Source organism: Capricornis sumatraensis, chromosome X (genome assembly GCF_032405125.1).
Source record: "Capricornis sumatraensis isolate serow.1 chromosome X, serow.2, whole genome shotgun sequence".
NCBI lineage: Eukaryota > Metazoa > Chordata > Mammalia > Artiodactyla > Bovidae > Capricornis > Capricornis sumatraensis.
Window position 1 is genome coordinate 86,246,005 of NC_091092.1, and position 138,082 is coordinate 86,384,086.

Below are 138,082 nucleotides of genomic sequence, written 5' to 3' on the forward strand. Positions count from 1 at the left end.
GTGGTTCTGAGGGGGCGGGCCCAGGATTGTTAGTTACTCTCCTTGGTGGGACCAATGAGTGTGAGTAGGGAGGCCCGGGCTCGGCTGTGATTTGACAGTGCTGGGGTTAGACTAGAATATTCATCTAGGAGGTTACATCAGTCAGTTCAGTCGCTCGGTCATGTCCGACTCTGCGACCCCATGAATCACAGCATGCCAGGCCTCCCTGTCCATCACCAGCTCCTGGAGTTACATAGAGAGGGTTATTTTAGAAGGTGAACGCTGCAAGATTTAGCTGTTGGTGCGGAGTTTGATCTTTACTTTCTTCAGAAGGGTTTCAAGTGGTATTTTTGAGGAGGCCAGGCCTGGAGAGGTTTGGGGGCGGGCATTTAGCTGAGGGGCGGGCCTGGAATGTCAGTCGAGGGGGTGGAGTCTATAAACGCACCGGGGGAGCGGCTCGAATTGTCAGGAATAGGTTGAGGTTTTACAGGCTAATTAGAGAGCAAGGCCTTATATCTTCACCAGCTGGAATCCTGGAGAAGCACCGTGTAGGGTGGGCCTAAGGGTTTAATATGAGAGGTAGGATCTGCATGTTATTAGTAGGAAAGTTTGGGGAATACTAGAATAGCTGTTGCCAGGGTTATTAGTTAAGAAGGTGAAATCAAGATAGTTATTCATATGGGCGGAGCCTAGTTTAATGAATGACCAAGTCTGTGCATCCTAAAGGGACGGAAATGAGATGAGGCTAGAATATTAATTCAATAGACAGGTCCTCGTTTCTTTATAGTATCCTTCCGACTGCCTTTTTCATCCCCCAGCCATTGGCATGCTGTATTCTGCCGAGATAGAGGTCACAGACAATCGCCTTCCTAATGCCAATTTCGTGGAACAGCGTCCTCAGGTACCACCTTGTCCTCCTAATCAAGGCCACCTGCCTCAGGACTGGCAATGTATGTACGCTTGTGTCTTTACTCCAGCATCGTCGGTCAGAGACCATGGGTATACGTACTGCACCACCCCAAGTGACCCAGGGTAAAGCTCGTCCTCCTTTGAAGTCACCCCAGGCCTCTGGTCAGTTCTCTGTTGAACTCATTCGCAGTTCCGCTGGCTTTGGCTTCACATTAAGTGGAGGCCGAGATGCAGGTGGGGATGCTCCGCTGGCAGTGCGCCGGCTGCTGAAGGATGGACCAGCTCAGCGCTGTGGTCGCTTGCAGGTGAACCATAAGGCACCCTCCATTTGATGGTGCCAGCCCTGTCCTCTCCCGTTGGTGTGCTCTCCATTTTGACCTTCCTACAACACCCCTTGCCTTGCACTCTTGCAGGCCGGCGACCTCGTGCTTCACATCAATGGAGAGTCAACTCAGGGCCTCACTCACGTTGAGGTCGTGGATCGCATTCGTAGAGGTGGCCCCCGGCTTTGCCTTGTGCTTAGCAGGCCTCCTGAAACCCACCCTGGCAAGCCTGAGGTGGTGGGAAGGCCCCAGAAAGAAGATGGTGGGTTTCCTAGGGGAGAAGCGTCAGGGATCTGTGAGGGGAAGAAGAGGGTCACAGAGTGGAGTGGCTGGGGACCTCGTTAGAAGGGCTTGGTAGTCTCAACCGGGAGGATCGGGGCTCGGTGTCTGAGGGTCATGGTATTTTCAAAAGGGGAGGGGAAGACAGGGGTCCCAGGGTAGGAGTAAGGGTGGATTTCAGAGGGAAGGGTTTTGAGGTACTGGGAGATAAGAGAAAAGATGGTGTTTGGGGTGAAAATGGGTGTTCAGAAGGAAGAGTTGTGGTCCTCAGATGGGAAGACAGAGTAGGTCTAAGCGGAGAGGGGATGGGATAGGGAACCAGAGGGTAGGGAGACTAGTCCTGAAAGATGAGAGATCCACTAGGGTAAGGGCTGGGAGTTGAGGATGATGGGATGAGCAAGGAGAGTCTGGGATCCTAGATGGGAGGGTTTGACTGCATTTAGGGGTTGTTGGAATTGATTTCTGAGAGGAGTGTTCTGGATCCAGGAAAGGAGGGGAAAGGAAGCATCGGGTCTTGAGGTGTGGCCCCAATTCCCGGAGTGCGTGTCCATGCCTTTGTCTAAGTATCAGGGTCTTTGTCTTTTGCATCCCTTAGAGTCTGCAGGCCACCCTCGGCCAAAGAGCTCCATCCCCATTGCCCAACCTTATCGCCCAATCTTATCCGCAGTCCTGCCATCCCCAGATCGCATTCCAGATCCTGGGGAACCAGAGATGACGAAGACTCGCAGCGCCAGCACTTCTTCCCCACTTCAGCACCCACGACCCCGTATGACCCCCCCAAACCGGGGCAGCCAGGAGCCTCGCCCAGAAGGGGCGGCCGACGGCCCCGCGGTTCCTGCTGCAGAGCGCCGCACGGAGGACCCCAACGACCAAACTCCGGATTCTCCCGGACCTTGGCTGACGCCCAGCGAGGAACGGCTCTCGCGGGCCCTAGGGGTCCCGGGGGCCGAGCAGCTCGCCCTGGAGATGGCAGCCGGAAGGCGGAGGCACTGAGCTTGCAGCGGAAGGCTCACTTGGCATTTCCCAACCTACATCTGGCGTGCTCCCCCTGCCGCTCACTTAGCATCACTGGGAGAACTTCCTTGGTCTTGTTCCCGCCCCCCCCCCGCCATCCTGCTTCGCAGTCGACCCGCCCGCGCTCCCCTTGCGGCGTCAGTGGTATGGCCCTTCCCTACCGGCCAGCCCGGCGCTTCTTGTTTCGGGGCCGGGGAGGTAATAAAATGGTTCAATCCAGTCTTGACTTGCCAGGTGCTCCAGGCCAGGTGGGGATCCCGAGTCCCACACGTGAAGGAGGGGGAGGGTCGATCTGGTTTCGAGGAGGGCCTCTTCAAGCAACCTTTTTACTTCGCGCGCGCTGTTTCTTTCATGACTCTAAAGAGCTCTTTTCTTCTGCCGGCGCGCTTTGGACCCATTCCGTTCCCACTGCCAACTCCTGCTTCTTTCCCCATTCATTCATTTCACTTTTTTGGAGGTCTACAGGGCTCGCAGCTAATTATTGCGCATGGCGTGGGGGATGCAGAGGTGGGCCTGTTGTGGGGAGAGTGCACCAGTTTACTCACAACCCCGGCCGGCCGGGAATCGTCCAGACCCTCAAGTGAACTTGATAGCAAAGTTAGAGCCTGGCGGCTTCCTTCGCCGAGAGCCTGCGGTCACTCACTTCCGGCCTGGTCGGCCAGCTTTCGCTGGCTGTAGACTGCCACCCTCAAGGCACTGGCTGAGGCCCCGGAGCCCCTCTTCGGGGCGGAGCCAGGAAGGTGTGAGTCAGCAGGCTGGGCTAAAAACGGCTGTTAGAACCTTTGGGCCGCGCCCCCCTCTTCCACAGATGGTGACGAACTGCAACCGGGCTTGTGTGCACACGCTACAAGCTGGGCGTTCCCAGTCCTGGGAGAGGCCAGAGTTTCCTCTGTCCTGGGAACAGAGCCCCAAAGCCCGGTCTTATATGGTGAGCTGGGCTCCGGTGTAGCCCCAGTGCCGGCGCTGACTGAGGTCAGCAATGTCCAGTCACCTCCGTGGTCGCCACACTCAACGACACTTGGCCCTATCCCCCCAACGAAGGAAGCTGTGGTCTGGAGGGAATGAGCAATTCTCACCTCTATGGGGAGGGGCTGGAGAGGTGGGAGAAAGTAAAGGACCCTCATGGGAGTGTCCAGGGAGGCTCTGTAGAGGAGAGAGGGACTGTAAAACTAGGCTGAGAGTTGGGGTATAAAGAGGTGAAGAGGTGAACCCTTGAATGATTAGCGCTGTAGCAACTGTGGGAGAGTGCACTGGGGCTTCTAGCTGACCCTTACTCAGCTTGATAGAAGGTGTGGCTCTAGGGAAGTCAGGGAAGGACTTCAGAGCCTTAGTCACACCCAGGAGTCTAACAATAGTAACCCCAACCACCATTTACTTCGTCTTATCCTGGCTACCGGCTTTACTGGCGCTATTTCCACCTAGTTACACATTGACTCAACAATCCTGATGTGTCCATTTCACAGAGCAGAGAAATGAAGCCCAGTGAGTATAAATAGCTTGACGAAATTGAGGATTGAAGCAAGATTTAATCTTGCCCGATTCCCAAGCCTGTCCTCTTAATCTCACCTGCATTTGAGAAGTATTAACTGAACCCCAACTGTTTACCTTGCACTGTGATAGGCACTGATGAAATGTTGGAGAGATGAAACATAGATTTCTATCCTTGTGTAGCTGATGTAGTGGAGGGGGGTAGACTGATGTCAAAAAAGACAAAAGAAGATGAATAAAAGAATTTCAGAGAGAAGTGAGAGTTATGAAGATAGTAAAAGGTTATGGTGGGGGAGGTAATGATGGGGGGCTGCTGACCTCTTTGAAGACATAGTATTTGATCTGGGACCTGAGTGACCGGAAGCTAGATGTCTGAAGGGGTGGGGTGGGAGTGGGGGTGGGGAGAAGGGCATTGACAGCAGTGGGAGAAACAAATTCAAAGGCTCTGATGTGGAAGAGAGTTTGTTTTGTTCTAGAAACTCAGGCACGGCCTCGCATAGTTGGAAAGCACACACTCAGCCCTGGGAAGGGTATGCTTCATGCCTTCCACTATCCAATCTCTTTCAGCCACCTGGACTGAGGACAGCCCCTTACTTGGTTTTGTGGGACCCAAGGTTCAGGGGGGAAAGCAGGCAGGCCCTTGAGTTGAACCATCCTGGCCTTCCAGCCATGGCTCTCCTCACCTCAAATGAGAATGAAACCAACACCCACTCTGGAGAGAGTGTGCCAGAGGAGCACACCTTGGGGGAGATCCTGATTCCATTATCAGGTGCAGGTCTCAGACACAGAAATTACTTGCTCAGGATAACTCACTCTTCAAATGTCATCAGCCTTTTCACCCAGTCTGGCACCCAGGAGCCTTCCCCTCCTTGTGCCAAGCTGACGGCAATAAATAAAACTGCTCCTTCCGCATTCTTCATCTAAGACCGGGCTGACAGACCCTCCACTTAGAACCAGGAAACAGAAGCCCAACACTTGGGGCCAGGACTTCCCTAGAATTGCAGAACAGAGAAACAGACCCTGGGCTCTGACACTGTTAATAACGTCCACTCTTCATTTAGGGAGCAGCATGATGCTCAGCAGGCTTTGTTCTCTCTCAGCCTGACAAGGTCTCATCCCCATCTAAGAAGTTTATTCCATGATCCACCACATTTTATCCACAATCCTGAAATCCAAAAAGCTTTGGAAACCAACAGATTTCCCACAAGTTGGGCACCATTTGGTTACAAAACTTGACCTGACTTAACCAGGAACAATTTTTTGGTCCTGTCTTATCCCACTTACTGTGAAGGTCCACATCATTCCTTGAGGAAATATTAACATGTGTGTGTTGTTTTTTGTTTTTTTTTAAACGAGGCAGTCTCAGATCCCCCTGAGAGTGTTCAATAATACCTTGTATGCATTGGGAAAATTTTCCAAACTCTGAATTATTCTGAATTCTGTAAACATACTTGAGTTTAACCTTGGCCTGGGCAGTTTTTACAGCTAAGGAAACTGAGGCATTCCCTCCCAAAGCCAGATCTCCACGGTTCTGAGGCAGTCCCAGGCGCATTGGTATTCTAAAAGCGTGAAGGGTCTCTCCATTATAACACAGTTCTGGTTCGCAGAACTGCCAAACTGGCGCCCCTGAAAACTGGGCGCCTTGGGGGCAGAGAGCCCAGCGGGGAGAATCCTTGGCGGGCGGGGCGAGGGGGCTTCCGGGGCGGTGGCCACCTGGCCCGACTCGCTTAAGCCCCGCCCGCTTCTGCTCTGCGCGGTGATTCACTCCCTCCTTCGCCCCGGGGGCCCCCTTCCCGGCCAGACGGCTGGCAAGACGGCTGGGTGTGCAGCGTCCTCGTAAACACGAGCCAGCGAGCAGGTCTTCTGCGCCTCTTGGGACTCGGGTCCACACCATGGCGGATTCCGAGCGCCTCACCGCCCCCGGCTGCTGGGCCGCCTGCACCAGCTTCTCGCGCACCCGAAAGGGATTTCTTCTGTTTGCTGAGATTGTGAGCGTCCCGGGACTGGCGGGTGGGCAAAGGCGGGGTGTGGTGGCAGCAGCACGCGGAGCGGGGCAGCTCCGGGGGAGGCAGGCGCGCGGCCGGGGGCTCTCGGCAGTGGGGCGCCAAATGGGTGGGTTGATGGCAAAGGCCCGAAACCAGGGGCGCACGGAGGGCCAAATCAGTGAGGTCTTAGAGAAGGTGGTCAGGAGCTGCTGGCCCACGCGGTCAGGCAAGAGGCCCACAGGGCGCATGGCGGGCTCGGTGGAGAGAGACCCAGTAGACTCATCGGTGGACTCCTGGAAGGTGTCCCCAGGTCCTGGGTGTTGGGGGGACATCCTGTGGCAGGGCGTGGCGCGGCCTGGGCACAGGCGGGCGGGCTGGCAGAGCGCCCAGGGGCGGGACCTGTTGGGGTGGGGCCCCGCGCGCTCTAGTCCCGCAGGGTAGGGTGACTAGCTCTCCCCCAGTTCTTCCTAGCCCCTCTGTGGTGGGGCAAGGTCTTTAGCTATCTGGGCCGCTCAGGAGCCTCGGTTTCCCGTACTTCTCAAAGTGGGCGCCTCCTTTGAGTCCTTTGTAAAAGGTGCAGCGCCTTTAACGGAGCCCTGCCCCTCGGGTGTTACTCTCACCGATTCTCAGAGAGGTTGCTGGGGGAACTGCATGTCGCGCCCTGTCAAAGCCCTGAAGCTGGTGCCCCGAGTGCTGGAGGCAATACTCTCCACAGGGCATCCTAGAAGGAAAAAGATGGGAAACCGAAGCACCCAACTTTACCTATTAGCTGGGTGTTTGTGGATAAGTCACTTCACATCTCTGTGCCTCACTTTCCTCAGATATAAAAAATAAAGGTACTAATAATAGTACCCAGTTCACTAGGTTATTGTGATGACTGAGTGAATTAATACTTGTGCAGCTCTTAGAACAACATTTGGAACACAGTGTGCACACACTAAGAGTTTAGCTATTGCTATTTGTCATTTTCCCAGTCCTGAGTTTGAGATGATCGCCTGCCCCAATTGAAACCATTCCCCTCAGCCCTGGGAGTTGACTGAGGCCCCCTTTCACATGTCCTTCCAGATACTATGCCTGGTGATTCTGATCTGCTTTAGCACCTCGACATCAGGGTACTCTTTCTTGTCGGTGATAGAGATGATCTTTGCCGCCGTCTTCTTTGTTGTCTACATGTGTGACCTGCACACCAAGATACAGATCATCAACTGGCCTTGGAGTGTGAGAAAGGGGCCACAATGGCAGGGCTAGGGAGGGATACCGGAAGTTGTGATTGTGGGGGGCAATTCTGAATGCTGACTTCCCTCTTCTCCCTACACCTCACAGGATTTCTTCCGAACCCTTGTAGCGGTCATTCTCTACCTGATCACCTCCATTGTGGTGCTCGTTGAGAGAGGAAACAACTCCAAAATCGCTGCGGGGGTAAAGGCTGTGGAGTCAGCTTCTAAGCACAGAGAGAAGGGTTTGAGGATCCTGGGGCTATTTCTGCCCCTGCTTCTGCCAGAAAGTGTGTGACTCACAGTAGGTCACACTTTTCCTCAGGGCCTGCAGGGAAGTCAAACTGAGGCCCTGGTTTTCCTCCCCAAATCATCATTTGCTGTAAAGAGCCATCCCTTGTCTGACACAAGGACTTTTGTGCAAAGCACATAGAGGTGGAAGCACAAAACACTATCAGTGTCAATACATTAGACTAAACCATCTGCTAGACCTTTGTTTCAATGCACAATATGAATGGCATCCCCTATATGTGGGGCCTGGCTTCCCTGGTGGCTCAGTAGTAAAGAATCTGCCTGCAATGCAGAAGACCTATGTTCAATCACTGGGACGGGAAGATCCCCTGGAGAAGGGAATGGCAACCCACTCCAGTTATTCTTGCCTGGAAAATCCCATGGATAGAGTCGGACATGACTGAGGGACTAAACGACAATAACATATATTGGGCCACTGTGTCGCTGTAGTGTGTTGAGATGTACTAGGAAGGAGGAGGGTGGGGTAGAATCCAGTCTCTGGTCTTTCCCCAGGGCTCTCTGGGATCCCCACCTGCGGCTTTAACCATCATCCCTGCACGGGCTAGTCACTGGAGGTGGTGGATACAAGGAGACAGGAGGCTGGGTAGGCTGACCAGTCTAATCTACCCGCCCTCACTCCCATCCCCAGGTACTGGGCCTATGTGCTGCAGGCCTCTTTGGCTATGATGCCTACATTACCTTCCCCTTGCGGCAGCAGAGACATACAGCAGCCCCTACTGGTAAGTGTGTGGGTGTGCTGGGGGTGTTGCTAAGGGGGCTGAGAAGAAGATGGGTTTCCCAAGGGGCATGAATGCCAACTCTGTCTCTTGTTGGTACTTAAGGCTTTAGTGCCAATAAGTACCATAAGCTTCAGTATTCTTATCTGTAAAACAGGCATATGGATCCAGCCAATGCTTTCTCTCTTTTCCTCTTGCAGACCCTGCAGATGGCCCGGTGTAGGTGAACTCTCTTCATTTCTCTCAGCAATCTGCAAATAACACCTCTATTGAAATAACTCCTCCCCACCCCTACAACACTCCCAGTCAACTCCCAGCTCCCTATTGAGGTAAAAGTGCCTTTGTCATGGAATTTGTCTTCCAGCCTGCCAATCAACCCTCCTGGGTATGGTTGCCTTTATGCGTGTGCCTAGGGCCCCCTTCTGCAGTATCCAAACAGAGACATCAGTTCTGCCTGGACAATGCCCCACCTAAGTCACAAAATGACGAAAGAGGGTACCTCAGATTTCAGACTCCAGGCCCCATGTTGTAACCCCCTCTAAATAACCTCTTCAGTATGTGTAGGGGGTGGTGGTATTCTGTGGAGCAATAAATAAATACTATGCAGATTATTAGAACGTATGATACTGAATAAATTAATCCTTTGATTAAATGTAGATAAATCTCAAACATCAGTAGGGGGAAAATTGGGGAGGGGGGATGCTGGAGCAAGGAGGTAAAGAAGACAAGCCTGTTTTACAACAAATATTAAATTAGTAATACAAACAGACAAAGGAGGGAGGAAGGAAGGGGATCAATGACTTAAGTTGGGGTGTAGGTCTTCATCTACACTGGCTTGAGAATGAAGCCCCCCCAGAACTGTCACTCCTTCAAGCCACGATGCAGTTCTTATCTCTGGCCTGTCGAGACATTCCTGGGCGAGAGTTCCCAGGGAGCTGTGGAGATGGGGAGTTGGTGGTCTCAGCTACAGTGTCTTGAGCAAGCACTGGCCTGCACAGGTGCGGGGACAGCGGGATGCGTTCCCCTAGGAAGTAGCCGTCCTCCTCTGAGGACTCGGAACTGGAACTGGAGGGTGAGCTGGAGCAAGATCCTGAGTCTGACCCTGATCCCAAGTCACACTGATGGTGGCGACGTCTGCCAAAGTGGCAGCGGTGGTGGTGATGGTGGTGGTGATGATGATGGTGGTGGTGGCGGTGGCGGCGACGCGAGGGGCCCCTGGGCGGGGGGCTGCGTGGTCTGCGGCGCTGGGCTGGGGGCACACTCAGGGTGCGCCGAGGGCCTCCCTCAGACACCAGAGGGTCACGGAAGCTGACACGAGGAGCGCTCTGGCGACCAAAGGCACCATCTTCTGGTCGTGGATCCGGCTGGCTGGGAGGCCCCAGGGGTGGTTCGGGGACACTGCGGAGCCCCAGCTCAGGCATGGAGTGGCGGTGGGGAGCCCCTCTCAGAAAGTGGGTGGGCTCCTCAGGGCCTGCAGCTGAAAAAAGATGGAGTCGGTCTATACCTCCTGCCCCACTCCCACCCCACCCAGGAGAGGCCACTGGGAAGGACCTTCTCTCTCCCCGATCAAGACTGGGAAAATGGGGGCAGGCATCGGGGTGAGGCAGAAAGGTGGGGAGTCCAGGAAATATGAGGCCTTAGGCAGGTTCTGGGTGGAGGTGAAAGCAGGAGTAACAGGACTGGATTGGCGTATGGGGTGTGGCCAGGGGTGGGGGTGTGGCCTCTGGTGGAAGGGGCGTGGTTTGGATGGAGCAGAATCCGGGCAGGGTAAGGGAGCAGAGGGTGAGGGGTCGAGGGTTTAGAGGAGGAACTTGGGCTCAAGCTGGGACAAGTTGAGGTAGGAGAAGGGCCCTGCACAAAAGTGGGGCGGAACCAGGATTCACCTGGGGTGTGGTTTGGGCTGGAGATTAGGCCTGGAATGGTTTGGGGATGGAGCCAGGACTGAGATGGGGGTAGGGCCAGAGATGCCAGGATGAAGGGCCCGGGCTGGTCAAGGGGACGGGACAGGGTTGGGGGAGGTGGGGTGGCTCACCAGGCGCTGCCTCGGTGTTGGTGCCTTTGGTGGTAGTCTCAGATGCCCCCTCCACAGCAGAAAAGGAGGCTGTAGAGGCTGTGAGAGGTGTGGAGACCGTGCTTGCACTCCAGCTGCGGCGGCTGTGCCCTGGAGCCATGGGCTCAGACCCCAGGCTGCAGGCTCTTGAGCAGAAGATTAGGCCACGGCGTGGCAGGAAGGGGCGGCCCAGGAGAGCTCGCCCGCAGCGACTACAACAGAAGCAGCGCTCTGAGGCGTGCCAGTGCTGGCCCTCATAAGCCATCTGGCCTTGGTCCAGGCCTGCAGGGATGGACAGGAGGGGGAAAACTGAGGCAGAGCCCTCAGGCATATCCCTATCCCTACTGAATGGGAGCCCTTCTTGGGAATCTGGGGCAGGGTTCCTGAAGATACCCTTTTCCCCTACCTCTCCAGATTGGGGCCCTTCCTCACCCTCCTCTCCTGGAAACTGGTTGATAAATGTCTCCTTTGCCTCCCTTTCTTTCCCCAGATAGCCCCTCCCAGAGTAGAGGTGGGTATTAGACTCTAAGATGTGGGTCAGGCTTAGATATTAAGAGGTGGCTTCAGGTGGAAGGAGAATGGAAGGTAGACCTGAAGAGACTTGGGTGGTGGCAGCAGGACAGAAAAGGTAGGGCGTGGCTTTGGTGGGAAGGGAGTAGATCTTAGAAGGCTGGGTCTGGCTTAGAAGGTAGGGTTTACCTAGGCCGATGGAGGAGAGTGTGAGAGAACAGGGCATAGCTTAGAGTAGGGGCTAGGTTGAGAGGGTAGGAGAGTAACTTGGAGGGGAGTGCTAGAAATTAGAGGGCACTCTGGAGGTGGGCCTAGATATGTAGTGGTGCCTAGTGTAGCTGAGTTTAAAGATGGCATGATGGGGGACATCAGTAATGGAATTGCAGTGAAGGGTATAGGGCTACAGTGCTGGGGCTAGAATTAAAGTATGGGGTATAATGAGAGATGGGGCCTGGAAGACAGAGGAATCCTGGGGGTGGGGCTATGACCCAGCTGTCCATCCATCACCCAGCCAGTCCCATGTTCACCCACCAATGTGCTCCCCGCAGCCATCACAGTACTCCGCGTGGCGGGCCTCATAGCAGGCACAGCAGTGGGGGCGACTCTGACGCATGACATAGCGCTGCCCCCCGAGCGATGCTTCACACTCAAAGCAGCAGAAGTGACCCATGTGCCAGTGCCGGCCCTCGGCTTCCGTGCATTCAGGGGAGAAGATGATCTGGCAGGGAAAGGCCATCCGTGGCCATCAGAAGGGTCTGCCCCTGGCCCTGCCCACCCTCCATTCCCACCATTGGGCAGAAAGGCACAAACCTCATCACAGGCTTGGCAGCGTGGGCGCAGGCGTTCGGCATGGTGGCGACCACAGTAGACCTTGCCAGCATGGTAGAAGTAGATGAGGTCCACCAGCAGCTCCCGGCACGTGGAACACACAAAGCACTGTGGGTGCCAGCATGCACCTAGGCCTGCACGGCTGGCAAACACGGCAATGTCCCCGCCTCCAATCTGCTTCCCACACTGTGAAATGACAGGTGAACACTGTCACCATCACCAAGATGGTCAGATGGATGGGGGTTAGCCAAGGTGTGTCACACCTGGGCCTTTCCCATGGCCTATGTGACCAGCCCCATCCAGGGGGTAACTTCAAGATAGGCCCTGCCTACATGGCTGGGGGTGAAGGTGGGAGCAGGAGCCTTTAGAGAACAACCCTGCTCCTGGGGAAAACCACAGAGACAGGCCCTATCTCTTGTGGGTGGCCTCAAAGGCAAGTCTCGCTTTTAGGGGGTTGGGAAAACCATAGAGACAGGCCAAGCCCAGTTGGGGGACCTCTGGGCAACAGACCTCACCTAACAATAAGATCTAAGGTTAGAGTCCACCCACCAGGGGGGGCCTCAGAAACATTACCCATCGCCCAGCTCTGTGGGTTGCCCTGCCACTGTGGGTTGGTTCTTAAGAACAAGTCTCGATCATAAGAGGGCCAAAGAGATAGCCCACATCCCATGTCCACAGCATGGAAGGGAGAAAATGAATAGAGGTCTACTAGGCTCTCCTTAGAGGCAGACCATACCTGACATGGGATCTGAGAAACAGGCCCCAGTCCACCAGGGGGCCCTACAGACAGACCTGGCTGGTCAGGGAGGCCTTAGATATGGTCCCTGCCCAAAAGCAGAACGTGAGGAAAAGACCCCACCCACCAGAGGGGACACTAGACAGACCACTAGGGCTTAGGTGGCCAGCCTCATCTTCCCAGGGCCTGGGAGATGGGTCTGCACCCAAAGGCTTGGAGCAAAGACACTGCTTACTCACTGAGACCCTCCATGGCTCACCTCCTCGCAGATGGCGCCAGTGATGGTCACGGGGAAGATGCGCACGGTGCCACGCCCCAGATTCTCCCGCTTCCGCTGCTGGCTGAAGGCTCTGAGCTCTTTCTTCTCCTCCTCTTCCAGTGCCGTACAGTACTGTGCCTGGAGTAGCAGGGGTCTTCCAGGCTCTTCCCTTGAGGCCTGCCCCACCCCGACCTTCTCCCAGATTTCATCCTTGCTCAGAAAGTTTACTTCTAGGCCTTTGTATAGGTACCTCAAACACCCACCCCTTACTTCTTCTCCCAAGGCCCAGCTGCGGTTTTTACCAAGGAATGTCCCCTGATCGCCCCTGCCTGTCTAGGCCTATCCCCTCACATCAGTTCACCTTTCCTCCTCTGAGCCTGCCCACTGCTTTCCAGCTCCCAGCATTTGTTCAGGCCATGCCCCCTACCTGGCATGCCCTTCCTGTCTTATGCCTCCTCACCTCACTGTCATGTGGGGGCAGCTGGTGCAGCAGCTGCTTGATCCTGTATTTCTCCCCAGGACTGTTGACATAGGGGACCTTGTCTTCTGGGAGGCAGCTGAAAAATTGGTATACCTGGAGGGACATAGGGGATGGCCGAAAATAATTGAGAATAGAGGCGATGCAGTGGGGTGCACTGTTGTTCAGTGGCTCAGTCGTGTCTGACTCTTTGTGACCCCATAGACTGCAGCACACCAGGCTCCCCTATCCTTCACTATCTCCCAGACTTTGCTCAAACTCATGTCCGTTGAGTCAGTGTTGGTGGATCCCTACTTTTCTGAGAAAATTAAAGTCATCAGGAGGGAACTTCTACTGACCCCTCTCCATTTCTCCTTCCTAGAGGCCAGATCCTTCCTGCCATCTCTCAAACATACTGAGAGTTCCTTAATGTCTTGACCCTTCATCTGATGCTTCACTTTTCTTTCCCCATTTATAGCAAATTTCCTCAAAAATATATGCATTTGCTATTTCCATTTTGTCTCCTCCCATTCTCTCTAGACCCCACTCCAGTCGGGCTTCTCCGCCTCCTCTGTCTCTGTCCCTCCTCCAAAGCTATTCCTGTCATAGTCATCGATGATATCCAGATTGCTAAACTCATTTCTCAGGTCTCAGTCTTCATCCAGTTTGACCCATCAGCAACACTGGACACAGCCAGTCACTCCCTGTTCCTGAAAACACTCTGTTCTGTTAGCTTCCACAAGACCACACAGCCCTGGGTTTGCTTCCTCCTACCTTATTGACTGCTCCTTCTCTGTCCCTCTTTTGGTTCCTCCTCAGCTAGTTGATCCCTAAATGTGGAAGGGTCCTTAGTCTCAGTCCTTGGTCCTCTTCCCTCTGTCTACCTTCAGTTCTTTGGGAATCACATCCAACTTCATGGCTATAAATACCATCTCCTGGCTAATGCCTCACAAATGCATATCTCTAGCCCTGTGACTTCTTGTTGAGTTCCATTTTCATGTGACCACTCAGCTGTCCAACGGGCATCTCAAACTCCAGACAGCCAAAACCAAATGTATGCTCTTAGCCTTCAAACTTGCTCCTGCCTTGGCCTGCCCCACATCAGTCAGTCCATCCATCCTTTGTGTCATCTTTGACTCCTCTCTCATACCCACAAGAAAATCTTCTAAGCTCTAGTTTCAAAATATAACTAGACTCTTGACTACCTCTACTTCCACTGCCAATGTCATGATCAGGATCAGTCACCTGGACCACTGCAGTTGCCTCCTCTTCGCTAATCCCCTGCTTCCATTCTCACTCTCACAGTCCATTCTCCACTCAGCAGCCAGAGGGATCCTGTTAAATCCTAAGACAAATCACATCCCTTCTCTGCTCACAAGCCTCTGGTGTCCTCTCGCTCATTCAAAGTGGAAGTCAAAGTTGTGTCCATGGCCCCCACCATCTCTGACCTCATCTCCAACCACTGGCCCCATTGCTCACTGTGCTCCACATACACTGGCATCCTCACTGTTTCTCACACATGCCAAGGACACTCCTGCATCAGGGCCTTTGCCATCAGCTTTTCCCTTTGCCTGGATTGTTCTAATCTCTGATATCTGCATAGCTCACATCCTCACCTTATTCAGGAAGCTCAAACATCATACTGTCACAGAGGCTGACCTGGGCACCTTATTTACAATTCCAACATCTCTGTCTCTCCCCCACTTCCCTGGTCTATTTATTCCATAGCTCTTCTACCATTTGACATATGAATCAATGGAAATATGGTGAATGAGAACTGCTGGGATAAGGCCTGAGGTAAGGCGAGAACAGGAGTGGGGTGATCAGGTCCTGAGGAACTGGCCCAGCCATCGATCAGGGTTCCCTGCTAGATCACAGAGGGGTCAGAAGGACATGCACAGTCTGACCACATATTCTAGTGTTTCTCTGGAAATAGGTTCCCACCTGAGTGTGTGTGAGTATGTGTGTATGCGTGCCCACTGGTGAGCAAGAGTGGGTGGTGGCGTTTGGTCACCTGCTCAGGCTTGAGACCAGGGGGCACCCAGGCATACTCCTCTGAGGCACAGCCTGAGTCATCATCGGAGATGGAGTGGCGCTGAAAGTCTGAGATTAGCCGACACATGATGCGTTCCAGGTCCACAGGCACTGCGTGCACGGCGTGCTCCTCCCGCGGGCATTTGCAGTGCTGGCAGATCTTTCTGAGGGGGCGGGGATGGGGGTCAGTTCCTAAGGGATAGCCCACTGGGACCCCCCCTTGGCGGCCCAAGGAAGTCTAACCGGAGGGCCAGAGATACGCAGATTATCGCCAGCAAAAGACTTGGAGCCTGAGAGGGCTCTGGGCTTGGAGGCGGTGCAGAGCGGACGTGAGGCTGTGAGCCAAACCACTGTGGGGGAATGGGCGGCGGCTGTGAAGGGCGGAGCGGCCACCTGGGCTGGGAGCTGCGAGCGGGGCTGTGGGCCTGGCCAGAGGATGTGAAGCGAGTGGTGGGGCTGTGGGAGGTCTCAAGGCCCTGACTTTCAGCACTGGGACTTGGGTCACACTCTCCTGGCAGCGGACCTGAGTAGGGGCGGGGCTGAATCTGAGACTGGAGTTATAAATCTAGGGGTTTCCCCTCAGGACTTTGGAAGTTGTTGGGGGAACTTTTCCTAGAGGCGGGCTCTAGCTTGTGCTGAGGCTCTGAACTCGTGAGGAGGTCGGGCTCTGAGCCCGTAAGTAGGGCTCTGTCTGTTGTATTCTATAGGAGGTTTTGGGTACAGGGCTTCACTAGGAAGATAGGACCTGGGTGTGCGAGAGGAGTTCAGAGCCCAAGAAGGGGGCTGGAGGTCAGTGGGCGGTGCTCAGAACCCGGGACCCAGGCTCTCCCTAGAGACAAGGCTCGGAAACTAGGAGGATACTTTTGGGGGCGGAGACATGTAGTAGGCGGAGATCTCCAGGGAACGCAACAATTAGGACCGAGTCTGGCGAGGGAGGGGCTCTGGACCTGAGCGTTCTCGAAGACCGGGCTCCAGGCAAGGGGAGTGGCCTAAGTCTCGGTGGGTTCCCCTGAGGGCAGGCAGGCCCCTGACGAAGGCAAGGTCACCTACCTCCAGCCGTGTAGCAGGAAGCCGGGGCACTGCTCCCTGCAGGAGTTGCAGGGCTGGCCGCGGTCTGGGTCCTCTGCCTCTGGAGGCTGTAGTGGGCGGGGACAGACGCGGGACCGGGCGAGGTGCGCGAGGGCGGGGAGGAAGAGAGAAATCAACGCCCGCCTCTCCATTCCAAGGACAGCAACCACAGGCCAGGGCCTGTCCCACCAGGGCAACGCCAGGCAGGCTGGGACAGAGCCCAGAGCAGAGGGGGACACCACCGAGGTAGAGGCGGGGCAGCTGAGGATACCTCCCTACATGTCCCCCTTTCAGGGGAGTTTCCCCTCCCTGGGCCAGCCTCGGACTCCTCTCACCCAGCCTGGACACCTCCCACCAGCCTCCGAATCCTTCAGGCCTCAAAACGCCTGAACTCAGAGTACTCTCCCCACCAGAGCAGAGACCCTAATCTGGGTGTCTCTTCCCAGGCCTCATCTCACTGGGCCCCTTCTCCACTCAGGAACCAGCAGCACTCCAGTTCCACAGGTTGGGAGTCTGAGACCCCATCCTTACTTGGTATCCCCATGTGAACCCTGTTCCTATTTTCAGAAGCTCAAGAGCTCTTCTGGAGAAGGCAATGGCACCCCACTCCAGTACTCTTGCCTGGAAAATCCCATGGACGGAGCAGCCTGGTAGGCTACAGTCCATGGGGTCGGGAAGAGTCGGACATGACTGAGCGACTTCACTTTCACTTTCCACTTTCATGCATTGGAGAAGGAAATGGCAACCCACTCCAGTGTTCTTGCCTGGAGAATCCCAGGGATGGCAGAGTCTGGTGGGCTGCCGTCTATGGGGTCGCAGAGTCGGACAGGACTGAAGCGACTTAGCAGCAGCAGCAGCAAGAGCTCTTCCCCAAACCCTGGCTTCACCTTTTCAAACCCAAGGAAATGAGAGCCTTCTCTGGGATCTCAGGAGGCCCTTGAGCCATTCAGAAACTCACACCCCAAGAAGCCTTGGCCCTTATCCCTCATATCCTAGGGCTATTCACTCTTCTGGACCAGACCCCACCCAGACAGCCCCTCCAAAGGAAGACAGAGACCTTCCTATCTAGGAAGTCAAAAGCTCCGTGACTCAGGTGGAAGCCTGGAAGCTCTCTTACCCCCATATCCCAACCACTTGACTCTCAATATTCGGGCACCCCAGGAGTGTAAGGCCTCACCCCTCAGTTCACCTTCCACCCAGGTTCAGGGGGAGGTCCCTTTCTTCAGAAGTTCAGGAGGCCTCTGCTCAATCTAGGACTTCAGGACCCAATCTTTTGGCTCTCAGAGTCCCCTCCCATAATTCACCCAAGAGGGGAGTGCACCAAGTCCCCTGCGTACTGATAAAGGTGTGCGGAAAGGTGATTAGGGAGCAAGGGCCACCAGATTTCTACGTTCCTTCATCCACATGCTTCCAGCAGCCCTCCTGTCTGGGAATCCTGGGGATGGGGATTCCCAGATCCTCTGTGGAACACCTCCTCTCTATCCCTTGCTTCCTCTCCTGGGTCTCAGTTTACCCCGACCCCCATCACTGCCCCGAGTCTCGCTCACCGCACGCCCGGAGCGGCGCCTCCGGGACCCACGCGCGAACATGGCGCGCCCAGGCAGGGTCCAGCCGGGCCAGGTCAGGCGAACTGAATCCTTGTGGCCGTCTGGCCACCGTGCGTCCGGCAGGGGAGCTCTCGGTTCCGTAAACCTGACACCGGCGTAGGAGGAGCGCGCCCAGCGGGTTCCGCCCCTGGGTCTGGTGTCTCTCCCGGGCCAAGGCGCCCCCTGCCTAGAGGTGAGGGGCGCGCAGCCCAGGAGCGCCGTGCGCCACAGCTTCCCGGCACTCCTGCTTGGGCGGGAGCTGGGCCTCAGAAATCACAGCCCCCAGAACCCCAGGGTTCCATATGATCACTCACTAGATGTTCTAGGGCTGGAGGGCTCCATTGTGGAGGAGGGGAACTTGGAAGTGGTGACATGACTGCAAGGAGTGTGCGCTACAGTACTTGTATTGGCACTTTGTGTCAGTTTATCTTGGATGTTTATTTGGGGGATGGGTTAAAGCCACCTCTTGGTCCTCCCCTCACTGGTGATGATCTGAGGGTCTCTTTCCCTCCGATTAATGCTGCACGAACGGTCTCCAACCCTATTGCAGGCCCGTCTGAAAGCTAGACCTTGTACACCCCCGCTCCCCATGTCCTTGCTCACAGCCTCTTTCAGAGAAAGCCAGGGTTATTTAAGATTTATGGGAAAGGGCTTAAACTGACTGGCCAGGTTCCGCGGCCCTCTTCCCATCCTTATAGTTCCAACTGCGAGGCCCTGTAAGTCCTTAGAAATATATTTTAAAGGCTTCTCTCCCCTGCTCCCACTTTTCTCTCTCCAGGTATTCTTTCCCTGAGCTAGGCCCTTTCAGGCTTCGCTATGCCTCAGGGTGGGAGGAGGGGGTCCCTGGCACACAGTCAGAACTCTGATGATCGGCCAAGGTAGGCACCGCAACGGGCAGCGGTCCACCGGCCCTTCACGGTGGGCGCTGGGGACCCCATCCCTCACCCCCCACCCCCCTACCCTACCCGACCCTACCCCACTCCGCCCAGGGCCCATTACGCAAACCCGGTCATTTCCCGCCCCTCCCTGCCCCAGGGAGGAGCCAGGAAAGGTTATGAAATGAATGAAGGAACTAACTAGTCTCCTTGGCGCCCCGCCTTCGCCTTGCTGCCTAGTCGGTCTCCCGGTTCTCCAGCAGGAGCGCAGGCAAGGAAACGGAGAGACAGCAGGGTCTGAAGAATGCGAGGCAGGTGACTAGAGAGAAGTCTCCTTGTGAAGCATGGGGATCCTATTTGAATCCTTTGGGGATTCAAGGACAGGGCTCCCCAGAGTCTGGGAAAGGGCCTGTCTAAGGAACCCAAATTAGAACGGAACTGTAGAGAGATTCAGTGGTAAAGAATCCGCCTGCCGTGCTGGAGACACAGGAAGCTTGGGTTCGATCCCTGGGTCAGGAAGATACCCTGGAGGAGGAAATGGCAACCCACTCCAGTATCCTTGCCTGGAAAATTCTATGGACAGAGGAGCCTGGTGGGCTACTGTCCATGAGACTGCAAAGAGTCGGATGCGACTGGGCATTCAGTGGCCAGTAGTAGGGCAGTGGGCAGGGCTACTCTGAGTGTGACTTAGAACAATCGGCAAGCGAGGCTTCACAGAGGATGCAGCTCAGCAAAACACTGTTGGAGGGGCTGAAAATGGGGTTTCTTGAACGGTGTCCAGCAGGTCAGAGGTGGAGCTTTCTCTCACCTTCTTTTCCCTTTTTCCCCCGCCTCTGCAACCCCCCGCCCCCCAAAAAAAAGACACTGAGAAGTCAGAGCCGTGTGGACCAGGTGGTTGAGGAATTTATTTAGGGGAGAATTAATCATATTTGTTCTTCCTCGGGGAGGGAGTCTTCAAACAATATCCGAGGGCACGGGAAAGGGAGAAGGTCTGGAGGGGTGGGGGAGGGGCAACAGCCAGACAAAATGGCAACACACGATCACAGGCACTACAGACGCCACAGACACAGCAGAGGGCGCAGGATAGGGGCTCCAGACCGGGCCTCCAACCACCCCGGGAAGGAAGCGGGTGTGCAGGGAGGGAGGAGGCAAGGGAAGTGGGGAGAGAGGGTGGGTTGGCCCCACAGACCCTTTGGCTCTGTCCACTGATTGCCTAGCTGGCCCATCTCAGGGTGGGCAAAGGTGTGTGTGGGGTGCCTCTCTCTGGATCCCACCCCTTAACCTCCAAGTCTTATTTCTCAGCTCTTCCTGGGCCACCTCAGTCCCCAGCCTTGGCCAAAGATATTCCCCCCACCCCTAACAAAACCCATCCCTCAGACCCAGCCAAGCCTCTCATCCTACCCTCCCCACTGCCAAGCCCATCCACTTTAAAATATATTTTCTTCACTGCTCCATTGCGGGGGCAGGGCTGCCCTTTTTGAAACCACCAGGCAGGCCCCACTATGAGTCCCCAACTGTCTAGAATCCCGACCATGACCTCACTCCAAGTTTGGCTCATTCCTGAACCCCACTTCTAGGCTTGCCCAAGGTCTGCCCCCTTTAGAATCAAACTCAGTCTATGGAATGTTCCAAGTCACACCCCTTTCATAGATTCTGGCCCCAATCCGAGACCCGCCCACTCTGGAGCCTCACCCACTGTCTAGTTCAAGCCCCACCCTCTCTAAAACCAGCCCTCAGCGTTTTTCTCTACCTGGTTCCTAGGTCTCAAGTCACACTCCTTCCTTAGAACTCTGTCCTACTCTAACCCCTGCTCACTGTGGGCCCTACCACTGCCTCACTCAAAGCTCCACCCCTTCTAGACCCCCACCCTCATCTTCCTTCCAAGCCCCATTCTAGAATGCTGTAGGGCACCCTTCTTCTTGAGACTCCAAATCCAGTATGTCTGGAACCCAACCTATCTGCTTATTAGTCTCCTCTACTCTAGAACTCCTCTCCAAGACCACCTTGGGTCCCAGGCTCACCCAGTCTCTGCCTTTCTCCCCTCTTCAGTGCTGGATTTTCCCTAATGGCCCCTGTTCAGGAATTACTGGAGGAAATCAAGGCCAGAGTCAGGAGGAGGAGAGAGAGAAAGGAGAGATAGTCTTAACTCACACCCACCCTCCCCACGCAGCCTTCTGTCTCCTCCCTGTGCCCCTTAAAGAGTCCCCCCAACCTCAGGGCACAGGGCCAGGGAACAGAGAGGGGCCAAAGGATGAAGGGGAATGGGTAGGGGTAAGAGAAGGGCCCACTCAAGATCGGGTCCTTAATGCACAAGGGGAGTGGAGCGGGGGCAGGGCTTAGACAGATAAATAGATATTTATATATAATATATATATATATAAACAGCAAAGACAGTTAAGGGTCTCCTGGCTTGAGGGGTGGAGACCTGGGGTGTAGGGGTGGTAAGTGGGGGCAGGCCTTCTCCTGAGCTCTTGCCTACCCATGGGGTCCTCCCAGGCTGCACTGACCTGTGGAGACAAAAGATATAAAAAGGAGAGGTGGTCTAGACACAGGTAGTGCCTTTAGGGAAGGGCTGGGCTGCTATGCCTCTGCCCAGGCTTTACCCTCTATCTGCCATGCCCTTCTTCCTTCACTTATAGTCTTGGGATCAGCTTCATCCCAGCTGCTCCTGTCGGGAAGATATACCTTACCTCCACTAGATTAGGTACCAAAGAAATTATGGTTTCCTTTTGGACTGGTTTCCCCTAATCCAAAAATATCTGTTAACAGGTACTGTTCTCCTCATTGCTGATAAACTACATTGAGCAGAGCGAAGATCCATATCTTTGTGGAGCTTACATTGTAGCAGGGGAGACAGAGAGACTTCAAACAATGACCATGATGTGTAAATAAGTTATGTAGTATGACATAAGGTGATAATAAGTGAAATGGAAAAACAAAATTAGACTGGAATGAGGGGGATTAGGAGTGCCAGTAGGGAAAGAAAGGTTGCTCTAGTAAGTAGGTAGTCAGAGAAGACCTCATTGAAGAAGTGACATTGGAATAAAGACTTAAGGAGGTGAGGGAATGAACCATGCAGATAACCAAGGAGAATTACATTCTGGGCAGGGAGCACAGCGGCCAGTGCAAGGGCCCTGGGGTGAGAACACATCTAGTGTGTTTGAGGAACAGCAAGGAGATCCATGGGGCTTCAGTGGAGTGAGCAAGGGAGAGTGATAGAAGGTGATGTCAGAGAGATAGGTAATGGGGTCACATAGGACCTTGTGGTCAAAGTTGTGAGGACTTCAGCTTTAACCCTGGATATTTTAAAATGATAGTAAAATGTTTCATGCTATGTTGTTTCAGTAAATGTTTCTTAACATTAGTAATGCTCTGATTTATCTACGGCACGAATTAGTCATGGGGACATCCCCTAATCTAGTAGAAGAGATAGTAAATAAATATATAAATAATTACAGACTGTGATAAAGAAAACATAGGGAAAGGTAAGAAAAGGGACTTGTAAGGAGTTGGCTAGGTAAGGTTATAAGTGTGTGTGGGTTTGAAACTCCAAGGAGAAAGCAAGTACCAAGACCATGAAGTTGGACTGGGCCTGACACATCGAGATGGCCAGTGTGGCTGGAACAGAGTCAGGGGGAGTGGTTGGGGATGAGAGGTCAGAGAAGTGAGGGGTGGGGCTAGATTGTGCAGGGCCTCGTGGGCCATAATGAAGGCTTTGGCTTTTAATCTGAGTGAGCCCCAGCAGAGATCTGAGTTCTGAGCACAGGAAGGCTGTGGCTTGACTTAGGATTTAACAGGGTCGTTCCCCAAGCTGTGAGCAGAATATAATGGGAATGGGAGTGGAAATCAGTGAAGAGGTCCAGGGGGACAGTGTGAAGATTATAGATATATTTTGAAGGTAGAGCCAACAGGAATTTTTAATGAATTGTATATGAGATACCTAATAAACTCCTCCCTGCCCTTTCCATCCTGGCCAAGTGCCAGAAGCTACCTCCACCTGTGTTGCCATTTCCTTGCCTTTCCCGCTAACGCCATCAGCCTGCCTCTATTTCCCATCTTCCCCTTTCATATGCGAGGGACATCTCGCTTCTCTTTAGGGTACCAACAAGGCAAGCAAGACTTTCCAATGCCCTCTGCTTCGCTCTGCCCCTCCCCTTTCCTTCTTGGAAATTCCACACCATCCCCCTCATCTCCACGGTTGCGGAGAGGTGGCTGATCTGTCACCTCCTTCCAGATTAGTAATCGCTGACCTTCATGATTCAAGCCCATTTACCCTCATCATCCACTGGCCTTATCATAACACATTGGCTAAGACCCACCTCCTCTTCCCTCCTCGGCGCCTGCGCCCAGCCGACTTTCCAATACGCAAATCCTCCTGTTATTACTCCTTTCATTGGTTGCTCTGTCCGTTTCTCTCCCCTCCCTTCTATCAGAGCAGCACCTCCACCTCTCTCCCATTGGCTCTTCATTCTGCCTATTTTCAAAAGCCACTCTTCTCCTTTCCACCATTGGCTAGTTAGTCGCCCTTAACATGTAGCTCCGCCTCTCTATTGGGGCCTTCGAACGGCCGTCCTTACTTGTCCAGCTAGCGTCCTATGGACCATATATTCCTGCCTCTTATTGGTTCATTGACCCGCCCATCTCCTTTCATGAGTCCTCATTGGCTACCTCACCCATCTGTCACTCACCAGACTACATCTGATTGGAGAAGGATGTGGGTGCACCCTGAGGGCCGTAGCCTTGCTGCCCGTAGTCGCCTTGAGGCCCATAGCCACCGCCGCCGCTGCTGGCCGGCTGCCCGTAGTCTGGCTGATAGCCGCCCTGGGGCCCGTAGGAGTCCTGGGGCCCGTACCCGCTGGGGCCCTGCCCGTAGCCTGCCTCGCCATAGGCGTCCCCGGGCGCTGGTTGCTTCTCGGGGGCACCAGGAGGAGCGCGCAGGAATGGGGCGGCCCAGCCTGTCTCCTTGAACACGAACCACAGGTTGCCGACCCAGAGCACTAGGTTCAGGAAGCCAAACACCTGCGGGGAGACAAAGCTATGCTGTCATCTAGCGCCCATTGCCCTAGTGGTCCCGGGGAACATTGAGACTGTTTGCATCGAGCTTGGATTCCCAGGCGCCCAGAGGGTGGTGGTTTCTGAGACCCTGACCCTCCGAGTCCCAGCACATGAATGTCTATGTGCAAAAAAATTGGTGGGGTGATTAGAATTCACATTCCCAGGGATGTACGTGCTTATGTATTTGCATATATACACATTTGTACATGTACAGAATATAGTAAATGAATCTAATTTTGTAAGATATAGTAAAATGTTAAGCATAAATTTTTATTAAATACGTGGGCATAACACTAATAAACACATATACACACATATGTATATACATATATGTATAAAGTACATAAATGGGATTTTCCAGGCAAGAATACTGGAGTGGGTTGCCATTTCCTTCTCCAGGAGATCTTCTTGACCCAGGGATCAAACCCGCGTCTCCTGTGTCTCCTGCATTGCAGGCAGTTTCTTTACCACTAAGTCACCAGGGGCTTATTATAAATACATATGTGTAAAGTATATAAATATATGATTTATACTAAAACAAAGATACGGAATTTGTATAAATATGTAAATGTAATTCAGTTTGGGGCCAGAAAGTAATATTTCTACTTTACAGTTGAGGAAACTGAGGCCCAGAGAAACTAAGTGGCTGGAGGTCTGATAGCCAGCAATTGACAGAAAAAAATTGGAACCTTAGCATCTGTAACACTTGTATACGACTTACCATGTGCCAGGTCCTTTTCTAAGCATTTTGTATGTTATTATTCCACTAATCAACTCTTGTTTTCCATTTATATGCTCAAACTGAGGTCTGAGAGGCTATCTATTGATAGTTACAGGTTATAGAACTTGCAAGTGGCAGAACCGGGATTTTAGCTCAGCCTGAGTCTGGCCAGTAGGGGGCGTCCAGATGAGAAACATTTCAAGTTATTCTTTCATTCTGCTTGTACGGAAACAGGTCCCTAGAGGGTACTCACTGAGTTGCCAGAGATTCTACATGACTAGGCTGAGCCTGGGATCCAGGACCTAACTGGACAGAAAATTTCATGCCCCCCTTTTCGGAACAGTTTGTGGTGTCACAGTGATTACAATTACTATCTTATCCTTCAAGGCTCTGTTGCTTGCATGCCTCCTCCAAGGAGCCCTCTCAGATTTCTTTGGAATTCTCCTCTCATTTTTTTCTTTCCAACACTCTTCCTCCCCATGCCAGATTAAGTTTCTCAGCCACCCTCCCCAGCTGTCTCAGCCAGCTTCCCAGGACTTACCACTGAGGTGTTGAGGCCAGAGGTCACAGGGTCCCTCAGCTCCTTGCATGTATTCCCTGGCTGGTGGCAGACATGCATCCCCTTAATAATGTTCTCTGGGTCTGTGGCCATCTTCACGTCTGACAGCCCCTTGGCCCAGGCCGATGAGCTAACCAGCCACATGAAGGCAAACACTGCCGTGGCCAGAAAGTCCTAGGACAGGCAGGGGAGAGGGATACAGCACCATGAGTGGGCTGCTTCATGCTGGGCTGTTGGAGCCTCCTCAGATCACAGGCTTTCTTGGGAGGGCAGGTCCCCCAGAAGAGGCTTGTCTCTCCCTTGCCTTTCCAGCTCTTGAAGCCCCCAACACTCACTTGAAGGTGGCCCTTCTTGCTTGGACGTGTATGTGTGTGTGTGTATGTATGACACAGAGGGTGTGAGAGTGTGATTGTGGTATCTGGGGTGTGTGTGTGTATGAGGAGGGTTCTGTGAGTTGGTTGTCTAATCTGTGGCAAGTAGTGTGTCTTTCCACGTTTGTCTGAATGTGGAGATTTGTGTCATTTTGTATCTGGAATGAGGGTGTATGAGTACCGCTGTATAGGAACCAGTGTGTCTGTGTGGTGTGATGGATGACAAACATGACTGATGTAATGAACCTCTGTGTGCTCCTTTCTTTCATCTAGACTGTGGGGTTTGGTGAGAGGTGGTAAGTTTCCAGGTGTCTGGGATTCCGTGTGGGCTGTAGAGTGTCCCTGTCACTCTATGAGTCAGTGTCTCTGATGCTCGTAGCAGCAGTGCTTGCGTGTGAGCCTGTCTGGAATTTGGTGTGGCCTCTGAAAATGGCTGTGTCCCCAAGGCTCCATGTCCCCTGGCCCCTGCATGCATGTGAGTGGCTGTGGGAGCTCACCAGCATGGGCCCTTTGTTGTTCTCTCGGTACTTGTTCTGCAGGAAGATGTAGGTAGCCAGAGCCCCCATGGAGTAGAGGAAGGCAAACACAGCCACGGTGACAAAGAATTCAGCTGATGAGGAGTAGTTCCCCACCAGGAAGATTTTTTTAGGGTCCCCTTGGCAGGTGGGTGCCTCAAAGTACACTTCGTGCAGCCTGTGGAGAGAGGTGGGCAGGTGTGGCCTAGGCCCTAAGAACTCCCTTCCCCTCCCCCCTCCCCAGTCATGGGGCCTCCCAGATTCTGACATGGTCCCAGGAAGAGGAGGAGATAACCATTCATGAGCACCTACTGTGTACCAGTCACATTTCATTATTTGTTGTTGTTTGGCTTTTATGGTTGCACTACAGGGCTTGTGGGGTCCTAGTTCCCTGACCAGGGATTGAATCCGTGCCTTCAGCAGTGAAAGCTAGAGTCCTAACCACTAGACCACCAGGAAAGTCCTGCAGTCACATTTCAGTGATTGCTGAGAACATCCTGGTGAAATAGGTGTTATTCAGCCCCTTGGTTATTCATAGAACACACCAGGCACCCTCCCACCCTAGGATATTTGCACTAGAATGCTCTCCTAGATATCTCATATCTTACCCACTCCATCTCCTTCAAGCTTTGCTACACTGTGAGGTCTTCTCAGTGAGGTCTTCCCTGATCTATTTAAAATTAAATCTAACCATTCCCTCCCAGCACTCCTTAGCCCCTTCTTTACTCCATTTTCTCTGTAACTGTGATACCCCTGGACATACCATGTATGTTACTTTTTTCCTTGATTTTTGCTGTAAGTACAAGAGGGCAGGGCTTTTTCCTTGGTTTTGTTCATTGTTGTGCCCTTAAGTCCTGGAACAGTGCTACCACATAGTAGGTGCTCAGTAAGTATTAAATGAAATATGTGGAGGCAGAAACAGAGGCTCCAAGAAACGCACTGACTTGCCTAAAGTCACACAGCTGGCATGGGAATGACAGAATTGGGATCTGAATCCTGTGTTTTTTCCCTATGTCATGTTGACTCTTCTCTCCACCTCACTTCAGGTCCTCAAAAGAAAAACAAATGTGTACATAGCAGAGGAGAGCCCAGAGACTACAAGATAGGAGGAGACGGACAGAAAGACAGGAGGGTAGAAGGGATGCAAGAACAGGATGGGTGTATGTGAGGTGTGGGTGGGGCGGGTAGGGGCAGACTGGGAAGACATGTGGTGTGAGGGAAGAGGGGTCATAAGGAAGAATGTGTGTGGGGAGAAAGACTGGAGTGACGTCCCTGAGCTCCGACCTCAGGTTGGGGGGCAGGATCCTGAGATAAGCAAATGGTGCCGGTGCCCTTGTATACCAAAGGCCCTAAGGGAAGGGCTTAAACGTATTGATCAGCTCTAAGCATTTTACATAATTGCCTCTTTTAAGGACTCTCCCCAACAATTCTCTAAAGGAGGCATTATTATACCTGTTTTACAGAAGAACAAACCAAGGCTCTGCAAGACTAAGTTACTTATCTGGGGCTGCAAGGCTGCTAAATGATGGAGCTAGGAGTTGGGTCTGGTTTGAGTTTTTGGGTTTCTAGGGGGAATGTGGAGTCCTTAAGGGGGGTTATTGGGGCAGTGGCAGGGATGGTCAAGGGGAACATAGGCTAAAGATTTTTTCCCTGGCAGACTTGTGGGTAAAGGGCAGATCCTCAGGACCTGAGGCTCTAGGCATGGTAGGTGTTGGGGGCCATACATTTTTGTGACCTTCTAGATTCCAAAGTGGAGAAGGCAATGGCAACCCCCACTCCAGTACTCTTGCCTGGAAAATCCCATGGACGGAGGAACCTGGTAGGCTTCAGTCCATGAAGTTGCTAAGAGTCGGACACGACTGAGCAACTTCACTTTCACTTTTCACTTTCATGCATTGGAGAAGGAAATGGCAACCCACTCCAGTGTCCTTGCCTGGAGAATCCCAGGGACGGGGGAGCCTGGTGGGCTGCCGTCTATGGGGTCGCACAGAGTCGGACACGACTGAAGCGACTTAGCAGCAGCAGATTCCAAAATATCTCATGCTGCAACCCCTACTCGTTCCCCAAACTCCCTTAGCTTCTGTGAGCTGGTGGATCCCTGGTTCCCATGCCCCCTCCCCAGCCTCTCAGACCGTGCCTCCCTGGCGCTTTTCTTTTGATTATTGCTCAGGGCCACTGCTGGACTATCCTCTCTTCAGTCTTCCCTCTCACCTTGGATGATCTCCTGAGCCTACATTTACCCTTAATGCTCAAAAATCCCTAATTTCCAACTCAATCCCTGACCTCTTTCCTGAGTCCTTTAAACTTCTTTATTTCCCTTATTTTAACAAACACTTATGGAGTGCTTATTGTGTGTCTGGCACTGTGCTAAGCATTTTACAAGTATTAATTCACTTAGTATGTATCATAACCCTGTAGGATGAATATTATTATCCCCTTTTATGGGTGAAGAAATGGAGACATGGAGCAGGTATGTGACTTGTCCTAGGAGTGGAAAAGCCTCAGGAGCCTCCATTGAAATTGTTCCTGTAAGTCTCTGTCTTTCCATGGCTAGGAGGGAAGCCTCTCCATTAGGGCAGCCACTTTGCCTGCTTGTGCTCACTCTCATGTACCTAGCACCCAGCATACGGTAAGAGCTCAATAATTCTCAGAACTACTTAATTGGGTTTAATCCTTCTCTATGGCTAAGCAGCACCCCCTCATTATTCTCTATCATAAGACCCTGCAGGAGGATCTCTCCTCGGATTTCTCCAAATCTGCAATTATCTTTATTAATTTGTTTATTTGTTATAATGTTGGCTCCACGAGGGTAGGGAGCTTGGTCTGTTTTATCCCCAGCACTTTGAGCAGTACCTGACATACAACAGGTTCTCAAGATATTTATATGGAATGAATGAATGGGAATTAAATAATAATATTGGCTAACATTATTATCCTATGGCATTAAGGATACATATGTGTGTGTGTGTGTGTGTGTGTGTATATATATATATAATTTTGAATCTTATTTATTGCTAGTCTCTTGTCCCTCCCCTTCACTAGAACATAGCCAGAGGGCAACAGCCTATGCCTGTCTTGGTCACCACGTGTCCTGGATGTCCAGAGCAGTGCCAGGCACAAGGTAGGTGCTCAGTGCATGCGCAGTGACCTGAATGGGTGTGGTCTCCCGAGGTGGAGGCTGGGCAGGAGCCTCTGGGGTGGAGGTGTTGGCCAGTCCCAACCCCCCACCCCCATCCCAGGCCTGTCAGGATCCCAGGGGTGGGCTAGAGTGGGGGCACACCTGAAGGGGTACTCGAATTCGACCTCGATGTTGAGGTCACTCTTGGTCTTGTTGGCACAGTCCACACTCAGCTGGAACTCCCCACTGTAACTGCCGCATGTGGCAAAGGCGAAGATGGCAAAGACCTTGGGCAGTAGGGGTGGGGATGGCCACAGTGAGCCTGTGTGCACGTGGGATGGGGCTGCCCTCCTCTGGACAGATCAGGACCCAGTATAGGCAGCAGCAGATGGACTAGTCCCCACCCCACCCCCTAATCAGGGCTCATGGGGCCCAAGGACAAGCTGATTAGAGGGGTGTGACTATCTCTTCCAGTCTTTCTCCCACTGTCTCTCTTGGGTTCTACATTTCAACAATGCTCTGATTCCCCTTGTTCTGTCTCAGTCTCTATTTCTCTCTCTGTCTCTCTCTCTCTCTGTATTCTGCCTGTCTCTGTTGTCCTCTGTGTCTCTAGTTCTCTCAGTCTCTCTCTCTCTCTGTCTTTGTCTTTCTCAAATATCTCTGTTTCTCTCTCTACTTCTCTAGTGTCTATGTAAGGCTCTTTCTGCCTCTTCTCTCTCTCTCTCTCTCTCTCTCTGAATGTATGTCTCTCTGTGTGTGTGCCTTTCTCTTTCTTGGTTTGTCTCTAACTCCCTGCTTTGTCTCTGACTCATTGTCTCTGTGGTGCTCTCTCTGTCTCCCTCCTGCCTTTCTGTTTATCAATTTATCTCTTTCTCTTTTTGCAGTGGGTCTCTTCTTCTTCTATCTCTTTCTTTCCCCACCCCACTTTTCTTTCTCTCTTCCTGTGTCTGTTTCTCTTTGCATCTCTGTTCATCTTTCTCTGTCTCCCATTTCTTTGTGTGTATCTCTATCTTTTTTCTGGGTATTTCCATCTCTGTCTCCATCATTCCTGATCTCCCATTCTCTCTGTCTCCTTCACTGTCTCTGGGTTTCTCTGGCTTTGTGTCTCTCCCTGGAGAACCAGCTTCAGGCTTCACCTCCCTTGCCCCTCTCTCACCTCAGGAGAGAAAGTAGCACATCACAATATTCCACTTCATGATGTGGGTACCCTTGACCTTATGTGATGTTACATCACGGCCCATCCATTCTCTGGCCCCAATGCCCTGGGACTTCACCCTGGAGCCCAATTTCCCCATACCCTTTGCCCCCCACCCACCCATCTATTCCTCCCTCCCCATCCATACTCCACCTCTGCTCTTCCGAATCCCAGTGCCTCCCTCTTTCTCCCCACAGCTCAGACCACACTCACCCACTGCAGCACCTTCACGAAGCCGAGGGGCTCCTTGACCACCCGGAACTGACCCCCAGCCACCAGCTGAGGAGAGAAGTAGTGGGGAAGGGTGGGGTTGTTGGGGATGGAGAGGGAGGTGAGGGACAAGGCCACCAGGCAATAACCCCCGGGGATAAGGCATGTGATCTCAGGGAGAGAGTGACGCTTGGAGAGAAGGTGAAAAGGAGAAAGTGACACTTTCAGGAAGGTGTGAGTTCAGGGTCTCTGAAGAAGATCCCTGGGGTTCAGGGAGATGGGGAGAGAGATGGTAGAGGGGTTCAAGGATGAGGAAGGTGGGGATGGAGTCAGGACTAATTAAGGAAGGAGAGAAGGTTTGAAATCGTAAAGATGAGTCAGATGGCAAAGGGGATCAGGTGGAGAGAGTGAGGAAGGAGTTGGGGTTCATTAAGGTGGGGGAAATGGTCTTGGATGGTGAAGGTGAGTCAACAGGGAGGGAGTTGGGTTGGCTAGGGTGGGGGAGGGGTCTGCAGCGGTAAAGGTGAGTCAGATGATGGTGGTGGGGTGTCTGAGATGATGAGGATGGGGAAAGGTTAGTCCTGGTTAGAGGTGGGCGAGGTTCTGAGGTGGTGAAGAAGAGTGCGATGGCAGAAGGTCTGGACTGATTAAGGTGGAGGAGAGCTGGGACATGGCTTCACTGTATATGTGCTGGGGGAAGGGAGACTAGGGGTTTGGGAGAAGCGAAACCGATCGTCCCCTTTGGTCTGCTCTGGGGGAAGAGGTGGTCGTCTACCAGGGTACCATCTGGAAGGGTCTGGGAGGGGCAGGTGTCAGCCCTCCCTTGCACCCCCGCCCCCACTCCTTCTGTCGCTCTATTTCCTAGCTCATCCGCAGCACCCCCCAATCTTCCTTCCATTCTCCCTTCCCATCCCTCCTTGCCTATACCCTAGCTCTAAGACCCCTCTTCTTCCTCTCTCGCCTGTAAAGAAATGGCTTCTGGCGGCTCCCGCTGCGGCAGTGAGGACAGCTCTCGCTGCGGCAAAGGGCGCACTCCTTTTCTCCACCTCCCCTTCCCTCCCCTCGTCTGCCGCAGACCCCAGCCCCAGAGCCGGGGACCAGGCGTCCGCTGCTAGAATTCTGGCCACCACCTCTAAGAGTAGGCAGGATTCACTGAGACCCGGGCTAGGAGGCCGGGCAGCGGCGGGCTCTGTCCGCGGTGCTGGAACGCGTACCTGATTCACCACGTCCATGTCGGCCAGCAGCAGCATCAGCAATGCGGGGGGCGGGAGGCGCCTGCTGGCAAGGGCGGGCGCAGGGCGCGGCGGGGGCGGCGCGCGATCGTCGGAACAGCCCAGGCGGCCGCAGCTCCGCCCCTCGCACCCCCGCCTCACTCGCCAAGGGAGCCTGCGCACAGCGGCCGTGTCTAAATCTCACTGGTCGCCATTCCAGTCGGGAGGTTGGAACCGTGAGAATTCTCTGGGAAGGTCGTGATCTCTGAAAACACGGCTAGAGATTTGGGGAGGTGGACCGTTCCGTCCTACAGTAGGACAGTTTGCCAGCCCTTTACTGACTTTGTTGAATGTGTTCATTTATTTAATCCTTAGAACATCCCTATGTGGTAGGGTCCGTTGTCCCCATTTTTACAGGTGAGGAAAATTAGTCCCCAGAGAGGTTAAGCGACTTGTATAAGGTTACCCAGCTAGTTACTGACAGTGCCCAAAGTCTCTGCAATTTCTTGAGAGTTTCTTCTTTTCTGCATTTTCAACACATTAAAAAAAAAAAAACCACCACCCTCCCACTCCAACTATCTCCCCTGTTTCTCTCTTCCTTAGTAGTCAAAGCAACACTTTGACTAAGGAATAACTTAGTCAACTCCCTACTCCAACTCTACACTTGTTCAGTTCAGTTCAGTTCAGTTGCTCAGTCATGTCCAACTCTTTGCAACCCCATGAATCACAACATGCCGGGCCTCCCTGTCCATCACCAACTCCCGGAGTTCACTCAAACTCATGTCCATTGAGTCGGTGATGCCATCCAGCCATCTCATCCTCTGTCATCCCCTTCTCCTCCTGCCCCCAATCCCTCCCAGCATCAGGGTCTTTTCCAATGAGTCAACTCTTCGAATGAGGTGGCCAAAGTACTGGAGTTTCAGCTTTAGTATCAGTCTTTCTAATGAACACCCAGGACTGATCTCCTTTAGGATGGATTGGGTGGATCTCCTTGCAGTCCAAGGGACTCTCAAGAGTCTTCTCCAACACCACAGTTCAAAAGCATCAATTCTTCGGCACTCAGCTTTCTTTACAGTCCAATTCTCACATCCATACATGACCACTGGAAAAACCATAGCCTTGACTAGATGGACCTTTGTTGGCAAAGTAATATCTCTGCTTTTCAATATGCTATCTAGGTTGGTCATAACTTTCCTTCCAAGGAGTAAGTGTCTTTTAATTTCATGGCTACAATCACCATCTGCAGTGATTTGGGAACCCCCAAAAATAAAGTCGGCCACTGTTTCCACTGTTTCCCCATCTATTTCCCATGAAGTGATGGGACCAGATGCCATGATCTTCGTTTTCTGAATGTTGAGCTTTAAGCCAACTTTTTCACTCTCCCCTTTCTACACTTGTTACAACCTGTTTATTCCTCAGTCCTCTCTTAATTGGATTACACCTCCTTCCCGCTGCCAAAACTAGGCCCACCGAGGTCAATGGCAATTGCCACCTTGTAGAAGCCAATGGATAAATACAGCTGGAATTTAAAATGCTAAGCCTCACTCATACTAAAAGAAATGCCTATAAAAGCTACCAAAACATTGTTTTTCACCTTTGAGGATGGGGAATATAAAACAGTTTGATAATGCTCTATATTAGCAGGTTAGCCAGAAACAGGCATTCTCATAAATTGCCCATGGAAGTTAAATTGGTATAACTTCTGTAGAGAATAATTTTGCAGGATGTAGCAAACTAGCAAGTCTACATATGTGGCTCAGCACTTACACTTGTAGGAATTTGTCTTGCAGGGAGATTCATACATGTGCTAAAGGAGGTATGTATAAGACGATACACTGCAGTGCTCTTTATTTTTTATTATAAAAATAAGGAAGTGTGGACACTTCCCAAGTGCTCATTACTGGTGGCCAGTTTAACAAAAAACTCAGCTAGAGCCACAAAATGGAGTATGATGTAGCTGTCATTACTAATGATATGGAGCTGTGTAATGATATCCAAGATACTTAAGAAGTGCAAGAGGCCAAACTATGTGGGAATTGTGTACAAACAGAATGAAGGGATTGCATCATCATAATAGAATAACTAACATTTTAAATTATGGTGATTCTGTGAGCTTCTCATATATCACTCATTTAAATCCTCACAAGTCTATGAGTCAGGTACTACTATTATCCCAAACTAAGCTGAAGGAATTTTCTAAAGTAATACAGTTGGAAAGTGATAGAACTAGGATTTGAACAGCTGGTAAGTGGTAGAACTTTGAACAGCTGGTAAGTGGTAGAACTTTGAACAGCTGGTAAGTGATGGAGCTAGGATTTGAACCTAGGAAGTTTGGCTCCAGCGCCTGTTACTGTTAGCCATTGTGCTAACATATCAGTACAGCATTCTGTAACTGTATAAAAGATATCTGATAACACTGGTTGCCTCCAGAGGGAAGGGAAAGTTTCACTTTATACTTCTCTGTACTTTTGAATTTTGAACTACCTGAATGTATAGTTCAAATGTATGTATGAAGAGCTTGGGCTTTGGCATCCAATTGCTGGAATTTGCACCCCACCTCTAATACCTGTTCTGTATGACTTTGGACAGGTAAGATAATTTAAAATGGTACTTACAGGATAGCTGCACTGTTAAACAAGATAATCACTGTAACACACCTAGTTTGGGGCCCAGTAAATGGTTCATTTTACCTCTACACATCTCTGGAACCTACTCCCTTCTCTCCATTTCCTCTGCCACCTCCCCTGGCTAAGGCAACCATCATTCCTGCCAAATTTAGCATCTCCAGTCTCTTCCCCCTCCCTTCTGTTTTCAGCACAAACGTCAGAGCATCTATTTAAAATGCAAAGTTAACTATATCACTACCCTGCTCAAATTCCTCTCATGGCTCCCCACTGCGTTCAGGAAAATCCCCAGGGGTTGGGGCCTGGCATTCAAGGGTCTGCATCATCTGGCCTCAGGTGGCTTGTCCCACCTCATCCCTCAACAACTCCCTTCCCTCTCTTTACCCTACCCATAACTTACTTTCCCACCATACACAAGCCCAACCACCCTAAGCCTTTGTTTCCAGACCTAGTGCAACTCTATATTCTGAGTCCCAGATCTCCAATTTTGGTTTCTCTCAAATTTCAGTCTTGGTTCAATTGACACAAATTATACAAATGAGACACCCCTGCTCTGAGAGCTGGGGGGAGACCTTAGGTCAGACTCTCCCTGCAGGTGGCCCCATCCTGTGCCACTTCCAACACTACTTCAATTCCTTTGGCATGGGGATGACTAACACTTTGGACAAGTCTTGACACATGTCTAAGCCAGTTCAGTATGTGCTAAGGGAAACCCAGAACAGTGCCTGGCACAAAACAAATGCCTGTTAAACCTTCACTGAATGAATGAGACCCCAAAGTTTGGGCAACGACTCAAGGTAGCAAAAGAAGCAGAAAGAGTATCTGTGAGATCTGGGAATCAGGTACTCTAAGTTGGTCTCAGGAAAGCCAGGTTGGCCCTGAGTGGGTTCTCCCAGGCTAGAAACCTCACCCTAAGCTGTCACCCATGTCTTTTACAAATGAAGTTAGATTGTTTCTCTCTCTTTCTGGCCATGCTGTGTAGCATGCAGGATCTTATTTCCCCACCGAGGATCGGACCCCATGCCCATGCAGTGGAAGTGCAATCTTAACCACCATACCACCAGGGAAGTCCTAGGTTTCCCTTTGTTCCAGCAGAAAAGGCAAAGTAGGAGACAGGGTGATCCCAATTTAGTCTCCCTCTCTGACACTGTCAGAGAGCCCCTCTGCCTAAGACACATCACATGCCAGGCTAATTCTAACCTCCAGGCCTGACTACTGGCAGGCCTCGCCTAGAGGTTTCTGTATCTTTCCTTTCCACCCATCTGTCCTGCCTCAGTCTGATCTGCCTGACCCCTTGTGGAATCTCTGACTTTCCCCCACCCCTCATCCAACCCCCCACATATCCTCTCTCTCTCTCCACTTCCCTCCATCTGTCTAGTACCCTCCCTCCCCCAGCACCTCCACTTTGTCTCCAGCTTTTTTTGGCTGCTGTCTCTTCCTCCTCCTCCTCCCTCCTTCCCTGACGCTGAATAATCAGGCCTGGCTGTCCTGGTTTCTGGAAATACCCATGTGTGGGCAGTGGCTCAGGCCTGATACAGGGGATGGATAGATGGGAGCTGCTGGGCAGCCCCAGGCCTCCAGTGCAAAGACACCAAAATCCAGGAGTGTGGTCCACGGCTGTCTCTTTCTGAGGAAGGGAGGGAGGGAAGTTTATTGAGCAGTGGGGGAGGGGCAGGACTTCAGAGGGCATGGACGCAGGCCATCTCATCTCCTAGGTCCTCCTCATCAAAACGGGAGAGGATGGACTCTTCGTCACTATACAGTGAGCTGGTCCCCTGTGCCAGCAGGTCACTGGCAGCACTGTCCATCTCGTCCAGGGTCAGGCGACATGCATCTGCAATCTCCTGCTTGGCCAGGGCCACGAAGCGTGGGTCTCGAGCAAAGAGGCCCAGGCCCTCAGAGATGAGCACCTGGGGGCACAGATGGGATCTGTGTTGACAGTGGGTGCAGCATGGAAACAAGGCAGTATGCACAGAAGGGCTGCTGTGAATTAGTGATGAACCCATGAAGGCACACGGGGATGTCTGTGGGGGACAGTGGGGCACACATCTTGCTGAGCAGAAGTTGCAGAGCAAAGAGAGAGCTACATGCACAACACAGAGACTGGGGACCCCTTTCCCCTCCTTCCCAAGCTCCCACCTCCTCCCCTTCTCTCCCGTCCCTCCTGCCCCCTCCCCTTTTGGACTCACAGCTTCCACCAGGCTGTCAGCACTGCCCCTTTTGCCACGGCTGGGGTCCGAGTGGGTTCCAGGCACATGCAGACAGGTGAAGGTGCGCAGTGGACTGCTGGATTTGCCGAGGTATCCCTCCCCTGCTGCACCCTCCTCCACCAACAGCAGTGGGGCATATAAGAGTCGGCCCCGTTGAGGAGGGGTTGCCCAGGAACCCTGGACCAGAATAAACATCAGGGGCATAGTGATGGATGGATGGGGTATGAGGATCTAGGAATCACTCCCGTGCCTACCTCTTATCCCAAACCACAACTGAGGTCAAACTTAAAGGGTATAAATCAGACTTGAGTTTATTTAAGAGCACAGAGGCCTGGGTTTGCCACCTACTAGCTATGTGATCTTGGGTAAGCCTCTCTGGGCCTCAGTCTCTTCATCTGTAAACTGAGGCTAATAGTACCCACCTTATAGGCACAGTGAGGATTGTGTGAATTCACATGTGCCCCCTTCTTCAGAAGAACCTAATATGTAGTGTATTTGATAAATTCAGCCTCGGCTGCCCCCACCCCTCCAGACCTCAGCCTCCCTCCCCCACCTCACCTGTGCCCTACTGGGCCCTGAGTTGCGTCCACGATGATAGGTGCCTGGGATGGGTAAATCTTCACAGCTGCCCTGGCGCCGCAGACACTGGATGGTGAAGGATGGCTTCCGACCTGGGAGTGTGGGGGGCACCATGGGCAAAGAGGAATGTCAGTGCCTCCCCAGCCCTCTGCCCTGATGGCCCAGGGAGGGGGCCCAGGCCCATGTCCACTCTCACCTGCAGGTGTTGGGGGCAACAGACGGCGGCGTGGTGCTTGGTGGCCATCCACGTATCTCTGGGGTCTGTGAGATGGCAAAAGGATGGGGCGTGGGGGAGTCCCTGCCTGTTCATCTAGGTAGGAGAGCCTGTTCATGAGGAATGGCTGGGGTGAGCTCAGGCCTGGGCATGTGCAGTGGGTTACCATTCCTCCCACACATGGGCTCATGGGCTCATCCTACGTGTCGTGGCCAGAGTGCTGGCTCAGGACTTCCTCTTGCTCATCCTGCTTCTCTTGCCCTTTGGTTGCCTTGGTCTGAGAACTTCCTTCTTCTGGAATGGTGAAAATGAGAACCCCAGAGCTTCTCCTGGGGAAAGTGAGGCAAGTTAGGCAGACCAGATCCTCTCAATGTGGTCCTGAGCCCCTGATTCCCTCTCATTCCATGCCCTACCTTCTACAGAAACACTGGACTTTTAATTTTTTCCTAATTGAGAAAATTCACAAAACATAGTTAACATGTCATCATTTTAAGGCAAACACAGGCTTTCTTTAACAGTTGTCTGTCTCATTGGAAGCACCCGAAGTTTCCAAAAAATCAAAGCAGGCTCTCTCTTTGGCCTGTTGAAGAGAGAGCTTCAACACAAGAACTGGGGGTGTGTTGGGGAGGTGGTGAGAGGGAGGCTGTAAAAGCTAGGTGTGACCTCATTTCATCCATCATTCCCATGAGGTAAGTGCTACCATCACTCCTCATTCACAAGTGAGGAAATTGAGGACCAAGAAACTAAGTGACTAGCTCAAGGTCACTTAGCAAATGGCAGAGCCAGGATTTGAACTTAAACCCATTTTGCTCCACATCATGTGTTTTTGTATATTAAACCTCTATTGCCTCTCTCATGTGAATCTCTTATTACCCTCTGTTCCCACCAGAGCTCTTGAATCCCCTCCAATTCTCCCCACATTTCCATTTGAAGGCCCTCTTATACTAACCACCTCTGCGCCCTGAAGTCCCCATATAGTGCCTAGTCCCTGTCTTCCCTCACAAACCTCCCACAGAGCTTTGGCCATACCTGTGGGCATGGGACCCAGACTGGGGAACATTGGACTGTCTGGAGTTGGGAGCCCCCCCATCATCATCACTGGGTCCAGGGGAAAGTGAATCTGGAGGTTTGTCTCCAACAGGCAGAGACACAGAAATCACGGAGCTCCGGCGAGACGTGGGCTGGGAGCCCATTAGGGCCTATGGAAATCACAGGATTGAGGATTGCATCCAGGTTATAACCAAGTCACTTGGTCAAATAGTGTGTATCCAGGAACTACCCCGGGGGCTGAAACTGAGTCTTGCCCCCAGCCCAACAGTGGGTGGTAGGTACCAAATAAACGTTTGTCTACTGTAGGGTGTCTCCTCTGGGGGGCTTCCTCCCAGAGGCAGTATGGAAGTCACTCAAAGGGTTGAGGGAGTATTCAGTTCAGTTCAGTTCAGTCACTCAGTCGTGTCCAACTCTTTGTGACCCCATGGATTGCAGCACACCAGGCCTCCCTGTCCATCACCAACTCCCAGAGTTTACTCAAACTCATGTCCATTGAGTCGATGATGCAGTTGGCCAAAAAGTTCGTTCAGGTTTTTCCATAACAGGGTACTGAAAAACCCAAATGAACTTTTTGGCCAACCCAATATTTTACGATCAAGAGTGTCTGGGGGAGTGAAAGCTTATTGTCCTTACTGTGTACGTTTCCAGGTCCTCGTGTTCCTCCTCCTCTCCCTCCTGCCTCTCTTCCCCTTCCTCTTCCTCTGTGTCACAAGTGAGGGCCTGCCGCATCTCTGGACCCAAGTCTTGCAGGCTCCTCAGGCCAGCCTGTGGGGGTAGAAAAGTAGGGAAGCAGGCAGCTCAGGGTCTAAACTTCCCTGCCCTTGGGTACGAGTGTGGCGTGGGAAAGGAGCCCCACAGCCACCCCTGACCCTCTATGGGTCCTGGGGCCTCAGTTTCTTCATCTGTGACATGGCTTCCGTGAGATCAAGAAGGCAGTCAGCCTCAGCTACAATGGTTCCACATATCCCCACCCAGCTCAGCCCCTGCTCCCAAGACCTGAAGGGCAGAGGAGGTGCTTGGGGGGGCCTCGGTGCCTAGTAGCCCCTTTTCTTTCCTCCGCCGGAATTTGCGAAAATAGTCCTGGATCAGAAATGTGGCGTAGAATTTGCCCACGGTAACTTCTTCCTCTGGGAGCAAGGGAGAAGAAGCAAGGTCACACAGAAGTCCTCTGCTCTCCCCGCTTCTCCCACCAAGGCTTGGACTCTTCCCCTGCAACCCTCCATCTGTAGCCAGGGATGGTTTGGTGGTAGTGAGCAAATCCTCGACATTCAGAGGCGGGCTTAAGAAATTGGGGTGGAGCCAGCTCACCGTCAGCTGGCGGGATGACCTCATCTAGCAGCTTCTGCTTCATCCGCTTCCAGATCTTTTTGATGACAATCCGCAGCTCCTGATTGGCTTGCTCCAGGTTCCCTGCATCGGGAGAGGATATGGGCATAAGCCAATGGGAAGAACACTTCACAGCTACTCCCTCACTGTTGGAGGGGGCGGCACAAGCTTCTACTGCAGCCACACACTGCTCTGGTTGGACAGGTGGGAAAACAGACTTGGAGAAGACAAACTCACCTATTTTGAGGTTCAGAGCTAGGAGTGGGGCCCATTCTCCAATTAGTTTGCTCCTGGCACCTTCCCCAGGAACCCTCTCCCTCCTGCCCCTCCCCCTCTTCCCCACACACCTTCTGTCTTGATCTTCAGGGATGTCCGGACCAGGGCAAAGAGTGTGGCATTGAATGTCACTGTCCCATCTGAGTTGAGGGGCATGTTCATCGCCACAAGTCTCTGTGCACAGCAGGGATATGGAAGCCACTTTGGGCAAATGCCAGGGATGCAGGCATGTGATGCTCAAGGGCAGAAGCCTTTGAGGATGCCACCAAACACCCCTTCCCCACCCAAGGCAGGGTCCCTGGCCACCCCGGTCATATGGTGGACAGTCCTCTCCGAGGCAGTGGTGGGCAGGGGCACAGACCTTGCAGGCCACTCGGTGTGGGCACAGCTTCCCGAATCCCAGGGGGGGCTGGATGCGTCTCAGCAGGGCAACCACATCCAGGTGCTTGATGCGGCCTCTGGGCAAGGTAGGGGTGGATAGGAGGCACTACTGGGTTGGAGATAACCCCTCTAGTCCTTACTCAAGGTCCTACCAGCTCATCACTCCCTCCCGGCACCAACACCCCATAGCCTGCCAGGGAAGAGTTGGGAGAGGAAGAGGCAGAGGACAGCAGCAGTGGGAACCTTGCAGCATCTACTGCCTGGGTAATGGGAAGCACAGGTGAGTGGTTCTGGGGTTGGAGGACTGTGTGGGCAGTACACTGTCCTCTGGGATCCCAGGTATGGGGTTAGAGGGCATACTTGGCCCCAGGGTCATATTCAGACCAAATCCTCTTGAATTCATCGAGGTGATGGGGGCCCAGGATGGACCAATCTCTGGTTAGATAATCAAAGTTGTCCATGATCACAGCCACAAAGAGATTTATGATCTGTGGGCCAGTGAGTAGGAGAAGTTAGGTGAAGGGCAGAGCAGGGTATGTGGGTTTGGTGGGAGGCTGAGGTAAGCTTATATGGTCACTGACTCAGGAGTCCTTGGTTTGATCTTGTCAGGCCAGCCCTTTCATCTGCTCTGAAGATCTGGGCTCCCCACCTCATCCCCGGACTTCCTCAGAGCCAGCCCCTGAGACAGTGGTAATAGTGGTGGGGAAATGGTCCTTACCAGGAATGCACAGAGCATGAAGAAGCTGATAAAATAGGCGATGGCAAAATTGCTACCACAGCTAAACTCCTCACCAGGGTCGAAGTCAGACTCAGGGTCACACCGGCTTCCGGGAAGGCTGGCAAGCATTATCTCCTGCCATGCCTCACCAGTAGCACACCTGGGGGGTCACACAGGGATGCCATCTTGGAGGGGAGGCTGTGACATCATGACAAGGGGCTGTAGGGGCCAGAGGGGTGATGAGATGACCTACTTCTTGCCAGGCGCAACATCTGGTAAAGATAGCATTTCAATATTTTAAAAGCTGGTGTGGCCATGTTGATGACAGTCATGTTTTCATTTTATAGATGCAAGGTCTATGAAAGGTATACATCTTGCAGCCAGAAAAAGGACGGCTGAGGCTAGACTATTCTAAAAGATTCTTTAGAACACAACCAGAAAAGGTCTTCGGGAATATGGAGTCTCACAGTACCAGCATTAGTGTTAGTTGCTCAGTCATGTGTGACTCTTTGCAACCCCATGGACTGTAGCCTGCCAGGCTCCTCTGTCCATGGGATTCTCCAGGTAAGAATACTGGAGCGGGTAGCCATTTCCTTCTGCAGGAGATCTTCCCAACCCAGGGATTGAATCTGGGTCTTCTGCATTGCCAGCAGATTTTTTACCATCTGAGCCACCAAGGACACCCCGTGGAGTCCCATGCTGCCCTGTTATTTCCATAACTCAGGCAGTCTGGGGCCCAGAGAGGCTATGTGGCCACCCCTCAAAAGCATGCTGGAGATCAAAGCAGCAGGGAAGGGGTGTTTGTGTCACCTGAACAAAAGCAGTACAGCCTGTGGAAAGGTCTGGAAGTTGTTGTTTCGGTTGATCTGTGTGCCATCCTGAAGAGCCACCTTGCCGAACATCTGTGGGCACACAAGGGCTGTGTCAGAGGGGTGACTCTGTGCTCTTTACAGGATCCCACCCATTTCACAACACCTAATACCTGAAGGATCCTCACCATGCTGACAAGCAGGCACTGCTGACCCCATTACACAGATGTGTGGACTGACTCAGGGTTATGCGGCTTGTCTGTCTTTATACCCCCACTTTGGGCTCATTCCTGTCTAACCCGTCAACAGAAGAGTGCCCGAGGGATGCTCCCTAGTGTTTCCATGTACCTGCATCCCAATGACTGCATAAATGAAGAATATCATTGCGATGAGAAGAGCCACATAGGGTAAGGCCTAGGGGGGGAGAGAGGACGATAGGTACTCAGGTCCACGGAGAGAACTGTAAGCCCCAGAATGCACTGCTCCCTCAACCCTGGGACATATGAGAGATGTGGTCCATCCCCAAGGTGCCTACAACACAGTATTAAGTACAATAGAGTAAGGTGTGTGAGGCCAAGACACGTTGGGAATTGGAAGCCCACAGAAGACAGAAAACTGGAAATAGTAAGCTGCTGATGGGTATGACATGCTGGAAGGGGTAGTTCTGGGAATGGTAAAAGGACAAGCTGAGAGGTGTGAGGTAGGGATGAGGAGTGGACAAAGCAGTGGGGGAGTTACCTGAAAAGACTTGATGAATGTCCAAAGTAATGTGCGAATCCCCTCACCCTTACTAAGAAGCTTGACCAATCGCATGACTCGGAAGAGGCGAAAGAAGGTGATCGAAATGCGGGAACTGTCCTCAGAGCTCTGGGATTGAGTGTGTGGTGAGTATGCTCAGTTCACATTTGCTTCAGCCACCTCCCAGTCTCCTACTTTGACCTCCCGAAGCCATCAAATCCCTCAGAACCCAGGCCCCAGAGTGGTTAGGGAACATTTCTAAGGACTTTCAGGCAGAAAGGAAAGGATGGTAGGTGAAGAGAAAGGTATAGAGTCCCTGCTGTGAGGTGGGGGTTTACCTCGCCCAGGTGGCCACCATTCTGGATGGAGATATGACCGAAACAGAGGTGATGAGATCACAGGGCCAGTGAACAAGAGGAGAAATGATGGAGCAGATATGAGGGATAGAGGATGGCAGAGTTATTATCCAGGGATGATGAGGAAGGTTATGAAGTGATGGATCAGGATGGTTGAAGGAAAAGTTGGTAATAAGGGTGAAAGGGAAAGGAGAAGGTACAGAAGGTGATGGAGGAGAGATATTGCAGCCAATGGAGGAAATGGTGGAGCCAGTGGTTTCATGGACATGAGAGATCCGATGGAAGATCCAATGGAGAAGCCAGTGATGGAGATATGGACCCAGCAGCATTGTCAACAGAGGACCACGCAGTACCCAATGAAGATGATGATGGAGCCAACGGTGCAATCAGTGGTGATGACAGAGCCGTGAAAGACCCAGTGTCAGAGACGATGGTATTGGTGGAGGAAATGGAGCCAATAAAGGAATCAGAAGAGATGATGCAGTCAAAGCAGGAGTTGGTGGAGATGATGGGGCCAACGGAGGGGGATGTAGAGGCAATGAAGAAAATAATGGTAAAACAAGAGAGTTATTTTAGGAGCTGCTGGAGACAGGACATAACTTGCAAATAAATGGGAGGGGGGAGGGCTGGGAGAAGAGGGCTTTGGCTGAACCCAACACAGACTCAGAGAGATAGTGCTAGAGGAAGGAGTTCTGAGTCTCTGGGAGTGAGTAGGATGTGAGTGGGAACCACCTCCCCATGAGAGAAAGCCCTGGGATTGAGGTGAGAGAAGGTTGGTAGGAGTAGAGTGGGTTAGTAGAGAGGCCAGTCCTCACGTTGACTTCAGTGACGGCAATGTCCACTACGCTGCCCACCACAATAAGAGCATCAAATGTGTTCCAGGCATCAGTAAAGTAATGCTGTAGACAAGAGGAAAGCAGTGTCCTGTCTTCTCAGAGCTAGCAAGCTAGGGTATGGGGCTAGTAGTGGTTGGGGACATTGGGGAGGCAGGGCCTGGGTTGGACCATGATAGGGCTGCATCTAGATCCCTCTTCCTCCTTAGTCTCATGACTCATTGGTTGCTGCCCCCTGGTGGTGGTGGTTTAGTTGCTAAGTTGTGTCCAACTCTTGTGACCCCAGGGACTGTAGTCCACCAGGCTCCTCTGTCCATGGGATTTTCCAGGGAAGAATACTGGAGTGGATTGCCATTTCCTTCTCCAGGGGATCTTCCCAACCCAGGAATCAAACCCAGGTCTTCTGCATTGCAGGCAGATTCTTTACCGACTGAGCTATGAGGGAAGTACCCCCTGAGAGGTATGCAATGAGCTCCACCCTAAGGAATGGATTAGGTCTGGGAGGGGGATACCTTGGGTTTGAAGGCAATGATTTTGAGCACCATCTCGACAGTGAAGAGGCCAGTGAAGACCATGTTGAGGATATCCATGGCATAGTTGAAGGGAGCAGTCTGCTCATAGTGCTGTGGGAGAAAATCCGATGTGGGGATATAGCATGAGGCAGAAAACCCCCATAACAGTCAAATATTTTCTGGCTTAGACTGAGGTGAGTCTGGGGATGTGGAAGCATGATGAGTTGGCCAAAACTCTCACACTGTCCACTTCCCATTATGGATATTGGAAAGCCCAGCTCTTGATTTCTTAGCTTTCCTTGCAGCTAGTTCTGACTAATGAGACTGAAACATAAGCTTGCTGCTGCTTGGGCAGCTTCTGTGAAGAATATTTTTGATTTCCAATAAAAGGATCAAAGAAGGAAATGGCAACCCACTCCAGTATTCTTGTCTGGAAAAATCCCATGGACAGAGGAGGCTGGCAGGCTACAGTCCATGGGGTCACAAAGAATTGAACATGACTCAGAGACTAAACAACAAGTGAGGAAAGTCCTTTACTGCAACCTTCCTTCCTTTTTCCTGCTTTGAATGTGGTTTTGATGCCTGGAGCTATGGCAGCCATTTTGTGACCATGAAGCAACAATCGTGAGAATGAACACCAATTTGCTAAGAATAGTGGAACAGAAAGAGCCTGGGTCCCTGGTGGGCAATAAGCAAATAGCCTACCTCTGCTTGCTATGTGAGCTAACTCACATTTTATTGATTCCAGGATATACATCTTTTCACATTTTAGAATCTCTGAAATTTGGGTGCATTTCACAGTCAATGGCAACTTATATTTGCCATCTGCCATATTTTTTCACATTCTCACATTCCTGAAATTAGGGTTAATAGGTCTGTAATTTGAAAAAAATGTGACACATATCTTCAAAGCTTAAGTTTCTCTCAGTTGGAGGTTTTGTTTACTTGCAGCCTAAAGCATTTCTGATGGTTCTCAAGGATTTGTATGGACAGAATAGGGTCAGGTGTCTGGTGGGGGTCAGGGTGGGGAGTTCAGACCTGCATGGCTAGAGCAACTGTGTTGAGCAGGATGAGCAGGAACATGAGATACTCGAAGGCAGCAGAGTTCACAGTGGCCCACACACGATACTGATGTGGGTTCTTGGGGATATAGCGACGGAGTGGTTGGGCCTTGAGGGCGTATTCTACACACTGGCGCTGCATATGGGTGCAAACCATGAGTGAGCGGTGGTGTCCCAAGGCAAGGAGTTGGGGAGGGGAGTTGGTGAATCAGGGGTTAGAGGTCACCTGGTTCTTATCCAGCTCACAGTCTTGGTACTCCTGCTCGCCCTGGGCTCGGAAGGTGATGATGACAAAGCCCACAAAGATGTTCATCATGAAGAATGCAATGATGATGATGTAGACAATGAAGAACACTGAGATCTCCACGTGGTAATTGTAGATGGGGCCCTTGTCCTCTGCGTTTGCATCAATGGCCTTGTATAGCAGCCTGGGGAGCCAGTTGGGGGCAAGTGGGGGGATATCCCAGACTCCTCCAACCTACCCATAGACACCTTAGATACCCCAGAATATCCTTCTCAAATATCCACCCCCCACCAACCTAATCACCTGAGACCTCCATATCAGGTCATCAAAGACTCCCAAAGCCCAGCCCTCCAGAGACCCAGAGATCCCCATCCAACCCTCCAGAAAATTCCCCAATCAGGCTCTCTGAGACCCTCAAATCCCTTAAGTTCCCACAGATGCCCAATTCTCTTCCAGTCATCTTGGGGTCCCTATGCAGCTCCCCAGAACTCCCCCACAAGCCCCCAAAGATCTCTAAGTCCTCTGTCCCATCAGCTTGAATTCCTTGTTCCATCTCCCCCAAACATCTTTGACTAATACCCCTGAAGACTTGTGCAGGTATCTGGAAACCACTGAATCTCCAGCTCCATCTCCTCCAAGACCTCCACCCAGTCCCCCAGACCCCTACCCAGGTACCCTCTAAATCGTTTCCAGTCCTCTCTAGACTTCCACCTAGTGCCTCAGAGACGTCTACTCAATTCCTAGAAGCCCCCTCACCCAGGTCCCCAAAGCACCCTCAACCAACTTCTAGGAGATCCCCACTTAGTCATCTGATACACCCACCAGTCCCCAGAAAACTCTATCCATTCTCCAGAGACCTTCATCACATCTCAAGATACCCTTCCACTCATCCCCAGAATATCCCAAGCCAGTCCACTAGAGACTCTCGCCCAGTCCCCTGCCCATCCCTAGGGCCCGTCCCTCACGCAGGCCAGCCTTCGAAGGTGGAGACAGTGAACAGGGCCATCATGGCTGAAAGGACATTGTCAAAGTTGAAATCGCTGTTGACCCAGAGCCGCTCCCGGACCAGAGGCCTTGACACATCTCCATCGGGGTAGACCAGGAAGGAGCCCCTGCGGATGTTGCAGACATGCTGGATGGGTGAGGGGGGGTGGGGAGCTATGGGAAGGTGACTGGTGTCTCCAGCATGGAGGCAGCAGGGCATAGTGGTGGGGGTGAATAGCCTGGGTTCAAATCCTGAACTTCCATTTACTGACTGGGTGACCTTGGGCAGTTAGCCTCTCTGTACTTCAGTTTTCCCCATTTATGAATAAGGATAATGACAGAACATATTTCTTGGCTTGTTACAAGGATTAATGTTGTCAATCAGTGAGAACAGTGTCTGGTGCATTGTTGGGACCATATACGTTAGCTATCATCACCATTATTATCATCATCATTGTCATCCAGGAAAAAGCAATACTGATAATAGCCAACATTTATCAGCACTAAGTATATGCCAGGCTTTGTGCTAGGCTTTACATGTACTACTTTTACATTGTAGTACACGCTCCATGTAGTAACTCATTTAGTCTTCACAACAACCTTGTGAAATCCATACTCTTTTGATCCTCATTTTTCAGTTAAGGAAAATGGGACTCATTGAGGTTAAGAAACATACTCAAGTCTCATGAGATGAATTTGAAGCAGGAATGTCTAATTTCAGTTAACTACTACCCTCTACAGGCTTCCCAGGTGCCCTAGTGGTGAAGAATTTGCCTGCAATGCAGGAGACGTAGGAGATGCAGATTTGATCCCTGGATTGGGAAGATCCCCTGAAGTAGGGGGACCCACTCCAGTATTCTTGCCTGGGAAACCCCATGGACAGAGGAGCCTGACAGGCTAGTGTCATGGTGGTGCAAAAGAGTCAGACATGGCTTAGTGGCTAAACATCAACTACCCTCTATAGGAGTCTCAAGGTGGAAGCTGGGGACTTGGTGGTGGCAGTGGTGGGTGTTTGGGAATTGCTGGGGGGGTTGGAGTGGAGTGGAGGTAACTGTGGGGAATGTGAAGAGGGGTTTGGGGCAGTTACTGGGGGTATCTTAAGGATTAGTGAGTTCTGAGAGTCTTTGCAGTTCTTAGAATTCTCAGGGTATATCAGGGCCTTGAGGAATTCTGGGGTCTTGGGGGCCTTTATAAAATCTGGGGGTGGCACTTACCTTGTGGTCCAATGGTTAAGAATCTGCTTTGCAATGCAGGGGATGTGGATTTGATTTCTGGTTGGGGAACTAAGATCCCACATGCCACAGAGCAACTAAGCCAATGTGCTCTGGAGCCAACGGGCTATAACTATTGAGCCTATGTGCCATAACAAGAGAGTTCATGCACTGCATCTGCAGCGGAAGATCCTGCGTGATGCAACAAAGATCTGTGTGCTGCAACTAGGACCCGACTTAGCCAAATAAATGTGTGTGTGTGTGTGTGTGTGTGTGTGTGTGTGTGTGTGTGTGTAGTTGCTCAGTCAAGTCCAACTCTTTGTGACCCCATGGACTGTAGCCCGCTAGGCTCCTCTGTCCATGGGATTCTCCAGGCAAGAATACTGGAGTGGGTTGCCATGCCCTCCTCCAGGGGATCTTCCCAACCCAGGAAACGAACCAGCATCTCCTGTGTCTCCTGCATTGGCACGTGGCTTCTTTATCCACTGAGCTATCGGGAAGCCCAGCCAAATAAATATTTTTAAAACTCTAGGGGTCTCTACAGTTCTTTGGAGGAAGATCTAGGAGTTTCAGAGGCCTGGTTGAGATCCAGGGACCTCTTTGGACTTGGAGGGGTCCTGGGCTGCATGGAGGGCAGGATTTGGGCACTCACTTGCATTCTTGGGGTGTGTGTTTGGCCTCATCAGTGCAACTGTAGAATTTCCCCTGCAGGGATGATATTTGTCAAACAGATCCACCTTTCATCCCCCCCTTCCCACCCTGATTCACATCTGAGCCTTTCCAGTGTTTCCTCTCACCTTGAAGAGCTGCACACCAATGCAGGCGAACATGAACTGCAGGAGTGTGGTCACGATCATGATATTTCCGATGGTCCGGATGGCCACGAACACACATTGCACCACATGCTGCAGGCACCCACAAATATGGCTCATGGACACCACAGGCCATGACAGCCAGGGGGCACAAACTCTTGGTATGTGTGGAGCTCAGGGACTTGGGTTGAGAACACGCGGTCTTGGGTGAAGGACATGTGGGCACCAACTGGAAATAAGTGTTTGCCAGATGGGTATGAGTCCGCACATCAGAAACTTGGGTCATAGAAATGTGGCCTTTGGTAAGGAATGGACAGTTACTTGTAACTGTGCCCAGTGTTCAGGGATAGGTGGTTACAACATCAGGTCCAGGCTATGTGGTCAGATTGTGGTTGTAGTCGCTAAGTCGTGTCTGGCTCTTGTGACCTCATGGACTGTAGCCTGCCAGGCTCCTCTGTCCATGGGATTCTCCAGACAAGAATACTGGAATGGGTTGCCATTTCCTTCTCCAGGATATCTTCCCCACCCAGGAAATGAACCTGAGTCCCTGAATTGAAGGCAGATTCTTTACCGACTGAACTACGAGGGTCAGGCATCACTGCAAATGGCCACTCTGACCATGATCTTTGGCCCCAGGGGTGGGGCAGAGTCTGGGTCCCATGAATTCGGGTGGGATGTGGATACCTTGAGTCCTTTGGCCCTGTTGATGGCTCGAAGGGGCCGCAGTACTCGGAGCACACGCAGAATCTTCACCACTGAGATGGCGCTGGAGCTGAGGAGAGGACAGCCCTCAGACCATGGCCGGGGCCTGGCCTTGGCTCTTGGAGGGATGGAGTGGGCAAGGTGTCACTCACTGGATACCAAAGGAGATGAGGGACACGCTGACCACTAGCAGATCCAGCAGATTGAACCAGCTACGGCAGAAGGAGCCACGGTGCAGGAAAGCCCCAAACACTGTCATCTTGGGAGTAAGGGGATATAAGGCTAGTTAGACCACAGATCTGGAGATAGGGAGGACAGTTGGGGGTGGAAACAGGAGTGGTGGGCTACAAGGGTGGGTGGGGAGTAGATTGGGGCAACTGGGGGCATGATGGGGGCTTATCAACTGTTGTTCAGTTGCTGAGTCATGTTCGCTGACTCTTTGTGACCCCATGAACTTCAGAGGCCCATTCATACCTTTAGTAGAATCTCCACAGTGAAAATGGAGGTGAAGGCATAATCGAAGTACCCCAGAATCTGGGGGGCGAGAAAGATGGGGGCACCAAGTCATGGCTGAGGGGGCTCCTAGCTGTGTGTCCCTCTCTGTAGGTTTTGCTGTTCCTCTTCCTTCCTTCCCTCTCTTCCTCACTCTTTTCTTTCCTTCCCTCCCTCTCCTTCCCCTCTCTCATCACCATCAAAGACTTCTCTACAAGGCAAAAACCTTGGCCATCAGAGAGACAAGGCTTCGGATCTAGCCTCCTCTCCTTCTACCCATCTTCATGGGCACCCTTGGTCTGCTCAGCCTCTGAGTACACCTTCCTCCTCTTCCAAATACTGATCACCTCCCCGGCGCTTCCCCAAGGGTGTTGCACACGTAATAAAGGCTAGTACTGCCGCACCTACCATTATTTCTCGTCTCTCTCTGCCTAACTAGGGGGTCTTGTCCCTGTCTGCACCCTGGCCATAGCTTGTATCCAGTAGGACAGCCCCGGGAGTGTCCCCTTGAGCCCCTAGCCCAAGGCTCACGTGGTTGCGGAAGGAGTGGGCTCGGATGGGATCCTCAGCGGCCAGGGACACGCTGCTGAGGATGATAAACACCAGGATGAGATTGGTGAAGATGTGATGGTGGATGAGGGTGTGGCAGGCCTTCCTCAGCCTGGGGAGTGGAGAAATGGCCGTGGTCAGAACCCAGGACCACAGAAGTGACTGAGGGAGCCCAAGAGAGACAGCCTGGGCCCTGTTGCATCAGGCTGTGCACCCCACCTGAGCCTTGGCTGCTCCCTGGTCCTCCCTCTCTCCCTACCCCAGGCCCTCCTGTTTCCCTCCCCTCCTTTGCTCCCCCACCCCAGCCCCCACCACCTGCACATGCGCAGCACTCACGGGTTGCTTTGGCTGAGGCAGAAGAAAGCGCTGCCCTCAGGGATGGGTACCACCTTCTCCTTGGGTACAACTTCCTGCAGGAGCTCCACATGCCCAGCCCCCCCTTCCTCTTCCTCCTCTTCTTCCTCCTCCTCCTCTTCCTCCATGCCTGGCACCAGAAGAACATCAAAAGAGAGAGAATGAATTGAGAAGATGTGTGTAGAGCACCTAGAACAGTGCTTTCCCATGGTAAAATTCTCATCTCCCTGCTAGAATGGCAGCTCCTCAGAGAAGGGATTTCAGCTCGTCTTGTTTACTTCTGTGTCCTCAGCACTTAGAACACAGGATCGAACCCAGGTCTCCCACATTGCAGGCAGATTCTTTACCAGCTGAGCCACAAGGGAAGCCCTGGGACACAGTAGGGGCTCAGTAAATGTGTGCTGAGTGAACATCGCCATCTTCAGGACTATAGCCCACCAGGCTCTTCTGCCCATGGGATTTCCCAGGCAAGAATACTGGTGCAGGTGGCCATTCCCTTCTTCAGGAGATCTTCTGTACCCAGGGATTGAACCTAGGTCTCCCGCACTGCAGTTAGATTCTCTACCATCAGAACCACTGGGGAAGCCCCTCTTCAGGCATTTACACACTATTTTATAATAAAGCCTCTGAGATGTTCTGCAATAAAGCAAAATATTGGTTTCTCTTTTGGGGCTTCCCTGATGGTTCAGTCAGTAAAGAATCCATCTGCAATGTGGGAGACCTGGGTTTGATCCCTGGGTTGGGAAGATCCCTTGGAGGAGGGCATGGCAAGTATTCTTGCCTGGAGAATCTTCATGGAAAGAGGAGCTTGGCAGGCTGCAGTCCATGGGGTTGCAAAGAGTTGGACACGACTGAGTGACTAAGTACATCTTTAATCTCAGTGTCTTGAAACTTCCTGGCCACACACCAAGTCCATTTTTTTCAAGACCATCTCAGAGAAGGCTGCTCCCCAGAGAAGAAGGTCTCAGGGGTCACAAGGTCTGCCTGGGTGGTTTCCCCAAGGTCCCATGCCTCTTTCATCTGACCCTGCCCACTTGCCTGCTCCTTCATTTTTTGCAGATTCCTCTTCCTCATTCTCCCCACCAGGCACCTGGGGACAGGAAGATGGGGGTCATCGATGATGGGGGATTCACCAGAGGATGGACACGGGGGAGGCACAGAAGGGATGCAATAAAGAAGGAATGAATAGCCAGAGGATGGGGGTTAAAGACACGCACACAGACAGATACTGGTGGTAGTGGGAGGTGTAGACAGTGCCCAGGCTTTTAACTCACCAGTGCTCCATTCTCCTGTGGAGTTTCCTCAGTGATCTTCTCCCTGGGCAAAGAAATATGGGGGGTGGGGTGGGCGGTGACTGTTAAAGATTGAAGCACATAGGCAAGGCTGGTGGAGGAGGGGGTCACTGTAGTCAGAACAGACCTTTCTTAGGTCCCATAGAACCTCCCTGCTTCCTTTCTCATCTCCTTGGTCTATTCTCACAGCAGCAGAAGAGATCCTATTAAGTTCTAAGTCTGGGACATTCCTCCTCTGCTCACACCCCTCCCATGTCTCCTCCCTTACTCAGAGCAAAACCGAAAGTCCTCACCATGGCCCAGGATACCCTTGATCTGGCTTCTCTATTTCCCCCTATTTGAGCTCATGCCCTATCACTCTCCTTGTTCATGCCACTCCATGGCATCCATGGTGTCTCCATGGTATTGTTTTTTTTTTGCCACTCCCAGCAGCATGTGGCATCTTAGTTCTCTGACTAAGGACTGAACTCGTGCCCCCTGCCCCTCTGCGGTGGAAGCATGGGGTCTAATCCCTGGATCACCAGGGAAACCCCTCCATGGTGTTTTTAAAATGTGCTAAGAATATTATCACCTCAAGACCTCTGCATTTGCTGTCCCCTTGCCTTGAACACTCTTACTCCAGATATCGGCATGGCTCACTCCCCTACTTCTTTCAGGCCTCTGTTCAATAGTCACCTTCCTTGATTACTCTAACCAAAACAGCAAGCATCATATCTCTCTATTCTCTTATTCTGCTTTCTTTTCCTTCATTACATGTTGTAAACATATATTTAATTAAATTATATTATTATATATTCATTTGTTTGTGTTTTGCTTGCCTTTCCCAGCTAGAATGTCAGCTCCATGACAGCAAGAACTCTGTTTACTTTGACCACTGCTGTCTCCTTAGCATATAGAACAGGGCCTGGCAAAAAGTGTGCACGTATGTATTAGTCACTCAGTTGTGTTCGACTCTTTGGGACCCCATAGACTATAGCCTGCCAGGCTCCTCTATCTATGGGATTTCCCCGGGCAAGAATACGGGAGTGGGTATTCCTCCCCATTCCCTTCTCCAGGGGACCTTCCTTACCCAGGGATTGAACTGGGTAACAATGAGTCTCCTGCATTGCAAGAAGATTCTTTACCATCTGAGCCACCAGGGAAGCCCTGACCCACCAGGTTAAAAGTAGGTGCTCAGTAAATGCATGCCCAGTGAATGAGGACTGGCAGGTTGGATCTGCAGATAGAGATTTCCAGGGAGACCAAGGCATCTTTAGTGGTATGGGATGTGTGTATGAGGGTCCCAGTCAGGGATTCCAGGGCAAGAGTGTCTTGGAGGCAGAGTCAGACCTCACCTGCCCTTATCTTTGTCAGTGCCTGCGTCTCCACTGGCCAGGTTGTCCACAGCGATAGCAAGAAACACATTCAATAGGATGTCTGGGGTGAGCTCAGGCTAGAGAGGATGGAGAAGCAGACTGCCTACAGAGTGCCCAGGTCCTCATTATCCTCCCCCAACCCTGCCATGACCCAGCCTCCCAAGGCTCTGAGGATACAATTGCCGCAGATGAAGAGGATGATGAAATACACGCACACCAGCATCCCTGGGAAGAAGGGGCCGCCATAGGCCATGATACCATCATACATGACCACATTCCAGTCCTCACCCGTCAGTATCTAGGGGTGGGAAGTCACCATGAAGTCCTTGGGACCCTCTCCCCAACGTTGGGTCCCTCCCCACTTGCCACCCATCCCATGATCTCCAGGTCCCACCTGAAAGACAGTGAGGAGGGCCTGGGGAAAGGTGTCAAAGGTGCTTCGCTTGGTGTGGGTCTGGTCAAAGTTGAACTTGCCCCCAAACAGCTGCATGCCAAGCAGGGAGAAGATGATGATAAAGAGGAAGAGGAGAAGCAGCAAGGATGCAATGGATTTCATTGAATTGAGCAGAGACGCCACTAAATTGCTCAGAGATGCCCAGTGCCTGCAGCAGAGATGGAGGGGGAAGGGTTGACATGTCCAGTGGTGAGTCAGGAGCCAGGGCAGGGCTTCAGCTTGGGATGTACTGGGGCAGACTGGGTTAAGGTGAACTTTGATGTCAATGTTGGATGTGATTTTGGAGTTAGAGTGAGGTGAGAATAAGAAGGAAGGGGAAGGGGTTTTTTGAGGTTAGGGTGGCGTTAGGGAAGATGAGATTAGTGTGGTGGGTATATGGAAGTTGGTGAAGCTAGAATTGGGTTTCAGGTTGGGCCTGGGACTGGGGTTGGGGTAAGGGATGGTAGCTGGGGATGGGCTTAGGGAATATTTGGAGTTGTAGATGACTGAATTGGGGATAAGGTTGTGGTTGAGGGTTGGGATAGAGGAGCGGATGGATGGGGATGAGATTAGGGCTGGGACTGGGGACGAGTTTGCAGTTGGAGATAGACTAATGGTTATGAGTTTGGGATGTGGGAGTTGTGGTTAGTGATGGGGATGTATCTGGAAGTTAGAAATGAGGTTGGAGGTGGGGCTAGGCTTGGGCTTGGATATTGGGGCTGTAAATGACCTTGTGGATGATGAGTGGCTGGTGGTTGGAGTTAGAGATAGTGTTATGGTTGGGGGTGAGGGATGGGGTTTGGGTTGGTGATGAGTACAGGGTTGAATTTAGAGATGGGGTTGAGAATCATATTCTAGCTGAAGATGAGGCTGAGGAAGGGGAGGGAAGTGGAGTAGACACCCTCCCCAACTGACTTTAATCTCTAGGAAGGCAGGAGCTATTGTCTGCTTTGATTCCTGGTGTTTCCCTAGGGCCTGGAAGGACACCTTGTATGCAGTAGGCACTCAATGGATATTTGATAAATGAATGGTGATGCAAATATAGTCATCATTGGAGCTTGGGTGGTGGCTGTTGCAGCTGTGTTTGGGGTCTCAGTCTTCACCCTTCGCCACATACAAACACACCCCCCTCTACCCCTCACCCCCCACATACCTGGTGACCTTAAAGATCCTGAGGAGGCGCACACAGCGGAGTACCGAGATGCCCAAGGGCTGCATGGCACCCACCTCCACCAGCGTAGTCTCCAGGATGCCCCCACAGACCACGAAGCAGTCAAAGCGGTTGAAGAAGGAGGACACGTAGACAGAGGGCCCCAGACCATACAACTTGAGAAGCATCTCCACCGTGAATAGACAGAGCAACACTTTGTTGGCATACTCTGTGGAGAGAGAGGCAGGGGTGAGTGGGCTAGCCAGGTTTTGTGGTGACATGTGGGGAGGTAGGGGCCATGGAGCGATCTGGGGCAGCTGGTATCGGACCAGGCACAAGCTGGTGATGTGGTTAGGATTGAGGATAGGGTGAGTTTGTAGGTCAGGGTGCATGAGTTTTTGAGAGTTTTGGAGCCGGGGCAAGGGCAGAGCTGGGGTGTGGGCCTGGGTTAGCCTCTGTGAATACAGAAAAACTCTGATTCATGGGTAGACTTAGAGCCTAGCGTTTAGCTGGGACTGGGGCCGGTTTGAGGGTTGGGGTTAGAAGTTTGCTCAGTATTCAGGTTGGGGCTGTGATTAAAATGAATAATAGTAAGGGCTATTAATAACACTTATACAGTATTAACTCCATGTGGGTCAGGCAACGTTCTAAGCATTTTTCACTTTAACTCATTTAATCCTCCCCGCCATCCCTGGTGGCTCAGATGGTAAAGAATCTGTCTGCAATGCACAAGACGTGGGCTCAATCCTTGGGTCGGGAAGATGGGGAATGGCTAGCCACTCCACTATTCTTGTCTGGAGAATTCCATGGACAGAGGAGCCTGGCAAGCTACGGTTCATGGGGTCTCAAAGAATCAGACAGAACTGAGCAACTAACACTTTCATTTTTGCTTTTAGCATCCCATGAAGTGGATACTATCACTACCTCCATTTTGTAGATGGGGAAATTGAGGCACAGAGAGTTTAACTTGTCCAGACAGTGGGGTTAAGAGCCTGAACTCTAGAGCCAGGCTGCCTGGGTTTGCCACTCAGTAGCTGAATCCTGGGGTTAGTCATTTAACTCTTCAGGACCTTGGTGCTAGGCCTCTGTGCCTTAGTACTTAATTCAGATAAAGTTGCAGTGAAGAGAAATTGAGTGAGTGCATGTAAAGTGCCGAGAACAGAGCCTGACATACACAGCAAGCACTACCTAAGTGTAAGCTACAAGGTAGGACGGGACAGGCTTTCTGCATTTACTTGGGTGGGAGGGCCCTATCTGGGGATCTGGGGCACCCAAGAGATCCTGCATCTGAGCTTCTGGGGTGGAAGGAATTAGGGGCTGGGGAGAAGGCTGGCAGGCTGGGAGGGTGCACCCTGGATCTGGGTGAGCCAGAAGGGCTGCCCATGGTGCTCCGAGGCGATTGTCAGAGTGTTGAGGAAGACAAGCAGCAACACGGCCCAGTAGCAGGCATTGGACTTCACAGCCCTCCGGCAGCGCGCCCGAAGGCCCCGGTTGGCTCGGCGGAGACAGCGGCTGTGGGGACAGGGAGCCCACTGACAGAGATCACTTACCTGAACCTGTCCTGGGGGCTCAGGTGGGGCAGCCTGTTGGTCATGGGGGGCTTGGAGGTGGGGTTCACAAAGTCATAGGGTCTGGGAGTCACACAGCTTTCTCAACTCACCAAACGCTGGTTTTCATGATCTTATTTCTGGAAAAGGGGAAGATGGGAGGTGGGCATCACTGGGGGCTGAGGGGCACTCACCAGCAGGGGTTGGAGGTCAGGGCTAGGAAGTTGGAGGCTTAAGTCAGGACTGGGGCCAGGATCTGTTCCGGGTTCTGGGCTGGGTCAGGGGTCAAGGGCTGGGGGCCTCACAGGCAGCGTGTACAGCTGGCTAGAGTGCCCTCTTCTTCTTCCTCGTCTCCTTGGGTCTCTGCCATTGAACCGGTGTCACTGGCTGGGAGGCTGGCTGTGGGCAGGGTGGGAGAAGAAGTCAGCACATGAAGATGCCAGGGTTCTGCTCTTGGCCTTCCCCTCTGCCTACTCATCCCACCCCCTCCTCAACCTGGTTGGATCCTCACCATGGCTGCTGGTGGAGTGGGTGGAGTGACTGAACCAGCGCAGACGTCCTCGTCTCCTATTGGTCAGCTCTGCCAGTTGTGGCCCTGTAAGCACAGGGAGGGCATTTGGGGAACAGGGTCTGGAGTGAGGTTAGGGCTCTGGGGTGAGGGGTGTTATTTGGAGTCTTTGTTCTGGGTACAGTCTGGGAAGGGTATCTGAGTCTGGGTTCTGTGTCATAGACCATAACCAGAGGCTGGGCCTAGAGTTGCTGAGGGCTGGGGCTAGATCGGAGGGCAGCCCACATCTGAGGGATGCGTGAGGCAGGGAGTGGGCTGGGTTGAGATTGCCTACGGTGGCCGCCCAGGCCCTCTTCAGCCACGGAACCAAAGTTGCCAGCAGCTGAGGGGTCCTCCACGTCCAGCTCCTCCGCCTGTGTGATCCAGTCTAGGTAGCCCCGGAGGTCCTCCTCCAGCTGCTGCTTCTCCCGAAGCTTCTGGAAATCCCCTCGTGCTTTTGCCTTCTCCCTCTCTTTGGAGAACTCCCTGAGGAAGGAGAATAGAGGGCTAGACAGAGGAACCACCCTGGCCCCCCTGCCATCACTATCCCAGCCACACTGACCTCCTTGCTGTTCTTTGAATATTCTAGGAACATTTTAGCTTTGGAGACTTTGCTTGGAACACTCTTTCCTCAGATATTCACATGGCTCAGTATCTTTCCCATTTTTACTCAGATAACACCTTCTCAGGGAGGCCCGTCCCTGCTTGTCCTTGTTTGTAATTACAATATCTCCCCATTCCTTTCTTTCCATAGTACATAGTTCATATGAGCCAAAACACATATGTGTGTATGTATGTATGTAATATCCAATAAGGCAGAGACTTTTGTCTTTTGTTCCATTCCTAAAAGAGTGCCTCACACACAGTAGATGCTCAGTGTTGACTGAATGAATGAAGGGGTATTTTAGATGGGTTTTGAAGGATGCCTAGAAGTTTGCTAGGAACAAAGAAAAGGGACAGGGGCTGAGGGGTTGGGTAAGTGTCTAGGCTCCTCACCCACTCAGGACACCAAGTACAAGGTTGAGGACGAAGAAGGATCCAAAGATGACGAGACTCACGAAATACACCCAGGGCAGCTCATACCCCATGGCATCCTGCATCTAGGGAGGGGGGAGGACATGCATCTCTCAGTGCATGCAGACCCTCCTGCCTGAGCTCAGGGAGGAAAGGCAGGTTCAGCTTCTGCACTGAGTGTCTGTCATTCCATCTCACCCAGTAGAGGACGTCGGTCCAGCCTTCCATGGTGATGCACTGGAAGACTGTCAGCATGGCGAAGAAAAAGTTGTCAAAGTTGGTGATGCCTCCGTTGGGCCCTGCCCAGCGCCCACGGCACTCCGTCTGGTTCAGCGTGCAAGCACGCCCTGATCCTGAGGACGCACAGGGTGACGGGTCCTCCTCCGCCTCTATGTCTGTGGGAACACTGGAGCTCTGGAATCCGAAGTGCACCCAAGCCACAGTCATGGGCACCTTGGAAGCCCGCCTACCTGGGAAGTTTGCCTCAGAGTTCTAGATTTTTCTAAATCAGACAACCCTTAGGGCTTCCCTGGTGGCTCAGTGATAAAGAATATGCCTGCCAATGCAGGAGACCAGGGTTTGATCCCTGGTCCAGAAAGATCCCACATACTTCAGAGCAACTATTGAGCCTGTGCTCTAGAGACAGAACCACAACTACTGAGCCCATGAACTACAACTACTGAAGTTCACACTCTAGAGCCTTTGAGCCACAACAAGAGAAGCCCGCACACTGCAATAAAGACCCAGTACAGCCATAAATAAATATACGAAATTTAAAAAATAGACAACCCTTAGTCTCTGACTGCTGGGTCAGGACTCTGAACCGCTGGGAAGCTGTGAAGCCCAACCACAGAGATCTGGGGAGTGGGACTGTAAATTTTGAGGCAGAGTCTTGTGAGTAACAGTGAGCCATGAGCCTAGGAGCAGAGTCTTGTGAATTTCAGAGGGTCATTTGAAAGAAGGGTGGGGGCAAGCCTTGGGTTTGGGTCTGGATAAAAAAGGCCTGCCTAGGAGTCTTCACTTCTCTGGTGGCTCAGTGGTAAAGAATGCTAATGCAGGAGATGCGGTAAACATTGGTTGGATCCCTGGTTTGGAAGATCCACTGAAGAAGGAAATGGAAACCCACTCCAGTATTCTTGCCTGGGAAATCCCAAGGACAGAGGAGCCTGGTGGGCTACAGTCCATGGGGTCACAGAAAGGTCTGAGATTAAGGGTAGAGTCTTGAATACATGGGGTGTGCTGTGTGTGTGTGCTAAGTGGCTTCATGGACTATAGCCCGCCAGGCCCCTCTGTCCATGGGGTTCTCCAGGCAAGATTACTGGAGTGCATTGCCATTTCCTCCTCCAGGGGATCTTCCCAACCCAGGGACTGAACCCGTCTCTTATGTGTCCTGCATTAGCAGGTGGGTTCTTTACCACTAGCACCACTGGGAAGCCCAAATATATTGGGGTAGGGCTTGTTGATCTGGTGGCAGAGCCTGAACCGGGGAGCAGAATCTCGTGTATTTGAGTGTGTTTCCTTGAGAACAGGGTGGGGCTTAGGAGCCAATGGAGGGGGCAAGTCCTGTCCCAGGACAGGTGGGCTTGCTGACCAGATCCCAGGAAGTAGCATGTTTTGTGCATGCGTCCGAGGAACAGCTCCAGTCCGATGATGGCATAAATGATGATGACAAAGAGCACAAGAAGTGCGATATGCAACAGTGGCACCAGAGCCTTCATGATGGAATTGAGCACTATGTGCAGGCCTGTAGGGAGCGAGGGGTGGTCAAAGTAGGGGCGGGGTCAGCTCAGGCCCCCACCCCTCCCACTCCTGTCCATCACCTCCAAGCCTGGGGGATGTGCCACTCACTTGGGACCCCAGACACCAGCCTCAGTGGCCGCAGCACCCGAAATGCCCGCAATGCCTTCACATCGAAGCCCCCTGGCTTCCCTCCCATATGCGGGGTGTCCCCTGGGCGTCCGGGACCCTGCTCCAGCAGCACGCTGAACAGCCTGATGGGGGAGCATGGAAAAAGGAAGTAGGGGGTCAGGCCTTGGGATCCCCCCTTCCCTTCTTTTCCTTCTCCTCTGAGAAGTACAAATCCCTGTAACTGGAAATGCAAATAGGTTTAAATATGTTAATATTCCTGATTCTGGCTGCCAAATGGGGGCAGTCTGAAGCAGTCACTTCCCTGAGCCCCGAATTTAACAGGTCTGTGGTGGGAAGTTGAACTAGGGTGGGGTGTGTCCTCTGCAGATGCGCACCCGACCACGACAATGATGAAGTCGAGCAGGTTCCAGCCGTTGCGGATGTAGGCGCTGGGGTGAAGCACCAGCCCGTAGGCCACGATCTTGAGCACCGTCTCCACAGTGAAAATCACCAAAAATACGTATTCCACCTGCTCCTGGGGGCAGAGCCGGGGGCGAGGCGGGAGATTGGGAAGTTATTTGGGAGTGGGGTTTGTTTGATAGGGGGTAGGGGGAGGCGGGTCTTCCCTGGTGGCTGAGAGGATAAAGAATCCGCCTGCAATGTGGGAGACCTGAGTTCGATCCCTGGGTTGGGAAGAACCCCTGGAGAAGGGAACAGCTACCCACTCCAGTATTCTGGCCTGGAGAATTACATGGACAGAGGAGCCTGACGGGCTACAGTCCATGGGATTGCAAAGAATCCAACACAACTGAGCAACTTTCACTTCAGGGGGAGGCCAGCAAAGCAGGACAGAGGGTGGGGCTGGGCAGGAGAGGGTCATCTGGGTCAGCAGGGGCGGGGCCTGGCTGGAAGGCTTGAAGTGTGGCTCTGCTGGAGCTGTATCTAGCTGGAGGCGGGGAGGGCAAGCCTCACCAGGTTGTGGTTGGCCGTGTTGGAGTCGTCCTCTGGGAAGGGGATGTAGACTCCCAGGGCCACGCAATTGGCAAAGATGGTCAGCAAGATGAGGATGTCGAAGGGCCTCAGGTGGACACAGTTAAGGACCCAGGCAGAGTGGCCTCAGAATATGACATTCCCTTGGGGCCCTCCCCACCCAGTGCTGACTCGACCCTAAGATGACCAACCTTGACATTCCTGGCCCCTGCTCTGACCAAGGCCTTGACTCTGACCCCCCGAGAAACCTTAGCATCCTCAAGTCTGGCTGAGATTTAGTCTTTGACTCTTGACACCACTCCCTCCTTCAGACCTTCACCTTTCTCAACTCTCCCTTGAATTCAGTCTTAACCCTTGATCCCTGGTGATCTCAGCCCTCTTTCATTCCAACCCTGGCTTGATCCTTGACTCTTGGTACCCTGATGACCTTCACCCCTGAGCCCTGCCCCTGGCCTTCAAGGATGCTTCCATTCCACAATGCTGATGCAGGAGCGCCGCAGGGGGTTTGCCAGGGTGAGGCAGAAGAGTGCCCGGGGTGACCGCTGGGCACTGGCTACTGCCACTGTCTTGTGCTTACTGTGCTGAGTCTTTCGCTTAGGGGTCTCTAGGCCGGATGCCCCGCTGATTTCACCATCTGATGCTGGGGGCCCAGGGCACAGCCCCCATTCGGGCCCAGGGCCTGTCCCATTGGCTGCACTGGGCTCTGGGGTGGTGTCTGTGTGAAGAAACCAAGTCAGGGTGAGGACAAGGTATTGGTTGCCTCCTACCTGATGCTATTCTTCTATCTGAGGGAAGGAGAGAAAAGCATGTAAAATTAGGGGGAGTTGAGGGTACCTGGGAGTTGGTGGTGGACAGGGAGGCCTGGTGTGCTGTGATTCATGGGGTTGCATAGAGTCGGACACGACTGAGCGACTGAACTGAACTGAACTGAACTGAACTGAACTGAGGGTACCTGAGTTAAGGATTGGGGGATGAGCTGGTATTAGAATTGACTGAGGGTAAAGTGCAAGTTTATAGGTGAGTGAGGGTGAGATTATATTTCTAACTGAAGCAGAGTTTGTGTTAGATTTGCAGGGGGTGGGGAGCTTAAATTTGCATGGGATAGGACTGAGTTTATAGCTGGAAGCAAATTTAGGGTTAAACTTGAGTGGTAGATTTTGGGTTGGGTTTAAATTCAGGTGGGAGTAAAGTGTGCTTGAAATATGATTTAGGGTTAGGCCTAGACAATTGAATGAGTTGGGATTTGAATCAGCATCAAGGTTAGCGTTAAAGTTGAGTTTGAATTCAGGTGGGATCTGAGTTTTACACTGGGGTTTTCAGCTAAATCCATTCCCAATTCCCACGGCCTTATTTCAGCCTCTAAGGGGCAGTGGGTTGGCCTGGTTAAGATACCATCAGCTTTGGAGGAAAAAAGCTATTTGAATTTAAATCCTCATTCTACCACTTGGTAGCTTCCTGTGGCCTTGAGCAAATTATGTAATCTCTCTGAGCCTCAATTTTCTTATTTGTATAATGAGATGACAATAAGAGTACCTACAACATAGGGTTGTTGTGAGGATTAAATGAGTTCAGCATTCAGAAGAATGTCTGACACATAGTATTATTCCATTTTTCAGGTGGAGAAATTGATGCAAAAGGAGAGGTTAAGTTATTTGAAGAAGCGGCTGAATTGGGAGTTAAACCCAGGGAGTCTCTGACTCTAAACCTTCACGACTTATTACCACCATCAAGTATGCATTCTGTCTTTCTCTCTGATCCTTAAAAATGGGTCTGTGCTCTTTCTGGAAAGTCAGAGACCCATTCACCAACAGTGCTGATATCCAGGGGTTGGGGTTGAGTTTAGGTGACTTTAGAGCTCATGGTAAGGTCTGTATCCATGTTGGGATTTGGACTCTAACAGTGGATTGCCCTCTGGTTGGTAAAGTTTGTGTTAGGATTAAGCTTGGGGCTGACATTGGAGTTGAAGTTGGGGTGGGTGCTAGGATAGAGATCAGGGCCAGGTTTGGGGCTGGGTTTCAAATTGGGATCTAAGGCTGTGGGCTGTGTTGGGGCTGTCTGGGATGGGAACAGGGTAATATGATTCCAGTCCCCAAAAGGCTCTCCAGGGGTAGGATCCTGGTGGGCAGTGGGTGGGTCAGAGGGGCAGAGGATAGAGCAGAGCCCAGGCTTGCTCCAAGGGTCTGTAGGGGTGGAAGGTTGCTCTCACCTTTCCCGCCTTCGGATGCCGACATCCTCCTTTCGAGATTGAAGAGCCATCTGCACACAGCCCCCGTCTCTTCCCCCAGCTTTGGAGGGATTAAGGTCACAGGGCGGGGCCATAACAGGGTCGGATGGGAGGGTGAGGAGGGGTGAAGATGGGACACTTGTGGGCCAGAGCCTGGCAACAGAAAAGGCACTGATTAAAAAAATATATATATACATATACGTATATTTATTTTACAAAATATATACCAGCACCAGAGGCAGAAACTAAAATAAGAAAAATGATAATCGTTTTCCAAAAGTATCTGAAATTTGAAGTATGCAGGAATAGACGTAAGATAACATACGTGCAAGATCTCCACGGGAAAAAATTATCAAATATTATCAAATGATTAAAAGGGATCTAAATAAATAGAGAGAGAGATTAAATTTACTAATTGAAATAGTCAATAGTATGAAGATGTCAATTCCTCCCAAAGTGATCCAGAGATTTAATGCAGTCCCAAATAAATTTCTAAAGATTTTTCCTTGACATTTGACAAACTAATTCTAAAATGTATGTTGATATACAAAAGACCTAGAAAAGCAAAATCTTTGAAAAATAACAAGATGGAAGGACTTGCCATATTAGATATCAAAACTTGTAATAGAGCTAGAGTAATTAAGAACAAAATAGAGTTCAGAAACTCTGTTTTGTCCCACATGATTTAATGACAAACGTGGCACTACTGATCAGTGAAGACAGGGTGGTCTTTTCAATGACTGGTGGTTATATGAATGTTTACTAGGTAATTATTCTCTGGAGTGTACACATATGTATAACATTGCTGCTGCCAAGTCGTGTAAGTCGTATCCGACTCTGTGCGACCCCATAGACGGCACCCAACAGGCTCCTCCGTCCCTGGGATTCTCCAGGCATTAAAATAAAGCAGTTATTGAATGCATGAATACTAGTGACTGTAGCTTACATGGTGCTTTCTTACTGTATTATGTATCACACACAGTTTAACAGCTGCTTTGCATGAATTAATTCTGCTTTAATCCTAGGAAACAGGTACTATTAATAGTCCCATTTTACAGATGAGGAAACTAAGACAAAGGAAGCTATGTAACCTGCCCACTGTTGCACATTTAGCAGGCTGCGGAACTGAGACTCAAACCTGGTTGCTTTGTGCGAAAGCCCCTGCCTAATTAACTTGTACACTTTTACAATCTAGAAGTTGAATACCTTAAAAGGAATGAGTCAAGAAGCCTCTCCCTCTCTCGCGTGCTCAGTACAATCCCTTGCGCACTTGGAAGAACGCACTGGGCTGTAGGCAAAACAAAACAAAACGGAACCTACAACTCCCAGAAGCCGTTGCGCGCTCAAGCGTGCACGCGCTCATTCACACCAGTACGACAGGCATCCGGCTTGCGTCAAACGCGCTCTCGGGACTACACTTCCCGACTGTCCTCGCGGAGCCCGTGACACTCCTTGGACCGCGAGCGGGGAGCGGGCTTTCCTCAGCTGCGCCTCTCTTCCTCGGACCCGGCCCTGGACCCAACCTCGGACTCCAAAACGGCTCCACCATGGAGGAGGCGGACCGAATCCTCATCCATTCCCTGCGCCAGGCCGGCACGTAAGGACACAGCCCCCGCCTACCTCGGAATGCCCACATCCGGGACTCCAAAACTCCGGATCCAGTCACCCGGGAACCTTAAAACCCCAGACCTTAACATCTAGGGATCCAACCTCCAGGACCCTAAGACCCTCCCTCCTCCATACACACACACACACACACACACACAGACACACACACACAGACACACACACAGACACACACACACACTCCCAAACCTTTGACCCCTACACTTGGTAAACCCCAAACTCCAGGACCTAGGCACCTCGAGACCTTAAAACCTTGCAATCTCAAGGCCTGGGCTCCTGAAATCTGTGGATCTTAACATCAGTACCCTGGAACCCTGATATCTGGAGATTCTAAAACACCTGTATCCTGAGAACCAAGGAACTTAAAACCCTGGGGTCCTGGCACTCAGGGACTCCAAAGCCCTCTGGGACAGGATACTTGGGAACCTTCGAACCTCTTTTCCCAACACCTAAGGCTTTTAAAATTCCAGGACTTTAAAATCTGGTGTTCTTAATGCCTGGTGACCCTGACACACTGGGACTCCTGCATTTGAGGGTCCTAAAAACCCAGGATGACAACATGTAGGGAGCTTGACTTCCAGATTGCTTGAGACTAGGTGTTCTTGATATCCAGGGACTCTGACATTTGGAACTCCTGAAAATCCCAGCTTCCTGACGTCGAGTCTCAAAACCCTAGCAGTTCAATATCTAGGAGCCCCTGACATGCAGGGAACATGATATCTGGGGATGCAGAAACCTGGAGACCATTCCATCTCTTAGGCCTTCCCAGACCCCAGGCATTTGGGACTTTTAGGCATAGGGAAATTTGAGATTTTTTTGAATTTGGATCTCTTCCATCCACCATTCTACACTGAGGTCTTAGGACCTGAGGACTACCTCCCACTACCACCACCATTTTTAGTTTTACAAATGGAAGTCAGCCAGCAACACTGAGGACCTTTCTGAACTGTGTCCATCCTCACCATCCCATCCCAGTATTAGGGCTTCCAGGAGACTGCATGGCTATGCCTCATCCCTGTTTCCTGACTGCTCCCATCCCCCTCATTGAGCCTGCCCCCTTCTTCTTCAGGGCAGTTCCTCCAGATGTGCAGACCCTGCGAGCCTTCACCACTGAGCTGGTGGTAGAAGCTGTGGTCCGCTGCCTGCGTGTGATCAACCCCGCTGTGGGCTCTGGCCTCAGCCCCCTGCTGCCTCTTGCCATGTCTGCCCGTTTCCGTTTGGCCATGAGCCTGGCTCAGGCCTGCATGGTGAGTGCCTTCCTCCCGATATACACAGCCTCTTCCTTCCTCCTTTACAGTCGCCAGACTCCTTTGAAACTCTTGACTTTCCTCTCTGCTACCTCCCCTTGTGACTTAGTGGTTAAGGCTGCTGGCTCTGTGGTCAAACTGCCTAAGTAATTGAGACCCTGGCTACAGCACTTGCTGTGTGTGACCCTAAACCCTGTAGCCCTCAGTTTTCTTCTCTGTGAAATTGGGATGATGAAAGTAGAGTTGTTAGGATCATCAAATGAGTTGATCCAGTTTGCACCTGGGTGACTCCTGGCTTCCATATTTTGAGCTTAGCACCAAGTACTTTTCTAAACCCTATAATATCCACTTACCAGTTCTGAAACAGCCCTGTTTGATTAAATGCTCAGGCTGAAATTAACCACCTTTTCTCTGATTGGCCCAGCCTGGATCCTATGGTCATCCCTATAGGGCACTGTAATTAGCTACTCTTTCAGAATCACATGGAGTTGGGGGAGGGAGGGTTATTCAAAGGAAGATATGCTGGTTAATTTAAACAGTGTCTGCACTAAAACTTCTCTCTGCCCTGTTAGCCAGATAGGCTTGATCTGGCTTCTTGCATTCCAACAGCCTGTGGCTATGTAGTGAATGTCTGCATACCCAACATACCCAGTATTTGGTGGTAGAGGGCCAATAGTGTTAACTACAGTGAAACTTTCCACTTAGCCCCAAGGGACAGAGTGGTCAGGTTTCTTGAATTTGTGCCTTGCTTGTGCAGTTTCTGTCTCTGAGAAATAGGCCTCTACCCAGCCTTCGGCTCTCAGGTTCACCTAGCTCTTAGGTGTTCTTGGGTTCTTCTGTCTGGGGCTTTTGGTGGCCTTCGAGACAAGCAGTCTGTCCTCTGGCCTGGGGCTGTCTTCTTGAGAATGGCACTTTATAAGGGGGAACGTGGGTCCTCAGTTTGTCTAGATGGGGGCACAGTGGGACATGTTGAGGAGGGGCTGGGGCTTAGGCTTCCCCCAGTTTTCTGTTACCCGCTTCTTTCAGTGTTGTTTCCCACTGGATTTGATGGTGATCTACTTTTCTGCACACTACCTTTAGTGTGGGGAAGAGAGAGTGGCTTTTTCAATGATGGAGAAGTTCACATAATTGTCTGGCCCCAAAGTCTTGCTTTGGCTTGAGCAGCTAGAAAGCCTGCCATGTGTCCGACTCTTTGTGACTGACTCTTTGTGACGCCATGGACTGTAGCCCGCCAGGCTCCTCTGTCCATTGGATTTTCTGGGCAAGAATACTGGGGTGGGTTGCCATTTCCTTCTTCAGGGGATGCAAAAGCAAGTAGAGAAAGTTTCTTAACTCAGCTGGGTGCTGCTTCTGTAGCCCACCTTGGCTTAGCACTGCCACCTTCTGGTGTCTGCCTTGTCATGTGCCCTACTGCTGACACTGCTTTCTGCAACTCAGCCACCTCCATATTTTGGTGTCTGTCATTTCACACACCCCACTCCTGGAATGAGTTTCTGTATCAGTCACAACTCTTTGATTGCAGGTGTCGGGAAAAACCCAAAGTAAAGTAGCTTAAAAGACAGTGGTTTTCACACTTTTTGTCTGTGACCCTCTGAAATAAATATGTCCTACATTGTGACCAAATACACATATGTCTGTATAATAACGATGTTATATATAATCGTGATGTTTTCTGAGTGTTGCTCTGTGCTGGCTGTTGTGGCAACTTGGCATTAAGCCATTGAATTCTTGAGACAGCTTTCTGAAGTAGGCACTGTTGGTATCCTTTTACTCAGGTGAGGATTGTAAAGCTCAGAGAGGTTAAGTGATTTGCCTGTGGTCACAGAGTTGGTAAGAAGCAAAGCTTAGATTTGAATCCAGAAAGTCTGCTTTCAGAATCCATACAGCTCCAGACCAGAATCTTGATGGGCCTTTTTACCACTTAAGTGAAAATGAAAGTGTTAGTCACTCAGTCGTGTTTGACCCCATGGGCTATAGGCTGCCAGGCTCCTCTGTCCAGGGGATTCTCCAGGCTGGAGACAACTCACTGGAGTGAGTTGTCATTTCCTCCTCCAGGGGATCCTAATCCAGGGATCAAACCCAGGTCTCCCACATTGCAGGTAGATTATTTACCATCTGAGCCACCAGGGAAGCCTTTTTTTTTTTTTAACCCCTTAAAGCATCCACATAGAAACAGTACTGTCAGCCCCATTTTACAGCTAGAAACTGAACTGGGTGGTTAAGTAACGAGTTCAAAGCTTTATAGCGAGTCAAGTAGCACAGGCTAGATTTCAGCTGCAACCTTTTTGACTCCAAAGCCCATAGTCTGTTTTAAAACAATTATTTACTGTTTTATGGAGGTCACTTTTTATCAGAGTCCAGTCCAGACACAGAAACCCTAGCAGTAATTTGAATAGGGAAAATTTAATATGAAGAACTGTTGCCTTTTGACACTACCTAGACACGGGTCCATATGGCATTGCTCTGGGTTCCCATCGTAACTTAAAGGGGAACTTTCACAGTGTCCGGAGCCCTTGATACCCTACAGATGAAGGAGGAGGTCCTTGAATTCCTTGCAGCAGGTACCCACTTAGGTGGCACCAACCTTGACTTCCAGATGGAACAGTATATCTACAGAAGGAAAAGTGATGACATCTACATCATAAATCTGAAGAGAACCTAGGAGAAGCTTCTGTTGGCAGCTCATGCCATTGTTGCCATTGAAAACCCAGCTGATGTCAGTGTCACATTCTCCAGGAATACTGGCCAGTGAGCTGGGCTAAAGTTTGCTGCTGCCCCTGGAGCCACTCCTGTTGCTGGCCACTTCACTCCTGGAACCTTTACTAACCAGATCCAGGCAGCCTTCTAGGAGCCAAGACTCCTGGTGGTTACTGATCCCAGGGCTGACCACAAGCCTCTCACAGAAGCCTCTTACGTTAACCTGCCTACTGTTGCTCGATGCAACACAGACTCTTCTCAGCAGGATGTGGACAGTGCTATCCCATGCAACAACAGGGGAGCTCACTCAGTGGGTCAGATGTGGTGGATGCTCTGTGCCTGTGTGGCATGATCTCACGTGAATACCCATGAGAGGTGTAGCCTGATCTCTACTTCTACAGAAATCTTGAAGAGATTGAAAAGGAAGAGCAGGTGGCAACTGAGAAGCTGTGACCAAGGAGGAATTTCAGGGTGAATGGTCCACTCCAGCTGCAGCTCAGCCTGAGGTGGTGGACTGGTCTGAAGGTGCCCATGTGCCTTCTGTGCTTATTCAGCAGCCTGCCACTGAAGACTTGTCTGCAGCTCTCACTGCCCAGCCCGCTGAACGGGGAAGGACAACTACCGAGGGGTCTTAAGGTGTTCTTCTACAAACTCTTAAAATGGAAATTCAGTTGAGAGAAAATAAACAGTTTCTTAAAAAAGAACAAGAATTGTTAACTAGGTGAAAGATGGATAATTACTGAAAGAGTAAAAGAAATCTCCAAGGTGTGACAGAAGTGACACGATACCTTGAGAAGTCTCATGTGCACTCCAAACCACTCACCTGGTTACCCTTACCTGGCTGCTGAGAGGGGGATTACTTTGATTAGTTTCTTGTGTATCTTTCCAGTTTTTCAGAAAAAATGAAGATATAAGCAAATATAAATATATATTATTTCCCCCCTTTCTTACATAAAAGAGAACATATACCTAAATTCTTATCCTTTCTCCCCTCTTGCAGCATATCCTGGAAATCATTTCATATCAGACAATAGAGCTCTTCCTCATTTTTTCCCTTTTGCAGTGGCAGAGTAGTTCATTATATGTATGCACTGTAGTTTATTCAACTACTCTCCTATGCTTGAACATTTAGGGAGTTTCCAATATTTTGCAAATAATGCTATAATGAATAATCTTGCACATCTATATTCATCAATTGTTGGAGGCATATCTTCATGGTAAACTCCTAGAAGTAGGATTGCTAGGTGAAAGAGTAAATGCATGTGTCATTTTGTTAAATTTTGCCAAATCACCTTCATTGGGATTGTTTAATTTCTGTATTCCTGACAGTAGTGTATGAGAGAGTATCTGTTTCCCCACAGCGTCTTGCACTGAGTAAGTGTAGTGTCAGAGTGATGCCTGTTCAATAGGTGAGGAATAGTATCTCCATATAGTTTTCCTGCTAGTTTTGCACTTTGAAAAACTTTTGAATTTAAGGAAAAATGAAAATAGAAACATAACATCTTTCTCCTACTTTCTATACTGTTAACATTTTACTTCATTCTTTTCTATCTGGGTACACACACACACATTTCTTTTCTAAACCATTTGAAAGCAGCAGACGTTGTGATACTTCATACCTAAAACTTTCAGTGCACCTCTCCTAAGTATTGATAAAAGGACAATCACCAGTATAACCGTAGTACCATGGTCACACCCATGAAATTGAATATTGATAGAATAATAGTATCTAATATTTAGTACATGGTCAGATTTCCTCAGTAGTTACAAAGATATCCTTTACAGCTGTTTTTTTCCAATTACAGAATCCAATCAAGGATCATACATTTTATTTTACTGTTATATCTCTAATCTTCTGTATCCAGCAGCAGTCCTTCTTAGTTTTTCTTTATTTCTTTTTGCGATGACCCATGTCTTTGAAGCGAGGAGGCTGGTCGTTTGATGGAATGCGCACAATCTGATCTGATTGTTTGTTCATGACGAGATTCAGGACTGGGGCAGTACCTCTGTGCCAGTGACAGTATCTCTCTACCCAAGTGGAACTTCGGGAGAACATAATGTCAGTTTGCTCCAGATCAGTGATACTCACATTGGGGCTCAGTGTGCTTTCAATTCAAGTCTCCCTTGTAAGTGAGGTTGGACATGTTTGCATATGTTTAAGGACCATTTTTTCATTCTTTTTCTGGGAATTGTCTATCTGTTCCTATCTTTTGCCTCCTTTGCTGTTGCACTACTGGTCTTTCGGCTTGTGTGGTTTTAGGCACTCTTTATATACTGGGTGGGCTTCCCAAGTGGCACTAGTGGTAAAGAACCTAGCACCAGTGGTAAAGCCAGTACAGAAGACAAGAGTTGGAGGTTTGATCTCTGGGATGGGAAGATCCCCTGGAGAAAGAAATGGTAACCCCCAGTATTCTTGCCTGGAGAATCTCATGGACAGAGTAGCCTGGTGGGCTACAGTCCATAGGGTCACAAAGAGTCGGATACGACTGAAGCAACTTAGCATGTATGCTATATACTAGGTAGATTCACTCTTTGCCTTTGATATGTTGATATATGGGAGAAACCAACACAATATGGTAAAGCAGTTATCCTTCAATTAAACATAAATAAATGTTTTAAAAAAGAATGCAGACAAGAGGCTGGATATGTGACAGCCAGTTGCAACATCTTAAATTTAAAAAAAAAAATCAACTCCAAATACTATTTTTCCCATCTTGTTGTTATGCTTTTGACTTTCTCATTATATTTTTTCTTTAAAATTTTTTTTGTGTATTCAGAAACATCTTCTCTTTTATGGCCTCTGGATTTTGATCATACTTAGCAAGGCCAGAGCTTTAACTTTAAAGTTCTGGAGGCTGTGGGGAGCCAAGAGAAAGTTCAGGGGTGGTGGCTGGTGAAAGCACGGTAGCCTTTGCAGTCTCTGCCCTCGGCTCTCAGGTCAGGACGATCCTGCCTGCCAGACTCACAGGTGTCACCCTTTCCAACCCCCAGGACCTGGGCTACCCCTTGGAGCTTGGCTATCAGAACTTCCTCTACCCCAGTGAGCCTGACCTCCGAGACCTGCTTCTGTTCTTGGCTGAGCGTCTGCCCACTGATGCCTCTGAGGATGCAGACCAGTCTGCTGGTATGGGGTGCCTGGGGTGTGGTGGAAGTGAGGGAGAGAGTGTTGTGGGGCTTGAGAGAAGAGGAAGGGGTGAAAAGTTTGACTGGTGGGGGTGGAGTATGTGTCTTAGGGAGAGCTAAGCAGGAGGACTAGGGTGGGGAGGGGGATACAGGTCAGGGGGAGGGAACTGGGGCTTGGGCTGACCCAGGTGGGGAGTTGGTGCTGGAAGGGTCCTGTGGCCTTACCTCCTGCCTTGCCTGCCCCCACTCTAACCACACTGGCCTCAGTGATGCTCCTCAGACACATCAGGCCACTCTAGCCTTAGGGCCTTTGCATCTGCTGGCTTACTGTCCCAGGTAACCTCATGGTTCACTCCCTTACCCCTTGGAGTTTCCTGTTCATGTGTCACCTCAGGGAGGCTTTCCCTGGATTGCCTTGTTCCAAACGATATCTTCCTCTCACTGGTCCTTAGCCTCCTTTCCTGACAACCACCTGCCAGTTTTCTACATTGTACCTATGACCTCGGTCATGCCTCTATCAGCCTGCTGCCCTGGGAGGGCAGGAGGATATTAGTTTGTTCACTGAGGTAGCCTAAGGGTCTAGAATGGGGACTGGTACAGAGTAGGCGCTTAATAAGTGTTCCTTGAATGATTGTGAAAATGATAGCTACATAGATATGTATCTCTGCGAGGGGGTCAGGCTGCTCTCCCAGGGTATATGCATTTTTGGAGCTGTGGCATTGTCACCTGATTGACATCCCCTCCTCTCTCCCCTAGGTGAATCTGCTATCCTCCGGGCCATCGGGAGCCGAATCCGGGACCACCTGGCCCTGCCCTGGGTCCCACCCCTCCTTCGCACTCCTAAACTACAGTACCTCCAGGTGGGACCCCTCAACTCATGTTAATATTGCTTGTCACTGCCTTGCCTGCCATGTCCCCAGTTGTTTGCTCAGGTTTTTGGCCCCTTCCCTCTGCCCCCCACAACCGAAACACAATTCACCCTAGAGGCTCTCTGATTCTGCTCTCCCACCAGGGCTCAGCCCACCAGAAGCCTTTCCATGCCAGCAGGCTGGTCATGCCTGAGTTGAGCTCCAGAGGAGGTGAGCAGGAGGCTGTGGAGAGGGGCCGAAGGGAGGGGCAGAGGTGGCCTGCCTGTGTGGTGAGGCTGGAGGGCTGGCTGACTCTGTTGCTCCTCTAGAGTCCCGGGAGTTCCAGGCAGGTCCCCTGCTGCTACCAGTTCCCACCCAGGTGCCCCAGCTGGCTGCCAGGGCGGCCTCGCTCCTCGAACACCATGCCATCCAGCTTTGCCAGCACACAGGCCGGGACCGTGCTGGGGACGAGGCGTGGGGCCACCGGACATCCCACCTCCCCGCCCAGGTACTGCTTGGTGCTTGGCCCCCGCTGATGAGACCACTCCTCCCCGCAGCTCCCATTTCATTTCCCTTTAGTCCTCTGCCCCTCTCCTTTCCCCACTTTGTCCCTTTCTTCCATTGTTTCCTCTCTGTGTGCAACTACCTGGTTCCCTGCCTGAAAGAACGCTGGAGCCAGAGAGTCAGTCTTCACACAAGTCAGCATGGCCCCTCGGAGCTTCGGTGTCCTGCCCTGAGACATGAGTGGTAATGCTGCTCTCCTCCGAGGGTGATGTTCCACCGAAGGTTGTGCACGGGCAGCCAGAGCCATCAGGATCTCCTCCCTTTCTCCCTGCTTCTGTTACCTCCCTCCTGCCCCCAATTCGCTTCCTCTTTCTCTCTGTCGTCATCACCAGTTACAGCCTCCAGATCTCTGACCATCTCTTCCCACCACTGACTTTCTCGTTCTGTGGTTTTGCTGCCCCCCTGACCACTGTCTCATTTCTGTACTGTCTCCCCACCTCTGTCTACCTCTATATCTGTGCCCATATCCCCTCTGTCCACCTCAGTGTCTGTCTCCATCCCCTCCCCACTTTGTCTACCTCTATAACTGTCCCCTTCTGCCTCCCCCACTGCCATTTGTTTTGTCTTTATCTTTTTCTCTCATTTTAAAACTTACAGGCACTTCAAACACAGAACTAGAGAGAGTAGTTTCATGAGCCCTATGGCCCTGTCATCCACCTTCAATTAAAGCATTTTGCAGGACTTCCCTGGCAGCCTAGTGGTTAAGACTCCGTGCTTTCACTGCCAGGCCCGGGTTCAATCCCTGGTCAGGGAATTAAGATCCTGCAAGCTGTGTGGTGCAGCCAAAAAAAGAAAAAAATCCAAGCATTTTTCCAATCTTTCCTCATCTCTTCTTTATTTTTTGTGTGTATTATTTTAAAGCAAATCCAAGATACCATGTCATTTAAAAAAATTAATTTATTTTAATTGGAGGCTAATTACTTTACAATATTTTAGTGGTTTTTGCCATACATTGACTTGAGTCAGCCACGGGTGTACATGTGTCCCAGCTGGTGCTCTGGGACAACCCAGAGGGATGGGGTGGGGGGGGAGGTGGGAGGGGCGTTCAGGATGGGGGGACATATCATGTCATTTTAACTCTGAATACTTAGGTAGACATCTTGTAATTCAAAAGGGCATTCACTTTTCAAAAATAAATTTTTAAAATTTGTTTATTTTTGGCTATGCTGGGTCTTTGTTGTTGCGTGGGCTTTTCTCTAGTTGTGGCAAGCAAGGGCTACTTTATAGTTGTAGTACGCAAGCTTCTAATTGAGGTGCCTTCTCTTATTGCAGAAAATAGGCTCTAGGCATGTGGGCTTCAGCAGTTGTGGCTCACAGGCTCTAGAACACAGGCTTCAGCAGTTGTGGCTCACAGGCTTAGTTGCTCCATAGCATGTGGGATTGTCCCAGATCAGGGACCAAACCTGTGTCTCCTGCATTGGCAGGCGGATTCTTTACCACTGAGCCACCAGAGAAGCCCCAGGACATTCACTTTTTAATGCAACCAGCAGGCCATCTTCACAGTTAAGAAAATGAACAGTGACCTCTTAATACTATCCAACACTGAGTTCATAATCAGATTTCTCCAGTTGTCTCAAAACTGCCTCTGTTCTCATATCTCTGCTCCACTCTGCCTCCGCCCCCTTCTTTTCCCAGCTCATCTGACTCAGTCTCCAGTCTGTCCGCACATGTCCTTTCAGTGTTGGTCTCTAATTTGGGGGCTGCAGGCTTCTCTCCCTTCCCATAGCCTCCTCCAGCGTGGAGAGCCGAGTGGGTGGAGAAAAATAGGGCTGTCCTCAGGGAGCTCCCAGGCTGGTGGGCCCAGACAGTGGGGCCGGGTCCTCTTCTTGGAGAGGCTGGAGGGTGGGTGCGACTTGGGGGTGGCCCTTTGTCAGGCAGCTCCCTGGTGGAGGCATGGCCTCGGGTACTCAGCAGACCTCCACCCCCTTCCACTGTTTCCAGGAGGACACACGGGCTCAGCGGCAGCGGCTACAGAAGCACCTGGCTGAGCATCTGCGCCAGACCTGGGGCCGGCCGGGGCCCCCCCAACAAGCCCGAGACCTGGGAGAACTGCTGCAGGCCTGGGGTGCTGGGACCAGGCCTGGTGCTCCCAAAGGCTCCCGCTTCACACATTCCAAGAAGTTTACCTTCCATCTGGTAGGTGGGGCTAGGGCATGCTGATGGCACCAGGGTTGCTGTAGGTATACACACCACACTCTCTCCACACAAGAGGCCCCTGTTCCCACCAGACCTGCCTGCTCCCCACTGGGGTGGGTACCCAGAGGAGTCCCCTGGCTTCTTGGGAACTTCTGTGGAGAAAGGGTCCAGGGGTGGGAGACGTGTAAATGTGTAGGACTGCTCTTTGTGCAAAGCTCAGCTTTCTCTGGAGAGTTTATTCTGGACATCTCTTCTTGGATGGTCACCCGGAGGGGCCCTCACCCCTCTCATGGGCAGGTGGGCAGGAGCTGTGTCAGGGTCAGGGAGATTTTTTATAAGCAAACACTCCAGTCTAGGGTCACAGAGAGTGCCTTGATCCTCACACGTATTCCGACAGCCATCAGTGCACTGTACATGAGTACTGCTGGGAGGGCACCGACAGGAGGTTGAGGTTGGCTAAGGGCCCGGGCCTTCCCACAGCCAAGATGCTCCTTCCTCCCTCCCCAGGAGCCTGAGGCCCAGGCAGCCCAGGTGTCAGATGTGCCGGCCACCTCCCAGCGGCCTGAACAGGTGAGCAGAGTAATGGTGGGTGGGGTGGTATCCTGGGCCCTTGGCTGTCTACTGGGCCTGACACTCCCACCCCGCCTGGCCTGTGTCTACCAGGACACGTGGGCAGCCCAGGAGCAGGAGCTGGAGTCTCTTCGGGAGCAGCTGGAGGGGGTGAACCACAACATTGAAGAGGTTGAAGCTAACATGAAGACGCTGGGAATCAACCTTGTGCAGGTGAGGGTGGGGGAGGGGCTGCCCACTGAGGTCGGGCCTAGGGTGCTTAGAGGGACTTGTGGGGGCTGAGGGTACTCTGTAGAGGTCTGCAGATGTCAGAAAGGTTCATGGAAGCCATTGGGGACCTGTGGGACTCTTGAGGGTTCAGGAGAATCGCGGGGAGTGGGAGCGGGGTGCGGAACCTGTAGGAGTTAGAGGTGCCTTGCTGTCTGTGAGAGTCGGGAGGGGTGTGACTGTCCATGGGCACTGGAGGGGCCTGTGGGCCTCCTCGGGGCTTCCAGGGGAGTCAGTGTTGAGGTCAAGGAGTCAGAGGGCTCTTCTGTGGATGCCTGTCTCTGCTGCTATTGGGAGGGGTCTGAGGGGCCTATAGGGGCATGCTAAGTCACTTCAGTTGTATCTGAATCTTCGTAACCCCATGGACCATAGGTCCTCTGTCCATGGGATTTTCCAGGCAGAAATACTGGAGTGGGTTGCCATGCCCTCCTCCAGAGGATCTTCCTGACCGAGGGATCGAACCCCCATCTCTTGCATCTCCTGCATTAGCAGGCGGGCTCTTTACCACAAGCGCCACCTGGGAAGCCATAAGGGTTAGAGGGATGTATTATCATCTGTGGGGGTTGGGCCAGGGCTTTCTAGGCCCACTGCTGGGCTCCCCCACTGACTGGGAGTAAGGGTTTCTGGGGTGCCAGGTGGAGACCGAGTGTCGGCAGAGTGAGCTCAGCATCGTGGAGCGTGAGCAAGCCCTGCGTCTGAAGAGCCAAGCGGTGGAGCTGCTGCCCGATGGGGCTGCCAACCTCGCCAAGCTGCAGGTGGGGCTGGTGCTGAGGCTGGACTGGGAGGGTTGGAGTTGAGCGGGCCCAGCCTCTGTTATCTGCAGCCCCCCTCCCACCATCACCCTCTAGCTTGTGGTAGAGAGCAGTGCCCAGCGGGTCATCCACTTGGCGGGTCAGTGGGAAAAGCACCGGGTCCCGCTCCTCGCTGAGTACCGCCACCTCCGAAAGCTCCAGGACTGCAGAGAGGTAGGTGGTGGGGTCCCAGACCACGGGTGGGGCAGGTTCAGTCCCTCCCTAGGGGGCTAGTCCTGCGCTCTGCCTCACTACCCTCTCTCTGTGGGACCCTGGCAGCTGGAATCTTCTCGACGGCTGGCAGAGATCCAGGAGCTGCACCAGAGTGTTCGGGCAGCTGCCGAAGAAGCCCGCCGGAAGGAGGAGGTCTACAAGCAGCTGGTAAGACCCGTGGAGCTTCCCTGATGGCTCAGACAGTAAAGAATCCAGCCACCAATGCAGGAAACATGGGTTTGATCCCTGATCTGGGAAGATCCCCTGGAGGAGGAAATGGCAACCCACTCCAGTATTCTTGCCTGGAGACTCCCCATGGACAGAGTAGCCTGGCGGGTTACAGTCCCTGGGGTCGCAGAGTCAGACATGACTGAAGCAACTGACCAACCAACCACCAAAGACCTGTGTGGGGGCCTTGGGTGGCTCGGAGTGGGGGAGGTGTGGGTCCAAGAGGAGCACCTGCTGTCTCTGTGTAGGTGTCAGAGCTTGAGACCCTGCCCAAAGATGTGTCCCGGTTGGCCTATACCCAGCGCATCCTGGAGATTGTGGGCAACATCCGGAAGCAGAAGGAAGAGATCACTAAGGTACACCACTGTGGCTGTGGAAGGTGGGTCACGCAGGCAGACGTGCCCAAGGGCAGGATGTGTGTTGAGGGTGACACAGGGACCTCACACCCTATGGAAGGCAGAGCTATCTGTCCATACTTGGCACAGCACAGCCCCACATAGTCCATTCCAGCCACCCCTGAGCCTGTCTAAATGTGACAGCATGAATATGGCCTCAGCTGGCTGGCTGCCTGTCCCAGACATGGGCTCACGGGTACCCTGGTCTCTGCCAGATCTTGTCTGACACAAAGGAGCTTCAGAAGGAAATCAACTCTCTGTCTGGGAAGCTGGACCGGACGTTTGCAGTGACTGATGAACTTGTGTTCAAGGTTTGGGGCAGGCTGGGCTGGGTGCAGGGGTGGGGTGGGTGGGCTTGGGCCAGGTGTATCTTGTAGTTACACTGACGTTTGCGCCTGGCTTCGCCCCATGGAAGGTGAAGTCAGAGGAGTGGGAAGGGATGGCCTTGTGGGGAGAAGGTGGGGGTGGGGTGGGAGCGGGGCAGGAACAGCCCACTGACACCTTCAAGATCCCCTGTTTCATCAGGATGCCAAAAAGGACGATGCTGTTCGGAAGGCCTACAAGTATCTAGCTGCCTTGCACGAGGTGAGGGGAAAAGTGTGCCTGGGGGCTGGCTGGGGAGGAGACAAATTTGGGTATAAGCCTTCCACTCCTGCTGTCCCCAGAACTGCAGCCAGCTTATCCAGACCATCGAGGACACAGGCACGATCATGCGGGAGGTTCGAGACCTGGAGGAGCAGGTAAGGCCAGGGGGTGGGAGGGCTCAGCAAGGCAGGCCAGGGGACAGAGAAGCTGTGGGACCAGACCTAGCCAATGGCTTGGGTCTTAGCCCTGCCTGTTAGTAACTGGTTGTGTGACCTGGAACCACCCAGTGGCCTGCTCTGACCCCCGCCTTCCGTCCTGAGGGTCCTCATACCTGCCTCCAGGGCCATCGGCAGAGGCTTCAGCTTAAGTATGGGCTGGGTGATCCTGCCACACAGCCAAGGATGCTTCAGGTGGATGGGTGACATCTGCTAAGGCCCGGTGGTGGAACAGAGTAGGCTGTTATTGGGGCAGGGGGTGGGAGGAGCACAGTGGGGCCCTGAGTGGCTGCAGTGGGGTGTTGGCGGCAAGCAGGAACTGGGAAGGGTGCCCTGCGTGCTGAAGGGCTGCGGTTCACATTGCCTTAGATTGAGACGGAGATGGGCAAGAAGACCCTCAGCAACTTGGACAAGATCCGCGAGGACTACCGAGCCCTTCGCCAGGAGAATGCTGGGCTCCTGGGCCGGGTCCGCGAGGCCTGAGCAGCCCCACCAGAGGTCTGCCCCCGGCCTCAGGCAGGGATATGGAGTGCTGGTGGCACTGGCCCTCGCTATGCCCTCTGATTACCATCCAGTTCCTCCTGCTGCAGCCTTGGCCCCAGACCCTCGCCCACCTCACCCCGACCCTTATCTGGGGCAATCATCCAGAGTGTGGGAGCTTGGCTTCAGTTTATTGTGGAGGGCATGGGGCGGGGGTTGGGGTCTTGGATCTCAAATAAATGAGGGGCTCTGTCTGCAGTCAAAGCTGAGGCATGGAACAGGGTGCAGGGCTCAGGGTGGGGGAGGGGTGGGTGGCAGGTGAGACACTGGATACATTTGGTGAGTTGGTGTGTGTAGCCCTGGGCATCTGCCTGGGACTGCGGAGGCCCCTCAGGGTGCTGTGTGGGTGTGCATGTGCACATGAGACATGCTGGTGAGTTCAGAGTCTGTGTGACCAAGCATGTTTGTCGGGAGCCATGCGTTACCGTGTGTGACCTGCGTGCATGCGTCTGGGTGGCTTTCTGGAGCCTGACTTCCTGAAGGTCCTGAGGCTGCTTCTGTGCTGTTGTCAGGGCCTGCCTCATGTGACACTGCACCTGTGGGCCTGGAAGCCGGCTGTGGGTATGTGCTTTGGGGGACGTGTGTTGACTCTGTGTGGGTGTGACTGTGTGACTGCAAACTTGAGGTGGTGTGAGTGTACTGAGGCAGGCTCTTCATGTTTTGGGGGTTTGTATCGAGTCCAGGGGACAGGATTGTGACTCTTATGTGTCCTTTTCCAGTTCCAAGGTCAGCTGTGAATGACTGAGGCAGGCTGTGTGTGTGACTGGTTGTGAAGTCTCAGTTTGGCTCAGGAGCCCGTCACAGGGGGCTGGGGAGTGGGTGCAGGGCTGGGCCTGGGCATCCTTGGTGCAGAGCATGTGATCCAAGAGGGTGGTCAGCTGGGGAGTGGGGTCCCTGACTGGCAGGACAGTGCACACCTTACTTCTTGGTCCCTGTGGGCATGTCCAGGGCTGGTCACCCCTGCCCCCAGCCACTTCGATCCCCTCCCCTGTCCTCCTTTCTCTTCTTGGCTCTGAGATCAGGGGCCAGGTGTGGGGTTGGAACACCTGCTGGGCCTCTGGCTCCTCTTCTTGCGGAACTCAAACTCATCCACGGTCCACACAGCCCCCTTCTCGCTCTCCACGCGTACAAAGCACTTGTGCAGGCTCAGGTTGTGGCGGATGGCATTCTGTGCAAGGAGGACCAGCCAGCCAGCCGGGCCAGGGCCAGGGGAGTGGGGGGATCAGGCAGTCATGCACTGATGCCAGCAGTGCCCACCCCAAACTGACCTCCTGCCCTTTCACAACACGCCTCCAAGCCCCCTCCCAGGCCCACCTGTGGTGGCATTTGAGGCCCTCCCAGCCACTCCCCCATCCAGAGGAACTCACCTTCCAGGTGGCCGGGTGGTTTCTGAAGAAGGCAAACATGCGTGTAAACCAGTGGTAGATCTCGTTGAGTGTCCGCTGCTTCTCAGGAGCCTCCAGGATGGCCTGGAGGTTAGGGGGTGTGTGGATGAGGGGAGCTGCTCCCCCAAATGCAGCCTGACAGGGGCACTGGCCCACCTTGGGCTGGCCTCTGACCTGAGTGGAATTGTGGGGACAGGGGAAGGGAGGGAGATGGTGAGGGGAGACGGGTCAGAGACAGGGTTAGAAGTGGAGTGGGGGTGGGGCTGGGATGGGGTTAGGTGAAGGATCAGGGCTGGGGTTGGAGTGGCGTCAGGTTCAGGGTCAGGGCTGGAGTGAAGTTAAATTTCTGGGGTGGAGTTTCCCGGTGGAGCTCTCGGGATGGGGGTGGGATGAGATTTCAGGGTTTAGGAAGTTTAAGGGCCAGGGGTGGGGTACAGGTAGGGGTTTGGAAGGAGTGAAGGGCCCGGCAGAGTTAGAGGTCAGAGAAGTGACTGGTTAAGGGTCAGGCTGGGGATGAGCTGGGGTGAGTCAAGGTGAGGGGTGGGATGACGTGTAGCATTAGGTCAGGAGGCAGAGATGGGCTTCGTTATTTTATGTGTCTGGATTGTAGTTAGGTCTTGACTGTGTGTGGTCATTTAAGGATCAGGGATGGGATTGGATGTGGAGTGAGGCTGAGGGTCTGGGAATTTGATCCGCTTGGATTTAGGAATGGAATTGCATCAGGGGTCGGTGATCATGGCTGCAGTGAGCCTCTGGGTTTGGATGGGGTGAGGCAGGTGAACGAGTGGCGTTGTGTAGGGTTAGGTGTGGGCCTGGGATGAAGGTCCAGGTGGGATCTGGTGAAGCCTTGGGGAAGGCATTAGGGAGATTAAGATGAAGGGGTTGGGATGGGGTGAGGTGAAGGGTCAGGTATTACAAGGAAGGGGTTAGGGGTGGGATCTAGCGGGGGGATGTCTTGACAGACTGGGGTACGTCAGGGCTGAGGAAGGAGTTAGGGTGAACCTGAGGTGGGCATAGGGGAAGGGGCAGAGATCAGATTAGTTTGGGGGCCCAGGAGGCAGTTAGGCATGGGGTTGAGGTGGTCGTTAGGAAAGGGGTGGATTTAAGGCCGGCTCTTGGCTTGCCATGGCTTGGATAGCAGTTGAGGTGTGGGTTTGGGGTGTAGATGGGGGATCACATCTAAGGCATGGGTTTATTCACACAGGAGCCCCCCTGGGGGTGTTCGGTGAGGGGAAGGTCCTCCACCCCAGCCCTCTCCTCCTTCTCCTCCGCCTGGCACCCCACTTACCCAGCGGATGAGGGTGGCATAGGTGAAAGGGGGCCGCATGTTGTGGAACTTGAAGTAGTCCATGTTGTGGAAGAACTCTGTCAAGAGGTGGGGAGGGATCAGGTGCCATCTGGGAACTCCTCACTCCCTCTCCCACCCTCTGCTCTCCACCAGCTGTCGAGTCTGCATGCCTGAAATCCCACCGTGTACACCGCTTTCCAGGATCACAACCACTGTTGGCTAAGCACTCTACGTAAATGATACCATTTCCTCTTTACACTGCTCCCACCACTATAGGGCTTATTCTTCCCAAGGTTTAAAAGTAGTAACTTCCACACCAAAGGGATGTAACTGGTTAAGTGGCGGGGCCAGGAGGGCACTCAAAGGTCCTGATCCCTGTTAAACCCATAGCCCAGACCTTGTGGATGGCAGGGCAAGGTGAGCTCGGCAAGTCACCCTGCTTTTTCTTGGTGGTGGGGAGACAGAGTCCCTGGGAATTACTAAGCTAGCTCTCTCCCTCCTGATGACCAAATGCAGTGAGTAGCTGAAGCTCAGAGTGAGTGAGTCCCAACCTCCAGGGAAGACAGGGCTAGACATCTGAGACCACAATGGGGGCTTAGAGGCCATGGAATTCCAGAAAGGAAGCTTTTGCAAGCAGTTGCCATTTCCTAAAGGCTGGGTGGCAGTGGTAGGGAAGAGTGGTCCCCTACCTTGTACCAGTTAGGGAGATGAGGGGTCGGGGGCACAGTGTAGGACACGCACCACCCTTACCTGGGAATGTGCTGTTTCCATGGCTGCCCCAGAGGTGCCTCCGCACGGCAAACAGGCCATCGGGGGCCTCCTGGGGTCCTGGCCAGGCCGGGACGGTGGTGCCTGGGGTGCCAGTGGCTACGATACAGCAGGAACCCTTGTCAGATGATGCCTGGGGGAAGAGGGAGGGGCTGGTGACCCAGAAGCTTAAACTTTCCACTTTAGTTTTAAATAAGTGTTTTTATTAACAAAAGCAAGAGTGTCTTCAGTTCCACTCTGATGTAGAATCCGATGAAGCAGCACAAACCATATTTATTAGAGTGGAGGTGGACAAATGGGTGTAGAGCACCAGTGATGGGGCCACAAGCTAGGGTTGAATTGGGCTCTTCTGCCACCCAACTGGGACCTTGGGGAAGTCACCCAAGCCTCCCTGGCCTCAGTTTTCCTCATCTGTGAAGTGGGGATGATAGCAATACCTACCTCACACAGGCATCATGAGGAATTAAATAAGGTAACATCACCAAAGTGCTCAGAAACAATGCCTAACACCGAGGGCTGGCTTCTATATGATCGCTGCAGGTGCCCAGGGCCTGGCACTTTGTTTAATGTTCTGCAATCATTATTTTGAAATCTGAGCCCTGCGATTTCATTTTGCACGAGGCCCTGTGAGTTATATAGGTGGTTCTGCCAGCAGCATGTGGTCTGTGTTCAGTGTTGGGTGATTTGCTGTTGCTTTGCTAACTCAAGATCATGATGTCTAGGGATCTTAAGATCAGAGAATTTGTAAGCAGAAAGCGACAGATTCCCAGGTCTGGGTATGTTTGGAGCTGAGGACAGGGGCCCAGAGATCCCAGAACCTGGGTGCAAGGATAGGTCCCCTGCCCCTTGCAGGAGCCTCTCCCACTGCCCAGCCGTCCGTGCCACCTGTGGGTCTGGGGTGGCTCACCGCAGATGGAGCCTTGGTTTGGGCCATCTTCCCAGCCAGATGGGCCTGCATAGCACCCAGCTTCTCCTTCTCCAGCACCAGCTGTGAGGACAGGCACAGAGTGAGGCCTCGACCCGCTCTTTCTCCTCCACTTCTTTGCCCGGGCTGTGGTCTTCCCTGGGAGTGCCCTGCCCCCTTCCTTCAGGCCAGGCCCCTTCCTGGGTGAGCTTGGCTCCTGGCATGGGGTGGACTGACCATTTACCACGCCCCCACATCACCTGTTGCTCCAGAGATTGCACCACCTCCCTCTGGAGCAGACACTGCGCCCTGCCCTTCTCATCCAGGAGATGGTCTGCCTGGCAGTGCCTGGGTAGGGGGAAGAGTCCACGTGGGTGACCATGGTGGGCCCAGCCTTCTGGCTCAACATTCTGAGGGGAAAGGGCTCAGACTCTGGGAGGAAGGTCTCTTCAGAGTCTCAGCCTCCCTCCCCTCTGTTGACCTCAGTCTCCCTGTCATTCCTTCAACACATGCCACTTGGCATCTGTGGCCAGGGTGCCGGAGATGATGATGGATGGGTAGTGAGCTGAGAGCGGGCCAGGTAAGTGAGAGTGGGAAAGGCATTCCAGATGGAGAGGACAGCCTGTGCAAAGGCCTGGTCATGAAGACAGGATGCACTGAGTTGCCACTGATAGTTGGGTATGGTTGGAGAAGGGGGTGGGTGTGAGATAGAATGTGTATGTGTGTGTGTGTGTGTGTGTGTGTGTGTGTGATGGGGCTGAGAGGAGGCAGCAACAGCCACTGTGAGGATCTGGGACTTCGGGGATCAATAAAATCAGGCTGGTGTATTGGCATGACAGGGTAGCAGGGCAAAGCAGTTAGGAGTGTGGATTCTGGAGCCTGGCTATTGCTCAGTAGCTGGGTGATCTTGATCAAGACACTTAACGTCGCTGGCCTCAATTTCTTTGTCTGTAAAATGGAGGCAATCATAGCACACACGTCTATTGTGATGCCCCATTATACAGATGAGGAAATAGGCTCAGAGAAACTAAGTAATTTGCCCAAGATCAGAGCCCGTGAGTGATGGAGTCAGGCTGTGAACCCACAGTCTCAGGTTTTGCCTCTTTCATCTTACTCCCTATCAGGATAAGGCCTGAGCTGAAACCAGCACCCCCAGACCTTCTCCCACAAACTGTCCCCTACCCCCGGACCAGAATGGGCCTAGTGGGCCTGGCTCACTCACTTGAGGAAGTCTTCTGGCTCCTTGAAGACCTTCTCACATCCGGGCCACTTGCAGACACCATTTGCCAGCAGTGAGTAGGAGCCCTGGGGCACAGTCAAAAGGGTGCTGGGGGGACAAAGAGTGTCAGGGGCGGGGGTGGCAGGGCAGGGAGCCTTCCCAGCCCTGCACACTGACCTGTCTTTCCTAGGCATGCCAGGGCTTGGGAAGGTGCAGAGCAGTGCTGGCTCCCTGGACACCCACTCCAGGCTGGCCACGTTGATTCCTGCAGGGGGGACAGGGCACCTCTGGGTGCCAGGCTCTGAAGCTTGGCCCCAACCGGGCCTCTCGTTTTGAGCTTCCGACCCCCTCTGAGTTTAGCAGGCCCAGACTCCCGGGGGCTCTGTGGTCCCTAACCTCCAAAGCTTCTGTAGAGCAGCTCAAAGACTGTGCTGACATTTCGACTAACTTTGCAAAAGATCTGTGGTTCTGGGATTTTGACATTCTGCGTCTTTAAGATTCTGACATTTTTGAGAGGTTGGAGTTTCCAAGATGATAAGACCTGACCCCTCTGGCCCCCCGAGGGCCGTGATTCAGCAGCCCACACTGCTTTAGTTCAAGGATTGGGGGCTCTGGGGTTCTGTGGAGCTGCAGGGTACAGTGTTACCAGGTGGCAGGCCGGGCCGGGCCTTGAGAGAGAAGAGCCCCGTAGCAGCAGTGGGTGGCGGGAGGCTGATCATAGCTGGGCTGTCCAGTGGGCGCACCTGCAGCACAGGGGTCCGGGCATGGGCATCCACCGTTGAGAGCTGGGGGCACATGAGGGTTGTGGTTCAGCCTGGTCCCCTCCCCAGTTCTCCCGCCTGCTCCACCCTCCCTACCCGTGCTGAGCTGGTACCTGGTGCACGAAGTGTGGCCTGTCCTGGAGGAGAGCCTGCAAATGGGGCGAGGGACCCAGCCGAGCTCCAGAGGGTGCCACCATGACAAGGGGTACTGTGGGCATCTGGGGGAAGGCAGGTGGATGACATGCTATCCTTATGCTCGTTCTACACGTCTAATCCCTATACTCCTCACTGCAACCCTGCCTACTAGGTACTATGACCATCCCCATTTTACATATGTGGAAACTGAAGCTCAGGGAGATTGGGTGACTATTTCAAGGTCAAGCCAGCTAGTAAGTTTCGGAGCTGGCTTCCATCCTGTCCCCTTACCTCCGTGGGCCCCCAGCCCTTTGTTACATGGGGGTGGAGACACACACAGCTATGCCTGTGGGATGATGATGGGGTCTCCTCTCCTGAGATATGGGTTGGGAGGTCGGCGAGAGCCTCGAATCTCTGAGACCTGCTATGTGGGGACTTTCTTGGCCCTGTGACATCTGCATAAGTCACAGACTTGCCTGGGACCCAGAAAACCACTTCCTGTGCCCCGGCTGGGCCCCCCCTCCCAGTGCCACAGTAAAGGTCGGCACCTGTAGGCCCAGGTGCCCCACCCTGCCTGCCCTATCCTGGACCCTAGGCCTTACCTGCAGCTGTGATGGTGGCATGGGGTTCAAGGAGGAAGAGGAGGTGTGGGCCCCGCTTCGGAGATCCCGGCCTTGGAAAATTGTCCCCGGGCTCTTGGTGCCCAGCTGGTCTGAGGCCTTGGGTGCAGCCCTCCAGCTGGGCGAGGCTCCTGGGGATGGGCTGAGTACCAAGGAAGGGGCCAAGGGCTTGGCTGGCCTGGGGTTGGGCATTGGGTCCTTGTTCAAGGGCAGGCTGCAGGGACACAAGAAGAAGGAAGTTACATGTGTGCTGGGCTGTGCATGTACGAAATACTTAACTGTTTGAACCATGCGGACACCCCCTCTGGTCAGAGCAGGCATTGGCCAGGGACTGTCCCAAAGGGACCCCAGCTCTGGTCACATGTGTGTGCATGTGCACGCACATACTTGGTGTCAGGGACACAGGTGTGCCTACTGTGTCTCCAAGCACACCCCCCATGCAGACATACATAGACCGAGTACACAGCTTGCCCACACACACTGGCACAACCCTGCTGGGGATTTCGGGCTGGTTTTGGGGGCTTCAGTCAGGGTAGATATCAGCACTTGAGTAGTGGACTTCAAGCCTCTGCCCTCCTGTCCTCTCAGGACTGGATACAAGCCACACAACCTTTGCTGACCCTGCTAGGACTGGGTTCTGATTTTCTCCTGGGAGCATTGTTACCCCAGTGACTTGGGCATATTTGGGAGTAAGAGGGGGGCATGGACTCAAAAAATCCCTCTGGCTGCTGTAAGAGGGGGATGCTCCAGGGAGGTGAGGGCAGAAGTAGGGGGAATAGTGAGGAGGCTACTACAATAGTCCAGGGCAAGCAACAGTCCAGACCAGGCTGATGGCAGTGGAGATGGTGAGAAGTGGGTGGATTCTAGTTATGTTTTGAAGGTGAAGTCAGGAGAACTGGATGGCAGCTTGGATGTGGGAAGTGAGAGAGGGCGGGTCATGGTGACTTACGGGTGTTAGCTGGGCAGCTGGAAGGACAGAGCTGACATGACCTGAGATGGGAGAGACATAGGGGAGCAGGGTTGGGGGTCATGATCCAGGCGTGGAGGGACATGGAAAGTCTGGCATTAGATGTGCAAGTGGCAAGGCCGGGTAGGAGCTGAGTGAAGTCTGGAGCTTAGGCGGGCATCTCTAAGATCATCTCCACACTCCCACCCTGCACGGAGCTGGCAGGGCAGGTACCAGAGAGGAGGAAATACAGATTCTCTTGAGCCAGGGCTGGTATAAGCTCTTTGACTTGGCTCCCACCAGAGTTTACCCCAATCTCTGCTTTGCAGGCCTGCCTCCCAGCCATTGCTCATGCTATTCGACCTACCCAGAATGCTTGCTCCTCTTCCTGTATGCAAGCCCTGTCTAGAAAGTCCTCCTAAATGGCTCCAGAACCTTACACTCTTTGATGGGCAGGGCCTTGGTTTCTCAGATTCATGTAATCCCAGTCTGAGAGGAAGCCAGAACTGGAAGGGACTGCCAAGTCCAACTTCCATGCTGTGAAAGTGGCTAACCAGGTACAGTGTCCCACAGCCCCATGGTGACTTGAGAACTCTACTTTCTCCAGAAAGTGTGTGCGTATGTGTGTGTGTTCATGTCCCAATCTCACCCCACAGCACTGGGATGGGCACAGAGCTGCTGAGAGCAGACCTGAGGAGTAGAAGGGAGGGTTCTGAGGGGGCAGTAACCCCTTTTTTCCTTTGCTGTCAGCTCACAGTGGGTGTCAGAGCTATGGTGCTAAAGGAAGTAGGGGTAAGAATCCAGGTATTTAAACCCCTAGTCTTTCAGGGGCTTGGACATTACTGCCTGAGAATTAAGAGCCTGGGTCTATGGAGGCTCAGAACAAGGGCCAGAGAGTGTTGAAGACCCTGAAGACGTGAGTGAATGAATGAGTGGATGAAGGCAGGCAGAGATCACGGTGATGCTTGAACGAGCCAAGGGACATCAGGCTGCCAGCAAACCATCCAAAGCTATGAAAGATGCATGAACAGATTCTCATACCCCTACGAGGAACCACCCCTGCTAACACCTTGATCTTGGACTTCGGCCTTCAGAACTGTGCGACAAACCATTTCTATTGTTGTAAGCCACCTAGTTTGTAGTACTTTGTCACAGAAGACCTGAGCAAACCAGTACCGATTTTGGTGGATGCATGAATGTTTCCCAGGACTCTGGCCTACTCCACAAGGCTAGCTTGTGGTCAGTTCTCCAGTCGCCGGGACCCTTGTCCAGAGCATATAAGAAACCACTTCCCCAGATATATCTGGAACCACCTGAGTCAGGGCAGCATAGATACATTCTCAGAAAGGGGCCGTGGATATGGTCTGTCTGGTGGTGGGGTACCTGGAGGGCCAGACTGGGCAGCCGGCTTCCTGCACTGTCTGTTGGGGCGTCCCTTTCTGACTATTTCTCAGAAGCCACATGGAGGATGTTTCTGGGACACAGATTGTATTTTCGTATCGGGGTCTGCATCTGAGCCCTGCTGTCACGGCCCCCGACTTCCCCAGATATTTCTGCCATTGACGTCATGGCGGCCGGATGCACTGGGCTTCATCAGTACCAAGGAGGAAAAGAAGGGGGCAGGTACCCCACCCCACGGGTTTCATTCCGAGAATTGGCCATCCCGTCCTGCAGCTGGTTTGGCCCAGGTGGGGTGATGTGGGTGCTGGCGGATGTGGTGAGTGACATCCATCTGGCCACCATGACGAACCCTGGGCCCTGTAGACCTGGCCCTTCTTGGGGCATGGAGAGGCCCAAGGTTTGACGCTTGGGGAGTGCCATGCAGACCCCACAGAGACTGGGGCCCTCGGAGTCTTCAAATGGTGCTATGCCAGAACCTTAGAATCATAGAACGTTATTACTTAGATTCAAAGGATCCCAGAATCTCGAACCCACAGACTCTGTGGAGTCCATGGGCTCAACTTCTCAGTATGTGAAGGCCAACGTCCCTGGTGCCCAAATTCACTGGAACTTCCTGAAGTTCACAGTGCCTCCTGCCTACCAGGCCTGGAATTGCAGCAAGCCTCCCCTCGGCCTCCCTCCTAAGTTCTGGGAAAGCAGGAAGGTCAGAATCATCCTCTCTGCTTCCCCCAGCCTGGAACCAGGCTCTGACACTAACCAGCTGTAACTGTCTTCAGGCTCATATGTAAATTGAAACAGTAATAGTACCCATCTTCCAAATTTAATGCCTGCTAAATGCTTAATGAAATGTCAGTGATCAGTAGATGGACCCGTGAAGGGTCTGTCTTCTGGTCCATTCTGGGACAAAGCTCCCAGACTCACAGCCACTCTGCCAGAGATGGGGGAGGGAAGAAAGGGGACGTTGAAGCCAGCACACCTTTGGCTAGGACCTCATGGGAGCAGGAAAGGCCCTGGTTTTTGCCAGTAGAGAGTGCACCATCAGGCTCTCTGGAGGGGCTCTGGGATAGAGTCCCAGGGACCAATGCCAACTCTGGGGACATGGCTGAGCCCTGTCCACAGCCAGACTCACAAACAGACCAACTGATGTCCCTCTAGTATCACCACCCTCTGGCCATGAGGCTTCCTGACTCATGGGGCCCTGGGACCCCACCCAGCCTAGCTCTTGTGAGGCTGGCCCCACACTGTGACCCTAAGGGTCCAACTCGTGAGAGGGCTGAAGGGGGAATGGCAGCAGATGGGAGGCAGCCCAGGGTCCCCCTGTGCCTGTGATGGGTGCTGAGGAGTAGTCTGAGGCCTACAGTTGGGGAGAGAGACAGAGCCAGGGCCCCTCTAAGAGTCTCGGAATCTGAGCTCAGGTCTCAACTCTGCCACTATGTCTCTGTGAGGGCTTCATGGAGTCGTCCTGCCCATGTCCCGGCCTCAATCTGACCCCTCTGTATGCTGCGAAGGGGAGGGGTGTGGAGTGGATGAGGGCCAGTGGCCTTGTGCTCTGTGGGTGAGCGGCTAGGTGTCTGCAGGCCTTTGATTTGATAACTGCCCTTCTATCCAGGGGAATGGCTGGAGACAAGGATAGAGAGAGACAAAGAGAGACCCAGAGGACAAGAGCTACAGAGAGAGATGCGAGAGACATGGGGTGGGACAGAGAGACACTCGGAAAGAGAAACAAAGAGAATGAGAAAGATAATGAGAAAGGAGAGACAGTGAGGACAAGCAAGGAACCCACAGGAGCAGAACGTCAAAGACAGAACAAGAGAGACAGAAACAACACAGAGATGGGGAGAGACAAAGAGACAGATAAGAGAGACAGAGAAAGAGATGCTCCAAGTAAGAACAGTTGTTGGTCTCTGGCTGGAGGAACTGATCCTTTGTTATTCCACAATAACAAAGGAATAACAAAGGGCGAGGTGCCAGGGCTTTCAGTGGGTGCTACATTGTAGCAAAGAGCAACAATCACAAAATGCTGTGGCCCTGGCACCAGAAGAGACACTGAGGAACAGAACAGAAGGGGAAAAGCTCAAATACAGACCAACATCTACAGGGAATGGAGTTGCGATGAATGTGGCATGTGGCATTTCAAATCAGGAGACATTTGAAAGAGACTGTTTAACGAATGTTTCTGGGATAATTAAGGGGACAATAAAGTTAATGACTGACCAGTCCATTTTCCCACCAACCCCTCCCTGCCCAGTGTGAAATGTCACCCTCATCATCTACCCTAAAATAAATTCCAGATTCATTAAAGGGATAAATAATAATATCTTATATTGATCTTAGGTTTATTGTATGCCAGGCCCTATGCTAAGCATTTAAGAAGGATGAGAGATTTAATCCTTGCAACCACCCTTTGAGGTTGGTACCATCACAGTACCAATGAGGAAATGAAGGTATAGAGAAGTTAGATGCCTGGCTAAAAATCACACAGATTGCTTGGGCTGAGGTTGGGTTTGTCCCAGACAGTTTGGCTCCAATACCCACACTCTTAACCTCTAAAGTAAATGGAAAAAATGAAGCCATAAAAGAGAATAGAAGCCAACACAGGTGAACATTTATCTCATTTTCAAGTGGGAAAGGACTTTCTAAGCATAAAACCAGAGACAGTAACCACAGAAGAAAAGACTAACCTCGTTGACAATATAAAAACATCATAAGCATCACAAAACAGCAGAAATAGAAAAACAACTTCAGCATATGATTGAGAGAGAATATTTGCTGTATATGTATGGCTGAGGAAAGGTTAATATTCTTTTATATAAAGAGCTGTGACACATCAATAAATTAAAATAATGAACACCCTATTAGGACTAAGGACATGACCAGAAAACTGGGGGGGAAAAAGCACAAATGGTCAACAAACACTATATCAAAAGGTGCAAATTTCAACAACATGGTAATATTTTTCTTACCTGTTGAGAAAAGACTAAAAAAATGATAATACCCACCCATGGTTAGCTCAAGTAGAGGGAACATAAAACAGGACAACCTTTTGGGAGAACAATTTGTAGAAAGGGTCAGAAACCTTAAAAATGCACAAAACCCTTTGCCCTAGCCACTCGACTTGTAGGAATCCGAGGGATTAATCAGGGATGCTTATGGGAAAAAACTAGAAACAACCCGAATGTCCAAAAATCAGCACTTGGTCAAATCAGCTGTGGTTCACACCAATGTGAGGATAGTCTGGACAGTTATAAAAGATCATTTTATGTTGAAACATTTTTCAGTGACCTAAAAAAATGCTCCTATTAATTGAATAAAGCAGAAACAAAATCAACAGGTAGCCAGATAGCATGATTCTAATTTGGTTAAAAAAAAATACTAACAGTTAACAAACTCAGTGGGCACTTGCTAAGCCTGCAGAGACGAAATCACACTGACCCTGAATGATCTACTCTGTTACTGGACATGGATCCTGGCCACACACACACACACACCAGGTCCTAAGGGTATGACCCCGCAGCTAAACCATGGTTGACAGTGGTGTGAAGTGCCCCCCAGGAGGCTCTCATCATGCAGTGCAAGCAAAAGTTCACGTTAAGGGCTCAGCCCAACCCAACTCCTCTTTTGATCAGGGCAAACAGAATTGAAGCTCATTCTTGTAAAATGTAAATGTCCTTCTCAACATTACTTAACACACTGTTATTAACCGCCAACTGTACAAAGTTCTGTGCTAGACGTTGGAGTGTGGGGAGGCAGGCAGGGAGAAGGCAAGACAAGTGAATAGGAAAGGTGGTGGGAGAGACAGGAAAGGAGACAGACGGCGTGTGGTCAAGATGGAGGAGACAGCAACAGGGGAGATGGTCAGAGCCAGAGCGAGACAGAGGGATGGAGATTGTGCATTCCAGGGAAAGACAGAAAAAGAGTGGGGCAGAGAAACACAAAAAGAACGAGACAGAGAGGGATGGGAGGTATCAAGAGAGAAGAGCCGAAGAGATGCCACAGACGTAGTTAAAATTTCCAGTTTTACCCGGATAATATTTCAAGTTGTTCAAAGCTCTGCAATTCATAAAGATTGGCAGTTGATATTTTTAAAATATCTTACCCATCCACACATTGATCCATTTATTTATCTTTGCCTCTGCCTCAGCACTGATTAAGTGCTTGATCGATCGGTCTTCTGGCGTTTGTTATTACTATTATTACTGTAAATAATACCTTACCTGACCAGGACCACAGGAGCTGTGTGCATCTTGACAGTCCCCAAGGGCCCCTGATCCCCTCAATGCCTACCTCACTGTCGTCTCTTCCGTTGTACCCACATCTGGTGGGGGAGAGTGGGGACACTCACCTTGGTGAACTGGACTGACAGAAAAGGATCAGCTTGGCTTGTGGGAAACTGTCACATATCAAAAACAACTTTGCTTTTATACCGAGAAGAAAAACCACGGTGTGGAAGCCACAGACCTCTCTCTTCTAATAATCCAATTTTTTTTGATGAGTGTGTACGCTGATAATCACGGGGTGGGGGGGGTTCTCATAGTTTTTTTCTTCTCTCTCTCTCACTCGCTTGCTGTTTCTTCTCTTCTTGATTATGAGACTTAAACGGAAATTTTGAAATTTTGGGTTTTTTCTTTGCCCTTTACGAGTCATCTGAAAATATGATTTCTTCCCCTCACTACAGAGGTGAGAGGTATCAATGAGATAACAAGGCTCATGAGAAACCACAGTTTTTAAAACAATTGTGTAGAGTTAGAAAAAAAAAGGGAAAGAACTCAAATAAATCACAGGGGCTTCTCAGGCAAGTAGAGATGCCATTCCATGAGTGAAGGCATATGTGAGGGTCTCCGAGGAAAGGGAGAGACGAACTACAGACTGTGTGGATGGTAAATGCCAGGGAAAGAAATGAAATAAGGTTGCATTTCCAGAGGCCTTGCTCTCAGGCCTGTTTACCCTTAAGTGGAACTGACATGGTCATCACGCTTTTACTGCCCAAGGATGAGATCTGGACGTTCTTGCAACCCATCTTCTCACCGAGGGTGAGGGTCATAGAAGGTAATTCACTGAGAAAAAATGCAGGGAGTCCCTCCCTACCCCCTCACAAGTCACAGAATCCAAGAGTCTGGGAATCACTCCCAGAATCTACTGAACATCACTGAATGAGGAAAGGGAGAAAAGTCTTGCCTCATTATATCTCAGGGCCTGAGAACTCTGACCCAGAGGCTACCCTACCAGGAAGGTCCCAACCAGGCCCCAGTATTAATATATCCATCCTCGCAAAGCCTGGAGAGGCCCGTTGGGACACCAAACTTCTCATGGTCAGGTACATCATGTTCTGATGCTTCTGAGGCCCTCAGCCTTTGTAATTTTCTACTCTGACAAATCCCAGTTTCTAAGGATTTAGAATTCCAAATATCCACCATCATCCCCATAGCTGACAGTTATCTCAGATTTTCCATGTGCTAGGCACAGCACTGAACACTTCTCACAAATGATCATGTTCAATCCTCACCACAGCCCTTGGAGATCCATCTGTCATCACTGCTGTTACACATATCCGGAAAACAGAGACATGAGGTAGTCCAGCAATGTGCCTGGGACAACAGAGCTGGTGAATAGGGGCCCTGTGTCACATTGGTGGTGGAGTTTGAAACCCCCATGTTTCCTTGAGCACAGTGGTCTCACATTTTAAATTCTAGGCTGCAATGACAGGGAGGTTCTGAGATTTGGAGATTCTTCGGTGGGCTTGAAGGTTTCAGGTTGTCCAAGACTTGGTGGCTGCATTTCCTCACCTCAGTGAGCATTCCCTCCAATCAATGGTCAACAGCTGTGAGCAGCCTCCCAGGGGCTTCTCCAGATAAGCCATGGCTGAGACTCTGCCCTTGGCACTCCAGTGCCCTGCAGAGCCTAGGGTTCTGCCATCCAACGTCTACTCCAACCCATCTGCAAGACCGGCTTCAGGCCTGGGGAAAAGAAATTTGGAAGAGCTTATTCACATGGTATAAGCCTCCTGTCTAAGACCCACCCCTTTACTTCTTTTTCTCCCCATCACCTCCCAAGTTTTCAAAAGAAGGAGAGCATCTTTCCTCCACTCAGACTTACCTTTCTGGAAAAGCACAGAGGGGCCTGGTGGCCTGGCTTTGTAAGACAAGAAAAAAAAAGTGAATAGAGAAAAAAGACCTAAAAAAAAAAAAACCCAGCCAACAACAACAATAAAAAAAAAAAAAACCAACTCTCCCTACCATTAGTTCAAAACAATTTCACTGGTTGAGGCGTTTGAGGTGGTAGGATATGTCTGAGACCCAAAGATGGCCCATGTGTGCTGAGCAGCCAGGGGAGGCACCAAGTGGGGTAAGGTCTCAGGCTGGAGGCCTTCAGGGATCCTGCATACAGCAGGAGCTTAAAAGATGTGGCATATGGTTAAGAGCAAGTGATGGGGTGAGGAACGTGCTTGTAAGGAAGGAGTCTGACTTTACGGATGTCCCCTTGCTCCTTGTGGACTTGGGGGGTCTGGACTATATAACTATAAACCAGGTCAGTTCTAGAAGCTGAGGCCCCATTCCCTGCCCCAGTACCTTTGCCTCCCTCCTGAGAGAGGGGGCTCTTTTTTCCCTTTCAGAGTCCAAGGTGTGGGTTGCATCCTCCCCACAGGGCCCCTACCCATCCTCTCACTCCATGAGAGGAGCACCAGAAAAGGAGGGAGAAGGCTGAGTGAGGGGTGATGCTGCTGCTGTTGGGGGCCAGGACTCGTGCACAGCGAGGACCAAGGAGTCAAGTGGGCAGAGGCCGGGGTCACCGCCTCTCTACACTGGACTACATCCTCTTGCAGAGGAGGCTTCGGTGGGAGAGGGGACAGGATTAAATAGAGAGGTTGGTGAAAGTCTGCAGAGAAGTGGGCCTTTGACAAAGATTTGAAGGAGGTGAGGGGGGAGTCATGTAGATGATATCTGAGCAATTCCAGAGGAAATAGTCAGTGCTAAGATCCTGATGTGGGAATATGCCTGATCTGCTCAAAATATACCAAGGAGGTCCGTGTGGTTAGAGTGGTGCAAGTGAGAGAAACAGGGGTAGGAGGTGAGGTAAGAGAGGGGACTGGGGGGAGGGGCACTGAACCATACAGGACCTTATAGCCCATGGTAAGGACTTTGGCTTTTACTGAATGAGCAGAAGGCCATGGGAGGGTTGTGAGCAGGGGAGAGATGTGAACTGTCATAGGATTTAACAGGATCCCTTTGATTGCTGAATGTAGAATGGACTGTAGGAGTGAGGGTGGAAGCAGAGGCATCAGTGAGAGGAAGGCTACTGCAGTAATCCATGTGACTGATGATGGTGCTGGCAGTGGAGGGAGTGGGAGAGGGCATATTTGGGAAATATAGCAAATGGAGAGCTGACAGGATTTGTTGAAGGATGGCAGTCTTAGACCAGATGAGGACACAGACGAAGGAGTTCCTGGACTACTTAACATCTTGAAATTTTAGGTGAGAAAAAAAAAGTTCTATCTTTTTTAAGCCTGTATTATTTTGTGTGGGTTTCCCTGTTATTTGCAACTAAACATATTAGTTCCTGGCCCACGACCCTATCCTGGACACAGACCTGAGGAGGGGAGCCCGCCAGGAGAACTGCCTTTCTCCTAGGGATGTTGTGAGTCAGAACCTTCCATACAGTGGGTGTTCAGAAAAATCCTCCCAGGATGGAGGGAGAATGTATGAATGGTCATGTTCAATGGACATAAGCTACAATTCCGTTCCCACAGGAGGCAGGGTTTCAAAATAAGAGTGGAAGGGGAGTGAGAGGAGTTCATTAGATGACAAGAAGGAGCATTACTCTTGAAGGGAACAGTAGTAGAGACCCGAGACAGAAAGAAGGGAGGTGAGGCCACTGTGGGGTGTGGAGTCAGGCAAGAAAGACAGGGCTCTGATTTGTGATTACATTAGTCAATGTCTGCCAACATGCCCAACCAACTCCTGAATGCACACAGTCATCAGTGTTTGCTGGAGTTAGAAAAAGCTAATCTTCCCCACAAAGCTCTGACTTTCATTGGGCCATTCACTCAAGAATGATGCCAAGTCTGGAGAATACTGAAGATGATAATCAGGGGCATTCTTGGCTAGTGAGTGGTACCGCTCAAGGCTCGGAGCTGGGTCGGGCAGGCCAGTAACTGCGACAGGAGAGGTCCGTTTTGCCTTCTTAGGTTTCACACGAGGATGCAATCTAGGTCTTCAGGGGCTCTGGGCATTCACACTCCTGGGGTAACAGGGAGTCACAGAGGATTAAGGAGAACGTAAATTCATCCGTCAGAGGTGTACTCTTCCTAAAGGCTGCCTACATTCTACACATCAGTGGCCTGATCACCCTACAGCTCAGGCGGCCTACGCACTGTCCTCTTCTCTGGCCTCCTTATTGGCTGTTCATCTCCTTCACAACACCTAAAACATCCCAGTTGGTTCTGCTCTCTGCAGTCCCGCCTCCGGGTCCTTCTACACTTTCTGGCTTCGGCACTGGTTCACCCAGTTCTAGCACTGCCCTTTGCGGTCTCAACTGCTTTCACTCTGGCTCCCCCATTGGCTACCCGGCACCTCTTCCTTGCTACTTCATCGCCCACCCCATTGGCTCTTCCTCTCCCCTCCCCGCTGAAGCTGCTGACACCACTTCCTGTTCATCTTTTTTAGCCTCCTTATTGGTTACGTCTGCCCTGGCACCGCCCCTTAAAGGCGTAGTGCACACTTACAAGACTCTCCATTGGCTCACTGAAGCTATTAGCGTCATCCTTCCTTACATCACGGGCGCGCGGCTCCCCATTGGCTCCTTGCTGTCTCTCTCTTCCGTCCCACTACCTACGCAACCTACGGATCTCCTACTTTTCTGGCCTTTCTGTTCGCTCCCTGCTGCTCCCATCTTCTGTAGCCATTCCATTTTCCCCGCCACCCCCGCTCACACTTCCCCATTAGCTATCCTACGTCTGCTCTCTTCATCCCGGGCCCGCACCCCCGACGCATCCAGGCCTCTCCATTGATTCCTCGATCATCCCGCCTCCTACACCGCCCACTCTCGGGCATCCCCATTGGTTGTGTGCTTCCCCTGCACGCGCTTCATCGCCTACGTCACGCATGCGCGGATCCCTATTGGTTCTCTGCTATACCTGTCTTCGTCTCACCGCCTACGTCCCCCGTGAGTCGTAACCCGCCCCCGCACTGGCCTTCCCATTGGCTGCCCGCCCCTTCAGGCCCTGCCCCCGCCGGTCCCGCCGCCGGTGCCGTCGGTGCCGCCGCCGCCGCCGCCAATATGGCGCGCACGGCCCCTGTGGAGCCCCCGCTGCGGCATCCCGCGCCCCCCTCGCTGGCCTCGGGCGAGCCCCGCACCTCAGTAGAGGCAGCGGTGGCCCCGCGGAGGGTGCTGTTCGCCGACGAGGCCCTGGGGCTGCCGCTGGCGCAGCTGCGCCGCTACCGGCCGTGGGGCGGGCCCGGGGCGGGCAAGATGGCGGCGGCGGCCGGGCAAGATGGTGACGGCGGCGGGGCTGAGGACGACGATGGCGAGGATGGGGATGAAGGGGAGGAGGAAGAGGAGGCTTGCCCCGAGCCCTCGCCGTTGTGCCCCGTTCCCGCTGGCGGGGGGTTTTACCTGGTGCCCACATTTTCGCTGCCGCCCGCGCCGGGCCGTCTGGAGCGCTTGGGGCGCGTCATGGTGGAGCTGGAGGCGCTGCTGCCGCCTCCCGGAGCGGTCCCCGGGGGTACCGGGGTGTGGGTGCCTGGGGGGCGCCCGCCAGTGCTGCGAGGGTTGGTCCGCGTGCTGAACCGCTCTTTCGAGAAGGTGGTGCACGTGCGGGCCTCACACGACGGCTGGGCTTCCTTCTGCGACCACCCAGCACGCTACGTCCCGCGCAGCCCGCCGGGGGCAGGAGTGGGAGGACCAGGAGCAGGAGATCCCATCTTGGATCTGGGCCTTGGCCTGGGCTCTGGCCAGGTGTCCGCCTCCTCGCCCGACGACGGTGGCCGCACCGACCGCTTTGCCTTCCAGCTGCCCTTTGCTGAGGGCGCGGGCGATGGGGCGCGCCTGGACTTCGTGGTGCGCTATGAGACCCCCGAGGGCACTTTCTGGGCCAACAACCACGGCCGCAACTACACAGTTCTGCTCCGGATTGCACCCGCTCCCATACCCACTGATGCTGAAGGGCTGCTCCAGCAGCAGCAGCTGGAGCCACAGCCCGAGTGCCAGGGCCCCGTGGAGGCTGAGGCCAGGCAGCTGAAGAGCTGCATGAAGCCGATGAGGCGCAGGTAATGTCTGCCAGCGCCACCTCCGCCAACGCAGGGCTGTGTTTAGGATGGAGGACAAGCATTCCAACAACCCTCAGGCCTGCTGTCCAGAACAGGGAGGAGGGCACGTTCAGTCAGTTAGTCAAAGAGTAATGGAGACCAAACATGTGCTAGGCTGTGTTTTAATTACTGGGGTTTCATTGATTTATTGAGGTCCACTGTAAAGCCCTGAACAAGACAGACATCTTCCCTGCCCTCAAGGTTCATACAAGCTTTTATAAGCGTGGTTTGAAAAAACCCACAGGTATATAAGATACTTAGGATAAGATTAACTGCTGAGAGAAAAGTAAAATAGAGTAAGGGGATAGTTTGGGAGGGAATAGCTGCTTTAGGCAGGATGTTTGGGGAGGGCCTTTGAGGGAGGGAATCCTGGATGCTGATAAAGAGTTATGTACAGATATGGGGGGTTGTAGAAAAGGGAACAGGGAGGACTTTCTGAGGAGGTGCTGTTTAAACTGGGCCCTAAATGATAAAGAAGAATAGCTATGCACATATGGGAGCAAGGGTGTTCTAGGGAGCGAGCACAGCAAGTGCAAAGGTCCTGAGGTGGGAATGAATCTGGTGTGAATGAAGAATAATGTGCTGGAGTGAAGAGAACTGCAGTGATATGGTAGTGTGGACCAAGGGCGTTGCCAGTGGGAGGAGGGGAATCTGATCCCCATTTGATGGAGGAGGAGGCCAGGGTTACAGAGGGATTAACTGGTTGAGGAAGTGATGGCGCCTGGCTTTTCCAGTTCAGCCATGTCTGACTTTGAAGCCTGTGTACTCTTTCCTGCTTTGCTCTAATATAGTCTGATATCTTCTGTGGAGTTGGGCTGAGCCCCTGCTTTCACAGGCAAGCAGTGCCTCTGGCAGAGGCAGAACCAGATGGGCCTGGACTGGAAGCTCTTGATCTTTGTTTTTGCTGTACCACCTATGACGGACCATTCAGGTCCTGGGAGAATGAACCCGTTAATCCCAGAAGGTCTTGATATAAGATTCTCCTATCAAGTCACGAGTTCTTCAAGAGTAGCGGCTAGGCCTGATTTTGAGGGGAACCACCTAAGTCTAACCTGGGATAAGTAGATTCTTTGTGCACTTGAGGGAAATGCATACATTTCCCCGCTCTTTGGAGAACTGGAAATTGGAATGGGAAATGCTTTTTGGATCTTGTATATGCTTGATCAGAAGCCTCTGGCTGCAGCAAGATGTGATTCTGGCTGCAGCAAGATGTGATTCTGGCAAAGTCTTAGGCTGTGAGTGGTTCAAAAGGTCTAGCTTGGGTCTGGTGTGCAGATGTGCCTGGGTAAGTGAGCAAGCAGACAAGTACCCACTTACCAACCAGTGAGCCCCACAGTAACCTGAACAGGGCAGGCAGCAAGGCTGTCCTTACAGTGGTGAGTGGATTCTGACATCAGTGCCTGAGTTCAAATCCTGGTCCTGTCTATTAGCCTCATGACCTTGGGCAACTCATCTCACTGCACTGTGCCTCAGTACTCTCATCTGTAAAACATAATTATTGCACCTGCTTCACAGGAGACAAGAGCATTTGGAACTGAGCCTGGCTTTTAGTGGGGCCATATAGATGTCAATACTAATACTTAGGGAATCACAGATGGTTTCTTGGATTCTGTTCCCCATCTCCTCTCTGCCTGTCATCAGCTGTGTAGCCTTGCGTCAGGTTCTTCGTCTGTGAGCCTCAGTTTTCCCATCTGCTAAAGGGATGTGACAGTCACTTTGGTGCTTGGATTGGATGCAGCAAGCATGGGCAAGGTAACTGAAGCATAGTGGCAGCTTTGAAAGATTGACAGTGGCCAGCATTTACTGATCTCTGTGAGGGCTTTGAGTTTGTTCTCTTTTGAGTCCTGCTGTGCATGCTGTATGCCGTAGATGCTATGATAATGGCCATTTAATAGAGAGGAAAACTGAGGTAGCTCAGAGAAGTGAGCCAACTTGTTCAGGTATACTCAGCTAGTGAGTGACAGGACCAGGGAAGAGAGGTAGGGACTTTTTAAAAAACTACTGTTCCTCTTGAAGGCCTGATAGGATTCAGGGCAAATTCTACATTTTACTCCTGGTGTTTCTATGTTTCCAGCATGTCTTGCTTTCCTTTTATCTTTTTTTTTTTTTATATTGATCTTAAGTGTAAAGCTCAGTAGATTTTTACATATGTACGCCTTTGTGAAACCATCACCTAGATCAAGATAATTGAGTTGTACCAGTGCCCCAGAATCACCCTCATTTCTGTCAGTTTTCCCAAGTCTTCATCCCAGGCAGCTGTTGTGGGAGCTCTGTCTAAGACGCGACAGTTTGGGAGCAGAGTTTGGTCATTTTAGAGTGTGAAAGGAAGGGAACAGAGAAATCAAAAGCTTGCAGGGCCAAGGTGGGTGGAGAGGGTGTTTTTCTTTTAAAATACATGGGTGGTTTTAAGGAGAAATTGAAGCGGCCCGTTCAGACAATTGTTTTGGTATCTGGCCCCAGGTCTGTGGTTCCTAACATGACTTGTGATATTATTTTAAGTGGGCAGATGGCTTTTGATAGCTTCTTTATCTTGATCTCAGCTCTTGCAAAGGGGAGGTTGGTGCTCACTGCAAGATCAGCGATGATCAGTGATAAGATTTTCTTTGTAGGTCGGTGGCTTTCTTGGCGAGTACATTTCAACTTATTATTGTTTTAAAAGCTGGGTGCTGCCGGTGACATGGAGCGCTGTTGAAGAACAGCCACTCCCTGCGACCCAGCCCTCTTAGGAGATGGTAGAGGATCTTAGGGGCTAGCCTTCTGCGGTAGCCCTGTCATAGAAGGCTTCCCATTCAGAAAGTGTTGGCTGCAGGCCTGTTGTGCACCAGCGCAGCCACATCGTGTTGGGGCATGGGAGAAGTCTGTGCTAGCCCTTAGGATACAGCTCAGAAACTGAAATGGCTGCATTCCTCAAGTTGCTGGACTAAGCTTTTGATAACCCTCAGGCTTAGAGATGACCCATCAACAAGCATTTATTGAAGGCCTGCCGTGTGCTGGGCACAGTGCTAGGTTCAAATAGGGCAAAAACTGCACACTGGTGCTAAGTTGTCAAAGGGTTGGTGGTGGAACTGGGTGGGAGGGGCAGGGATGGAGGGCTTGTTGAACAAGACCTGGCAGAGACCCTGCGGAGTATTTGTGTGCACAATCTTATCTAACCCTTTCAACGTTCTCTATGAGAGACTGTTTTGATCCTTCTCTTCTGGATGAGCGAACTGAGGCTCCCAGAGTCCAGAATCCCAGGGCCGGTGTGGGGAGGAGAGTCTTCCAGGTCTGCCTCGGCTTACACCCTTGGGAATTGTCCTATTCCTCTTAAAAATAAAGACCAGGAAGGCCTCAGCATGTCCTTTGAGCACCTCCTGCCTTCTCCCCCAGTCTGGCCTCCAGGTCTACTTGTGTCACCTCACGCCATCCTTTGCCTTCTGAGCTTCTGTCACTGGGGTCTTTCCAAGGTGCTTTGCCCTCTCCTGCCTCAGAGCCTTTGTCCCTGCTGTTTCCCTCACCAAGAATGTTGGTCCAGTGCCCCTTGCAGCTCCTCATTTTGATCCTTCAGTTCCCCTCTTGGAAGCCTGTCCGTCCCAATGACCTCAGGCCCAGGTCTTTTTATAGCACTGATCAGCCAAGCAGGCAAGCCCTGATAGAGACTGTCATATAGCAGAGCAGATGAGCATTTCCACAGATCCAGGATCACTTTCCACCCTGCCTGGCAGTCCTACTTTATTCTGAGCCACTCTTGTCTTGTCCCTAAAGTGACTCTTTTGAATGTTCTTTACCTTCAGACTTCCTGCTTCAAAAAAACAAGTAAAAACCATAAGAATGGAACTCCCTACGACTTGTAGCCCCCAAGCTTGCAAACTGATTTCCCGCCGTTGTGTTTCCTCCCTTAGGCCAGTCCCCTACTTACACTCTGGGTTCCATTTTTCTGCACCTTGCTCCAGAACCTGACATAATCAGTTACACTCTCTCTTCTGGCAGCTTTTCACTGCCCTCCTTGGCTGAGCCTCTCCATTGGCCTTTATATATGCCAGCGTCTCTCCTGTCTTAACAATATGTCATTTGACCTCACCTCTGTCCATGCTGCTCCTGGCTAGCACCCAATCACTCTTCTCCCCTTCACTGTTGACCCCTCTCTGAAGAGGTACCTACACCTCTCCACTCACTTCTGCCTCTGCATCTACCAGATTCCATAGGGGTATTTTTGTTTTCTTGAAGTGGTTGAGCACTCCTATTTAAAATACTTTCTTTCCTTGCCTTGGGACCACCCTCTGCTGCATTTCCTCTGAACTCTCTGGCCCTTCTCTTTCTCTCTCCTTTTTTCTTCAGCCTCATATGTATTAACTCAGTACCTCTACTTGGCTGATGTCCCAAAGATGCCTCAAATCCTCATTCAAGATTGACTCCATCACCTCTTCCATAGAGTCCTGAGCAGCCCCTCACTCCCCAACCCTTCCATTGCTCATTTTTCTTCTAAGCATCCTAAGCCCTCTCTGACCCTGTAGTCTGGGCCAAGGCCCCTTGTTCTAGGACATTCTTTCCTTTTCTGAAGGCCCTGGCCTCAGTTTGTAGTGAGACGTTCATTAGGGGATTATTGGATGACCCTTTCTGCCCTGCTAGACTGTAAGCTCCGTGAGGGGTAGGGACATGGTCTGCTTTTGTTCACCACTGTATTCCCACAGGGCCTGTCACGGTGCCTGGCACTTAACAGGTGCTCAATAAATGTTTGTTGAAAGAATGAGTGTGAGTATCTTTTTTTGATATCTTCCTGCACACTGAATTGTAAGCCTCATAGTTGGATTTACTCACCATTTTGTCTCCAGGATCTGTCCCTGGGCTGATGCACAGTAAGGCCTCCATGATTTTTAGGTGTACCTGTAGGCGAATGAATGGGGACCTGACTTGCTATCCGAGTTAGCAGTTGGGACATCAGAACAATCAAAGTTGAAACAGGACAGGCCAGGGGTCATCTTAGTTGTCTGGAGAGTGAGGATTTTAGTGGGAAAGTGATCCTCTTTTATTCCATGGAAAACTAGTAGGGCATCATGGTTGAGAATGTGGGCCTGAGGCCACATTTTATGAAAATGGTACAGCTGGGATCTGAGCTGGGAGCTCTTGTTCTGGCACCCCAGTTCTCAACTGCTGTGCCAGGCTGGGTGATGGGTCTTACCAGCTGGGCAAGTTTCCTTCCTCCTCAGAGCCTCAGTTTCTTTCAGTGGGAATTTGGAGGGGAGTCACTGTGACTCAGTGACTTCACTTTCACTTTTCACTTTCATGCATTGGAGAAGAAAATGGCAACCCACTCCAGTGTTCTTGCCTGGAGAATCCCAGGGACGGCGGAGCCTGGTTGGCTGCCGTTTATGGGGTCGCACAGAGTTGGACATGACTGAAGCGACTTAGCAGCAGCAGCAACTGTTGGTTAAGCACTTTAAAGGCAATTTCCAAATATTTCCTCAATCTACCAAACAGCTCTCTGACGTAGGTATTACTATTACACCCTCTTCACAATGAGGAAACTGAGGCACAGAGAGGTTAAGTAACTTGCTCTAGGTCACACAGCTGGTAGGTGGCAGAGCTGGGGTTATTCAAAACTACATGTCATGACCCTTTATTGAGATGTGAGATCAGTTTACTCGATTCCAACAAACATTAAAAAACAGCATAGAAAATAATGAGTGCATCACAACATGTAGTAAAGGTAAGTGTTGTTCAAAGAACAACTGGTTTTCAGATATATGTCTATATATTTACACATGTATGAGCATGTGCTGGGTTATGATGTAAAATGTATCTCTTACTGTGGGTCACTGTGAAGTGAATAGAGGCATTGCTTTAACAGAAACTCTTAGCACAATAAACTGCTCGGCTTCCTCCCTCCACCCTACTGGGTTGTCTGTAAGTTCCAGAACTGACACACACAGCTGGGGAAAGCAAAGCAGTGCCCCACATAACTTGGCTTTCACAGCCTCCTTCAAACCCCGTTCTTTTCAGAAAGCATATGGCTCAGGGAAACTGGGATTCCAAGTATCTTGGGCAAGTTTGCAAAGTCACCTGTCCCCTTGGAGAGTCAGCATTATCTTTGGGCTGACTGCATGGGAGCTAGGGTCTGCTGAGTTTCCCTTTGGGTTTCAGTGCATGACCCACTTTGGGCTGGCCAGGTTCTTTGAAAACACGAGTGTTGGGGGTTCTCTCAGAGGACTTGGGTGGTGGTGGCAGTGATGTGACATCCCTAAAAGTCTGCTTTGCTCTTCACGGGGGTTGTCAGCCATCACTTGCTCACTCACTGAGATGATGCACTTTTTTGTTCTGTCTTGGCTGGCCTAGGCTGGGGGCCCCAGCAGCTCTTTCAGAAACCCCACCCCCAGTCTCAGCTGCCATTAGGTCAGAGGCCACTGAGTCTCCTGATGGCAGGAAGACTTCTCAGGCCCACGAGACAGGTGTGCAGGCCTGACATGGCCCCTTCTAGGCCACACTGTCTTGACTAGCTGTCAGGAGAGCACCCAGAAGATGCATGCCCAAGATGCTCCCTGATCTGTGTGCTCCAGCTTGTGACTGCTCATAACCCTTAAGGTGATACCATGTGGCATGTGTGGGGTTGGTGCCAAAAGGGCAGGTTTCCTTCTCAAAAATTAGCAAGCACACTGGAGGTACAGTTTTGTTCTTAATCTCCCTCCCCAGTTTTCTAAGAACCCCTCTTCTCTGTTACCGATTAGTGAGTCAGTATACATTTGTACTCCCATTTCTTTTACTATCCTCCTTTTGATTAAAATCCTAGCTGCCTCCAAATATTTACTGTGAATGACAGTTCAAGGATAGTTAGTGGGTTTTTGTTTTAAGGCCCAAAGTTTCAAACTGTCTTCAAAATGGAACTCTCTTTGGATGTTACCAGAGTGGTGTGTAGTTAGTGTGTATAGACAGTTCCTTGAGCCTCAGTTTCTGCATTTGTGAACAGTTTCTGCAAAAGGAAGGGTATTGCTTTGAAGGATAGATATGAAGGTTTTCATATGACTTAGGTGTATCAGTGAAAAGGGTCCACGGTGGAGGAGGAGAACGATAGATATTTGTGCCTCCTGCTTTCATTTCTCTGATGTCGGAGGAAGGGAGAGTGACCTGTGTACTTCTGCTGACTTCGTGGATCTTGGGATTGGCTGAATTGCTTGACCCAGTTTTTGGATGTTCCGCCTCTTCTCACCCTCTCCGGCTGTGGAAGAGATGTTCTAAGGGCAGAAGGATTGTTATGTCTTTGTTTTTCTTCTCTCTCTTCCTTCAAATGGACCATGGAGTTCTTTCCCTGCTGGTTGCTGCATTCTGAGTTTCCCCTCTTATTTCTCATATACACCCAGGGCTCTGGAGTGGCTTTTAGAAGTCTGATGTGTACATGCACTGGGCCAGATGGCAGGGGAAGGCTGGCTTAGTCCTGCCCTGGAAGGAGAGTTGCCTCTCTGTTTGTGGGTGTTCTTAAGGATGCTTGAGAAAACCCTAGGAAGATGACATTTTCTTTAATGAAGGACTACATTAGCCAAAGAAGTCAGCGGGAATTGTGTTGGGCCACAATCCAAAGACCTGGATTTTCAACCTACTTGGGACTGGTGCAGGACCAAGCCAGTTTGCTCCAAATCTCCCTTTCTCATCCATGAAGTGCAGGAGATGATGGCTGAGCTCCTAAAGTCACCCACTCCATGCCCTGTAGTCTCTGATTCTGGGAGATGTGAGCCCCAGTCTGTGGAGAAGGACAGATGGTCCTTTCTGGATCTTCCAGACTCTAGATCCATGTGCATTGTTCAAGCTTCCTCCCCAAGGGTGCTAATAAAAAGCAGTTCTTTCAGCCATTTCTGTGTCTGGTGGTCTCCTAGCCACATGTCCCACAAAGGCAAGGAAACTGGGAATGACAGTGTGGGCAAAAGGCAGATCGAAAGCAAAGCTTGAATGAAGATGGAGGGAGGGATCTTGTCCATTATTGCTGCTTCCTATCTACTCTGGAAAGGATTGGAGATGGGGCTATGGTAAGATCCCAGCCTCCCTCATCAGTTTGTTGGTTGAGATCACAGACTTAGGAGCTGAAAGGCCTACATTTCTATCTTCACTGCATGACTGAGCTGTTTACTTGGGTTCTGTTTCATCATCTGTAAGATAAGGATAATACTGTCTACTTCAAAAGAATAAAAGTATTTCATAGGGTTCTCATGAGAATTAAGTGAATACATGTGAAGCTATGTGAAGCTATGCTACGAAGTACCATAGTAAGCACTATATTCAGGTCAGCTAGTGATAATTCTGTTTCTGTAGGTAATTGTGAAGATAATTGATTATATGTTTTCAAAAAAGTTGCAGCCACTTCCGGAAGTACCAATATCATACTGTTACTTCTTAGAAAGAGAAAAGCTCTGAGCTATTGCCTCAGCTCTTCTCAGATCTCCACATGATTTTAGTTAATGGTTCCCTCATTGGAAACAGCTGATACTCATGAGAACAATGATTTCCGCATGATCCTCATGCCCTCACCTGTGGTAGGGACTGGGTGAAATACACTTGGTTTCTGCTACTCAGACCTTGGGGTCAGACTTGCCTGGCAAAGGAGGAAAAGACCAACAAATATCTCTTTAGCCCCTGCTCTGTGCCAGGCCCTGGTGTCTGGCTTGAAGTCCTCATTTCCCACGACTGCCCTGTGCTTGGTGTACACATCCTGGCTTCTCTGTGCTCCTTTTTAAGATGAGGAGGGTGAGGTTCAGGAAGGTTAAGTATCCTGCCAGGCTGATACAGCAATGGGTGGAGGGTTGGCGGAGGGACCTAGGCCTCTATGACCTCAAATAACTGCATTTTCTTCTGACCTTCCCATTTTCCCATTTGCTTCTTTCCTTCCTGTTGCTGTTTCCTGTGTCCCACAGTCCTCACTTACCATTTCTTGGAAAAGATGGTTTCCTCCACAGCTAGAAATATACCCTAGAGAAATAATCCAAAATGTTCATTAAGCTATGTCCAGTGATGTCTGCTGAAGTCTGCTTTGCCAGAGCAAGATGAAAGAAATAACCTAGCTGCCCAGTAGGAAGGGAATGGCTATGTACATTAAGGTCAGCCCATGTGATAGGAGCAGTAAGCAGCCATTTCAGATGGTTACAAAAGTATATAATTCTGCTTCTTACTGTTAAATGGACAAAACCAGCTGCAAAATTATGCCTGTAGAATCTAAATGATTCGTAGAATGTGTGGAATGAAATTTTCCAGAACAGTAATGGTGGTTGCCTCTGGCTGATGCATGACTTTTCTCCTGCTTCTTTACACGTTCCTGTATTTCGTCAGTTTTCTACAGTGAGTGTGTAGACTTTATGACCAGAGGATAGAGAGAGGCAGCAGAAGAGAAACTGCAGCTATCAGGTGAGGGTGGGCCAGCAGAGAGGCTCAGAAAGTGCCGGTAGGTGGCAGAACTGGCCTTTCAGGGCATCAGATCCATGCATTCTCTCCTCCGCCCCACAGGCCTAACGAAGAGCTGAAGATGAAGAGTGCGGACGATAATACCCCTGCTGTGGGTAAGCAATTGGCAGGCTGTGGGAGTTTTAGCTTATATTTACCATTTCTATCTTCCTCTTCTTTCTCCATAAATTAAGAGGCACCCTCTGCCTTAGATTGTCACAGAAAGCTTCAGAGGCAAATCTGACTACTGGCTAGAAGCATATATTTTCTTAATCAAACCAGGCCAGTTCATATACTTGCCTGGCCCCAACGCTGTCCTCCTCTTTCCAGCAGAGCGTCCTGATGTCCAGGAGACAGTGGGTCCCTTGGTGGCCCCTACACCTCTCCGTCCGTGGCCCCAGATGACACTTCAGGTAAGCAGACCTGGCAGCCTCTGGATGAGTGGCCCAATGAGAGGCTGGGTGGTGGGGACTGACTTGCTCTGGGTCAACCCTAGGTAGAAGTTTGTTGCTGTTTAGTCGCTAAGTTGTGTCCGACTCTTTGTGACCCCATGGACTGCAGCACACCGGGCTTCCCTGTCCTTCACTATCTCTCGGAGTTTGCTCAAACTCATGTCCACTGAGTCGAGGGAGACCCCAAGTCAGAACTTGGTGGCAGAAGGGTAGAATGCAGTTATTTGCCGGGGCTTATAGAAATGTCATTTGTTTAGCAAATATTTATTGAGTGCTTGCTCTGTGCCAAGCACTGTTATGGACACTGGTAACACAGTAATGACCAAAAATACTGTCTTCATGGGGCTTACTTACATTTTAGTGGAGTGAGACATAATAAAACAAAGTAGTAGTTAAAATATATGGTATTTTACCAATTAAAAAACAAATTTTAAAAATATGGTATTTTAGATGATAGTGCTAAGGGAAGGAAATAAAGAGAGAAGGAGAGAGTATGTGGATGTGTGTGTGGGAGGGGGGTTTAGAGGAGGGGAGATGTTTGCAACTTCAGACTGGGTGGCCAGGGAAGGCCTTAGTGGTCAGTGAGATTTGAGTGAAGAGCTGAAGAAAGTGAAATAGTGAGGCATGTGGATAACTAAGGGAAGAACATCCCAGGCTAGTGCAAAGTCCCCCACTGGGGCTGTGGCTAATATGTGTGAGGAGCAGCGAGGAGGTCAGTGCAGAGCGGCAGAGTGAGTGCAGGGGAGCGGCAGGAGGGAGGTGGGAGAGGTTGGGGAGGACAGATTGTGTGGGACCTCATGGGCTGTGGAGAGGACTCTGGCTTTTACTCTATATGTCAGGGGAACAGAGTAGGGCTGTGATCTGACAGGGTTTAGCAGGTTCCCTCTGGCTGCTTTGAGGAAAATAGACTGTGGGCTTGAGGGCAGAAGCTGGGGGACCCTTAGGAAGAGGAGGTTACTGCAGTGGTCCAGGTGAATGATGCTGGTGCTGGCAGGGAGAGAGAGAGATTCTAGAGATGTAAGTGTGTGTGTGTGTGTTAACTTTTTATTGCAAAGATTTTCAAACATATCAAAGTAAAGAAACCAGGAATTCCCTGGCAGTCCAGTGGTTAAGATTCCATGCTTCCACTGCACAGGGTATAGGTTTGATCCCTGGTCAGGGAAATTAAGATTCTGCATGCCATAGGAGCAGCCAAAATAATAATAATAATAATAATAAGGAAACTAGTATAAGGAACCCACATGTACTTATCACCCAGCTTCAACAAATTTTAGCACATCCATTCCTACTTTTTCAATACTCCACCCACCCTTTCTTCTCGCCTTCCCTATGAAATTATTTTTGAGAAGATTTAGACATTATGTCATCCACGAATACTTCAGTTTATATTTCAGAAAATTAAGCACTCAAAAAAAAACCCCACAATGCATCATTCCCCCTCAGAAGATTAATGGTAATTCCTTAGTATTACCAAATATTTTGTCAGTGTTCAAATTTCCTTATATTGTAAGTGTTTAGGGTCCAAACAAGGTCAACACATTGCATTTGGTTGATGAGTCTTTTTAGAATTTTAAATCTATTTTACAATTTGTTTGTTGATGAAGACTTGTTTGTCCTATAGAGTTTCCCACACACTGGATTTGGCTGATTGAATCCATGTGGAAACACATTTCTACTTAATTTTTATTAATTTATTCTATTTTATTTGATCTAATATTAGATTTAATTAATTTATTAAACTTAATTTGTATTAAATAAATTTATTAAATCTGTTATTAAAGTAATTTAAATAGAATCAATTCTGTTTACTTCTATTTCCATTTTATTTATTAGCTGGAATTCTTCTCTAAAGAAAAGCTTTCTCATATCAACTATTTGGCTACCTTGAGCATATATACACTGAGGATATATATAGTTTGTATAGAAAAAGCTGGATAAATATTTAAAATTTTCCCTTTCATTTACCAGTTTTCAGAAGAAATGAACACCAAAGGTGACCAATGATTAACTCATGAATTTTAAACATATTTGATGAGTTTCAACCATTGCACCTATTTATTTTGATAATAAATTTAACTGCTTAAGTTGAACTGTCTCTGGCCAGTGGGAGTTTATTTTCATTGGCTCCAGACTTGTTTTGACACATCCCCAACATTCTTTGAGCACTTTCTCACATTCTGGTATGTCAATATGTCACAACCTCATCTTGTACTTTTCCTGCCCCAGACTTGAAAAACAGTCATTTATTTCAGGATCCCTGATTCCTTTTAGTGGAGAATGGTATTTAGAAACCAAGATCTGGGAGCTAGGAATGCTTGTTGCTACTAGACTGGTCATTGTTCCTAGGCCTTGTCAAAAGACAATGCTAGGAAATACAATTTTTTTAAAGAGAAAATAACATGAATTCATATGGATGTCCTGGATATGTTTTGGAGGTCAACCAATAGTTTTTACTGATAGTTGTTCACCAGATATTGGTGCCCACTGAATTCCTCAGCTTTATGATCTGTAGGAAGTCCTCTTTTATTCCATCTATTTTAATATAGGCATGGTCTTTGGAGTTAAGGAAATTATAGTTCTTTAAGGAGATTTCATCTGGAAACACTTGTGGGGCTGGATGCAGGCTGTCACCAGTTCTTACTGTCTCTGCTTTTTTCCCTGCCTCTTCCCTTCTCTTTCTCTCCCCTCCCACCTCCTCCCCACATGGTTTCCAGGTTTCTGAAGTTACAATGACTGGCAGACCCCCAGAGGAAGGTGATGTCACCAGAAGCAGCCCGCCTGTGACTTTCACAGAGGTTCCCCAGGCACCGGCCATCAGGATTCCCCTCTCTTCTTCTCTCTGTGGCCTGGGTCGCTCTCCCCGGGACCAGGCCTCGGGGCCTGATGCAAGTGAGGGGGCAGCTGGGCCTCTCCTGGAACCGAGCCAGCGACAGATGGAGGCCACGTGGGAAGTATCCAGCGAGAATGGAAGGGGCCGAAAGGAGCCCATAGTGGGAGCTATCATGGACAAGCCTCCTGGGGGGCTGGAGGTCGTGAGTGGGTTGGAGGAGCTGCTTGGAGAGGACACCATCGACCAGGAGCTGGAGCAGCTCTACCTGTCCCACCTGAGCCGCCTGCGGGCTGCCGTGGCTGCTGGTGGGGCAGGAGGTGGTGGGGAGGGTTCCATAGATGGAGGGGTGTCCCCCAGCCATCCCCTGGGAATACTCACAGACCGCGACCTGATCTTGAAATGGCCTGGCCCTGAGCGGGCCCTGAACAGTGCCCTGGCTGAGGAGATCACGCTGCACTATGCCCGGCTGGGGCGCGGTGTGGAGCTCATCAAGGACACCGAGGACCCTGATGAGGAGGGGGAGGGGGAAGAGGGGCTCTCCATCATACCCTCCAGCCCAGAAGGGGACACCCCTAAGGAATCACCTCCAGAAATCCTCTCAGGGGCCCCTTCTGTGGTAGCCACTATGGGAGATGTGTGGCTCCCATGGGCAGAGGGTTCTGGATGTAACAGCCCTGTGGCTCTGGGTATAGAGGGTCAATTCAGTGGGGCTCCAGAGAAGGGGACGAGCAAGGACTCTGACTCTTTGCATGTGAGTAGGATGATAGCTGGGGTGACTGGGTCCTCAGGGGCCACAGAAGCCCAGATGGAGTTTACCACTGAGTTGGCAGACAGGTTGATTTCTATATCTGGCCAGGAGCCAACCACTCTGGTCCCACAGGGGCAAGATCTCTCCCTCCTTGGTCCCTTAGGGACTGAAGTCTGTCCATCCAGCCTGGCCAGGCCCCATGTAAGCCCCCAGGATGAAGGGGGTTCAGGCCCAAGCCTTGAGCCCCCGAAGAGGTCTCCTACCCTAGCAGACCCTGCAGAGAGTGTGTGTGTATTGCCTCCTCAGCTCTGGGGACCCCTGACCCAGACTCTGGGGGTCCTAGCTGTGCTGGTGGTGGTCCCTGTGGCTCTGAACAATGGTATGTCCCTCCTGGTGCTTGCACTGTGCCTCTCTCTGGTCTGGTTCTTGTAGGAGCTGCTTGTGAGATGAGCAATAACAGGTTTCCCCTCTCTGGGGAGGGGCAGCCCCTGCATCACCCGCCCCCCTCCCCAGAGGGTTCAGATGGGATGTGTGGTCTGTTCAGTGAACAGTCCTTTGCTTCTGAGAATGCTCGACTAGAGAGAGGCCTCTCTGTCCCTCAGCTCTCCAGTGAGCATGGGGTTCCCTGTGGCAATACCAGTGGAGAAAAGTGGCACGGGGGGATGGTGTAAGAACTTGCAGAATGGAATTGGGCATGTCCTCCCCTCCCACCCCACCCTCAAGCCTGTATTTATTTTTGTATAATTCTCTGGTTGAGGGAGAGTGGTCATGAGCTGGTCTTGGGGCACAATTACCCAGAGATGTATTTATTAACAGCCAACCTGTGCAACCTGCTGGAGCTTTATTTTTAATTTAATTTATATAGAGTACCTATTATTATATGCCACAATAGAACTCTATGAGAAACAATGTGTCTTGTGCAGTGTTTTCCTCTTTGGGCCTAAATGTGCAGGGTGGCCACGTTCTGTGGAAGGACCACGGTGGAGAGTGGGTGGGGGTGGATGGGTGGGGTGGGATGTGGTCATACCTGCTGCTGCTGCTTCAATATGTCCTTGAGGATCTTTGTCATCTCACCTGTGGTACTAATATGTAGTCTGGTGGTCTTGCGGGAGTGGGGGCAGATCCTTTGGTCTTTTCCACCTTCTGCAAGGGGTGGAGGAAGAATGGTGGCCACATGAGTGTTTAATGTCACACATATGATTCTATGACATGTGGCCAGCTGTGGATGAGGGGAAATTGGTTGTGAATCAGCCACAAGGTTTTGAGGTTAGTGAAAAACAAAAACAGCCTTTGACACACAGGGAGAGCCCTCTGCCCTCAAGATTGGGATGACCTCAGAAAGGACAGAGGACTTAATGTGTCATAGTTGAGTTGCTGTCCAAGACATTGCATTCTAACTCAAAACTGGAAACCCAGAACCTTTGAAAGAAAAGATAGATGTATACACTGTATGCAAATGAAAAACTATATAGCAAAATAGAACACCATATATTTATTTACTTGCCTTCACAGCAAAACTTTGTCATCTTTCTTCAGTCCTTCTCCTCCAGGGCTCCAATGCTTTTCTGAAACAGCCCCAATTGGATTTTTTTGCCTAGCCACTTCAGCAAAAGTGCTGAAGACACTGATGATACTCACATTATGCTATTGACAGTCATCTCAGACCCAATCTTACTTGATTGATTGGCAGTATTTGACACAGTGGACCATCAACTCAACCTTGAAATCCTTTCTTCACTTGGTTTCCAGGATAGCACACTCTTGTAAGTTTTCCTCTTTCCCCACTGGCCGCTCTTCTAGAACAGTACCTGGCACATAGTAAGTGTTCAATAAATACCTTTTGAGAGAAATAAGTGAACAAACAAATGTATGTGGGGAAATACAGAGACGTGACTAGAGAACTTAGCTGATGATTCAGTGTTTACAGCTCATTTCAGCTCCACAAGTGTTGATGTGTGCTCTGCTCTAGGGCATAGAGGAATGGGCCCATGGTCTACTGGGGGAGACAGACACAGAGGGGGTTAGTACCACAGTGTGGTTAGAGCATTAGCAGCAATGGATCCAGTGAGCTGTGGGGCCCTAGGGCAGGTGCTCAGTCCAGTGTGGGGACTCTGAAAGCCTTCTTGGAGGATGTGGTGCCTGAGCTGCATTTTGAAAAACAAGAAATGGGAAGTCCCTGCCAGTTCAGTGGTTTGGTGCTTTCACTGCCACAGCCCAGGTTCCATCCCTGGTCAGGGAACTAAGATCCCGTAAGCCACTTGGCACACACAAAAAAACAAAACTTAACAACAACCCTCCTTCTCCCCTACAAAACAAGAAGGAATCCACCAGGTGATGAAGGGAAGAGAGTGTCGTCCCGTCAGAGGGAATAGCATTGCTGAGGTCTAGAAGTAGAAAACAGCTTGTTGTTGTTGTTCAGTTGGTAAGTTGTGTCCGACTCTGTGACCCCATGGACAGCAGCACACCAGGATTACCTGTCCCTCACCATCTCTCGGAGTTTACCCAAGTTTCTCTGCCAAGAAAACAGCTGTGTGTGCTAAGTCACTTCAGTCATGTCTGACTCTTTGTGACCCCATTGACTGTAGCCTGCCAGGCTCCTCTGTCTATGAGATTTTCCAGGCAAGAAAACTGCAGTGGGTTGCCATTTCCTTCACCAGGGGATCTTCCCGACCCAGGGATCAAACCTGTGTCTCTTATGTTGGCAGGAGGATTCTTTCAACACACCCATATTTCACCTTTTAATGAGGATACTCTGACTTTGTTAAGTATCAAAGTTTAGATGTGTGCCCTTGGCCTTCCACTGATGTGATAATTTGCTCAGTGTCTGAAAAAGAAACTTTATGCCAATTGGGTTGAAAAATTAGGTAAAATGGACAAATCACTTGCAAACATATAACTTGCCAACACTGTCTCAGATGGCTTCAGTGGTGAAACACTCTGAGGAATAATAATAATGTATAATAATTATAATAATAATTCCAATTTTATAAAAGCAATTCTAGATTGTAGAAAAAGAGGGAGCATTTCTAATTCACTTTATGGGACTTATATAACCTTGATACTAAAACCTTCTGAGTGAAAGAAATATTAATGAGATATTAATTAGAAAATAGATGTGGGACTTCCCTGGTGGTTCAGTGGCTAAGACTCTGCACTCCCAATGCAGGGCCCCAGTAACTGGATCCCACATGCCGCAACTAAGACCTGAAGCAGACAAATAAATAAATATTAAAAAAGAAAGTAGATGTAAATGTTTTAAACTAAATGAAGACTTCCTGTCTTTGTTCAGGCTACTATAACAAAATAGTGTAGACTAGGTGTAGACAAAATAGTGTAGACAAAAACATTTATATCTCACAGTTATGGAGGCTGGGAAATCCAAGATCAAGGTGCTGGCAGGTTTGGTGTCTGGTGAGGGCCAACTTCCTGGTTCATGGGCGGCTCTCTTCTTGCTGTGTCCCCACACAGTGATGGGATAAGGATACTCTCTGGGGTCTTTTATTAAAGTACTAATCCCATTCATCATGGGCTTCCCTGGTGGATCAGCTGGTAAAGAATCCGCCTGCAATGCGAAACACCTGGATTCAATCCCTAGGTTGGGAAGATCCCCTGGAGAAGGGAACAGCTACCCACTCCAGTATTCTGGCCTGGAGAATTCCATGGACTGTTATAGTCCATGGGGTCTCAAAGAGTCAGACATGACTGAGCGACTTTCATTCTCTCTTTTTCAATCCCATTCAGGAGGGCTCCACTTTAATGACCTAGTCACCTTCCAAAGACAAGACCTCCTAATACCCTCGCATTGAGGATTAGGTTTCAACTTCTGAATTTTGAGGGGACACAAACGCAGTCTATAGTTATACTGAACGACTAACACACACACACAGGATGCCTGCTATCACCATTTCTGCTCAGCATCATACTGGAGGGCCTAGCAAGCACAGTAAGACGAGGAAAAGAAGTACAGAATTGCCATTATTTGTAGATGATGCGTGCGTGCATGCACAGTTGCTTCAGTCGTGTCCAACTCTGAGACCCCATGGATTCTGTAGCCCACTAGGCTCCTCAGTCCATGGGATTCCCCAGGCAAGGATACTGGAGTGGGTTGTCATGCCCTCCTCCAGGGGATCTTCTTGACCCAGGGGTGGAACCTGGGTCTTCTGCATTATAGGCGGATTCTTTATCACTGAGCCACCAGGGAAGCCCCATTTGTAGATGATACCACTGTATATTTAGAAAATTCAAAATAGTCCATGGATAAATTATAAGAATTATTAAGAGTTTAAGATTTCTGGGACTTCCTCAGTGGTCCAGTGGTTAAGACTCTGTGCTTCCACTGCAGGGGCCACGGATTTGATCCCTGGTGGGGGAACTAAGATCCAGCATGCTGTATAGTGAGGCCAAAAAAAAAAGAATTTTAAGATTTCTGATAAAAAATCCATATTTAAAAATCTACTGCTTTTATATGCTAACAACAAAGAAAATTTTAATAAAGATACCATTTATGAACTTCTTAGGAATTAAAAGAATCCAACATTCTTGGAAAAAATATAAAACTTTATAGAAAGAAATTTTAAAATACTAAATAGATATACGTATTTATCAAATGGAAGACTCAATGTCATAAAGCTCTCAGTTCCCTCTAAACTGTTTTATAGGTTCAATACAAATAAAGTCATGATTTCAATAGATTTGTGTCTGTGTATCATAACAAGATAATTCTTAAATTTATGTGGAAGTTCCAACAAGCCGGGGCACCTATACTTATTCTAAGGTATAGCAGTTAAGATGGTGTGGTACTGCTTTAAGGGTAGACAAATAGACCAATGACAGACAGTAGTCTCAGAAACAGACCCACTTGTGTGTTGACAGGCTATATGTGGCCAAGGAAGTCCTGTGGGATCAGACTTCCAACATGGTTAGATTTCTAATAGATGGAACAATCTGTTTTCCATATTGAAAAAAATGAAATCGGATCCCTACCTCACAACACAAATAAAAATAATGCTAGATGGATTGAAGACCTAAATGTGAAAGACAAAAGAGCTTGAAGACTTTAATATAGTATAGAGGTTTTTCTTAAGACAGAAAAAACACTAACCATAAATGACAACTATAAAACATTCAATTACATTAAGACTGCCTATTAATCAAAACTACCATAAAGAGAATGAAAACCACAAATTGGGAGAAGATAACTGAAACACATTTAACTGATGAAAGACTCAAATGTAGAATACATTAAAAACTACAAGTAGAAAAACCAAAAGTGCCATGAAGTGTGTAAATAGTTTATTTGTAGAATGGAATATTGTGCAATGAGAATGAAAGATCTATGAATACATGGAACAGCCTGGATGAACTGCACAGATATGCTGTTGAGCAAAAGAAGTCAAACATAAATGCTTACACACTGTATGACCCACTTACACAAAATTCGAAAACAGGTAAAGCGAATCCATTACTACTGGTAAAATTATAAAGAGAATCAAGGGAATAATAATCAAGTCATAATAGTGTTTACTTCTGGAGGAGGGAAGAATATGATTGGGAAGGGATCCAGGGGACTTCTGGAATGTGGATAATGGTCTACTGCTTGATCTGGGTGGTTGTTCATGGATATGAAATTCATTAATATTCACTAAGATGTACATTTCTCAAGTAAAAAAAAAACACCAAAGAAACAACTAAAAATGCAGTGAGAAGTAGGAGTAATATGACTCTCTGGGACTCCTCCACACAGGCTCTGAGCCACCCCAATCTCCTTGTCTAGACCACGAAGTGTAGACTACTTCCGTCAGAACCTCCTCTGGAATCAGAGTCCTCTTACCTTCAGTCCTGGAAGTTACTGACGTTCCCTCAGCCCTGTCTGTGGAAGTCATATTTGCGGGACTTGTTTATTCTTTATCTCCTGACACCAGTGGTGATGTGGGGATACCTCTCTGAGGGGATGGATCAGTTCAGTTCACTTTATTCGCCCAGTTGTGTCCAACTCTTTGTGACCCCAAGGATTGCAGCACACCGGGTTTCCCCGTACTTCACCATCTCCTGGAGTTTGCTCAAACTCATGTCCATGGAGTTGGTGATGCCATCCAACCATCTCATCGTCTGTCATCTCCTTCTCCTCCTGCCCTCAATCTTTCCCAGAATCAGGGTCTTTTTCAATGAGTTAGTTCTTCGCATCAGGTGGCCAAAGTATTGGAGCTTCAGCTTCAGCATCAGTCCTTCCAATGAATACTCAGGACTGATTTCCTTTAGGACTGACAGGTTTGAGGGGATGGATAGAATCTGCTAATTTCGTCCTCAGACTCTGGAATCCATCTTCCCTTGGACCTCATTCACTTTCATAATAACTGAGGAAATGTGATTTTAGAGTCTGGTAAATCTGCTATAAAGGCCAGAACCTCAAGTCCTGGTTGTGTGACCTCGGGCAAATCATCTGTCCTCTCCTTGCCTTTGTTTCTCATTCATAAAAGGGGGTTAGTGCCCACTGGGCTTTGGAGAAAACATGTGTAATGGCCTTATTTATGACCACATTTTTTTTTTTCATAGCACCGTACAGCTTGTGGGATCTTAGTTCCCCAATAAGGGATTGAACCTGGGCCCTTGATAGTGAAAGCACCAAGTCCTAACCACTGGACCTTTAGGGAATTTCCCATGACCACATTTGATTAATCTAGTAATCCAGGCAGTGGAGTAGGGTGAGCAAGAGGTGGGCCTCTGGAATGACACAGTCCAGGACTAAATTTCCACAATGTCACATGACGGGCAAGTTACACAATCTCTCTGTGCCTCCCTTTGCTCCTCTGTCATCAGGAGTGATAACTTTCCCTCCTCACAGGGTTGTGGTGAAGGTTAAATGAGATAACACATTCACCTGGGGCAGTGTTTGGCCTGAGCAAGTAAACATCAGTCGTTATCAGCCCCTTCTAGATCTCACAATCACTGGCTCATGACACATTGTGTCTGCCCTCAAGTATGTGTATTATTATAGTTGTGGATAATGGGCAGATTGGGGGCCTCCTTTGTATCCCAGGCCCCTTCGCTCTCTGCCTCCTTGCGAAGCACTGGGTCCCAATATACCCTCCTCAGGGGACCTGAACCCTCCTGTCTCCCCCTGTCTCAGAGACTGATGGAAGGGACAGAGCCACCATCTCATCCGAGGGCCAGGGGCCACAGGACTGGACATTTCTGATAGAGTGGGGGCCTGAGAAGGAGGAAGGAAGGGAGTGGAGAGGATATGTGTTTCCCCCATCTAGTGGTTTCCTATTAGTAAATTTACAACAAACTCAGTGGCTTAAAACAACACAAATGTATTATCTTTTAGTTCTGGAGGTCAGAAGCCTCACAAGGTGTCCTCAGGGCTGCATTCCTTCTGGACCTTCTGGGGGCTCTTGGGGAGAAACCATTCCCCTGCCTTTTCAAATTTCTAGAGGTGGCCTGCAGTCCTTGGCCCCTTTCTTCCATCTTCAAAGCCAGCAATAACCAGTTGAGTCTTTCTCACATCAAATCACTCTCTTTCTTGCCTTCTTCTTTCACTTATAAGGACCCTCATGATTACACTGGGCTCACCCAGATAATCCAGGATGATCTCCGCATCTCAAAATACTTAAATTTAATCACATCCACAAAGTCTCTGTTGCCATGTAAGGTGACATATTCCAGGTCCTGTGGTTTGGGACATGGACATCTTTTGAGGGGGCATTATTCTGCCTTATCAAATACCCGCTCCTTCACCAGACCTCTCTGGTGACTGCCAGTGTCCCCACACTGGAGCCACAGAGGTGGACCAATGGGGTTTACCACTGAAGGAGACAAGGTGCCCACCCCGTGGGGGAGAAGAGCATGTCAACAATTATTTAAGACTGATTGATTCTTGTAATAATAAAAATAACAATACCATCACCATTAATCTCACAGTTACTCTGTACCAGACGTTAGTGGATCACATTACATGAATCATGCTTTTCTCACACCAACTGCATGATGTAAATTCAACTTTCATCACCACTATACAGATGGGCAAACTGAGGCTCTGAGTGCCTTCCATGTTCTCATCAGCCCTGAGTACAGTTCTTTGCCTTCCTGATCTCCCTCTTTCTCCTCATTACTAGGCTCAGTATCTTGATCTCACAGTGGCCTCTCTCTCTGTCCTGAGCTCTCAGCCCTCAGCCTGGCTGTTACTGGACCACCTCCTATAACCTCCCCACTTCCCATTCTGGATGTCTGTGATGCAGGGTGAGTCCAGGTCCAAACCCGAGGATGCTGCTAAGTTAAATCAGCCTTTTGTTTTCATTCATAGAAGCCTGCCTGAAGCCTTGGCCCCACAGGAGGTCTTGGCATCACCAGGCACAGCTCAGCCACCAACTGTCCAGATTACATCGATACCTGCCTTTGCCAGCAGGGGCGTCTCATCTCCAAGACTGGGAAAGTGTCTGAGAACACAGAGGAGGGACAGAGGCAGAAACATTCACACCTGAGAAGGTCACAGGCCTCTGGGTGTGTGAGCCCCAGGCCTGGGTGTCCCTTGGAGCCTCCTTCTCTGTGAGTGGACAGCTGGGGGCAGCCTAAGGTCAGCTCTGCCTCTTGCTACTGGGGGACCCTGGAAGACTCTGGTCTAAGGTCAGGGTCTTTTGCAGATAGCCATCCCAATTTGGAGGGGGCAGCATGGATTTGATTCCCTGTCAAGTAACTAGATCTCACGTGCTGCAACAAAGATAGGAAATCAAGCATGCTGCAACTTAGATCTGGCACAGCCAAATAAATAAATACAAAAAAAATTAAAAATGAAAAAAATAATACAGTAAAATTGACCTTGGGAGTTCTGTGAGTTTTAACATGTGTGGATTCATGTAACTACCACCACATTCAGGATACATGACTGTCCTATCACCCTAAAGAACTTCCTTTTGCTGTCCCTTTATAGCCACACCTTCACACACAAATACGACTAACTGATATTTTACAAAGGTGTGTCTATAACTCTTTGCCAATACTACACTGTCCTGATTATTGTAACTTTATAGTAATTCTTAAAAGCCATGTTGGGGCTTCCCAAGTGACACTATGGTAAAGAATCTGCCTGCCAATCTGGGAGACAGTAAAAGACACGGGCTTGATCCCCGGGTTGGGAAGATCCCCCGAAGGAGAGCGTGGCAATCCACTCCAGTATTCTTGCCTGGGAAATCCCACGGATTGAGGAGCCTGGCGGGCTACAGTCCATAGGGTCCCATAGAGTTGGACACAACTGAAGCAACTTTGCCCGAAAAACCATATTAGTCCTCCAATTTTGTTCCTCCTTTTCAAAATTATTTTAACAGTTGTAGTTCTTTGTTTTTTCACATATATTTTATTCTCTTTTTTTTTTAATTAAAAAAAGTTTTTTGGCTATGCCACACAGCTTATGCAATCTTAGTTCCCCAAACAGGAATTGAACCCCAGGCCCTTGGCAGTGAAAGCAGAGAGTCCTAACCACTGGAAAGCCAGGGAACGTCCTCCACATACATTTTAGAACCAATTATTCTGTATTAAAAAAATTCCTGCTGAGATTTTGAATGGAATTGCATTAAATCTAAAGATCAATTCAGGGAAAATTGACATCCTAACTACATCGAATCTGTCAGTCCATAAACACTACATTCGTTTGCTTAGGCCTTCTATTTCTTTCATCAGCTTCTTGTAGTTTTCAACATCCACAGATCCTGTACATGTTTTGTTAGATTTTTCGAGGAGCTGTTGTAAGAGTATTGTGTGTGTCTGTTTAAGTTTTGGTTTTGTGTCTTGATAGTATATAGAAATAAGCTTAGTTTTTGTGTGTTGAACACTATTTTCTCACCCCCATTCTGCCATTGAACCCATGCACTGAGATTTTTATTTGGCTATCATATTTTTCACTTCTAAAATTTCCATTTATTTCTTGAACTATTCTCTCTCTGTGCCAAGATTTCCTGTTTCTCCATTTGTTTCAAAAATGTTCATGATTAATCTGTTGAAGCATTAAAAAAATAGGTGCCCCTGGTGGACCAGTGGTTCATAAACCAATTTTCAAAGCAGCAGAGGCAGGTTTGGTTCCTGGTCCAGGAACTAAGATCCCACATGCCTCGGGGCCAACTAAGCCCACACCCCACAACTAGAGAAAGCCTGTGTGCCACAACCAAGACCCAGCACAGCCAAAGCACAAAAAGAAACTTTAAAGATGATATCAGGGTTTCCCTGGTGGCTTAGTGGTAAAGAATCCGACTGCCAAGGCAGGGGACACAGGTTTGATCCCTGGTTCAGGAAGATCCCACATGCCAAGGGACAACTAAGCCTGGGTCAAAAACTACTGAGTCAGCGCTCTAGGGCCAGTGAGCTGTGACTACTGAGCAGGTGCCTAGAGCCGGTCCTCCACAAGAGAAACCAGTGAGAAACCTGTGCACCACAACTAGAGAGTAGCCCCCGATCTCTGCAACTAGAGAACGCCCATGAGCAGCAATAAAGACCCAGCACAGCCATAAATAAATACATGTTTAAAATAAGACAATGTCAGATAATTCTTGGCATCTTAGTCTTTTCTACATTGGTGTCAGTTGATTGTCTTTCCCATGTAAGCTCAGACTTTCCTGGTTTCTCACATTTTGAGCAATATTTTTTCACTTTAAAAATTTAATACAATTTTAGAAGTTACTTTCCATTTACAGTTATTATAGAATATTGGTTATATTCCCTCTGTTGTATAATACATTAAGCCTATCTTGCACCCTATAGTGTGTACTTTCAATGCCTCTACCCCTATATTGCCCCTCCCCCCACTGGTATGCAGTAGTTTGTTCTCTATATATGTGAGTCTGCTTTTTTGTTTTATTCACTAGTTTGTTGTGTTTTTTAGATTCTACATCTAAGTGATATCATACAATATTTGTCTTTCTCTGACATTTCACTTAGCATAATGCCCTCCAAATCCCTCCAGGTTGCTTCATTCTTTTTTATGGTTGAGTATTATTCCCTTGTATGTATCTATCACGCATCTTTATCCATTCATCTCTTCAGGTACACTTTGGCTGTTTCCAATATCTTCACAACTATACATAATGCTGCTATGAACATTGGGGCACATGCATCTTTCCCAATTAGTGTTTTTGTTTCTTTTGGATATATATACCCAGGAGTGGGATTGCTGGGTCACATGGTAGTTCTATTTTTATTTTCTTGAGTATTTCTGATCAATTTTGAATCATACGTTGGACATTTTGAATATTAGGTTCTGAGGCTTGTGCTTAGCCACGTCTGATTCTTTGCAATCCCATGGACTGTAGCCTGCCTGGCTCCTCTGTCTATGGGGATTCTCCAGACAAGAACACTGGAGTGGGTTGCCATGCCCTCCTCCAGGAAATCTTCCCAATCCAGAGATCGAACCCAGGTCTCCTGCATTGCAGGTGGATTCTTCACTGTCTGAGCCACCAGGGAAGCCCAAGAATACTAGAGTGGGTAGCCTAACCCTTCTCCAGGGAATCTTCCTGACCCAGGAATACAGCCGGGGTCTCCTGCACTGCAGGTGGATTCTTTGCCAGCTGAGCTACCAGGGAATGTGTAAATTCTATGGAGTATATTGTACTTTGGTTTTAGCAGGCATTATATCTCACTTCGCAGGCAGCCACCACAGCCTTCGTCCTAGTGGCAGGGCTGGGATAATGGAAAACAGTACACCAGAGTGGAAAGGGACAGTAGAGAGTAGGGCGAGTCTTGGAGGTGTTACTTGAGGCACCTGTGCCCTGGAAGAACTGGAGCTGCTGACAGAGCACAGATATGGAAGTCATCCGTGGTTGCAGGGGGGTGGTAATCGGTTGGGGGAATTGGGCGAGGAAACTAGCCCACGTGGCGCTCGAGAGACATACTGCGCATGCCCAGGGTTGCGCGCTTTCCAGTTGGCCCTTGTGGTGCAGCGTGTGCAAGGTGGTCTGGGTGCTGAGCTGTGCAGATCGCATCTTAGCTTTTGCTTCTTTCTGTTTGGCTGAGACTAACAAGGTAGGTCCACCGATATTTCCTGTCTGGAGTTTAAGTGTGCATGTGTGTCAGGGTGAGCCAGTGGACTTTGGATGGGTCAGGCAGTGCCATCTTTAACTTTTGAAGAGGAAGGCCCTCGAGGTCAGCCGCCATAGCTCTTGTTCTGGTGGCAGGAGAGTTAGGGCAGTGGGCGGCGGAGGTCAGGGAGTCAGATGAAGGTGGAGTGAGTCTTGGAGTGCTATTGGAAGTATCTGGGTCCTGGTAGCCTTAGAACTGACGACAGAGCACAGAAACGGGAGTTACCCATTGAGGGGAGGGGGCGGGGGGAGAGTCATCCATGAGGAGAAGGGGGAGGGGCGGGGAAACCAGCCCACGCAGCGCATGAGAGACATACTGCGCATGCCCAGGGTTGCGCACTTTCCCGTTGGCCCTTGCGGTGCAGCGTGTATAACGTGGTTTCGGTGCCGAACTGTGCAGATCGCATCTTAGCTTTTGCTTCTTTCTGTTTGGCTAAGACTAACCAGGTAGGTCCACAGATATTTCCTGTCTGGAGTTTAAGTGTGCATGTGTGTCAGGGTGAGCCAGTAGGCTTTGGGCGGGTCAGGCGGTGCCATCTTTAACTTTTGAAGAGGAAGGCCCTCGAGGTCGGCCGCCATAGCTCTTGTTCTGGTAGCGGGAGAGTTAGGGCAGTGGGCGGCGGAGGTCAGGGAGTCAGATGAAGGTGGAGTGAGTCTTGTTGTGCTATTGGAGGTATCGGTCCTGGAGGCCCTAGAACTGACAACAGAGCACAGAAACGGGAGTTACCCATTGAGGGGAGGGGGCGGGGGGCGGGGGGGAATCATCCATGCGGAGAGGGGGGAGGGGCGGAGAAACCGGCCCACGTGGCACGCGAGAGACATAGTGCGCATGCCCAGGGTTGCGTGCCTTCCCGCCGGCCGTTGGCACGCAGCGTGTGTAACGTGCTCTGGGTGCCGAGCTGTTCCGGGTGCGTCTTAACGTCTGGGTTCTTTATACCTGGCTGAGATTCACCAGGTAGGGCCACAGATCTTCCTTGCCTGGAGTTTAAGTGTGCGTGCGTGTGAGGGTGAGCCAGCGGGTTTCTGGCGAGTCGGGCAGTGCGGTCTTTAGCCCCTGAGGGGAAAGGTCCTCGAGTTGTCTTTCTCCTCACAGGTGTCGCGGTCGCCATAGCTCTTGTCCTGGTGGTGGAGAGGGAGGGTGGTGGGCGGACGAGGTCAGAGAGTCCGATGAAGGTGGGGCGAGTCATGGGTACGTTATTTGCTGTGTCTGGGTTTTGGAGGTTCTGGAACTGACCACAGCACAGAATCCTGAGGCGGTTGCGGGCCTCGGGACCTGGGGGCGGGGCAGGAGGTAACGTAAAGGTCTAGAAACTGACCACTGTGGGGATTGTGACTGCATTGCGAGATTTGTAATGCCTCGAAAAGGGTGCGAAGGAAGGCGAGTGTCTCGAAAAGGGTGCGAAGGAAGGCGAGTGTCTCGTAGAATCTTCATTTCCATAGCTCGACTCTGCCATTTTAGTGCAAAAATAGCTATAGACAAAATGTAAACGAGTGAGTGTGGTTTTGTGTTTCAATAAAATTTTATGGTGGGGGAGGGAGGAGAAAGGGCTGGGCAAATGAGAGCGTGACACTCTTATCAATAGTCACTCAAGTTTTAAATTTCCAGCAGTGTTTCACTAAATGTCTCCATGATGGTGAATCAAGTTGTGAAATCAAAACTCATCAGAAATGTATTCTTGGTTATTACCTGATCGTCCCGTGGTTAGGACTCCATGCTTTACTGTGGTGGGCCTGGGTTCAAACCGTGGTCTGGGAACTAAGATCCCAAAAGCCACGTGGCGTGATTAAAAAAAATATATGTGTATATATATATATATATATGTTCTTTTACTGTGTGTTTTAAGATGATTTTTCTGTCTGCTTAGCCATAACATAAACAGTTGCTTTTGCAAGTTGCCAGATTTGCTGTAACTGGAAAGCACACACATAATTAAATTTCCTTCAGAGTTATTTTCAAAATATTTTCAATTTTACAAAAACAGTATACACCATGATTTGGCCAGGGAAGTGTTCAAATATAACTTTTCTCTTAAGTGCATTTTCCAAATGACAATATTCTGTTTTCAGTGGGAAATATGAGTCGGAGAATAAAGTCAACGTACAGGCCTAAAGGAAGAGGTCTTGGTCGTGCATATCCCCAGGCACTTGTAAGTGTGGCTTTAAGTATTTTAACATTTGATGTTTGTTTTTTATTATTAGACATTAATTCCTGTAAGTATTGTTGAACAATATAATGACAATGGTATTCCATGTAATAAGGAACATTGATCCAGGAGGATTACATTTTGATGTTGCCTGGATGTATGCTGTTATGTTCCTGGGGAATGTGACTGATGACATTCTTCTCAAGCTTATTAACAACAAAACTGCACACATCCATCCCAACGTTGATTTAAATAGCTTCTGAAGTCTGTGGGTAATGGTTCTTAGAATAGCCTCACTGTGGGAAGAGTAACTTTATTAAGAGTAAGTGTGAGTAGTATTGGAAAAATGTCTTGATTTATTTATGATCAAATATGTTTATATTTTGTATATTTATATTGTTGACATGTATTAGTAACACAGCTTTTCATTTGTGCCACACACATCTGTAGATCAAGGTTGAGGAGCCTGAAGAGGGGCCATCAATTGAAGGAAAGAACGTTACACCTGGTCAAGAGAGAAAGGATGAAGGAGCATCTGCATTTCCAGGTGAAGGGAAAGGGAAGAGGATATGCCTCTGTGTGTGTGTGTGTGTGTGTACACGCATGCATGCACACACTTTTATGTCTCTTGTATTATCATATACTAGTAATGGAAAGAAAGCAGTAGAAAGGGATCTCAAACATGGCCTGAAAATTGGCTGGAAAAGTGAAGAGAGTATAGTTTGCAGCTTAGTAATCCCTCACTATAATCAATTTCCTCCATTTTATAAATGAGAAAATTGAGGCTCAAGGATTGTGTTTGTCAAAGAGCATTTGACTATTGAATACAAAATCTGTATTTCACTCCAAAGTTTGAGTCTCCTTATTGTGAATGTGGCTGTAAAAAAGGTGAATGATTTTGCTTAAAACTCAAATGTCTGTACTGTAATGTTTCTCAGAATTGGCCCAGTTCAATGTAATAAGACAGAGACTCGAGAAATTAGTCATGAATGATGGCCATTGTTTATGTAATTGATATTTTTACATGAAAGTTTGATAAAAGCTGAATACTTCAGGGTACTGGCATACTGGTTTAGTATGATTTTTTAAAAATAGTTTTGGTTTTGTTCTGTCTTCATTGCAGCACGTGGGCGCTCTCTTGTTTCAGTGAGCAGGGGCTACTCTTTGTTGCAGTGTGCAGGCTTCTCATTGTGGTGGCTTTTATTTGTGGAGGACAGGCTCTAGGCCCATGGGCTTCAGTAGTTGTGGCACACAGGCTTAGTAATTGTGATTCATGGGCCCTAGAGGGCACAGGCTTCAATAGTTGTAGTATGTGTGCTCAGTAGTTGTGGTATAAAGACTCAGTAATTGTGCCTCAAGGGGGCTCAGTAGTTGTGGCACATGGATTTAGCTGCTGCGCAGCATGTGGAATCGTCCCAGACCAGGGATTGAACCCATATCCTATGCAAGGCAGGTGAATTCCTTTCTACTGTGCCACCAGGAAAGTCCTCAGAAGGAGGACTGTTAATCTTATTCTAAGATTAACATAAAGACAAATTATTTCTCCTGCATATATACAGTATTTTGAAGCAAAGCATTTACATAACTCAGGCCACTATTAAAAGTTGCTAGAATTTGATGGGCAACTATGCCCATTCATTTCCTTCTATCATACTTCCTTTATTCTCACTGTATATAATGACTGTTATTCATAATTTCACGGTTACTTTTGGTACCAAAAATGGGATTCATTTATGGAGAGTTACATACTGGACCTTTGGACTTAAATATTATTTATTTTAATGAAGTAAGTTTCTGATTACCACAATAGAGGGTGGGCATCACAACTGTAAGATTTGTTATAGACCCACAAATCCACTCAGATAACCCTTCAGAAAATGACATTGTAATTGAAATCCTGTGTGTGGTGTAGACTTCAGGCTTTGTAGATAGCTGAGGCTCACTGTTTATAGTACACTACAGCAAAATACAGAAATAATTATTCTTAGACTGACATTTAAAATGTTTCAAAATACAGGAAAACAAGTATGTAAAGTCTATTCCTAGTTTCTGTTCATGATGCATTACTGAACTATACACTTAAAAAATGGTTAAGGTGGTAATTTTGTTGTTGTTGTTGTCTAAAAAAATTTTTTTTGAGCATGCCACATGACTTAGTGGGATCTTAATTCCCTGACCATAGATTGAACCTGGGCACTTGTCAATGAAAGTGTGGAGTCCTAACCACTGGACCTCCAGGGAATTTCCTGTTAATATGTTTTTAAACCACAATTAAACATAATTCTTGTCTTCCTGAAGTACAATGTAGATGTCATATCTTCTCTTTAATTTTTACTTTATATTTCTGAAACATAAAATTTACATAGAATTTGCAAGCCTAGAACAATTAACGGATACTTTTCATCTAGATTTACCAATTGTTAATAGTTTTTACCACATTGGTTTCATATCCTCTTCCCTTCCCCTGTATATATGTACACACACACATATACACACTTACTGATGTGTTGGCTCTTTTTAATACTGAGTCATTTAGATAAAGGTTCACATATTATGACCTTTTACTGTAAGTACAGTGATGTATATATAGCCCAAGAACAAAGAAAAGGTCATTCTTTGGCTGATTACTGTATGGTTATCAAAATCAAGAAATTAATGAGAATATGCAATCATTAAATACACAGTGTATATTCAAGTATCTCCAGTTGTCCTGCTAATTCCCTTTATAGAATTTGTTTTGATCCAGAGTCCAGTCCAGGATCATGTAATGTATTTTAGTTGTCATGTCTATTTAATCATCTTTAATCTGGAATAGTTCTTTTGGTTTTCTGTCATTCATAACACTACATTTTTGAAGAGGAACGTAACAGTTTGCAGAATGTTGATCAATTTGAGGTATTTTCTAAAGACTTCTTCCCCCAACTCAATATTTATTGTTATCTGCTCATGCCATGTAAGAGAGCTCACAGTCTAGTCAGAGAGATCCAACAGATCATTGGTAAGTACAGTCACAATTACAGTATGCATAAGTACAAAAGGAGTACCTAATTTGTTTGAGGGCAGTCTTGCAAAAGGAAGAGGGGTAATAAAACCGTGTTTTCCTGGTGTTTGGTAACAGACTCCTGAAATAATGCTCTTGTGATTCTCATGCATCACATTTATTACTGCAGTAGCCTAAGGCTTTTCATAACCCTGAAGGAATGCATATTACCATTCCCTTATTCATATCTCATGTTTTATTTCTTTAATTGATAAACTATTTATTTGCAAGGGCCTTCCCTGGAAGCTGCTCAACAGGAACTGGCTGAGCCAAAGACTGGTCCTGAGCATGGAGATGGTCCTAAGCGTGGAGATGGTCCTGAGCATGGAGATGGTCTTGAGCATGGAGATGGTCCTGATATCGAGGGGAAGGGACTGCCAAATCCAGAGCCCATGAAAGCAGGTATGTTATCTTATTAAGCATGTGAATTACAGAGTGTTTGTTTTCCACAATATTATATTTCTAATAATATAGAGATAACACTGTTATTTTAATAACAGTTCACATAAATATAGATGATTTGAAATGTAGTTAAGAGCTTAAATGCCTGACTTATGGAACATCAGATATAGAAACAAATTGGGTCAAAGCCATACTGAATTATAAAATAAAAGCATTTTAAGCATAAGCCTTTCAACTAACAGTTAATAATTTTCAGATATTTTTATAGAGTTCTGCATTTAACAAATATGTAATGCATTTATAACACACATCAATTTGTATGAAATATACTAAAATCCTGAAGTAGGTTCTAGTACCAACTCTTAACATAATTTGTGTGACTCTTGGGCAAACCCCTTAACTTCTAAACTCATCTTTGCTCTTCTGAAAATAGTGACTTCAAATCAGATATTGAAAAATTATTTTTAGTTCTCATTTTTGCTTATTCTGGTTCTGTTGCATATAATACAAAGATAAGCTGGTTTATGAGATTTTTTATTATAAATCATCAAATCCTGACCTGAGTCAAATTACATTTGAAGTTTCATCACTACTAAGAAAATGAACAAAAACACTTTGCTTGATGTTTGTTTTTCTGTTCAAGTTCTGATGCCTCTCAGATTCTGTTGAATTCTGAATTCTCTGGCTCTTAATGACAATTGCATTTTATTTTTTTCCAGTTCTATTTATGTATAATTGACAAAATTATAAACAGTTGCATTTTAAATCCTTTCTTGAAGGAAGCCTCAAATGACTAAATAATAAAATATCAAGAGAGAGAGTGCATGTAGTCAGGTTAGTGTTAGTAACATAACTGAGTATGCTGTCTCCACTATCAGTCTTACTAAGCTATTGTTCCTAATAAAATGTGGACACTGATATAATCATCTCTAACCATGTCAAATGTGGCATGAAAATTTTGTGCCTTGAGGCATCAAACTGGTAAGATTGAATTTCAAAGATCATAACTGAAGTGAAGCACTTGTTGTTTAGGGAAGAAGTTACCCTGCAGTCCTGGTCCATTTTACATTACAAAGCATTTTGCATTACAAGACAGTTTTGAGACTACTTTCAGGAACCTGTTGAACATGGCTAAGATGTACTCATAGGAAGATCATAGCCTTAAATACATACGCTATTAAAAAAAGAAAAGGTAATAAACTACATGAACATTCAATATAAAAAAAATAATAAAAGGTAACAAAATAAACCTAAGGGGAAAGGAAGGGGATTCTTAAGACAGGTATGAATCATTAGGAGAAGGAAAAGTAATAAAACCAATAAATCAAGATTGCTCTTTAAAAAAATATTTGTGAGTAGAAGACCCACTAATTTAAATGAAAATACAAAATGCCAAGTGTCCATAATAAGGATTATGAAAAAGACAAATATTGACTATATTATCTATCTATCTGGATATTTGGCTTTCCAGGTTTTTTTCTCCTTCTAGACTGAGAAATGGCACTGTTTTCCTTCACAATGTGATGTTAACTTTGATGGTAATGGCTTAAACCTAGCGTAACCACATAATTTATTATGCAAACTGGAATGCTTTTAAGTGTGTATAAAGAGTCACTACTCATAGTTACAGCAGGAGTATGGATGCAAACAGGGACAAATGGTTAACCTACTACTAGGTAAGGGCTAAACTGGCTCATAGAGAGTTTAGTACTTTTCTACATTATAGCCAAAACAAATGCAGTACCAACCTTTCTGTTTTTCATTTAAGCAATTCTAAGTGTGACATTATTGTTTTAGATACCCTATATTAAGAATATTTTTTCAAGTCAAAACATTTAAATGAACTTTTAAAAAGTTCCTTTTGTTTCTTGGGTTTTTTTTTTGTTGTTTGGTTGGATTTTTACTAAAAATATAAAAAATTGTACTTTCTACTTAAAACTACTTCTGAATAGAAGCATAGGGTTTAATCACTTCTGAACTTGAATAGTCTCTTTGTTTCTCTGTACTGCCAGAAAGAGTGATGTGTTTAGCAAATGCTCTTTATGTGCCTGAAAGTCTACCTTCAAAGTCTCTACAGAGGTTTATCTGTAGATAAGCCAAGGGTTGGTCATCCTTAGGGTTCTGGTTTTAGTCCATTTTATAAAACTAAAACTGTAGTGTCCTCTGTATCCCTTTAGTGTCATCTCAATAAAGTTCGAACTAATAATCCCAAATGTTTGTTAACTTACAGGTGAAGGGCAACCGCAGATTTGAATGAAGACAAACTGTAACCATGCAGGCTGTTCTTGTGTTGGAAACGTGGCTGTTAAAACTCTCTCAATATTGCATCTGAAATGACTATAACATTGACAAAGTTTGAAATAAAAAATTCAATAAAGCCTTGCAGTTTTGTCCAAAGAAGTCTTATACATCTTTTGTGAAATTTATTTCTAGGTATTTGATGCTACTGACAATTACCCCCTTTTGAGAAATTTTGTATTTTGTTTGATCTGGTATATAGAGACATAATTTTTATGTGTCATTTTTTTCTACCCAGCAACCTTGCTGAATATGCTTATTAAGTTCGAAAGTTTACCTTTAGGTCATTTTCAATTTTCAACATACACAATCATATCATCTTTGAATAATAATAATTTTGTTCCTGTCATTTTAAGCATTATAGCTTTTATTTCCATTTCTCATGGCATTAGGTAGACTCACCTAGTCAAATGATGTTGTATAGAACTGGTGATAGTGTACATCCTTGTTTTATCTCTGATGAGAAATGGAAAATTTTCAGTATTTCCCCATGATGTATAACTGCTTTTTTTTGGTAGATACTTTATCATTATTCTATTTTATAATTATTTTGCTTAGAGTAGTCATCTTGATTATCTGTTGAATTTCATCAAACACTTAAAGTGCATCTATTGAGATGATCACTTCCCTCTATTAATATAATAGGTTGAATTACATTGATAGGTTTCTATGTTTACGCCAATTTTATATTCCTAAGATAAACCAATTTTGTCATGAGTAATCTATGTCCTAATAATTTGTTTAGGATTATGTGTGTCCTCATGACCTAGCATATGCTTTTATTACATGTATTCTTTTTCTTAGACTTTGATATCAAAGTTATGCTAGCTTCATACAATGAGTTGGGATGTAAAACCTCTAAATTCTCTAGAGCTGCAAGACTGAGTAACCCATCCCTTCAAATTTTGTGAGGTGCCCATCTTCCCTGCCAAATACCTTGAATGATGTTGCTCTGAAAACTACCTGCTCCTGTTTCTATGCTGATATCAATCTTCAGTACACAGAAAATTAAAAGTCACTGTTCTTGATTTTGATTTGTGCTGTCTGGTCACAAATGGCTGACCAACCCCGGAAAGTGAAAGTTGGCTCAGTCATGTCCGACTCTAATGCGACCCCATGGACTATACAGTCCATGGAATTCTCCAGGTCAGAATACTGGAGTGGGTAGTGATTTCTTTCTCCAAGAGATCTTCCCAACCCAGGGATTGATCCCAGGTCTCCTGAACTGCGAGCAGATTCTTTACCAGCTGAGCCACCAGGGAAGCCAAGAAAACTAGAGTGGGTAGCCTATCCCTTCTGCAGCGGATCTTTGCAACCCAGGAATTGATCCAGGGTTTCCTACATTCCAGGTGGATTCTTTACCAGCTGAGCTGCCCTGGAGCTGGAAACAATTATGACCACAGCTTCATTTATTGAGTTCTTATCTAATGATAATAGGAATTACTATAAAAACTCACATTTACAGAGTGTGTATGTGTGCTAAGTTCTCTACATGTATGACGTCAGCCTCACAAAGAGTTTGTTTTCACAAAACTGAGTTATCTTGACTGCAGTAACAGGCAGATTTGGAGGTTCAAGTTCGAAGTTCGAAACCCTTGCTCTTTTCTCAGAGTAGCTCTGGAAGTGTTGAGTACAGGACTGATGGTGTCAGGTATAATTTGATGTGAGTGAGTGAGTGAAGTCGCTCAGTCATGTCCGACTCTGCGACCCTGTGGACTGTAGCCCACCAGGCTCCTCCATCCATGGGATTCTCCAGGCAAGAGTACTGGAGTGGGTTGCCATTTCCTTCTCCAGGGGATCTTCCCGACCTGGGGATCAAACTTGGGTCTCCCGCATTGCAGGCAGACGCTTTACCATCTGAGCTACTTCAGTTATAATCTGATGTTTTTTATAAAATTTAAAAATTATATAAAATTGTTAAAAGGCTTTGTTCTCTTGAAGGATTTCCCAATATGTGGAGCACAGACTACCTATTACAGATGAAATGTTGACCCAGATGGTGTTCTAGATGAAATCATTGATATAAAAACAAACCTTTAAAAATAATATGCTTATCTTACAGTGCTACATAAAATAGAACAGTAAAAACCTCTTGGGGACAATTTATGGGGAGACAGAAAAAACTTATGCCACAAGCCTCCTGGCAAAATGCCATAGCATCTCCTGTAAACGTGTATTCTTCAGAGTTATTCAGCGGTAGGGTGGGAGCAGCCACGAGTCTCTGCAAAATTCTCCATTGCCTTAACAGTCACAGATCTCACTCAGAAACCCCCAACTATATACAAGAAGAGCAGGTTACATCTCCAAGCTTCCATTTGTATTTTCATACCCCCAAAAACAGTTCTGCAAAAGAAACTACTGCCTTTTTTTAAAGATTCTGCTTAAGGAGAATCCACCCTGCTTAAGGAGTGATAAATGTAATTATTTCTCCCTCTTAATATAGAGTTAAAGATACTTCCTGACCCCAAAAGACTGAAAATCTGTGGTTTAAACAAAAAGACTAAACGTAGGGTATCCAAATTTGCTGCACAATGTGACAAGTCCCCAGGCTGTAGAGTTGGATGAAAGGATTAGAACATAGCGGGGAGAGGGAAAGGGAGCAGGGCATCTCGCTGAGGCCAAATGACTTGGGTCCTACCTACTCTGTCTCCTTATAGGCTGTGACATGAACTAGCCATTGGTTTTGACCCTGGCTCTGGCATGCACTGTGTGATGGTAGGAAACGTATTTATATCTTTGGGTCTCTCCATTTCTAAAATAGGAATTAAGATAAATGATTGCTATGGTGAAATAAGTGAGGATGGATACATATGGTGTTTGCCATAGGGGATATGACACTGATGAGGCAGACAGACACAGGAGTAGTTGAAGTGCAAAGGAGGAACACAGGGGAAGGACCTAGGAAAAAAGTGATGAGTAGGGTGGCCACGAAGCAAGAGGAAAACAAGGAGAGAAGACTCATAAGGGTGAAAGAGGTCAACTGGGCTTCTCACACCTCAAGTATGGGTTCACGTACTTGATTCTGTTGATATAAGGCTGAGTGACATCTATGCCTTACATTTAGAACTAAAATAACCAAGGACTTCCCTGGTGGTCCAGTGACTTAAGACACTGCAGTCTCAGTGCAGGGGGCCTGCACTCCCAATGCAGGGTTCAATTCCTGGTCGGGGAACTAGATCCCACATGCTGGAGTTTTCATGCCACAACTAAGACCTGGCAGAGCCAAATTAATAACAGGATTGGCAGTGTTGTGTTTATCCAAGAAGTGTTCATTGAGAGCCTAGTCTGTTCCTTGGCCTCTTTTTATATAGAAAGACTAGTGAATTAGCTGATGCAGTGCCTAACTTAGGGCTGATCTGAGAAAGTAGCAGTGACAAAGATTCATTATAAATATAAAAGTGGGCAATACACAGGTACTACATACTTCTCATACCAGGTGCGAGATTCCCAGGGGTCCCTTCCTAGAGGAGTTGCATGGGGACATATTCCTTATATATTCTCCCAGCAATGATGTGGGACAATACATGTGAAGTTTTGCCAATCAAGGCACTCTCTGAGCCTTGGTGTCCATGTTTTTTTCTTGGGAGTCAGTCACATAGGAACACAAGAGTTTATGTGGCTGATCTTGGGCTACTCAGACCATATTTCCCCAGAGCAAAACCAGACATTTACCATAAATCACATTGTTAGGATAAACTTATTTGATCCTGCTGGTAGAGCATGGGCTGAGGTCTTAAACACACAAAAAGTCTTATCAGGCAAAATATTTCAGGGGCTCAGAAGTTATCTCTTAGGAGCCATCCATGTGCCAATCCCAGAGGCAGGCTTTTCTTTGGTATGTGTAGGAATTGAGCAACCCAGGCCTGCTGAGGTCACCTTTTCCCCCACAACCCCCCTTTAAAAGAACAGAAATTTACAGAGATATTTCCTACAATATCTTGGATATAATATGTTATTTCCAGTAACCAAATGCTGGTTTAATAATGGTGTAGGGAGGGAAAATATCGTTTTTCTCTACCCTTAAAAATTCTTGGCTGGGGCTGCTGTAACAAAAGATAACAAGAGAAAAACATATTAATTCATTTAATAAGTTTTACAAGGTCTCAAGTGGATAAACCTGAGCGTTTTATGCTAGATTTGATGAAGAGTCCTGGGAAAATGTGATAAGATAAAAAAGAATGTGAGCCGAGCGTAATAAACTAGGGGAAACATCAAGGCCTGTCTGTTCAGATTCTTGTCAGTGTCTCTGTGTCTTTGGAGATAAGGATGCTCCTTTCCTCTGGGTAGAGGGGGGGCACCTCTCACATGACAGTTTATGACCTGTTTCAGAGAAAGTTCAGAAAATCCTGCCTGTACCTGCTGTTTCTTAAATTCCTTCCACTTGAATATTCAATATGCCAAGATGCCATATTTTGGGGTAGTGTGTCCTGAACCCCATCCTCCAATATACTTGATTGGGTATCTAGTGTTGTCATCACTCAGACAAAAACCCATACAACAAACAAAACCAACCAACCAAACCAAACCAAACCCAAAGCCAAAAACAATCTTGTTTGAGCACCTGCTGGGAATCAAGCTCCTTGCTTTAGGCGAAGCAGGTTCTGGGGACATAGGAATGATTGATTAATGCAGGATATAAGTTCTAAAAGAGTTCAGAGTTAATGAGTAGAGAACCATCCAGAAGATTGTGATAGAACAAGTATGGTGAGAGCCAGGGCAGGGGAGAGCCAGGGAAGGCTCAGAATACAGAGGAGAGCTCTGTAGCCCAGGTAGTCAGGAATGGGTTCTCCCAGGGGATGATGTGTGTGCTTTAGGTACTGTTTGGCTGTAAGTACATTTCCATCTCTCTGTTACTATCCCTCTTTCATTAAAAAAAATCTCACTGTTCTATTATCCTCATTTTATAGGTCAAATAAATGAGGATAAGAGAAATATCTTATTCAGAGTCAAATCACTAGCCCCAGTGCAGCTAGTTTTGAACCCAGGACTCTTAGAACCCCTGTGTACTTCTCATTGTGTGTGTGTTCAGTCGTGTCTGACTCTTTGCAATCCCATGGATTGTAGTGCACCAGGCTCTTGTGTCCATGGGATTTTCCAAGCAAGATTACTGGATTGGGTTGCATTTCTTCCTCCAGGGAATCTTTCCAACCCAGAGATCAAACCTGCATTGACAGGTGGATTCTTTATCACTGAGCCACCATGGAAGCCCGTGTACTTCTCATTATAGCCATCTGTTTGTTTTAAATATTGTCTTCAGTCTTAATTTGCACTCATCATACATGTTTCTTTTTTCTGCTTATGCCATAAACTCTTTCTCTTTAATTCATCTGGAGTTTATTTATTAATTACAGCTTTAGTGCCAAACTGCTGAAATATTTTTCAAAGTGGCTATAAAATTTTGCATTCTCATCAGTAATAATATATGAGGGTTGCTTCATATCCTCACTAATTCTTGGGATGGTCAGTCTTTTTTATTTTAGCCATTCTAAAAGGGGTGGGGCTTCCTTGGTGCCTCAGTGGTAAAGAATCCACTTGCCAAGTAGGAGACACAGATTAGATCCCTGGGTCAGGAAAATCCCCTGGAGGAGGAAATGACAACCCACTCCAGTATTCTTGCCTGAGAAATCCCATGGACAGAAGATGGGCTACAGTCCATGCGGTCGCAAAAGAGTCTATACAACTTAGTGACTAAACAACAACAAAAGCAGGGTTAGAGTGGCATCTCCTTGGGGTTTGAATTTGCATTTTAGTATGTTGCACCTATTCGTGTGCTAATTTTTCATCCATATGTATTCTTTTATTTTTGGCTGCACTGGGTCTCTGTTTCTGCATGTGGGATTTCTCTACTTGTGGTGCACAGGCTTCAGTAGTTGTGCATGGGCTAAGTTGTCCCACACCGTGTGGAATCTTTCCAGACCAGGGATCAAA

General features: G+C 49.7%; 8 protein-coding genes and 1 pseudogene across 11 annotated transcripts in view; 5 read left to right on the top strand and 4 right to left on the bottom strand.

Moving 5' to 3' along the window:
• MAGIX (MAGI family member, X-linked) overlaps positions 1-2,646 on the top strand; it is a 3,755-nt gene extending 1,109 nt beyond the window's left edge. The window contains exons 4-7 of the mRNA XM_068963212.1: positions 798-880; positions 957-1,193; positions 1,302-1,473; positions 2,158-2,646. Of these exons, the coding sequence (XP_068819313.1) occupies positions 798-880; positions 957-1,193; positions 1,302-1,473; positions 2,158-2,483 (818 nt within the window). The 3' untranslated portion in view covers positions 2,484-2,646. The remainder of the gene's footprint in view (positions 1-797; positions 881-956; positions 1,194-1,301; positions 1,474-2,157) is intronic.
• A 3,148-nt stretch (positions 2,647-5,794) lies between these two features.
• On the top strand, positions 5,795-8,822 carry PLP2 (proteolipid protein 2). The gene is made up of 5 exons (XM_068962897.1): positions 5,795-5,980; positions 7,043-7,195; positions 7,301-7,396; positions 8,132-8,222; positions 8,420-8,822. The coding sequence occupies exons 1-5, from the start codon at positions 5,885-5,887 to the stop codon at positions 8,440-8,442; spliced, it is 459 nt and encodes a 152-aa protein (XP_068818998.1). The 5' UTR covers positions 5,795-5,884; the 3' UTR covers positions 8,443-8,822.
• A 185-nt stretch (positions 8,823-9,007) lies between these two features.
• PRICKLE3 (prickle planar cell polarity protein 3) lies at positions 9,008-17,753 on the bottom strand. Its single transcript, XM_068962711.1, has 9 exons — positions 17,709-17,753; positions 16,144-16,229; positions 15,074-15,257; positions 13,063-13,176; positions 12,603-12,740; positions 11,590-11,793; positions 11,311-11,497; positions 10,252-10,551; positions 9,008-9,696 (listed from the first exon to the last, which is right to left on the bottom strand). Exons 1-9 carry the CDS (start codon positions 17,748-17,750, stop codon positions 9,089-9,091), a joined length of 1,863 nt encoding a protein of 620 aa, XP_068818812.1. The 5' UTR covers positions 17,751-17,753; the 3' UTR covers positions 9,008-9,088.
• Positions 17,754-23,314: 5,561 nt separating this feature from the next.
• Positions 23,315-31,616, bottom strand: SYP (synaptophysin). Its single transcript, XM_068962872.1, has 6 exons — positions 31,581-31,616; positions 30,370-30,435; positions 29,124-29,248; positions 25,826-26,021; positions 24,940-25,131; positions 23,315-23,641 (listed from the first exon to the last, which is right to left on the bottom strand). The coding sequence occupies exons 1-6, from the start codon at positions 31,614-31,616 to the stop codon at positions 23,315-23,317; spliced, it is 942 nt and encodes a 313-aa protein (XP_068818973.1).
• Positions 31,617-35,880: 4,264 nt separating this feature from the next.
• On the bottom strand, positions 35,881-63,019 carry CACNA1F (calcium voltage-gated channel subunit alpha1 F). Of its 3 annotated transcripts, none has more exons than XM_068963036.1 (48): positions 62,995-63,019; positions 61,254-61,503; positions 60,771-60,876; positions 60,194-60,333; positions 59,799-59,941; positions 59,542-59,694; positions 58,149-58,345; positions 57,933-58,036; positions 57,265-57,422; positions 56,901-56,984; positions 56,695-56,788; positions 56,503-56,529; positions 56,194-56,354; positions 54,846-55,071; positions 53,654-53,861; positions 53,437-53,557; positions 53,239-53,320; positions 51,887-51,929; positions 51,651-51,702; positions 50,595-50,742; positions 50,241-50,370; positions 49,692-49,751; positions 49,370-49,476; positions 49,200-49,287; positions 48,501-48,608; positions 48,356-48,408; positions 46,474-46,620; positions 45,491-45,692; positions 45,242-45,400; positions 44,204-44,314; positions 43,674-43,757; positions 42,841-42,861; positions 42,503-42,631; positions 42,113-42,178; positions 41,766-41,857; positions 40,956-41,115; positions 40,598-40,725; positions 40,218-40,314; positions 39,928-40,030; positions 39,563-39,664; positions 39,251-39,381; positions 38,888-39,019; positions 38,234-38,403; positions 37,426-37,533; positions 37,187-37,314; positions 36,970-37,082; positions 36,391-36,588; positions 35,881-36,111 (listed from the first exon to the last, which is right to left on the bottom strand). In XM_068963036.1, the coding sequence occupies exons 1-48, from the start codon at positions 63,017-63,019 to the stop codon at positions 35,881-35,883; spliced, it is 5,880 nt and encodes a 1,959-aa protein (XP_068819137.1). The 3 variants fall into 3 exon arrangements, with proteins under 3 accessions (XP_068819137.1, XP_068819136.1, XP_068819138.1); XM_068963035.1 differs by having other exon boundaries at positions 57,232-57,422; XM_068963037.1 differs by having other exon boundaries at positions 57,232-57,422; positions 61,346-61,350; positions 62,945-63,019.
• Positions 63,020-64,468: 1,449 nt separating this feature from the next.
• CCDC22 (coiled-coil domain containing 22) lies at positions 64,469-79,140 on the top strand. Its single transcript, XM_068962605.1, has 17 exons — positions 64,469-64,609; positions 65,708-65,885; positions 71,574-71,706; positions 72,462-72,565; positions 72,718-72,784; positions 72,883-73,061; positions 75,059-75,253; positions 75,761-75,823; positions 75,917-76,036; positions 76,726-76,845; positions 76,939-77,055; positions 77,161-77,262; positions 77,571-77,678; positions 77,933-78,028; positions 78,243-78,302; positions 78,383-78,457; positions 78,887-79,140. The coding sequence occupies exons 1-17, from the start codon at positions 64,560-64,562 to the stop codon at positions 78,998-79,000; spliced, it is 1,881 nt and encodes a 626-aa protein (XP_068818706.1). The 5' UTR covers positions 64,469-64,559; the 3' UTR covers positions 79,001-79,140.
• On the top strand, positions 66,791-69,217 carry LOC138071021 (small ribosomal subunit protein uS2 pseudogene; annotated as a pseudogene).
• A 935-nt stretch (positions 79,141-80,075) lies between the features above and the next one.
• On the bottom strand, positions 80,076-86,329 carry FOXP3 (forkhead box P3). Of its 2 annotated transcripts, XM_068962860.1 has the most exons (11): positions 86,120-86,329; positions 85,496-85,600; positions 85,268-85,406; positions 84,799-84,886; positions 84,625-84,729; positions 83,663-83,750; positions 83,406-83,486; positions 82,481-82,631; positions 81,731-81,807; positions 80,425-80,526; positions 80,076-80,225 (listed from the first exon to the last, which is right to left on the bottom strand). In XM_068962860.1, exons 1-11 carry the CDS (start codon positions 86,327-86,329, stop codon positions 80,076-80,078), a joined length of 1,296 nt encoding a protein of 431 aa, XP_068818961.1. The 2 variants fall into 2 exon arrangements, with proteins under 2 accessions (XP_068818961.1, XP_068818962.1); XM_068962861.1 differs by lacking the exon at positions 85,496-85,600.
• An 11,428-nt stretch (positions 86,330-97,757) lies between these two features.
• Positions 97,758-112,643, top strand: PPP1R3F (protein phosphatase 1 regulatory subunit 3F). The gene is made up of 4 exons (XM_068963009.1): positions 97,758-98,746; positions 108,245-108,297; positions 108,512-108,594; positions 111,348-112,643. Exons 1-4 carry the CDS (start codon positions 97,758-97,760, stop codon positions 112,641-112,643), a joined length of 2,421 nt encoding a protein of 806 aa, XP_068819110.1.
• Positions 112,644-138,082: the final 25,439 nt, after the last annotated feature.

What these genes read in the sequence shown, in the direction of transcription:
- CACNA1F (XM_068963035.1), bottom strand. Translation starts at nt 63,019, where the DNA reads ATGTCGGCATCCGAAGGCGGGAAAG. An exon ending in GTACTTGGTGTCCTGAGTGG is followed by an intron (nt 57,423 to 57,932) that starts GTGAGGAGCCTA and finishes CTCCTTCCTCAG; the next exon opens with GGAGTTCTCCAAAGAGAGGG. An exon ending in AGGATCTTTAAGGTCACCAG is followed by an intron (nt 53,862 to 54,845) that starts GTATGTGGGGGG and finishes TCTCTGCTGCAG; the next exon opens with GCACTGGGCATCTCTGAGCA.
- PLP2 (XM_068962897.1), top strand. Translation starts at nt 5,885, where the DNA reads ATGGCGGATTCCGAGCGCCTCACCGCCCCCGGCTGCTGGGCCGCCTGC. An exon ending in TTCTTCTGTTTGCTGAGATT is followed by an intron (nt 5,981 to 7,042) that starts GTGAGCGTCCCG and finishes ATGTCCTTCCAG; the next exon opens with ATACTATGCCTGGTGATTCT. An exon ending in ACTCCAAAATCGCTGCGGGG is followed by an intron (nt 7,397 to 8,131) that starts GTAAAGGCTGTG and finishes TCCCATCCCCAG; the next exon opens with GTACTGGGCCTATGTGCTGC.
- PPP1R3F (XM_068963009.1), top strand. Translation starts at nt 97,758, where the DNA reads ATGGCGCGCACGGCCCCTGTGGAGCCCCCGCTGCGGCATCCCGCGCCC. An exon ending in ATGAAGCCGATGAGGCGCAG is followed by an intron (nt 98,747 to 108,244) that starts GTAATGTCTGCC and finishes TCCGCCCCACAG; the next exon opens with GCCTAACGAAGAGCTGAAGA. An exon ending in CGATAATACCCCTGCTGTGG is followed by an intron (nt 108,298 to 108,511) that starts GTAAGCAATTGG and finishes TCCTCTTTCCAG; the next exon opens with CAGAGCGTCCTGATGTCCAG.
- CCDC22 (XM_068962605.1), top strand. Translation starts at nt 64,560, where the DNA reads ATGGAGGAGGCGGACCGAATCCTCATCCATTCCCTGCGCCAGGCCGGC. An exon ending in GGATGCAGACCAGTCTGCTG is followed by an intron (nt 71,707 to 72,461) that starts GTATGGGGTGCC and finishes TCTCTCCCCTAG; the next exon opens with GTGAATCTGCTATCCTCCGG. An exon ending in CCAACCTCGCCAAGCTGCAG is followed by an intron (nt 76,846 to 76,938) that starts GTGGGGCTGGTG and finishes ATCACCCTCTAG; the next exon opens with CTTGTGGTAGAGAGCAGTGC.
- PRICKLE3 (XM_068962711.1), bottom strand. Translation starts at nt 17,750, where the DNA reads ATGTTCGCGCGTGGGTCCCGGAGGCGCCGCTCCGGGCGTGCG. An exon ending in CTGGTCTCAAGCCTGAGCAG is followed by an intron (nt 13,177 to 15,073) that starts GTGACCAAACGC and finishes ATGTCCCTCCAG; the next exon opens with GTATACCAATTTTTCAGCTG. An exon ending in TGGCTGCGGGGAGCACATTG is followed by an intron (nt 10,552 to 11,310) that starts GTGGGTGAACAT and finishes CCATCCCTGCAG; the next exon opens with GCCTGGACCAAGGCCAGATG.
- FOXP3 (XM_068962860.1), bottom strand. Translation starts at nt 86,329, where the DNA reads ATGCCCAACCCCAGGCCAGCCAAGCCCTTGGCCCCTTCCTTGGTACTC. An exon ending in CCGGCCCGGCCTGCCACCTG is followed by an intron (nt 84,887 to 85,267) that starts GTAACACTGTAC and finishes TCCCCCCTGCAG; the next exon opens with GAATCAACGTGGCCAGCCTG. An exon ending in TGCAATCTCTGGAGCAACAG is followed by an intron (nt 83,487 to 83,662) that starts GTGATGTGGGGG and finishes CTGTCCTCACAG; the next exon opens with CTGGTGCTGGAGAAGGAGAA.
- SYP (XM_068962872.1), bottom strand. Translation starts at nt 31,616, where the DNA reads ATGCTGCTGCTGGCCGACATGGACGTGGTGAATCAG. An exon ending in ACATGGACGTGGTGAATCAG is followed by an intron (nt 30,436 to 31,580) that starts GTACGCGTTCCA and finishes TTCTCTCCTCAG; the next exon opens with CTGGTGGCTGGGGGTCAGTT. An exon ending in CTGGCCTCAACACCTCAGTG is followed by an intron (nt 23,642 to 24,939) that starts GTAAGTCCTGGG and finishes GTCTCCCCGCAG; the next exon opens with GTGTTTGGCTTCCTGAACCT.